This window comes from Hippocampus guttulatus, chromosome 17, assembly GCF_054856545.1.
Source record: "Hippocampus guttulatus isolate MCC_2025c chromosome 17, RoL_Hgut_1.0, whole genome shotgun sequence".
NCBI lineage: Eukaryota > Metazoa > Chordata > Actinopteri > Syngnathiformes > Syngnathidae > Hippocampus > Hippocampus guttulatus.
Window position 1 is genome coordinate 10,901,251 of NC_141277.1, and position 104,670 is coordinate 11,005,920.

The following is a 104,670-nucleotide window of genomic DNA, read 5'->3' on the forward strand; positions in this document are numbered from 1 at the left end:
ACAACACATGATTTGGTACCATATTCTTCAGTGTAATACTGTACATATCTTATTTGGTATTTTTTATACCAAGTATTACCAGAACATGTCGCATCTGTGGAAGCAGCTGGTAGAATTTCCTCCGGGCTAATAAACAAATATGTACAGCTATCGTAAAACAGAACTTGTTCATGATACATGTTATCCGGCAAACAATTAAAAGTACTGACACAAAAAGTAAACATTTTCCATCTGTCTAGCTCACAGTACAACACAAAAACTAGCAAGAAGAATTCTCCAGTCCCTTGAAAATCAATCTTCAGGTTTAAAGTCAGACATAATGTTTACCAGGTTCTGTGGTACCTCTACTTACGAACATATTCATATGAAATTTTCAAGTTACGAAACGCCCCAACAGGAAAATATTGCGTCTTGTTACGAAAGAAGAAAGGTAAAAATACGGCTACTCGCAACGATGAGTTTCCTGGACGCAAGATATGTATAACTGCTCTGCCATTGGCTATTACCGAGCATCTTCCTGGCATCCCATTGGCTAAGAGGGACCTTACCGTAAGTGTCTATCTGTGTAGATAGATATACTGTATATATATATATCGATAGCTATGGATCCATGCAGTGTCGCGTTCAGACAGTTTTACATAAATGGGAATCACCGAGAAAAATTCTTCACTAGTCAGGCGATCGCTCACTATGCTTATGTTTGCCTTGGACATTTTCGAAGGAGTGTTCAAAGCCGACAAAAGCAAACAAACCTTGGATCAGTTCTTTCCAAAACGCCAGGCAAAAAACACTTCTGAGAGAGAACACGAACTAAAGAGGGCAAAAAATTAGGAAACAGTTAAAAGTTAAATGACCATCATTTTTATTCTATATTCTTTGTTTTGTACATTATGCACAACTCATTTATTGTGCAATAATCTAATTGCAACATGTACTTGTTACATATTTTGATGCATTTTTATGCTTTAGAAAAAAAATAGTGTCTGAATTTTGGGGGAGGGTGGAACGGATTAGGGCATTTACATGGAAAACACGTCTCTACTTGCAACATTTTGTAGTAAAGACATTTCTTCCAGAACCTATTCATTTTGTAAGTAGAAGTACCACTGCAATAGAAATTGACAAAGCATTTGCTCAACTGGTCCCGAAACCTTTGTTTTTGTGTTGCAGGTGATCTTTCAGATAATCAAGGAAAAGGACAGTCAGTTCTGTTGCCTGATGACAGGGAGTAACTAAGCCACTGGGCCTGTAATTAAACAGCGGCAGGTGTCTTGTGCGTGGAATGCTTAATTTCCTTCCCCGCAGTCAATTTCCTCCCTTCCACTTGTACTTTCATGTGAGTGAGCTAGTGTGACAGTGTTAGAAAAAGACTCTTGGCACAGGTTATCAACCTTCGAAACAATTCTCCCCCCCACCACCCATTTGACAAGGAGGCATTCTGTATTTTAGTTGAGGCGCCCGTTTAAGGCGAAGCTTTTAGCCGTCCCTCCATCCCTGATCAATCTTGTTCAGCCGCTTGACTTTCACCGTCTTGTCAGTGCCCCTAATCCACTTCATTCTCCCTCTTTATTGTTTTCTCTTTCATTTGTCACAGTAATGTCCCAAATAAGGTTGTGCTGTGCTTTTTGGAGTCCTTTTTTAAAGTGTGATTTTTACCCTCAAGTGCCATTCAACTCATTTGCTGTCCCTGAGTGCATGGTCACAACTTCATGCATGATGTTACATCTTAGCTGAAGTGTAAAATATATGTGGATTCGATTTGGACTAATACCAATTGTTGCGGAGTCTCGTAAAATAGTCTTTGCAGTCCATTGTCTTATTACGGTAGACTTTAATTTCACAAGCTAAAAGGATTCATCGTTGACTTTAGCAGTGAGGTCATTCCATGTACCGTAATTATATAATTTTCAGAATTAAGCCGAACTAACAGATGATAATGATGAATGTATTAATATGTACATGGTGTTGTCATACATGGCATAAAAAAAAAAATCTGCAACATTTCCAGTGTGTTTTCAGTTATTTCCGTTTTTGACCTTGCTGTGGCTCTGACGGTTCAGACACTTAAAAAGTAAAAGTTACGGTAGTAAAAAATGTACTCGCACCCTCTTCTGCAAAAGATGTAAAATTTATAGTTGCTACCAACCATGACCTAAGCTTAATAAGGTCAGGGGAGAAGAGAATCTTAAGATGCCCCAACGTAAAATAAAGTAGCCTGCATGGTTATCTTTCATCCTGATTTAAATGCAGTCCATTTTCAGAGCGCTGATTAAATCAATGTGGGCAAAACAAAAAACAAAAAACAGAACACCTCCTAGCTTTGTTTGTTAACAATGTTCAGTTTGAGGTTTGCAGCTTCTTAAATGATAACATGATGAAAGCTGGATTCTGTTCTTGTTAGTCTCCAGAGGTATGACTCACTTCTTTGGAAGTTAGCAGGAGCCTTCATGCAAACAAGAACTTTACCAAAAATAACATTCGGCAAACTTTCAAAGACAGAAGTTTTTCAATGGGTGTTAAGATCTATTTCTTGCATTGAGTGCAGGCATTTCTAGAAACCCCCCACCCCCTTTTATTTATTTATATTTGGCCCGATGGCAACATAAGAGGACAATTGGTGATTGGAATTCTTAACATTGTTGTTAGGTGAACTGTATTCCATTCATTTTTTATTTATTTTTAAAATGCCAGTGATACTTCGCAAAAAGATTGAGCCATCAATGAAACCGGATTCATCATTTTCTCAGCAGAGGCCCGCGAGGAAAAAGTAGAACCCAACAGCTGCGAGTGTGACACACATTCAACCATTAGCAAAGACACAGACACACACGTGTGCAGTCACAGCTAAGTAGATATCAAATTTGATTGATGTCATGATGATACACGAGTGAATATTGAACGACTTAATTTTTCGGCAGTTTTTGATTTCGTCATATTGAGTTCATGGAAAGCCCTTGAACGCGTATCGCACTTCTTACCATGTTATCAAATCTGAATACGAAGTCATGATTTATACATGTGGAATGTGTGAATGTCAAGCATAAAAACGAATAAAAATACTCGCCGGCTCTCATTTTAAAGCTGACCTCCGACACGTGGCTTTTAAATATTCATCTCTCAATGGAAGTCAGCAAACTTAATTAGAAATCAAGGTCATACAGCACATACATCCCGAGAGATGAAAAATAGCCTCTTGTCTCCAGTCCTTTCCTCTTCACAATCATCATTTTGTGACTGAACTGCAAGTTTTCAACTTATATGTTGGAAACTTTAAGGGGTGAAGAGGAACAACACCAGCTTGGGACTGCAGGACAATCTCTCAAAAGGAAATACAGGCAAACATTTGCCGTGATTACAAAAAATAAAAGAAAATCTCTGTTAACCATTCAGGCATTTTAACCCTCTCAGGTAGAGCGGTTACTACAGTGGACAGTTTATCACGTTAGCATGAAAGGGTTAACATCCTGTAAACATTGTTTACACCATATACACATGACCTAAGAAAGGATATTATCATTGAGTTGTACATGGTTGTGTACTGAATTGTTAAAATGATCAGTCTAGTAAATTTGGATACTTTCTGGTGGGCGATAAGTGTTTTTCTGACCTTAAACACAAATAGAATTCTGCGCAAGTTCACTTCAACAGACAGATGCAGACACTGTGCAAATGTGTTGAAAATGTCTGAGTGCGAGGTCAAGTCAGAAAGTAAAGTTTATTGAAATCCTGCGAGGAACCTTCAGAAACTTCTTCGACAAGGTGGATAATCCAAGTGAAGCAAATACTTTTGGCTACCTTTTGACACAGTAGGGCCGAATTTAAGCGTGTTATTATTTTTTTTTCCACAGTATCAGACATTATGTGTTTTGTGTTCAAGTGCCACTATTATTTTTTTGCCAACTTTCGCGGCAGTTCTGTTATTTTTTTTTTTTAAACAATATTTTTATGGGGGGGTCCATCATTGGATGTTAGAGTGCCTTAGGCCATTCTACTTTGCAATACCACCTTCATGAGTGCTGCTCATAAAGATGCACACATGGAAGGCACAAAGGAAGGCTGCACAAAAGCTTAATACAAAAAGGCTTCTACGCAGAGCATTATCGAAACGTTTTTTGTTTTTTTTTAATGTTGACTGCTCATATGAGGTCAAAGTGGAGGGACGGCACAATGTGTCAAAGGAAAGTGCCGAGGGGAACACTTCACTTTGGCCTTCCATTGAGAGCAACAAATGTGGGAGAAATGTTCTTTTTTCATGCTGCAGCCTAACTGAAAATGTATGAGATTGAAAAGGTGGCATAGGTTCTTTGAGGACAACACATCTAACAGCTCAGTGGAGCTCTTTTTTTTTTTACCTCCAGTTCATGGCTTTGACACCAGTGAAATGTGTACAACACTTGGTGTAAAAGAAGCCGAGTGTGAGAAAGACAGCACGCTTGGGTGTCTACAAGCTATGCGTTTTCCGAGCCCCTTCCAGCTGAGATTTCAGTGTTACGTCACCATCACACAGCCTGAAAGGTCATCTGGAATCAGAAACTGTGTACTACACCAAATCACCTGACCTTGGCAATCAACCTCCAGCTGGGGGCTTTTTCATCTTCCACAATCAGACAAGGCTTGCGTGTGCGCACAGAGGTGAAATAGACTGACCCTTCAGCCGGTCACATATTTTGGAACATTTCATATAAGTTGGACCTTCGCTGAGAGAACCTGACTACCTTTCCAATATAGAGCAATTAGCTGTAGTTTTATATCATATCCTGTGGTAATACCTTGTTTAAAATATTTTTTTAAATATTGTAACCGATACAGAAAGAAAGTAAAACTAAATGCAGTAAAGACACACATACTTCAGCTTTGATAATGTTTGGATGCGCAGTGCTGTTGTTGAGCCTGGAGCAATGGCTCAGCATGTAGCCAAAGAAAAGCACAGCAACAATTTGTCATGGAAACAACTACAATCTAAGTGTGGACTGGCGTAGGCAGTGACGAAAACTAAATTCACCTCTAAAGATTTTTTTTTTTCAAATCATATAGACTGCTGGCCTGTTGATTACTTTTATTAGTTATGTATTTTTATTCGGAATTATTTTAAAAAGAATGACGAGCCTGCAAATCCTGAAATACTTTGATTAATCTTTTGGACAAAGTCATGCACTGTCAATTCAACATTTTCATTTCATTCATTGAAAGAAAAGTTAACAACAATGGTGGGTAAACCACAACAAAAACTTTCAACGTCTCAATAATAGCGGCGAGAGTGGCTGCTTTTACAGCAGCTCCTATCATTTTTGTTCTTCTACTTTCTTCCTTTCAAACCTTTGCTGATGTAAATTGGGAATTTCTCCATTGTGAGATGAAGGTTTTCTTACTCCTATTCTTATTCTTAACTCGTCATGTGCCTTTGAGCATCAATTACAGCTTGACGACGACGTCTCATGCTGTTCACAAGTCGAATTATTGTCTGCTGAGGCATGGCATCCCACTCTTCTTGAAGGGGGGCCCTCAAGTCATTGAGGTTCTGATGTGCAGAGTTTCGAACCTCTACAGGGCGACTCAGCTGATCCCACAGGTTTTCAATTGGATTCAGGTCTGGAGAAAGTGCTGGCCATTCCATTTGAGGTGGATGAGTCTCCAACAGCTCTTCCCTGATGATGCGACCTCGATGAGCTGGAGCATTGTCGTCTATGTAGATGAAATTAGGCCCTTGTTGTTCATGTAGGGGCACGATCACTGGATTAATGATGTTATTTGGGTAGTATGGGCTTGTCACAAACCGTAAAGCAGTTCTGTCCCCACTGGACACACCTGCCTACACTGAAACACTGCCACCACCAAAAACTCTTCTGGTGACAACAGTGGCTGATGCAGAGCGCTCGCCTTGACGTCTCCAACATTGTTGGCGGCCATCATTTCTGCTCAAAGTGAATTGACTTTCATCCGAGAACAGCACTGAGGCCCACTGGTCCCTCGTCCAGCATAAATGCTCCCTGACCCATGCAAGATGATGACGCTTGTGCCTGGTGGCTTGGCCAGATACCCTAGCAGATGGTCTAGCACACAGACCACGCTGATGTGAATGGTTTTGAATGGTCTCCCTTAAACATGCCTGGAGTTGAGTGGCATTCATCATCAGGTTTCTCAGGTCATCAGCATGGGATGTGGCCAAAGGAAATCCACTTCTACTTCTTTCTGTGACTCTTCCGATCTCTTGATGGCTCTGTTGGAAGCTGTTATTGACACTCTGTGACACTCTAAACTCAGTAGCTACTTGCGTCTGAGAACATCCTGTTTGAAGCATCTCAATGGCAAAGTACTGTTGATCCATTGTTAGGTGTCATCTTGGTCTCATGTTGTCAAAACGTGAACAGCATGATGAGGACGACCGTTTAAACACCAGCTCTAATTGAACCAGGTTATTTATTGGTCAATTCAAGGCTCAGCTTCTCGTTAGAGAACAGCAACTTGTGCAAAATGTACTGAGACATTTAACAGTTGCACATGTGCATTCAAAATCTTAGAGAAGGTCAGATTAAGTTCACCTGTAAAGGTTTCAAGGCATTTTAGGCTCGTCGTAAAATTTCACCTGAAGCCAAATGTCACTTACTTTTTGACAATAGTGTGTCTGTATAAGTCAAGTGACGTTCCATTGAAATATTGCCAGCGGTGTTAACATTGCAAACTCCCTCTTTAAACACTCAGTTGCTGTTCTTCCGCATGCGTTATGTACAAGCTGTAGATACAAACACAGAAATATCTTTAAACTGCAGCTCGCACAAATTGCGAATCACTTTAATTCAGATAAACGAAAGATCAAAGTTTCCATCTTATCGGTTTATTCGTTTTTTAATCATCATCAAAATTTTTACAAAACATTTTCTGACAATAATTTAATCAAAGAGCCATATGTTTGCACTTGGACCAAGTCTCCACAAAAAAAAACCAAAAAAAAATCTGAGTACAATAAAAGCAAAATAGTCCAAATGAGAGAGGGAAAACAACAAAAAAACCAAAGCCAAAAAACAAACCCAAAACAACAAAGCAACTACCAAAGAAAACAAGGCAGCACATATTTACACCCTACAGAAATCAATGCTCTGCAGAAATTGGATGGGAGGGAGACAGCGGGGAATCAATTGTTTTGCACATTTACAGTAGGAGGCTGGGAAATAAAGGGAACGTGCTCTGGGTCTGCACAGAAACAAAGACTTTTTTTTTCTTTTTCTGATCTTACTTTATGCCAGCTCGCCTGCTTTCTCTCTCAGTGTCATGACACATTAAACACGAGATTAAACTGTCACTTGTTTTCATTCAAACCTCATCTCCTTCGGTGTTCGCATTAAATACACTCAGGGGCGTAAACGGGATTTGTCAGGCAAATGAAAAAATGTGTTTCCCCGACAAAGGTTAATGATCACATCTATTGGACGTACCCTCTGACATGAGCAATGGCAGAAAAACAGTGTCGGCACGACATGAGCCACAGGTTAAAGACCTTCTGCTAATGTGAAACAGCAATGGACAATAACGATCAATGAGGACCGGGCAGGCATAAGCATCAGTTGTAGTGACATTGGCGAAAGGAAGGTGGAGGAGGATGTGACGCTGTAGGGGCACACACACACACACACACACACACGCACACACACACACACACACACACACACACACACACACACACACACTTTCGCCCATTTTTTCCTACATGCAGAGTACAGCTTTCTTGTAAGCACACATTCGCTTACATCTTGTCCATTTGCAATGTGAGATATATTTGTGGTGTTAGTCCTAGGGCTTGGGCAAATTATTCATTAAATAAGAAGAAAAAAATATATATTTTTTTTAATGTGCCATGAACTGTACAATTTTGTTACAAATCTATTAAATGACTCCAGTGTGCTGTAAAGGGGAATATGGAGCAGCGTTGACTTGCGGATGAGAGACCCGATGCACATCATAGCAGGAAAAGCTCCAAATCCGTATTTGACTTGCAATTAATTTCTCAAATCTAGTCGGTTATGGATTAGAAATCAGCGAGCCGTCACAGATTGCCTTGGGTGAGCTCAATTTGATGGATGCACCAAAAAGCTATTGAATATTAAGTATTTTTTTAGAGTGCGTGTACACTCTTGATTAGTCTTAAGTTTTAGGCTTTCTGCTGCCAGAGGGTGAAAAAAATCCAAGTTCATTCTTGACAGTGTCGTAATCATTCACGTGAAGTGTGAGTCTCTCTTCAATTGTTGCTACGTGAGCATGCATATAAGTATTTAAACTTCTTACAAAATGCAAGCAATTCAAGAATGCCACTTCGCTTGTGCGCTCAGCCGAAGAACTTGGTATGCCTCTGATACACCGGGAAGAAACCTGCCCGAGACGTTCAGGCATGTAACATCACAGTAATAAATGTAATTGCACTTATCTGTTTGTCCTCCCAAATGTACAGTGTTTCCTGGTGGACCAACGGATCTCTGCTGCTGCATTTAGCTCTTCCTTGGAGCTTAAACCCAACAATGTGAAAGTTTTTCACTGCAAATCTCCAGGCATCTTTTTTTTCTCACCCCACCACAAGCAAAATGAAAATAAAAAAAGAAGAAAAACCTGAAAATAATAAATAAATAACAATCCAACAATACAAATAAATAAATAAAAGAAGCAAAAACCTCCCAGCAGGAATGAGGGGGTGTTGGGGAGCTTGCTGTGCAATTAAATCCTAAACAAACAAAATTGGAGTCCACACAAAATAAAACTTGTTGGCGTTGTAGGCCTTGCGCGGATAGACTTGAACTTCAGCTCGAACATGCATCATTAAGCATGCAGTGCCTTTGCAGCCCACTCCTCAATGGTGAAAAAAAATAAAAAATAGACGACAACAAAACCAAAATAATTACTCCCAGCAAGACAAAATTGTTTGTGTTCTACTAAAGAAGGACAATGTTCAGTGACAATGGTCACTGAAGTAACTTGGCACTGATAAGAAAGAGAATCAATAAAACCGAAAAATTGCCTATGGATTTATTTTAGTGGACTTATTGAATTTTGGGAAAGCAAGAAAGAAAAAAAAAAGAAACTGGATTGGACAAAAATGATGGTTCAACCCCAAAAGGTTGTTGTTTGGTATTATGGTGTGTACCACACTGCACATGGACCATAGGGTGCTAAGGAGAGGATGTTAGAAAGACGGGATGTCAATATACAATATACATACCGTATTTTGCGGACTATAAGTCTTTTTTTTTTTTAAATTTGGCCGGGGGTGTGCCTCATGTGTGAAATGAACACATTCTTATATCCTTTCACGTAATTTTCACATTCAACCACAAGGGGGCGCTCTAGGCCTGTCTCGATAAATTGACGATGAGTGTGACGTAAGCGTCGGAGAAGAAGAAGCGCTGCATCCTTTCCTACCATAGTTGGCGGAGTTGTTTAAAAGCGACACAGAGGATGAAGATTTCAAAGAATTTCGTGATTTGGAGTGATACTGATGGTAGTTGTTAGAATGTTCTTTATGCTATAGTTATCTGATTTACTCTTAATATGTTACGTGAACATACCAGGCATGTTCTCAGTTCATTGTTTATATGTCATAACATTAGCATATGGTACACTCATTCAGCCTGTTGTTCTCCATTTTATTTTTTATCCAAAATTGCCTTTCAAGATGACATCTGATCTTGATGTTGGATTTTATCAAATCAATTTCCCCCAAAAATGCGACTTATACTCCAGTGCGACTTATATACATTTTTTTCTCTTCTTTATTATGCATTTTATGGCTGGTGCGACCTATGCTCCGGAGCGATTTATAATCTGGAATGGAATATGATAATTCCTTATTTGTCAGTATTGGTTTGTGTTGACTGAATAATTTATTTCCAATTGTCACCATACGTATTGTTCTAGTGTTAATCAAACACAACTTCAAAATCATGTTACAACAATTAATTGAGGAATTTTTTTAATTCCTCAATTAATTGTTCAGCCTTGGGAGTTATCAACGTTTGACCGGCTGGTTTGCTGGACTATCAGAGGATATACTCGAAATGAGGATACTTTTCAGAGAGTGAGTACTATACACAAAATATTTCCGTGGTGAACTAGCATGAATACACCAATTATCTATAAAAAGAATTGGGCATTTTAAAAATGTTGATCTTTTGACATAAAAAAAAAAATCAAAACACAACACACACACATCATTTAAAAGATATACCTGGAAACACATTTGTCAGCTGTTAAATACTATCCCTCCAGTCATTATCTGGAAAAACTAAAGTTGCTGTCATGATCCAGTACTTCATATAAAAAATAAAAAAAATAAAATAAAAAAAACATAGAATTGGAGTATTTCCCCATCTGCTCGCAGACCCACGCAGGTAGGAATTTTCCAAAAGCTATATATTTTTTCCCTACCATGCTTATTAATTGCCTCAGAATAAAGTGGTAAAGCATGGCTGTCATGTGTTGCAATATGACAGCGTACTTTTGTCAGTGAACCACAGAAGGCAATACCAACAAAAGTACCAAGATCCAGCTTGAGACTCGATAAGCTTAATGAGCCAGACAGTGAGTACCACTCTACAGGGGCTGTAATCGGTCCCTCAAAAAACAGTCCGGCTCCCAACATGTTCTTCTCAGACAGGTATCTCCTCGACTGTCAATTTTGTCAAACAAGATGCAGCCCAAAGTATTAACATGCAAGGATAAATCAATAATCAGTTATCGCCAGAGCAACGAGAGCGGGATTTCAAAAGAGCAAGGCAGACAGAATACTGTATGGGCAGATTTGATATCCCTCCTCTTACAATATTTTATTGGTCGAGCTGCTTTTCCAAAAGAAACTCCACCAGCACGATGACGCAAGTGCAGGAAGCGAATCAACTGCATTGTTTTTGCAATGTACTGTACATCAAGGGAGGCTGAAACCCTTCTTTTTTTTGGGGGGGGGGGGGGTGGGGGTAAACTGTAAAGACCTTGTGAATTGTTGTTTCGGGGTTTACATTTTGTAATGACACCTGAAAGAAATGCAGGTACAATTCCAAACAGTCGTGTGATTTGGGATGAAACTCACGGCCCCCGAATATGGCCGTTGATATGAGACAAGCATGGACATGTCACAACTGGGCTCGCAAATGTTCTTCCATTATTTTTGATTGGATGAAAAAGAAAAAAAAACGCTTCAGGGTTAATAATAATGGGAGCAAATAGAAAAATATTCATCATTGAAACAGGAGCAGGACAGTTTCAGCTTTCTAACACTTAGATCCCACACTGGAAAAATGAATAAGGCTCCTCTTTCTGTCCATCTGATGTTTCAGCAGAAAGTCTTATTTTCTTGCCGTTTGAAAAGATTTTGTATATACAAGATAAATACACTCTGTTAATTTTTTTTGTTACCCTTGATACGGCTAGCGAATGTCTTGACATCATCATTGCACACCTCAAAAAGTGTCTCTTTTGTTCATGACAATAACCAAAAAAAGAAAAGATAAATAATGAACCAGTTTCTGATCTTGATGGCCAGTCCATGTGGCAAATGTCAGTTGTTTAGTTAATCTGGTGAAGAGTTCTAATATCTCCAAGGTCATCACTTGGATGTAGGTGGGGGTGGGGGGGGGGGGGGCAAACAAACAAAAAATAGACAAGATCCCTGTGCATTGCTTGCTTTGAGTCTTTCTTGCTCCACAAGTCAGTGAATAGCAATGCTTGACATGTTTGCCAAAAGTTTACAGAGTGCCGTGATGTCACGCACTGGACCGCGGGGAGATGTCAGGCAGTATTCCCAATTCATCCACAGGCTGAGCCCAAGTCAACGCGATGATTCAACATGCCCCCACGAGGCACTGCTTTGCTCTGTGATGGCGGGGGTGGAGGGGTGGGGGGCTGTGGGGGGGGGGGGGGGGGTTCAGGGAGCAAAACATGGTCAGAGATGATGCTCTCCGAATTTTCCTCTTATGATCAAAGTCCGTCGTGATTCCAAATGGGGCAGTGAGAGTGGTCAGCGGACCTCTTCAAGGATACAGTATGTACATGACTTGGCAATCATTTTTGCTCGCAGGTTCAGCATCTTGTTGTTGGGCTCTACGCATCTACAAAAGGTGTGCCAGTCTTTTAACAGGACCTTGTACATTTAAAGTGTGTTGCTGTGGAACGGTTTTACAGGCTATAAATACTCGATGAACGCCAACTCATCACCATCTGATTACGATGCCAATTTGTTTCAAACAAAACCTCAGACATTTCGTTTTGTGTGCAACAATTTAGCAAAGATGCTTGTTTATCATATTTTAAGAAATGCCCTCAACGTATGTTCAGTTTAACAATTATTTTTTTTTTTGTAACTCTTTGGTTTGATATGTATACGGACAGAATTAATTTGATCGCACATCCAAAATTAAAAGTCAAACAAAGCAGATACGAGCTCACGGTAATCGTTCACTGTGAGAGAGGACTGATCCTGATGAAATAATGATGGAAATTGGTTCAACAGCCTGTTGTACTCCTTTCTGTCCCAACAGTCAGGAGTACATGCACTGTCGCAACCTTGCAAAAACACAACCCATTCTGTTGAAATGGCAAAAAAAAAAAACATACAGTACACAATTTGAAAAATAAACTTCTGTTTTTATATGTCCCAGACCATCGTCAATTCGCCGTTACGGAAAATAACGTGTTATCCCGGGGGACTGTGTATTCGCTCAGATTGTGTGTAACATGAAAACCAAAACCTTTCTTCTTACTAACGTTCCAAACCCGAGGTCAATAACCAGCTCAGCTGCCCCATTATTCTCAAGTCACAAGTCATCAGAGGCTGACGTCCAGCTCGCTAGCGTCCAAATTTAAGTGTGCCGGTGCGCTCAGTGGGAAGACCGCCGCTGGGAGCCTCGGTCGTCGGCCTGAGTGCTGGTGGGGGTGAACGTGGCCCTGGCATTGAGGGCCCTACGGTGGCAGCGGCGGGCACGGCCGGGAGCGCCACTGTCTGTATTGTGGCCCTCTCACAAGGCCCCAGGTCTTCGAGTCCCTCCAGACACTGAGGGGGGCCCTCATAGCCCATGTTTAGCCGCAGGGGTTGATGAGCTTGGCAGTAGTCTACGATCGGCTGCTCGTATCGGTAGAAGGTCAGTGCGCCCATCTGATGAGGAACCTGTTTCGAGTTGTGAGGAGGGGAAAGGAGAGTTGGGAAAAGAAAAGGAAGAGACAGAAAGATTTTATTTTTTTAATTCGTCAAACTGCTTTGAAAAACGAAAAAAAATTTTGAAACATTGACTTTGGCAAGTGTACATGAACACAGACAATACCAGATTTTAATTGATAATGTTCCAACATTAACCCTTTCAGGGACAGCGGTTACTCGAGTGGACAGCTACTCACATGTTGTTTTGTCTTATATTAATTCATCATAATGTCACAGTTGTGCATCAACCACTACTATAGACCGTCATGTGTGTTGCCATCCACTGCCGTTATTTGTTTTTTCATGAATAAAAACACCTGACAAAAAAATAAATAAATCCTGTAATCTAATCATGATCGCTTTCTGGACGGATACAGATACTCTATGTTTGATTTGTTGACTTGATATTTTTTCACGGGCACGGTGTGTCAGAGCTGCGGGGATTTCCAGCAGGTCTTGTTATTTATTTCATGTGACTGCAATTGCTCATATTTTTGATGTTGAGCTTCGGGGTTCGGAATACTTTTGTTAGAGACCTGGAACCAAAAGTCTGGCGAACTTCAGCACCATCAATGAAATAAACACTGGACTTCTTTTTAAACCACATTTACAAAAGTTAATAAAAAACACATACACAAACACACACACTTTTCTCCTAAAAGATGAAATCTTCCATTTAAAGGTACCGGTATGTAGACATTTTTTAACTGAAAGGATATTTTTAATTTGCGACTGACTGGCAACCTGTCATGGGTGTATCCCGCCTCTTTCATCAGCTTCAAATTCCAAAATGCAGGAGCAAAAAAAAAAAAACCCATAATGGGACCATGGATATGTTTAATGGTGCATTAAAGCACTTTTATGCCTAGTGGGATTATGCAGTTTTTTTAAGCACTACAAAGATTTGAAATGTTCTTTTTCATCATGGTCATAATCTTTTCAAGTGTGGTTTAATGTGCATTTGTGGCTCAAATGGTTCAACCCAATTGGCAGCTTATTGCTGGCCCGCAATCTTCATCCTCACATGGTGACCAAATGCGTCTTCAGTGATTGCTGTTTACAAATGTGATTTTAATGTGAAAATAGGGTTAGCCAGGTGATTAAAAAAAAAGAAAAATGCAGATTTGGATGCGGGGGATGAGTTTTGAACACAAATCACACAGGCACTCGAACAAATAAGCCTGTACTTTCTCTCCTGTGTCATGCCGTTTTTGTCACAGCCAGGAGCACATGTCACATCTGGCCATGTATTTAGTGTGTGACCCCGCTCCCTATCTAACCTCAGCACCATGCCAAACAAGCACATGCGGCTCTTGTGGCAACTCATCCCGCTTAGTTTTCCAGTGCACAATAGATCCAATAAAACCCGACTGATTACAAGATTTGTAGATGGCTTAGAAAAAAAAAAACATGAAAATAACAGGCAAAGGTAACACTTGATCCAGATGCCTAGCATAGCAACATCAACAGATACGTGCACACAGGGAACAAAAATTTAGTCACAGCACCAGATCCTTCAAATGCATCCTAAACATGCATGACATGAAACTAACCTCAGAGAGGATTGGAAGTAAATCAAATTTAGTTGGAAAGTTCCCGACTGTGAACCACAAGATTTGAGTATGAACTCAGTTGCAACACACTCAAGTTTAGGTTTTAGGAAAAACACATTTTCGACTGACTTATTAGGCCGTGTGACCAGTTGCTCTGGTTCTTTATTTTGTCATAATGGATCAGGCGTGGCCCATTTATCGAGAGGAAATCTTGACCCACTTTATTTAACATCTGTAAAAAACAAACAAACAAACAAACAAATGGAAACCAAAATTGCATATTGGGGACAAGGAATCGGTTTAATTTGAACAATCTTATTGCGTTACATGGATGCTTCTTCAGAATTTGGATACATCTTTTTACTTTTTACTGACATAGATTTTTGAACCCCTACCCCAAAGCAGGGTTTTTCTTCCAAGACCATCTTAAGACCAGGGCCTGTGATTAGGAGGAACTGATTCCCCTGAAGATTACCGGTATACTACCGTGTTTTCCACACTAAAATGCGCACCTAAAAGCCTTCCATTTTCTTAAAAGCTCACAGCGCGCTTTAAAATCTGATGTGCCTTGTGTATGGTCATTACGGTAATATTTCGACCCCAAAATGGCTCCTCGTTCGAGACATGCTGACAACGCAGAGTTCAAACTTAAGGTGATCGGTTACACAGTTGAACATGGAAATAGAGCAGCGGCAAGAGAGTTCAACGTTAACGAGACAATGTTATAACTTGCTGTTGTTTAAGTGAACTGTGTCGCTGCTTTATTAAATAAACTTTACTGACAGCTGATCGTTCTGTTGCCGTTTCCTTGAGCATAGCTCCATCTAATGGATGCATTGTATAGATTGCGTTTTACAATGCGGTGTGCTCAACGTATGAACAAAATTACAAAATAAGCCATTCATTGAAGGTGCGCCTCATAATCCAGTGCATCTTTTAGTGTGGAAAATATGGTATTCCAATTCATAATTTGTAATCCTAACATTTGATCTAAGTCATTTTCGTAGATAAGCAAATCAAAAAGCAGATCTGAAAATGTTAATTTCGAGAAAACCTGATTATCTTAAAAAAATAATTTAAGCAGCCACGGACTGTTTAAGTGACATGAGCATGTTATTTCCGCAGCTCACGCTTAATCCATAAAAAGCTAAATTTAAATAGTCAAGGCCAACAAAATGCAGTTCGAGAATTACCCAGAACCACCCCAGAAAACATCTGCAACACCAGGTCTGTTCTAAATAAAAACACTTGCTTCCAGCCCGAAGCTAGATCATAACATGATTATATTGAGTCACACCACACTATAATTCAGCAATTGTGCAACACTGCAGTCATATATTCTTATAAAGCAGCTACTGCGAGCTGGTGTCTAGTCTAGCTTTAAGACGAATAGCAGACCTATCCCCTTTTCCGTCGCCCTACCAAGCTTTTCTGTCAAGCAAGAATCTCCATAACCAGCAGCTCTCCTACTTCCTGAACCTCCTCCCTGCTCAAATGGTCCCCATTAAGTGAAGCTGACTCATTACATTAGAGGCACTCAGTGGATTACTCACATCATTTCCCTCTCAGTTTTAGCCCTTCACCAACCCGGCCTCGGCCGCCACACCACCACGTCAGCCGCCGTTACACACATTGCGGTCCACCTCACCTATGCTCACGGCTCCCTGCCCAGTGCATTGAATTAATTAACTGATATTAACTCCAAAGCGTCTCAGTGGATCCGATCAGGGTGCGAGGGCGTTCATTTGCCCTTGTGCAGAATTTGTGCGACGACTGTAAAAATGATCCCTACAAAGACACCCACTGTAAATATATTTTTAAGCCTCGCTGTAAGACACTGAAATGTACTGTATTTTACATGAAGACAAAGGCATGACTAAAGCTAGTCAGGTACAGATTGCCTCCTTGCGAACAATTTCAGGGTGCCCGTCAAGCATGAAGAAACATTTTTTTCAGACTGATAGTGGAGCTGGTTGAATGATAAAGATCGCGCCCGACGTGAGAGAGAAAGCTTTCGATAGAAATGAGCAGGAGGTTATGCAAACAGTGGAGAAAATTGATCGTCTCGCAAAGAGTAAACAACACGCAGCGACTTCCCAGAAGAATAGCAAACCCCGTGATGCAAAAATGTAAGACGCAAAGTAGCTAGTAGTACTATATTAGGGGCCAAATACTTTAACAAATCACCATTTTTACGTCAAGACTCAGGAACATTTAAGACCGGCAAATGCTTTCTCTCTAGAGCAGGGGTGTCAAAGTCATTTTTGTCGCGGGCCACATTGAAGTTACTCTTTCCCTCGGAGGGCCGGTATGACTGAAACTATATTAAAAAGTCGGGAAGAACGGTTTATTCGACTATTGTATAACTGATGTAATGAGCGGTGGTGACAAGAAACTGCTGACAATATGTTTTATTTGTTACAAATGAGAAGTTGAAATCTGGTCCAGATTTTAGCAAGAATAACGGAAGTTGACATGTTTGAATTGCTTTCACGGGCCACATAAAATTATGTTGCGGGCCAGATCTGGCCCCTGGGCCTTGAGTTTGACATCGGGTTCTAGAGCGTTGTAGTTGCAGTCCCATCTGTGTGGGGTAGACCAGTCAATGGCTACAATATCAAGGGAGTCCAGTGCACAGGTCAAAGAAGAAACACTTTAACCTTTTCATGCACCATGTAAGCTGATAACATGATAAGATGTCCACTGTACCGTATTCTTATGATAAGATGTCCGTTGTCCCTGAAAAAATTCAAGCTATGTTGAACAATAAAAGTGATGACATTTCTGGAACTGAAGCTCTCCTTCATGTGTAGGAAAAATGGTAAAAGCATTTCCTGTGACGCCTCAAATAAGCTTTGTGTGTTTCACAGTACCTTTATATTCAGTTCATGTGCATGATACTGAATGTGACTCGGGAAGCACAATGAAAGTTTTCCTAAAAAGACAAAAGTTGAAGTGCTGCGTAATAAAAGCAACACACAGAAGAAAAAAAAAGTTTCCATCCCATGGTTTCTTTATGTATGAGAGATGAGGTTTGCTCGAGTTATTCAAGTGCTTATTGTACACATCGCAGTTGCAAGGCTATTTGCATGAAGGAGAAAAATAACGGCGCCACCCGTGCTGCACTGCTGGCTGCGTATTTTGATCCTTTGGGTGTCTGCCACCAATATCTGCGCTTCTGCTAACAATGACTGGCGTGGCGCCTCTTCCTGGATCCTGTCTCTGTATGCCTGAATGCACTCTCGTACTTTGCTGACCTTCATTTCCAACGCTCTGAAACAATTTGAAACAGCAGCATTGTGTAGAACCACACACCACTGTAGAAACACTTTGATCAGAGAATTGTACTGTTTTTTCCGGACGTTTTTTTTTAAATTAATTACGACTCAACAATTCAAATTTCACTGTAATGACTTTAAGACAAGAAAAAAAAACAGCTGAGCAAGTTCTTGGATTTCCATTGACTCTGATTGCTTTACATTCACTCTTCTATGTAAAAGCAACAAAAGAGGCAGTGACAACTGCGCCACGAGTAAACACCCTTCCAGAGCTATTGGGGTGTCTAGCCATCCATTTTCTGGACTGTCAATATCTGAATAAATCATCGACTATGTTCCCTACCGGTATTAGGCTGTATTGTGTGTCACACAGAGAATCAGCATAAACAAGTACTGTGAAAAGTACTTCAACTAATATGACAGATAGCCATTGAATTGTGCTCCTTCAAAGGTACTCTATATGGAATTCTGCTGTTCAAAATAAATGTCTAGGCATCACCATAAATTAGGTGCACTTCCCAAATATACTGTACACGGGATCCCATGGATGATATTGGGTAAATTGTAAATAAAGTAAAATATTCATTAAATATAACGCTGTCCCAAACAGACACCACTAGTAGTTTTCAGTCATTGTTAATACACTAGCTTCTGGAAAAAAAACATGGATTACAATTGTTATCTAGGAATTTTCAGATACTGTACTCCATTGTCTTTCTCTGAGAAGCCCAGGGAGCCCGTTCAAATGAGGCTATAAACATTTGAAATCAGTATGAATATCCTTGTAAAGGTGAGCTTCCTGGGAACTATTTCTGTGGCGTGGGATGAACTGAAAACATTTTACCGTGGTTTGTTGGTAAATATCAGCAAGAGCTGCATCTACCCGTACAAACAGTGAACGCCAACTCCAAGCTGGGTAATGCTTCAAGATAATGCAAACGCCAGCATGACAACACCGTGAGAATGACAATAATAAATGGCTTTCGTTTTAGCAGGAACAATTCCTGAATTCAAAGTGCTGGTACTGTAGGTATCATCATTAGTTTTATCTGGAAGGGATCCATGCTAATCATTTCCCGAGAACAAATTAGAGTCAAGAGCCCTAAAATTAAGAATGGGTGTCTGAGGACCAACATAATTTCATCTGTGAAATTCAGACCATCTATTTTATACCAATTTTCTGGCGCATATTAAAAAGAATACATTAACTGACTAACTTTCATGACACCAAGCAAAAGTTAAACGAGACCACAGTGGACTAGACTAGAAACTGATGTACAAATTTGCCATTTGGGATGAGCCACCTCACGAGTAGGAGGCTTGCTCCAAAACGGCGATGTTCTTCTGGGCCAGGAGTTGGATGTTGGCGGATGTTCAGGGTATTGTTAGCAAGTGCGTCCTGAGTTGTCCTGCTACATCACTTGCCTGTTCTCTCACACTGAACAAAGCAAATGCCGCAGGATCCCTTTAGAGACGTGCTGATTAATAGTCTGGCCCACCCCGAAGGGGAAAACTAATAGTTTGCAGGATGGGATTGTAATGCATCTTTTGTAATAATAGTCCAAGAACTTTTCTGACAAAGCTTCAATGCCATTGGCCTAAATGGATGCACAAAGACACATTATTTGTTGTGAATAATGTCCAGATGCATTCAGTTAAATCCTTCCAGGTACACTAATATTCGCAGTGGTTGGGAATCACTGAAACAGGATAGATCAGGGGAGGCCGATATGGCGATTACGATCGACCGGTAGCCTGCGGACTGGTTACAAGTCGATTGCGGTAGGTTAGGGGGAAATGCAAAAACACAACAACAACAAAAAACAATGGTGCATGTTATTCATATTACCGTATTTTCTGCACTATAAAACACATCAAAAAGCATTAAGTTTTCTCAAATGCAATGAACCTTATAATTTGATGTACCTTATATATGGATCAATATTCTGAATCTTGGACATAGCATTTTAAATGTTCAATAAAGGGCTATGTTACAGCTGCAGTGGTTGTGAAAGCGCAATATAAATAAACCTGTCACAATGCGTGGTGGAGGTGGACCCCAAAAAGCAGGCAAGAGGGAGGAGTAGGGTGTACTTGACAAATTGTATTAAACAGAGAATACTAAATCCAAAAGAAACAAAGTCCAAAGTATCAAACAAAACCCATGGCAGAAGCTCAAAACTAATAGTAACAGAAACATGACCTAAACATGACAGCAGCAAAGAAACAGCAACAAACAATGACCCGACACTGAGTGGTCGTGCCAGGAGTCCTTTTAAAGCAATAACGACATAACGACCAACAGGTGTGCAGCTGCAGGGGGAGCCCTACAGTGCCACCTGTTGGTCACAAACAGAATCATGACAAAACCTGTATTGTATTGTATTTCCTTTAGAGTAGCACCATCTAGTCACAAACTCTTGTATCTACTTTATTTTTCTGTTCATGTTAGGGGCCGTTGCCCATCATGGCATGCGTGTGTGCGTGCATGTGTGTATGCGTGCACGTGTGGTAACGGGGCCATCGCGGGATGTTTGTCGCTTGAAAAGTAGATCTTTGGTCAAAATAGGTACCCCTAGTACACACACACAATTTTACAAGAGATAGACAGATAGATAGAACACTTAATTGTCTGACCCCAATGGTGACAGAAATTCTTCCTTGACAGGGCTCACAAACACATTCACACATTCCCATCAAGACACATTTTACACAATAAAAATGACTGAATAGATATATAAAAAAAAGTAGAATCAATACATTACTTGTGCATGTCAACCCTTTCACGCACCAATTATGATAACCTGTAACCTGATAACATGATAGACTGTCCACTGTAGTGACTACTGTCACTGAAAGGGTAAAAAAGTGCAAGTGCAAATGTGAAAATATCACAGTCGCATATTTTCACATCCCAATGAAAAATGGTACATATCAAACACACACATCCCAAAACATTCTAGGTTTGATACTTTGACTAAATTGCAGAGAGGGACTGGTGTCAACAATATCAATTTCAGTTTCAACTGGTGTGGTATTCGACAGAACATTACAGCATGCCTTGTTAAACGCGCAATGCTTGATTTTTTATTTTTTTTGTTTCAGTGAAAATGCAATTCGAGTCTGAAAAGGCTCTGCTCCAGATTTGACACTTTGCACAAATGAATGACGACAAGCTGTGAATGCTTCGAGATAACATAAAAGAGGCCACGAGGAATGTTGTTGTCATGGACAAAAGTGTAAAGTAAAAGAATGTGCGATGCTTCCCGACCTTGCCGAGTATAAAAATAAGATGTCAATGTCCATAGTCATGCTGATTTTTTTTTTTTTTAAATGAGCAGTACACCTCCCACTAATTCCATAATGACACAGTGGCCTTTTGTGCCTGCTGACTCTGGATTAAAGCCTTGCCAACAAGGTTAACAATATCTCGGGGAACAAGTAAACAAACAAAACGTATAATTTCGCTCACAATGTTGGCTTCCGCAACAAGGGGGAAGAAGGCAAAAGAAGAAAGCAAAACCAAGGCCTTTGTCCCGCTTGCGCCGACGAGGGCCCGCGATGAGCGCTTCACAACAGCCTCCCCACTTTGCTGCATACACAACAAATGGGCCATGAAATGTGACTGAAAGCTTGATGCCGTGGCTTGTTGTTCCTCTCATGAGTGATCGCCGCTTGCTTTGTAGGGACGTGTTGTCTTAACAGGTCGCCACTTGATGTAAGGATTGAAACAACTGCACAATCAAAGAGAATATTGCTCAGTTTTGATCACACTTCATCAAATTTGTTGCGGTTGTACGACTACCAGACCATTTGACATGTATTTCCATTATTTTGGTGACTGTTTACGACCTTTGGTGAAGCTGACGATCAACGATCAATTATCAGTTTGTGGTATTTTAAAATATGAGAGGCATCATAACCGATGCACGGAAAGATAGAAGTGTCGTCCTTTTTTAAAAAATATTAAAACTGCATGCTGTTGAATATTCTCACACACATCATTCATGTAAAGGCCTGCTCATTCTCTTATCACCGCAACTTCCAAAATCTCCTCAGCGGCAAAGCCCTGCTTCATGTGCTGCTTCCAGAAACGGCAACAGCGCGTGAGAGTAATGAGCATGACCCGACATCAACTGTGGTTCAACACTGAGAACATCAGTTCCACACTAATCATGCATATTGGGAGTGGAGTGTGCCTGGAAAGGCAAGCGGAGGCTTTTAAAGGCTGCAACTAATAAGATACAGCATGTAAAAAAAAAGAGAGTTGGGCATCAGCCAAAACTGATAAGCAGAACCTCTCCCCTCTGCTTCCTTTTGGGTGTCTCTATAAAGTGACTTCAGAATATTCTGACACAGATGTCCTTTCATTGTGATTATGGAGAATCACTCATACAAGCAAACCGCCTCAAGCACCCCAACGCAGGATGAGAGATCCGGTCATAAATTCTATTTCTGAAACGACTAGATTAGATTTTTTTTTTGTTAAGATAAAACCAAGGATGATATTTTACTTTAATAAGCTTCTTTCCAGATTCCCAATGGTTTATTGGAACCAACCGAAAACTTTGAGCAGGCACTTTTAATCATCCATTCATCCATTTTCTGAACCGTTTTATCGTCACAAGGGACGCGGGGTGTCCTGGAGCCTATCCCAGCCGTCTTTGGGCAGTAGGCGGGGGACACCCTGAACCGGTTGCCAGCCAATTGCAGGGCACACATAGACAAAAAACCATCTGCGCTCACAATCACACCTAGGGACAATTTTGAGTGTTCAATCAGCCTGTCATGCATGTTTTTTTTGGAACGTGGGAGGAAACCGGAGTACCCGGAGAAAGCCCACACAGGCATGGGGAGAACATGCAAACTCCATACAGCAAGGCTGGAGCCTGAATTGAACCCGGTACCTCTGCACTATGAGGTTGACGCGCTAACAACTGGACCACCGGGCCGCCCACTTTTAATCAGAACCTGCCAAGGTCTGTTAATGGTTAATTGGCAAGTTCAGAGAGCAAACACAATCAATTGCCATGATTGATGTGTATATCAGGACCCCTAATGATACTGGCCCTGTGACCAATCTGTTTTTTCTGCATAAACATCTTTCATTAAATGAGTTTAACCCTTTCAGGGACAGCGGTTACTACAGTGGACAGCTTACCATGCTATCAGGTCACAGGGTGCATGAAAGGGTTAATACAATCAAAAAGTATGTTGGCCACAATAAGAAGACATTTATTGGAGAGATGGCTGATGATAGCAACAATACCATATAAAGTCACAATGATTCTAGTCGCACTACACATTTGGGTCATTGCTGTTCCGCACATCCGATTCATGGTCGTCATGTTGTGGACTTGTCATCCATCCATCAATGACAAGTGGCATGCTACACTTTATAGAGAGAATGACAGGTGTTCCAAGAGTGCTCGGTCATTTATAGCAGACCAAATTTCTGACGAGAAAGGAATTTCTCCAATTTGCGCATTATCAATTTCCTGCCACGTACTTGAGTGGCTTGATAGTGGCCCTGATTCAAGAGTCTCCCGACTTTGAATTAAGCTTGATTTCCACTTTGCACGTCCAGTTTCAGTTCAATTACCAATTGACTTTATCAAGGGAAAAAAACCCAAACAGCTTGGGCAAATTTAGCATCATGAGTCAAATGAAATCTAGTCGCAATGTATATTCTTCTGTGCACTGAATGCAGACCTGCTGTGAGCAGCGACAATCAAACGCTGAATTGCAGGACCCGCAATAGTAGAGAAACCTTGTTTGTTGTCTGTTTACTAAATGTTAATTAAAAACTGCCTCAATGCTTCAATTCCCGATGAATTTTTCATCATTGGGTGGCTTTTAGTGATTGCTCCTGCAATGGGGCAGCGATAATGAGATAGCTGTCAGTGAAACTCCCAATCAGCACCACTTCCTTGTTTATGATCCACCTACGTACAGTGACCTCACTCCCCACACTCACAAAACCAGACATTTTAGAGGGGATGTTTTTACAATGTGGGAGGAAACAGGAAGACAAGCCACATGAGCACAAGGAGAACAGGGAAACTTCCCAATGAAAGGTCCGAGCTAAAATTTGAAATCAGAAGCTTTGAGCCTGAGGCAGATGTGCTTTACTTTTTTCCCCTCCAATTCTTTTATATAGTATCGAGACTTCGAAATGGCATTCCAGGATCAGTTCAGAACAAATAAGGTTAAAATTGGGATGTAAATGTATTTAATTATTAAAGACTTTCAAATCTTACAAGGAGGAGTGAGGCCGATTTTCACCATGCCGAATTCAACTGTATATTATGTTTTGGGTTTTTTTCTCCTGGGTGAGTCTATCCTTTTATCTATCTGTTCCTTCCCTGGCAAACAATCTTTTGATGCTGGAAAAATTAATGTATTCATTCAGAAAGTGTACATAGCAGCTCTGAGACACTTGGGCACAGCAGGGCTTTGAGCTAAATGCCATTTCTTCAGTGTAAATGGCTCCCTTTGACAACACCAACACATTCATTTTAGCAGGTTGAGGGGAAACATGCTCTTTTTTTTCCTTTTTTTGCTACTTAGACTCAATCGCAGTTGCGAGCCTTTTTACTATTTAACCTGTACGGCAAAGCTACCACGTGCGTCTCACTCGATTGTAGTCAAACATTACACTGAACGCTAAGCGATATACAGTCACACCTTGGTTTACGAGTTGACCTATTTCTGTGCCAGTGTTCGTAACTCAAATTGTCCATATCTCAAATCAACTTTCCCCATTAAGATGAATGGAAATGCCATTAATCCGTTTCAAAATATTTGTCATGTGTTTTCTGCTTAGAAAAATATCCCTCCTATAATTGTCCGCTAATTAAATAGAATATAAATGTAACAATATTCTGCTCTTTCATGACACCGGGTTTCAGTACAACCTATAAATGAATAGTACACGTAGATTTGGTGCCGAAACACAACCTAGAAACTTGCGGCTAAGCTGCAGCAATACATTATTCGTGTTTTTTGTTTTGTTTTGTTCCCACAGAGAGGAAAAAATACATTCCTGTGATTGTCTTACATGTCCTGACCTCATGTGTTGCTGCACTGTTTGTGTTCAAATACCAGTTGTCTCAAGGCTTACACTGTTGTTTACATAAAACACAAAGAAGTGGGGTGCTTGTTTTCGTATATATTGTATCTCAAATTATAACTAGCTACTATTAATGCATCGAAATAGCTAAACACTACTTTTACTACTACTACTCATAATAATAATGACAGAAACATTTAAGTGGCACTTGCATCATCCTGAAATAATACATTTCAAGAAGTAAACTATTCAATGAAAAACCAGCTTCCAGATGAACCAGAAATTTGATTGAATATGCCAGGTTTATTGACCACAAAACACCTACTGTATCTGGTTGGAAATCAGCTCCTTGTTAAATTCAGATAATGGCCGCATTGGAAATGTGGTGGAGCAATATAAATGCAGTCTTGTGATGTTACATACTGTAACTGTTGTCGCATGTGAATAAATAATGATGCAGCAAGATCGAGAGATCAAGAAAGAGAGAGAGAGAGAAATCAAAAGATTGAGCACATTGTCTTTCTCCTCTCTGATGAGTAATATGCCAATCCTTCACATCCTTTGTGTTATTGTAGATAGGAAAGCAGCTGTGGGCGCTATCCTTTTGACTGAATCTCTCCCAAGGTAATTGCTCTTTCTACTTTACTTTCAAAGCCCTGTCAGTCTCTGTGCGCTAAATGACAGCTTGGTAGTAACTGAATTATGGAATGGGTGGAGGAGAGAGATTCACAAAGCCTTCTCTTGTCGTACTTGCTGAATGGTCTGATTACGTGGTCATGTCCGGGTCATCAAGACAACCGTTTCGTTGGCAATTTCTCCAATTGTGTAACATGTCACCTAATGTGATTAACTGAATTAAGTGTGAAAGCAAGTGCTGTTCTTGCAGTCCCTCAGACACGGTGATTCATTTTCTTAACACCTTTGAAACCACAGCAATATCTTAAAAACTGGCACGGGCATAGGATGAAAGTCAAATATCTGTGGAAAAATAAATCATGAATAATAATTTGTGCAGTGTGAAGGACAGGTTAAGATAAGGTAAGGTAAGACGGCTGGTTAGCACGTTGGCCTCACAGTGCAGGGTTCATTCCCAGTTCCGACCTTCATCTGTGGAGTTTGCATGTTTTCCTTGTGCCTGCGTGGGTTTTCTCCGGGTACTCCGGTTTCCTCCCACATTCCAAACACATGCGTTGCAGGTAAATGGAACACAATTGTCCATAGGTGCAAGTGTGAGCAGGGATGGTTTTTCGTCTCTGTGTGCTCTGCGACTGGCTGGCAACCACTTCAGGGTGTACCCCGCCGACTGCCCGAAGACAGCAGGGATAGGATCCGGCACACCCGCGGCCCTTGCAAGGATAAAGCGGATCAGAAAATGGATGGTTGGATGGTAATGAGGGAGGCTCTGGGCTCCTTTGTGCTGCAGGATTTGCCCATGGTCTGCCCCTGGAAGGTGCTGGCTGCGTGCTCCGGTCTCCAGTGTGACTTAAGATTTTGGTGGGTGACCCTTTTTAGCTAGGCACACAAAAACATAATAATTTCCACTTATTTTGGGGCACAGCGATTGACTGGCAACTAGTTCAGGGTGTCCCCTGATCACTGCCCGAAGATAGCTTGGATAGGCTCCAGCACACTCGCGCCCCTTATGAGGATCAGCGGATTAAAAAATGGATGGATGGATGGTTTGGGAGGAGTGTGTTAATGGTGTCGGAGTGTGGTGTGGCCTTCCATGACACCCCCAAATTTTAATGTATTCATTCGTTATACACATACATATTTTTAGTGGATAGTCACAGGGAGAATATCTTTGTCTGTCCTGATTTTTGCTCCACCAAATTTGTTTCACACCATTTGTGGAGGATAAAGGTGTTCACTTCAAATAATAGAATTAAAAGGGCTGGTTTTTTTCCTCCTCTGTTTTTCTGTCAGTTTTTGAGCTCCAGAGAGGGTAAGGAAGGTCACCACACTCACATGCATACTAATAAAATTGTGTCCGTGTGACTGTTCAAGTTAATTGTTCATCATTATATTTCCACTTCCATACAAATACTGTATATATTTTTTTCAAAAGTTATTCCAAGTCTTTATTTTACCCGGTGGTATGCTTGAAGCACTTTGGTATTATATGATTATTACTTTGATTAAGATGTGAGCCATAATGCCCCTTCAAGTTCTCTCTCACTTCACGGCGGTAAAACCATGCTGGTGTGTATTTGGCTTGCTGTCTGCTATATTATTACATGAAATGAAGTGCTTTGTTTCTTTTTCACCCTCGAGATCAATTGACGGTTGGGTTGTATACTGATAAACCCTTGTGCTTGTCACCCAAACTTCTGTTTTTGTGTGCGATTTTGTGGGGTGAAGAACGCCGATAGAAGCTGGATGGAGATGTGATTGAAAGACTGGTGTGTTTCCTGTCTTCTTCACGGTTGATTTAACGACTGGATTAGATTCGGCTGCCCCGCTGCTATGATATCATACTCTTTATTTACAAAGCTCATGCATCTCTGCTGATCTGCCAACATCCTCACACTGTCAGTGGAGGTGCTTGCAAAATAAAAGTGGAGTGCACCAAATCTGTGCCCGGTTGTTTTTTTTATTTTTTAAGCGCAGTGTGTCATTTCCATTTCAAATTTTGCAATATATAGTGCAAATATTTTACAAAGATGGATACACCTGATGGTTGTGAGGAGCAATTGATATTTTCAATGGGCCGAAGATGACATTGGATGAAAAAAGAGAAACTTTCATCCATCCATCCATCCATCCATGCTGGAGCCTATCCCAGCCATCTTCGGGCAGTAGGCGGATGACACCCTGAACCGGTTGCCAGCCAATCGCAGGGCACACACAGATGAATAACTATTCACGCTCACACTCACACCTAGGGACAATTTAGAGTGTTCAACCAGCCTGCCATGCATGTTTTCGGAATGTGGGAGAAAACAGGAGTACCCGGAGAAAACCCACGCAGGCCCGGGGAGAACATGCAAACTCCACACAGGGAGGCCGGAGCTGGAATTGAACTCGGTATTTCGGCACTGTGAGGTCGACGCGCTAACCACTGGATCACCGGGTTGCTCCCAAGATCACCTTTTAGATCCAATTTGTACACCCGTGAGACCCTCAAGTGATGACAAAGCAATCAGAGAACGCATTAGGAATTATTCAGAATCTTATACTGGCTTTTGCTGTATTCTGTAGAGTGTGCTTCTATTCCTTTACCAATGTCCTCCTTGAAGAGCATCTTTAAAGTAACAGACTTATATAAACGTGAAGGGAATGGGCAATAAATATCAAATGGGCTTGGCCCTGCATGTTTGCTGTTAGATTAGAATGCAGCCGTTGAAGCCGGAACCTCTGTCTGCATTCCGATTCAACCCAGACGCGGTGGGAGAAATCCCTCGACTGATTGTTGCATAGGATGCCACATTGCTGTCCATGTATAAGTTCATTTTTAATTATTGTGCTCAAGCTAGATTGTTTCTTTGGAGAAATACTGTAACAAACAGGCTACGTTCAGACTGCAAATCAATTGCTCAATCAATGCTCAATTTTTGATGTTTTAATTGGAACCTCAGTGTGTGTGGTGTGTAAATCAAAAGCGGCGGACCATGAATTGGTTGCCAACCAATCGCAGGGCACACATAGACGAAAAACCATCCGCGATCACACTCACACCTGCCAAGCATTTTTATGGAATGTGGATGGAAGCCAGACTACCTGAAGAAAATCCACGCAGGCACGAAGAGAACATGCAAACTCCACACAGGGAGGCTGGAGCCAGAATCGAACCGTACACCTCTGCAATGTGAGGCCGACGCGCAAACCAGTCGACCACCTGGCCGCCCGCTAAAAGTATATATATAATAGATAAATATGTAATATGTATGAGCATACTAAGGAGGTGCAAGAGATATAAAAAAGTCACATCCCTTGTATTTGAAGAAGATATGATGATATAATGAATGCATTTGGGTGGTGAACCAACTCGAATTGAGGGACAGCTTGTTTGGTGCGGTTGTTTTGTTGCAATCTAAAGTGTTCTGCACATATTAATGAGACCTTGCCAAGAATGTGCAGCGGATGTCTCATTAAAATCCAAGAAAGGTGACCGTTCCAGTGCTTCTCTTACATTATGCCACATTCTTGTGGCTTTTGCTGACACCCCAGCCTGTTGGAGAGGGGCCAGAATGCAACAAATGGAAACAGATTTAAAGTATTCTATGTAAGTAGTGCATACACAAACCTCCCTTGAGTGAATGAAGTGAATGTTTTTTTTTGGTTGCTTAGAGCAGCGTTGCACTAAAAAAAAAAAAAAGTCATGTTCACAACTGTATTGAAGCTGATACAGTGTGGGCTGAAAACAAAGCCATTCTTTTTTTTCTTTTTTTTCCCCACGGCAGAAGTAGGCCTATGCACTCTTAAATGTACCCATCAAGTTTCACTGCTTCATTCCTTGTTTGTCGACTGCCAGGGAAATCACCTGGGGAGATGAGGTTTCTCATTAAAATTCTTTCTCCAGCTACTGTCATGTTGGGAAATATATTCACGACGTCACCCAGTACGATCTATGTACACTCTAAAAATTGGATCCCCTCAAACTCCGTAAAAGTAACTGTTGGAGCAGCGGTTATGTTGCTTTGAAGGCAATTGTTCAAAATCCCAGAAGTTTAAAGGGGCCCTTTCATCATAATCCATTTTTTTCCAGTTTTGTGAATAAAAAAAAATAATTGGACATCAAAATGAGTCTGTGACGATGTTTAAATTTGAGCGGTTTGTCATTTGCATTCAATAGCCTTCTAAACGAGTGGATGTGAAGTGTCGGAGGATCGTGATTTATTATTCAAATATGTGCTCATTTCTTGGTTGCTACGCACTGAGTCAACTCTGGAAAAAATGACTGACAGCGACACGCGCATCGACTAGAACGTCGCACCAGCTGCCAATCTCAGAGGAGTTGAGGGATAAACTGCTGCTATTTATTTTTGGAGACACTCCAAAGTGTTTTGGAACCAGAAATGTGCTTTGCTTGCACCAAAGTTTTTACACAATGAAAAAAACCTTCCAAATTCGAGGGTGCTTTCAAACTGTTCCTGACAGAATGTACAAAAAAAATATGAAAATTCAGGTGAGATGCTCTTGAAGTGAATTTCAATAGGTTGGCAACTCTGGGTTTTTACATACACAGTAGCCTACCATACACAAGTTTAGACACACCCCTTTTAAGCACGAGAAATGTTTTTACTGCAGGAAACAGCGACCACAATTTCCAATGCGTTTCCTTCAAATCCAATTTTACACGGGCAGCTTTTTGGTCTCCCTTATGCCACAGATCTAATGAATAAAAATGTCACGCCAACCAAGAAAGAATAAAGAAAATCTCCACTCAGAGATGTCAGTGATTCTCACGTTCTGCCTTTGCCGCGGAAAGTTCACCTTCCTCAAGTAAATTGGCCCGGTGATTTATTTCTCCCTGACATTCTCGCGTTGGAACCTGGGCATCTGTTCCTTGCAAGGAGATGACAGGACTATTGTTAGGGCGCGGCAGTCATGGAAAGCTTTTCTCATGCCACGTTCGGTGTACCTTTTCCACTTTCTCTCAGCCTCTCTTTCTTTCGTTCTGCTGATAAATCCCGTCAGAAAGTAATGGTATCCACTTGAAGGCCACGGCTCACAGCTGTCCATTTCACCTTATTAACTTCAATATCATGGCACTTTATTGTATCCCGCATCCTGTGAGACATCCAAACTCAATCTTTGATGTCAAGTAAAAATGCGCATTGACCCAAATGGCAACCTGTTTGTTAATAACCTTGCAGCATCCAGCTTTCACCGACTCATATTGGGATCTAGTTAAAATGCTTTATAATGGTTGGAATACAAAAACAAAATTGCAATTAATCATGAGTTAATCTTGGAAATTGTGATTAAAAACATTAATTGGTTGACATATTGAAAGAGAAATCTACAAACAAAATGAAATCATGTTTAAAGTTTCATTTAATTTGGGCCTGTCTAGACGTTTTGGAGTGTATTCAGCGCCCCCAAATGTCTGTGCGCAAGGGTGTCGGCCGTCTCGGGCGGAGGGCTTTTTGAAGTCCACAGTAATCACATTGCAGCAAGGGTGCGAACAGATGTAAGGAGGCTAGACTCGGCTTGGGAGGGGAAGTAAACAGTTTAGGAATGCAGTGTTTTAGAACATTAAAAGACGGTTTGGGAACTGGTCAGAAGTGCCCAGGCGAACATTTGTCATCTGCGAAGTCTGTGACTTGTTTATTCGTGGGAGACCAGACATGAAGGTGTTAAGAGTATCTGTGGTTCACAGCTTGACAAAAGTTAATCAAATCTCTGACCGAAGGGCCGGACTGGGGGTGTGGTCTGAAATATCGGGGGCAGTATTTTTCTTGTATTTTGCATATGTAAACAATAAAAGTTTGACGAGGAGCTTTGAGTGGGATTTGCGGAGCAACTACCGTCGGTCGCTCTGGGAAATCGTGCTCCCGTCGGCTACAAAGACAATCTTCCCTGAGTTGAGTTCTTTGTTTAACTTTGTTGAAACTTTCATTCATTCATTCATTTTCCAAACCGCTTTATCCTCACTAGGGTCGCGGGGGGTGCTGGAGCCTATCCCAGCTGTCTTCGGGCAGTAGGCGGGGGACACCCTGAATAACTTGTCCGGGTAAAAACTGTGACACATATCTACTTAAATGTAATATGCAGCATGACCCTGCTTTGAAAACAGCCATGAGCCCCCAAATGAAGACAATATAGATATGTTTTCACGTGTCATAATTATGCAGTCACAATAACAGTAGTGTGTGACAACTGTTACACGTCGTCCATAAAAATACAAAGCAAGCAGTGTAAGCGATATAATTTATAGAACATACGCGTCCTTCGGTCTCAAACAGGAAGAAGGATAGATTATATCCATTACTTTTGATGTAGAGCTCGACTACACCTAGCAGCCTTTGAACAATCTTTTAAAAGCTCTTTACTTTATGAGCTTTGATGTAGCGTAGCAATATCAAAGCAAGCCAACCCATGCTTAGTTCCGATAATGCCAAAAAACATGCTAAAATTATACACGGCAGAAATAAGAATGACTTTCTATGACGTCTTCCTGTGATTATTCACTATTTTGTTTATGAAGCTGTGTCTTAAAATAATTGTTATTTTAGTAGTGGCGCCCAAAGCATGCTTCAAGAATAAAGCAAAGCTAAATTCTGTGCCAAACATCAAGTCGGACTGCTGTGATGTGAATGCTTTCAATTGTCAGCCAAGACCAACAAACAGTACCTTCAACCCACTACAAACATGACATGTTTGGAGATTTGAAAAGTCATTTATATATGAGGTGAGGCATCATGACCCGCCGCGATGGCAGGCTGGTTCTGTCTGCCTCGTCGAGGCAGCAATAGACGAGGGCCAACGCCAAACACACAACCATTACGGCACATTACCATTGCTCTTTGCTCTTCCATATTGTTTGTGCGAGATGGTTCTGGGGACACATGTGATGGTGTGGGTAGATGTGTGACAGACGGAGAACGTAACAGAAACCAGAAAGCAATATGCAGGGTAGGGTAACAGCATCCCGTGCATCACACAATGTCAACATATTCCATACACGACAGTATTTAGCCGACAGGATGTAACACAGAGAGCGCGTCATGCTGGATATATAACGGGCAAAATATGGTTTAGTGCGGTTGAATAGGAATATGCTTGTAGACAGCGTTTATGCCCTAATGCTGGGTGATCAACTGGAGAACCAGATGTGGGCCCCGTTGTGTCCAAAGCCACTGGAAAATGTGCACACCTACGTGGCTCTGCTTTGGCAAAACAAATATTAAGTCATGGATGCTTGCCAGCATATTTGGACTTTTTTGCTCAACGGATTGTGTGGATCACCGTGTTAGTATGCTGACCATGTTTTTGATAAGATCAAAAGTAAATTGTGTATTATTCTGTGGGAACTGCAGTGTGAATTAGATGAATACATAATTACGTAAATGTGACAAGCATAAAAGGAGAGAATGTGCTATGCCTAACTAACATTACAGCAAGCAATAACAATAGCACCAAAAATAGCAAGTCAGAGGCAGAAACACGGCTGTAATATGGTGTGCGTTAACCACACAAGACACTGCACTGGAGGGTACTGCCTCACTCTTTGGTACAAAAAAAAACAACAAAAAAAACAATGCCGTTTGAGGCCTTGAGGCAGAAAATATTTCAAGGATCATGATAAGACCCTGATAACCTGCCTCTTCTCTTGCAGATAAAACATTCGAGCAGTCAAGCTACAGAAAAGTACTTGTCAGGAAAGCACATTTGAAAGAGTTTAACCTTTTAAAGGAAAAATTGTTCGAAAATGTTTTGTAGCATAGAAGAATTGTGGGGGAAAAAGCCAGCGGGCTTCATACGGCCCTCCCGGTCTTGATGACGCAGATAAAAAAAACTCAAATAAAATGTGTGCTTTTTTTATATATATATATACAGTATATATATAAAAGGTGGTGTGGCGCTGGAACAAGAACTGCACTGTCAGAATGTTAATGAGCTGAGGAATACGAGTAGGCGTTGCAATCTGTTGACTTCTGCTGCTGTCACTGTAAATTGTTCTGAGAACCAAACCAGAGGGAGAGGATGAGCTACAGAATACAGCGAGTGTGAGCGCTGTGGGCTGTGCATGTGTCCACAAAGAGGATGAAGGACAGATTGAAATATTTTATTTGTTCTCATGAGAATGCAGTCGGAACTCATACAACAACAACAAAAAAATGAAGTCTAACATTGAAGTTAAACTAGACATTTTCTTCATCACTGCTGTCACTACTCGTAAGTATTCACTGTGTCCAAACAGCAAAAAACAAGAATGTTTTGGATTGGATACGACAACATTCGCTCCACGGACAATGAAGAAAAGGTGCCAAGATTAGGGATTGTTCGACTTTTTTCAGCCTTTGTCCCCATATCAATCCGTCCAACAAAATTTCCAACAATGAGTCATCTCAATCTAAACTGAAAGAGGCTTCAAAACTCCTGTTGTACAACAAGACTGTTCTGGAAGACTGACACTGACAAATTCGATACACTGTGTGAATAAGCTGCGGAACAGGTTGGGTTGAACCAAAAACAAACTTTGGGCGTATTATTTTACAAAATTGTGAAATACAATATACCCCTTCAGCATAGAACCCATTTTTCTCTGACTAATTAAAGTGCCCCACAATATAGAACAGGTGACAACAGTTGAACCTCCCACGTCAGTGGCAAAAAGGAAATGTGAAAACAACCATGTGAAAACTATTATTGTTATTATTTTTAACAACATTGTCTCATCCTTTATGTACTGCCGTTAATTATAAAAGTGCTCATATTCAGTAGCATATGTTGGGTAGCGTTGAATGCTAGCTACTCTCGGCGTGGGATCCACATCATCCATTGTGTTTTCCGCACAACTTTCCAAACACTTTTTCTACAAAGCAACAGAGGAGTGTGCCGGAATCAATATTTTGAGGACGTAGCTCAAACTTCATGGAAGAAAGCCACATCATCCTCGAGGAGAGTCAAGTCAAGCTTGACAAAAGCCATCATTAAAGTTGCATAATGCTTCCTGACTGGCAACGACAATAACTCATGACATCTGTCTGAATTTTCCATGTTGGATGTCATAAACAATTAGGAAATGATCCGAACAGTAATCACTGAAAGAGATGGGTTGTGCTGGATTTTGGGGACCATTTCACATTGAATTCATAATACACCTCATCACCTTACAAAACCTGATATGATTAGGCACCGTATTGCATAAGAAAAGAAAAAAATGTGGTGCCTCATCAACCTACTCAGGTACAATGCTTTGAAACTTGACATTCATTTCTGGTGTCCAAGATAAGGAAAAATAATGAGACCGATTTTTTTTCCTTGCCTCTGGAGTCATGACAACTTACTGGTACGTTTGGTGAAAAATCATGACTAGAAAGGTGCTACTATTGATGTCATGAATCAAGCGCTACAAAATGATTTTATACAAAATATACACAACAATGTGCATGTAATTACATGGGCTTAATTTAGAATAAATTAACACACACACACACACACGTGTGAACACATATATACAGGGGGCTGTTAAAAACATTTTCAAACTTTCCCTTAAGTTTAGTTTCACGTTGGGAGAGCAACTTCGAAGTCAACACCCAGTGGTGAAAGGATTAAACAGAGAGAGAAAACCCATGCTGAGCACATTTTGCTCTGGGGAAATGCCGAATGTGTGTTAAAATGCAACGCCTTCTGTACTTTGAAGGAAAGAAGGAAATGTGCTTCTAAATTGATCTCACAAATATATCCATCAACAAAATGGTCGACGGTGAAGACAGGGTACGAAGTCAGCACCTGATATTGAAAAGTAATTAATTCCAGACACGTATTGTCCACAGAATAAGGTCTTAAAAATGAAGCCATTGGACAACACGATAAAGCCAATTACAACCATATCAACATCAGTAATACAATGAGCTTCTATGCTAATGACGATGCTAATTAAACACAAGCCAGAGAATCATAAAGCTCAGTGAAAATATGCTGGGCTTGGAAATATGGTTAACAGAATTCATTCCGATAACGCGCATGAGGAAAAGATTAATTGCCTGGAATATGCAGAGTCTGTCATGCAAGAAGCGTTGTTACAGAGCGATGGTGTTGGGATTCTGGCCTGAACTCACAGTTTGTCTGTGTTGTCTCTTCGGAATGGGTAGCTTCTCAGTTTTACTGGCCCTTATGTCTTGTGTTTGCGCCCTAATTATTCATCACAGCAAGTGTTATGGAGAAAGCGTCCTTTGTGAATAACATATCCTCTTTAACCAAATGACTCCGTAATTGGTTATTTATTTCGGCGGTGGTGAGAACAGCTGCATGCAATTTTGCTACGTTAACCATGCACCGATGACAAACCTCTAAACTTCTTCAAATTCCAATCAATCAAATAGCACCTTCGCACATCTGAAGTGACTCTCCAGGTATGTTTGTTTTTTGATTTGTTTTGGGTTTTTTTGCCAGATGTCTGACTTGGAATTTTTCAACAAGTAATATCCCAGAGCAACTACTGTGTATCTGATAACCAGCGGTGCCCCAATCACTCGCTTCCCCCTCCATTTCCTGAGAGCAGGCCTTCAGAGGGAGCAGTGCAGTGCCGATAAAACTCACTCAGTTCCTGATTTGCTGGATTGGCAGGGCAAAGAAGTGTTGTTAAGAGGATGATAACTTCTTTGGTACAACAGAAGATGTGAGCACCTTCATATCTAACCTGTTGACAAGGTGGGGTATCAGATATATTGCTCACACACTATGACTGCTCAAACCTCATAACGGGTACACAGACATGGACACTTCTCATGTTTGAGGAATAAGAATAAGCATAAGAATAAGAAAACCTTTATTCGTCACACAATGGAGACATTCCCAATTTACAGCAGCAAAGTTCTGAAAGGAAGAAAGTAGAAGAACAAAAAGTATAGGAGCTGCTGTAAAGGCAGCCTCTCTCGCGGCGCTATCTTGAAGTTAAAATAACAGAACAAAATAATACAACACAAGACATATAAGAAGTGCGGACAATTAAGTCGTTCAACCCTTTCATGCACCAATCATGATAACCTGTAACCCGATAACATGATAAACTGTCCACTGTCGTGACCGCTGTCCCCAAAAGGGTTAATTTACATCTCCTGGTATTGTCACTGCCGCCTGCTGTAAATGCACAATGATTTAAGAAGTATGTGACTGACTGCATGGCGGCTGTGCTCAGAACCAACTCTCAGAACCAGTGAAACCAAGTTGAGCAATGCAAACCGATGCGTGGTACAATAGGATTCAGAGAGTGTCAGTGCTCTTGGATTGAAGAATGGGTTAAAATTCAATAAAAGAGAGATGGAGAGTAAAATAATTCAAGCAGAAGCAGAATGGACGAGTGAGTTATCTGAATACTGTACTGCACTATAAGGCGCACCTCCAATGAATGGCCTATTTTAAAACGGTGTTCATATATAAGGCGCACCGCATTATAAGGCACATAGAAAGAAGCTACAATAGTGACTGAGGTTGCGTGATGCAGCCACTAGATGGAGCTACGCTAAAGGGAACACAATACCATTCAATACAGCTTTATTTATACAGAGCCTTAACAGCCGTTGCAGCTTGAATAAAGCACTTTACAAAACATTTAAAATATTATGTCCAAGAAATCTGAATATTTATCCATACATAAGATGCATAAGATCTACTGTCCGCTTTTGAAAAAACCAAATGCTTTTAGGTGTGCCTTATAGTGTGGAAAATACGGTACCCTGACATCAATTAGGTAACGATTGTTTGAGGGTTAGAAGGAGAAAAATCTCAACATGTTTACAAAATGAATGACAGTGACAGAATGATTTCTATGCATTTTTTTCATTGCCTCTCATTATTTTCAAAATACCAAAATGTTATTTTCAAAATGCCAAATGTCTATTTTCATTGTCCTGTCTTTACACTTCATAAACTGTATGTTGAATATAAATTTTCTCCTGCAAGCAAGTTTTTAAGAGCAATGGAATTAAACCGATTGAGTAATTCAGTGCAATACAGTGCACACATTTTTGTTGCGGTTGGATTTGATAAAACTAATTATAATACATCCCTATTTCAATGACAAAACTGTCTCACTGAAAAACTGTTTTGGTGACTTTGGAAATTTTGCAAAGTCATTTGCCAATTTTCCAGGTAACAGATTCATCCAGCAGCATTCTTTTCGTGCAGTGAAAATTAGTGAAGCACAGCAACAATTGGTGAAGAGAAAATTTAACGTGATTATGACCATGAGTTACAAACCGCCGAGCTAACCAAACAATTCTACAAGCAGGCACAAAGCCGCGATGCTAAGTACAGAGAATATGAACCAAACTTATCTACGGGTTCACGTATGGCTTAATGACATTTTAGCAGTGGAAAGAGAAGCAGTGTCAAACACAAACTCTCTCCATAAGTGCAAAACCAGAATTTGAGGGGAAAAGGAAACCGATCAGTGGCGGTTGTTAGGAGAGCAAAAAATTGTGGGTTGCTTTCACAAACAATGGTTTGACCGTATACTTGTGTCATTTCCTAGTTGAGCTGCAGTTAAGAAGATTCACGGGCCAATACACACGTAGTGAAACACGTAGTCGTTTATCTACGAAATGCCATGCTAAGGCTGTGGAGGCCATCTCTGGGATGACAGCAATCACCATGTTTTCGCTGGCGATATGACACATCTTTAGACAATATAGCACTTGTCATTACTCATTTGAACAGGCGACCGCGGAAGCTCGTACTGGGAGAATCAAACGTACGCATCGTTGAATGCAGCGTTGGAGACGAATAGCTCCGCAGCAATTCCAAAAGCCTGTGGTGCGGATGAAGATGAGGAATCAAACTATCAATTTAAAAGTTGATCATTTTCGGATTGACTCCAAATGAACAACAACGCTCGAGGGGCTTTTCATCAGATATTAGTTTGTGGAGGCTGTGACATTCATCCATCAACAACAGCACACTTCAGCTCTCCTAAAAACAATTTCCAATACCGTACACCATTTCAATCTTGGACACATTCCTTCTTTTTTACTTGTATAAGAGTGAGCATTTCTCTCTGTCTCTCTCTCTCTCTCTCTCTCTCTCTCTCACTCACACACACAATGGGGTCACAAGGCTGATTTCCTTTTGTCCACTCGTGAAAGTCTCGCCACCTGGCTCCTGCTCACCTTCAATAGAGTTCATTATGGCGGCTGTGCACTCATCCAGCTGCTGCTTAACACCCAAGAGATGGATCTGTCTCACGGCCCTCAACCTTTCACCTTGTTTTGCCACAAAAACACCCCGCTACTATGTCTGGACACTAAGTGCCCTGTCTCTTGTTTTGGTTTCTTTCCCGAGGGCTTCAAATAGCATGCCAGCAATAGTCATTCCTCCCAATCTGAAGATCTTGAGCTTTCTATCTATAAATTGAATTGTGTGGGATGTGAACCAATTTGCCATGTAATGGTCACGAAAATGCACCCCCTCTTAAAGATTGCTGTGGCATGTAACAGCCCTTGAGTGGTCTTTCTCCCAGGTTTTATCATGGTTAAATTAGTCTGGATTGATCATGGCGAGGAAGACAAAAGGGTGTGGGTGAAAAGGGAGGTTTCATGTCAGAATTTAGAAAAGGCGTGATGAGCTGTCATGAGCCTTTCCCAAAACCATAAACAGACCATCCTTCCATACCACAGGCAATAAAAGTAGAATGGCAGGAGGGGGACGGTAAATAGAGCTTAAACAGACACACACACACACACACACACACACACTGAGTGACAGTTCGATTGCTTCAACGCAAGCACAATATTACATTTTCAGTAGTGATTGATGGGGTAATGCAAAATTTATAAATCAAACCTTAAATTTTTTCGGTAAAACATTTGTGAATGCATGTACAAAAGATCCACGATCCTAACCCAACAACAAAGGCTTTGAAACAAACAGGAAAACAACAACAACTTGTCATTTTTTTTCCAACCAAAAGGGCTCTCTTGCATTGAAATTGCCATTCAAGGATAGCACAAAACCGCTGAACAGCAAATCAACTCATATTGTGCAGGGGGCTTGGGAGAGGGGGTCCACAAAAATAAACTCACTCAAAATGTTCATATTAGTGATGTACTGTTGTGATGTTTTGACACCGATTCTCTTCCTTCTGTGTATTTGTTCTAGCTCGCGCCTTTATTTTGTCGAGTCCATTTCCTGTGGCCTTTTCTAGTCAAGTACAACTTTATTGTCAACTGGGCGATATGTGCATCAGACAGCACAGATGAAATTTCTTCCCTCTCCAGACAACATGCAACAAGAGTTCTTCTGTTTGTCCATTGCTTTTATTTCCAGAGGGGTGTTCCCACACCCGCAATTGATCAGCAATTCCCTCCTGTGTATAAGACCTCTGCTGATCTGCAAGCAGGTGCCAGATGATTCACGCATTTTGAGTGGAATTTTGGCCATGCTGATGCACGCGCGTACAATTTGGAATCTAGTTGATTCCCCAGTGCCTCCCTGCCCAGCCTGGCTCCGCATTTCCTCCATGGACTGTCTCCATTCGCTTTTGGGTCCACTGCTATGTTTATTTTTTGTTAGCCCTAATAACTATGTTTGTCCTTCATATCATCCACCCCACCACAAAAAAAACCACAAAAAAAAACATCCGCAAGTTGCCTATCCCTGCACTAAAATATTCAAGTCTTCATAGTTCTTTCCAGCAAACACTTCACTCACATCCAAAATTTCCCACAGGACATGAACGGAACAATTTGGCCTCTCCTCGTGCTCACATTGCCACACGGCAATAAGTAAAATCGCAATCATTAGCCAACTCGCATGAGGTTCATTATGCTAAGACAAAAGATGCATTGAGTTCGGCAAGACAAGGTATTCTCTGGAAGGGCAACAGGCAAACCATAATTCAGATACGTGTGTGTTGTATATGTGTGTGAAAGGGAACCGATATTGTGTTTTCCTTTCCCTTTTCCCCGAGGAGGTGACACGGTTGCTATTGTAATTCCACTCTAATTTCCTGCGTTGCAGCGGCGACTGCAGACTTGTCACTCAGGAGGAGAAGAGAATAGGCTTGTCAATCAACCAGCGACCCATTACCAGAGCCTGAAAAAGCATTTTAGCATGTCTAAATTTTAACACGCTGTCCAACTGCAGACATGTAGATTAGTGACACAGGCTACACAGATGGAATACGCTAGAGAAAGACTAAGTGGAAAGATGAAAACACCCTGGCAGCCAGCCATAGAATTCCATATTGTGTGCAAGTTCACAAGTTGTTGAGAACAAATAAATACTACATTGAAAAGGGAGTTTCCTCCAGGTTCCTTCAAGGAAAGATTGAAAACACAAATTACAGACTTCCTCAAAATGAAATCGGATACACGTAGTTGGTCGCGCCAGAGGCCATGCCAGCGTCGAGCCGGCAAATTCATGTTTTTCCAAGTTGCCAAAAAAAAAAAGAAGGAATGGCAGCAGGGAAAAATAAAAGTAATACAAGGTGACTTGAGCAGGGTGAGCTGTGTGACAGGTAGATTGGAGGCAGTAGGGTGCTTCCCAGCTGTGTGCCTCAAACCAAGCAGAGCTCCAACCAGAATAAAAATCCGTCATGTAGTCAGTCACAAGTATGACACGACAGGCAAAACCATTCCAGTCGAGGCAGAAAAATACAAAACAGAAACCTGGACAGGGGTGGGAGACAGAATTTCTGACAAGAGTAACTAAAAAAATAAAAAATGCGATGAACAACATTGGTGCTGACTGACATGGTTGAGAAAAAAAAAATCCGAAATTTCTCCAACTGAAAAAGTGGATGTGGCACAGGCCTTTTCTGACAAAGATTTTCTAGGAGACAGAATACGTGAATTGGCAAGTGGCATTGTTCGCGTTATTTTAAAAAAAGTCCCGTCTTATGTTGAACGTTGCGCTGGGCATATGCCATCATTTGGCTGGTCGATTAAGCAACTGTCACCAATAAGCCTAAAGGTCATAACTAAACTGTGATGCTGTGGAGATGTGCAGAATTATTTGGTGAATCTCGTTCACATATTTGGTAACATTCAACCAGCATCAATAGCAGCACGCAATCCAACTAAAAAAACAATCATGTAACATTTCCAGGGTTCACACATGGCCAAAAAGATCACATCATGTCATTTTGCAGGGGCATAGTCAAGTTCTACCATAATTTTCGCTTTTTCATGCTTATGATTAAAAAAATAATAAAAATCATCTTCTCAGATCATCCCACTGTATGTACAGTGAAACTCCTCTACAACGAAATCATGTTTGCAGCAAGAAATTTTTCACAACAGGGGTTTTTTCACTGTAGCAAATTTGATCTCAGATGTAAACAAACACACACACACACAACCGTATGTGTACACGCACACACAAACGTAAGTGTACTCTTTATTTTTATTCCAATAGTGCATAAGTATGAGCATACACTTATTTTACACTTTGTATAGTCAGTGTAGAAAGGAAAAAAAAGGAAAGAATTTGCAAAATTTACGATCAGCATTCACTTTCACTTACATCAATTTCTTGGATAATGGATTTTATTTTGCTTCCTCTGTCTTTCATTTTGATCACTTTTACCCTCTCTTCCAGCATCAGAGCTCTTCTTGTCTTAGCTGGTTGACATCCAAAGGTCCGTTTTGTAGCCATTTTAGCAATGCAACGTTCTTGCTGCATCTGAAACTAACAATAACAAATACTTCCTGGACTACTGCGGCGCATGTGTAAATCAGTGTGGTGGATGCTGTTGCCGTTTACGAACGAAGCAGTAGAGGTCGCTGTTGGATTAGACTTCGTTGTAGTGAATCTCGTCGCGAGGAAAGAGCAGAGTAAAAGATTTCGTATAACGCAACAGGGTTTTTTCGTTGTATGGGGGGCAAGAGAGTGGGAATGGTGTTAATGCATGAAGATTTTTTTTCACACTAGGGGGTATTTTCGCCCATGTAGGTTTCGTTGTAGAGGAGTTTCACTGTATTTACAATATTCATAAGGCCCTTGCAGAAGCATGGCGAGGCAATATTTTCAGGTATGCACCGGTGAGTGTTTTCACTACAGCTGAGGCAATACCCCCTGAAGAGCACGTTAGGGCTTCTTTCAATGGCGGTGAAGTGACAAATGCAATTTCCTCGCAGAGTGGCCACGTCACGGATACACATACTCACACACAGCAGTTGAATATTTCAAGTCTGAATCAATTGAATGGTAGGTTGGATCCCCGTGTGTCCGTGGTGGATATTGAAGAAAGGAGGAAAAGCTCAGAGTTGTTGAGCAAACTACACTGGAACCAACAGTATAAGGTCAAACACGATTCCGGGAAGATCGTCAACCACCAATTTGTTCGGGTTTTGGTGGGGAGTGTGACTACATAGTAGCCTTCTTGAGCGCTCCTCGTGGAGTTGTGTGAGTGAGAAATGGCGGACTGCTGTATTTCATCACCTGATGTTCACATTTATTCCCGTATTCAGCTCCTTCCAAGATTCTTGCCTCTTTCTCAAGTGAGTCCCTTCATTTGTTCTCCTCTGCCTGCTGTCATCTGCTCTACTTTCAATTTCCCCATGTTGTTCTCTTTGTCACTTTATCTCTGTCTTGCTATCTGCCCCACTTTGCAGGTTCTGGCGCACGGAGCGCAAGGGCTCCACTGGGGGCCGCTATTGATTGAATTGAGTCAGCTTTGTCCACTTTAATTCATGAAATGCTACTGTCAATACGCATTGGGCAATTCCAATAATGCGGCGATGTTGAGCCGGGGGCCTACACATGCTTTGCTTAAGTTTGCGTCCTGTGTAAGGAACATATGAAAGCAAAAAAGTAATTGCACGGGGGGGTAGTGGGGGGTTAAATTCAAGGCTAAAGCAATACAATAATCCTTTTTTTTTTCTAATTAAATGGCATACTGATTAAAACTCATTCACTCCCAACGACGTTTTTAAACGTCTTTTCAGACTTGGTCCAGAATTGGCTGGTACTGAATGAGTTTTAATTATAATAATGCATATGAGAACAGATAAGGTGTCATATATGTTCTTGTGTGCACAGATGTTAATTAACACTCGAGTATGTACTGCACATGAACAAGACACATCTTTGGTGATCGTGAAGTCAGGGTTATTGACTCAGCAGAGCCAATAATGCAAGTCTATCAGTAGGTTGTGACAGATTCTAATTGCAGTAGGAATGTAATTTGGGCAGGGGTGAACAGCAAACGTAAGGAAGAAAGCAAAGCTAATCAGAGTGGATTTATCTTCCATCAGTAACGTTGCACTGTTTCATGTTGCTTAAAAAGTCAAGCGGTATCACAGCCAATCTGATCCCTTTCACAAGATGCGATGCAGAAACACATCTCAAGAAAATAGAATGGGAGACGGATGCAATCATATTACACACTTGTCAGCTTAAAAGGTCAACATATTTTGTTCACATCGGCATTTGCAAGCTAGGCCTGTAGAGTAAACATGCATGCACTTTCTATGTGTATACATATGCTGTACTTGCATAGATTTGAAATGTGTAGCTGATTGACCACCCCACCCCCCAACCCCATGCCCTCTTTCAGATTCTGAGAGGAGGAGAGTGAAAAAAAAAGTGTCATAACTGGGCTGAGTGAAATATGTTTACAATTTACATTAAAAAACACAATAATAATAATAGTTTTTAAAAATGTTTGGAAAGCTCCAAACAAAACTTGGTTTGGTCTTCTTGGCTGTGTTTATTCGGTTTGCTCTGCCTCTCAGGCCCTTTCGAAAAGGTGTCTCGCTACTCAAAGATAAGATCATGTGACACTTACATTGCAAAGAGGTGCACTGTATTTCACTAATAATGTGACTTTTGAAGGTAGCCGTAATTGGTTGCATCGGAGCTTTTGAAAGGCTTCATAAAAAGGGGAAATATATTTTTTTCCAGCACTGGCCTGCGTACTTTGGTTGCATACATGCTCAAAGATCTGTGTGTGGTTGTGTATGCGTGTGCGTGCGTGTGTGCCCATGTGTGCGTGTGTGTTTGGCTTCCCCAGGGGATGAAACAGTGGTATTCAGTAGCCCTTATTAAAATGCAAGACTGACCTAAAAGAGTTCGCAAAAGCACACGGGCGGCTGTCCTTGATTTTTTCTCATCACCTTCCAACCCCTACGCACAGACACGTTCTCATTCACCCGCCATTAAATGACACACACGCATGTAGAGCAAGTCTCACACACTCGGCTAAGACCTGATCAACTTCTTTTTTTCCATTTTACGCTGGTGTTTTCTTTGACAGTTTTTCCCACAGTACAAGATGGTAAACGCCTTATCACATTAGAGGGATGATTGCTTTGTTGATATCATATTTTATGGAAGTTAATACATCAGAGTAGGTCTTGTCAAAACCTGACTGGGTTTAGTTTAGTGCAGGACCTTCCCAGACGACGTGACCTAATGACAAGAAATGTAGGGTGTGTGTGTGTGGTGGTGGGGGGGGGGATTCTTAATATCCTCCAAAGAGTATATTTTTTGGTCCATATATTCTCTTCGCACAGCACTGCCGCTCCTATTCAAGTCTTGAATGCTGCTTTTTAGAGTAGACACCATCTTGAGTATGTCGACCCCCCCGCCCCCCCCCCGCAAAGTGAAGGTATTTGCTCCCTGGAGATGCATCATCAAGTCAGACCTCATTGGATTGATACCAGACCTTTGTTTTTGAATCTGTTATGTCATTCAATCTCAATTTTGAGAGTACTATTTGTTGATTTTACGGCTAATACAATGGCCACGTCCACTCTGGCGGATGCAGACATATTACATTGAGCGGGCCACCCGGTTCAACGGGTGTCTGCAGCAGAAATGAAAATGTGAAAAAAAGTTGATTAAATTTGATCTTCATTTTAGATGTCTAAAGGGCGTATATTTACCCATGCATCCGTAATATGAGCTGCGTATCCTCACAAAGGTGCTGGAGCCTATCCCAGCTGCCTTCGGGCAGCAGACGCCATGAACTGGTTGTCAGCCAATCGCAAGGCACACATAAACACAGACCGTATGTGTAAACTTTTTCCTGCGATAGGACTCAGTGCAACACACCAAAAACTTGCAGATTCACTTCTTGCAGTGCATCTTGGTGGGTGGCCACGCCTCCACATAGGCCGTTCATGGGAATGGGTCTGGTTTAGTGAATATTTTTAATTACTTTCTAATTCAATTGTTTGTCCTTAAATGTATTTTTATGGACATGCAACATAGAATGAAGGCTATTTGGACATTCTTTTTGAAAAAAAAAAAACTAATGTAAGTCCCCTCAAAGTATTGTATCTGCTCCTTTTTTTTTTTTTAGTCATAGTAAACGACCTGCTCCCAATGAAAGCCGAAAGTCTTCAATTTCATCCAAAATGTTGACTTTTACTTTGGATATGTCTGTGTTCATAAACATGAAACAGACATCCACTGACCATATATACAAAACAAGTTGACGCTTGATCTGCATTCTCCACTGACACTTGATTTGTCATTCATTTGAGGAAGACAAGTGCTACTAAAGCACCACATCCTCTGAGAGAGAGAGAGCTCACCTCCAGAGCCTAATGAACATGCTGAAACTCAATGAATTTTAATTTGCCATTATATTGGGACAAGGGATAAAAGCTTGTGAATTTATTAGGGAGGAAATTGAAACCAAAGGGGCCACACTTCTGGATTTTCAGCACAATCTCCATGAAAAGAATGACAAAAATAACTAGCTCTGAAGCTATAATCTCCCCCTTAATGGATGTAGAGGTGCTTAAAGGGGTGTCTTATCTTATCTTCGCCGTTTCTCTCATGCTCCTCCAATTGACCCCTTTTGGTCAGAGAGTGATGGACACGCAAAACACGATCAAGCACAAGAGAGAAAACAAAGTGCTGGCATTTTGTTTACATCCTCTGTTGATTTTATTGACGCTAAGTATGTTTTCTATGATGAGGAAAAAATACAACAAGGTCATGGATGGAATGATGTAATAGCTCTAACAAATAATCTTATCCCAGCTGTCTTCGGGCAGTAGGCGGGGGACACCCTGAACTGCTTGCCAGCCAATCGCAGCTAATGAATAAACCTGATCAACATGCACTGCATTTACACTACAGCTGCACCATGTCTGCACGTGTGCTTGTGCCTTGCAGGGTGAATATAATTAACAAGTGGCCTGTTAGTTTTACCGACGTCTCCTCCAAACAAGCATGCTATTCCTCTATTCATAGGTGGTTATAAAACTGGGGCGCAATAGGACATTTTTAGAAACCACCCTGTTCATGCACCGCTGTATGGAAGTCTTTGAAGCGCAGCACGGTGTAGTCTATACTGAGGGATACTGCAGGCATGTTCCCCCCGGGCCTGTGTGGGCTTTCTCCGGGCACTCCGGTTTCCTCCCACATTCCAAAAACATGCATGGCAGGCTGATTGAACACTTCAAATTGTCCCTAGGTTTGAGTGTGAGCGCGAATGGTTGTTCGTTTTTGTGTGCCCTGCAATTGGCTGGCAACCGGTTCGGGGTGTCCCCCGCCTACTGCCCAAAGACAGCTGGGATATGCTCCAGCACCCCCCGCGACCCTAGTGAGCATAAAGCGGTTCTGAAAATGAATGGATGAATGAATGTTAAAATCTTATGCTTAAAAAAAAAAATTACAACAGTTTCCAGATGTCTCCAAAAAAGGAACCGTATTTGACATCCTTTGGCCGACATGGGCCAAAGTTCGGAGCACAGTAAGCATCTATTAGTTGAAATATTTTGGTTTTGTTTGGACAGTTGTGTCTCATTCACAGAAAAAAAAGGGTGTGTTGAATTTACTTTTATTTTGTGAAATGGTTGCATGAAATACAATTATTTAGATAAAGATTTTTTTTTAATAGATGTTGAGTCGACTTAAAAAAATTTCAAGCCACAAAATATAATGCTCATACTGTAATCTTCCCCGTACTCCAATACGTACTTAGTGTGAGTTTCTACACACGGGCAACATTTAGGATTAAGATTGGACATGGCTCAACAATTTCCAAATGCTTGTGTAATTTAGGTAAAATTAAAAGCATGTGACCAAGGAGGGCGGCCCGGTAGTCCAGTGGTTAGCACGTCGGCTTCACAGTGCAGAGGTACCGGGTTCAATTCCAGCTCCGGCCTCCCTGTGTGGAGTTTGCATGTTCTCCCCGGGCCTGCGTGGGTTTTCTCCGGGTGCTCCGGTTTCCTCCCACATTCCAAAAAACATGCATGGCAGGCTGATTGGACGCTCTAAATTGTCCCTAGGTGTGAGTGTGGGCGTGAATGGTTGTTCGTCTCTGTGTGCCCTGCGATTGGCTGGCATCTGATTCAGGGTGTCCCCGCCTACTGCCCGAAGACGGCTGGGATAGGCTCCAGCACCCCCCGCGACCCTAGTGAGGATCAAGCGGTTCGGAAAATGGATGGATGGATGTGACCAAGGAAGAATCTGGAAATTTCAGCTATTTCTTATCTCAACGGCCAAAAAAAAAAAAAAAAAGAGAGATGCTCATTGGAAGCATAGTAAAATTGTAAAATCAACAGGGTTAATGACATCCGAGCACACCCCAGTGCAACTCTCGCCAATACATGATGCTTCTTGCTTCACCTTGAACTGGAGAACCAAGTATTGAAGAAAGCCATTCCCCGGGGGTCCTTCACCCTTGTCACTTAACTGACACCCTCACCACTATTACTACTGCCACAACATTTGCACCGGGAATGTATTCCATGACCACTGACATCTACTCTGTCACAAAGTCTTAGGAGGAGTGAGGATAATCACATTTTAAAGGAAGGAACAACGTTTTTGCAATTCACGGATGGGCAAGATGACACCATAATTTTTTTTATTTGATTTGATTTTTTTTGCCTCATTGATCCACGCATTGCTAAACAGATGGCGGCTGCTATCATGCACAGTTTCAATCTGCTCATCAGAAGTTATTAGATGCTTTGTTTCTTGCTCAAGGACACGTCCATATGTGTGCAGTTAGCATGCATTAACAAAATCACATTTTAACACGTCGACAACCAAATTGTCATGTTACACTTTTTAAAAATTGAGACGATATATCCGTAAAGAAACCAAAGTCTTAAGGCAGGAATGTTCCACCATCGATCAAATATTTGATCCGGCTTTCAGCATATGCTCCGTCTTTGTCACTGATTGCAAAACGCGAGAGAAGAAGTGGAATGAGCTAAACGGGGCATTGTCTCCACGTCGCATTAGGAGGCAGACGTAGTTTGACCAAAGATTGAGTTGAACCTGGTGCAAACAGGGACAGCCCAGAGAACGGAGGGACGGAATTATATCAGTAACTCGGTTTATTTACGCATGTAAACATAGTCAGCGACAAGCGAAATCTCTACATGGACAGGACAGGACACTTGTTCTAGGCGCACATCTTTCCAGCAGCAAAATGGAGAAGAAAAAAAAAATGCAGCCTTGTTTCTGTGGTAACTCATTTGCAAAGCATCACCGCTGAACACCAAGCATCATGAAATAAGTGGAGGTTACATAAGCCTGATGTCCGGAAATGACTGCAAATTGAAGACTGGTGGGTGGAAAGGAGAATTATCTGTTAAATCAGAAGCAGTCCCAATGACAAAGAGCCAAAACAAGTGCAGGTGTGAGCCGTGACATTGCATAAATGTAGACACACGCTCAAGGCAAAACACACGGTTTTGGCAAACTTTGCACCCGCGTTTGATTCATCTCAGTGGGGGTTGAGCCTGCATGGCATGAAACTCCACCTATATCTCATCCGCCTACTCCTCCTTCCTCCCAATCACTCGGCGCAAGCGAGTCCTCCCACTCACAGCCACCCGTCACGCCACCGGTAAACATTTCATCACTGCTCAAGGAGAGCCGTAAAACACACCCGGTGCTCTCCGCATGGGGAATCAAGCCGAACAACCGTACATGTTTACAGTCATTTAGAGTTGAAAGTATTAAAAGGGAGCATTTATTTTATTTATTTTTTCCTTTAGAAAGATGGGTGGTGGGGATTCCTGGAGCAAAAGGGAAAAATCAAAGAGTTCTGTGGTTTTCTTGTTGCCTGGATACAGGCAAACGGTTGCTACACTCATCCCTCCGTTGGGCAGCTAATGTTTCAATCGAAACATTCGCACAATTCACAGCAGCAAGTTTACATTTTGTGAGCTCAAGCCGTGTGATTATCTCTGAGCATGATCCAGCCGAAGATGCCTTTGTAAAACAGAGTTAAAACAATGTTTGCGATGGAAGCGAGACAAACGAGCATCGCATTCGCAGAGGCGAGGTTTTGTTTGGGCACCCCACTTGTTTCGTCCAAATGCTTTGCCATTTGCTCATGTGGATAAACATGTCCCCTCCAAGTCGCTCGGTGGCAAGCGTTACGAAAGACGACCTGTTAGCACACTGCTCTCATTTGCAGTCCTGAAAGATTTACACCCTATTATAAAATAGCTCAGACCGTTCATTTGCTGAGTTGTGTTTTAAAGTTTAACTCTACGGCCGATTAAAAAGAAACCTAACAATCATTACTGAAGTCGGCCCATGATCAGCGGATCGTGCCTCAAATCTTAACTTTCCTTGTACTGCCTGACGCACTGGGATCCGGAAGGTCATTTTTTGCGGCAGTCTGACTAACCAAATGCCACATTTGAACAACGTTCCAACTTCGACACGGTTTGAGTGAAGCAGTGCGATCAGAGCGGATTTCCCAACGCACCCACGATTAGGGAATGGGGCTTTTAGAGTGTGACGTGCTGTAATATTCATCGCCTCACATTTTGTCCGACTTAGAAGGAAGAAAAATAGGAAGAAAATCTGTGAAATTGAGAGGTCAAGCCGTAGCCGTAATAGATGAAGTTATGGTCACAAATGAAAACCCCGTTGTAGACTGAAGTCACAATAACAAAATCGGAAAGTAGCAAGGAATCACTGTAGAGTGGTACCTCTACTTACAAAATTAATTGGTTCTGGAAGAAATTTCTAAACGAGAACATTTTGTAAGTTGAGACACGTTTTCAATGTAATGCCGTAATCCGACAAAAATGTTTCCTAAAGCTTAAAAACGCATCAAAATATGCAACAAAGACATGTTACAGTGAGATTATTGCACAATAAATGAGAGTTGTGCATAATGTAGATAAGAATAAAGAATCAAAATGATGGTCATCATCGTCGTTTGCCCTCTTTGGTCCATGTTCTCTCTCAGAAGTGTTTTTTTTTTTTTTTTTGCCTGGCGTTTTGTAAAGAAATTGATCCAAGGACGTTTGCTTTTGTCGACCAGTGAACACTCCTTCGAAAACGTCTAAGGCAGGGGTGTCCAAAGTCAATCCTCAAGGGCCGCTCTCCTGCCTGTTTTCCAGCTCTCCAAGGAGCAACGCACCTGATTCAAATCATCAGGATCGTTCGAATGCTGCTTCAGAGCTGGCTGAGGAGCTGCTCATCTGAATCAGGTGTGTTGCATCCGGGAGAGATGCAAAACAGGCAGGACAGTGGCCCTCTAGGCCCGGAGCTGGACATGCCTGGTCTAAGGCATAGGTGTCAAACTCAGGTCCTGGAGGGCCGCTGTCCTGCATGTTTTCCAAGTCTCCCTGTTGCAACACACCTGATTCAAATGAACAGGTTCAATGTCAGGCTTCCGCAGAGCTTGCTGATGATCTGATCATTTGAATCAGGTGTGCTGCAACAGGGAGACTTGGAAAACATGCAGGACCGCGGCCCTCCAGGACCTGAGTTTGACACCTATGGTCTAAGGCAGGGGTGCCCACACTTTTTCGGCCTGAGATCTACTTATGACATGACCGAGTCAAAATGATCTACCGCCTGTTAAAAATGAAAAACACATTATTTATATATATATTTTGAATTATTTTTATTTGTACATTATAGATATGCATGAGTGCATCAACCTGTATAGCACAATACAACAAATAAATGTTTTGTAATTACCTTACTCTGACGACTTGCACTGAATTAAATCAGACAGGGATGCATAGTGATTTTCTGTGATTTGTAATTGACTTCTTAAATAAAGATTGTTATTTAAAAAAAAACTGTCAGGGCGGATGGTCGACCTGATCTACCCACAATGCCTTTCAGATCTACCGGTAGATCAGGATCGACGTAATGGGCACCCCTGGTCTAAGGCAATAGTGATCAGCATAGCGAGCGATCGCTCGACTGGTCAAGACACTTTTTCTGAGTGATTCACATTTACGTAAAACTATCGGAACACCTCATGGCCCGAGGGGCGAATGACGAGGACACTGCATAGACACATCTGTCTATCTACACACACAGACACAGACACTAATGAAGGGTCCGGTGAACATGCATATGAACTGGTCGGGTTCGGTACCTCGAACAAGGTTAACTCATTCAATCCCAGCCATTTTCACTGGAGCAACCCCCTCAATCCCAGCGTTTTACTGGATTTTGACTGATCTTGCAAGGCCCACAGAATATTTGGTTCTAATGCTATATAAACATGGAGCCTACCAAAATAAAATTTGGACTCTCTTCTTTCAGTATCTTTTTCTATTCTTCAGCAATCATTACAAAATGGCTAAGTTTCATGAAAATGGTGATTCTTGGGCAAAAAACAGAAAAAGAGCTTTTTGTAAAAGCATGCATTTCAAGCACGTGAGGCACCACTGCTACCTACTGGTTGCTTTTTCACATGATTTACAATGCAAACGGCTTATTCTCATTCACAGATTGCATCAGACCTTCCTCCTCTCAATGACATAAAAAAAACCTTGGTAGGCGGGGCCTAATTTTAAAAAGACGTACAAGTACGTCTTGTGGAATGAAAGAGTTAAGAACCACTGGCATAGACATATACGGTAGAAGTCCCTCTTGGGATGCCAGGATGATGCTCGGGAATTGCCACTGACAGAGCAGCTATAAGTATGTTGCATTCAGGAAACTCGGAGCTGCGAGAAGCACTCCATACTGTATTTTTACCTTTCGTATCTTGAAATTTATTTCGAAACAAGAGGCAATGTTTTCCTGTTGAGACGTTTCGTAACTTGAAAATTTCGTTTGAAGAGATGGTCGTAAGTCGAGGTACCACTATATTTAAAGACGTATTATCCCGTTGTATATTGCATGATGGCTGTATGTGATGATTATGCTGTATTTCTTTCACCTTGTTTCATCAGGTACTGTGCATCACCACCACTGTGCGGTCTACATAATTTCCACATCGCATGCTGCTCCCTGATGATTGGGAAAGGTGACATGCTGCAGGGCTTGTTAAAGATCAGTTGAAAAATGTACAGCGGGGTCTTGTTACAGAGAAAAAAAAAAAACAACTCAAGTGGGATGCTTTGTTTTGTAATGCTGCAACATCTCAAGATGCTGGGTCACAGCATTAGCTCAGTGAAATTGAACGCTATTTTAGAATGCAATTCCCAAAGTTGAAGGAACTGCTGATCAGATATGCGAGGAAGACTTTAAAATCAAACTGAAATTGGAATTTTGGTGGGTGAATTTATGTGGAAGCAGGGTAGAGAGAGAAATGCCACAACTCAGACACACTCTCTGCTGCAGGATCTCTAAATTACTTTGAGGTTTGGACAGCTTGTCGATGACTGATTCGGCACTGTGCAGAAAATCACACACACATATCATTCATTCATCCGTTTGTCCATCGGTCGGTCGGTTGGATAGCCCATCAGTCTGTCCGTAGTCAACTCCAAATTGAGGGCTGCAGATGTATCAATCATGTGGCTCCATATATTCACACATATCTACCGAAGCAGAAAATTGGAATGCTCAATCCAAGCTCCTTGTTGACTATACTTTTACTTTTTGCAAAGCAGCTTTCCTTTGAATGGGGAAGACCTTCCTGCTCCTCAGCTCTGGAGTTCAAGAGTTGACGAGGACATTTATACCGTTCATCAAGTCTTCACCTCTCAGTTAATATGACACAGCCACAGTTGAATCGCAGATGCGTGATTTTGCATTTAAGATTATCTGGCTGTACATACAGAAAAATTACAATGCTGTAATTTAAAATCCAATGCTGTGTGTTATGTCAATATATGCCATTTCTGCCACATAGGCAGATTACATGGAATCAATAGGATGAACTCAGTGCAGATATAATGTATATGCTGCATATCAAAATGGGTATTAGCTTTGAATGTTGTTTATCAGCATTGCTCAAGACGGCACTTTAAATATAATGAAATGACGGTGTTACGTCTCGGATAAACCGAGTTTTAGGGGTGATCCAAAAAGCGTAGACAAAAACAAGGTCTCCGTAGGAAAAATAAAGTTTAATGTATCAATTGCACCGAATAAGGCGAGAACATAAAGCGCTGGTCCACAATAAGGACCAGAAGGCAAATCCAAACGAGTAACAAAAAGCGCTTGCACAAAAAAAAGCAAGGAAGAAAAATAAAGACCGTAAACACAAACAAAAAACAATGTATCCCAAATACACGCACGAAAGCCAAATCACCAAAACAAACCAGTACTTACTCTATAATGGGTACCGAGAAATACAACGCGAAATCACGACGAGGTCAAAAGCCAACTAGTCAAAGAACAGTGAAACAGCAATGCAATAGACAATACTCCCACAACAGGTGTATGGCGGAGGAGTCCTTAAATACTGAATCTAATAATTACAGATTGGCAGCAGGTGCGCCAGAAAGTCCGCTCATGCCACCTGCTGGCCAGACCGCAAAACCGAAACGTGACAGACGGTGCTATTTCTATACTCTGTTCATTTTTTTTGGAGTTCTGTTGAAAGGTTATTCCACATTTTGGTGCTGTCATGTAAATTCTTGTTGTGGTGGATAAGGAAGTCACATGCTAAACTATCGATATGCCACACATTAGTTGTCAGGACGACAATTTTGTTTTGGCCGTTGTCAAATACTTTTGTTGCATTACTGCCATCTTATTAGCATGCTAAGACCAGTGGCAGTAATATTTGACTGTGTCTTCATGTTCATCTTCATTTGTACTGTATTTTGGTGGCTGGCAAATACTTTTGGTGCATTACCATGGTGATGCACCAAAAGTATTTTCAAACTGCCAAGAGAAAGCCAACATGCAAAGGGAATGAGGACTTTGGGTGCTAGTGCTAGCTCTAATTTTAATATGTACGAGTCACACCGGAGCATAAATCACATGACCAGCGAAACTATGGGGGTGGGGGAGAAACATGGTGTGTAAAATAACCTCTTTTGCGTTTAAAATTTTGATCGCAGCAAAGTGCTGTCACACTGAGCTGCTGTAGGTGACCAACTGTTTCAATACAAATGTACTATTTTATGCATGTACAACCTGGAAAAAAAAAGATGAACAACAATGAGATGGAAGAAAATTTGTAGTTGCGTTCATGTAAATGAGAATTCTGTCAAGCACATGGATGGTCCCAAAACTGGTCTCAATTCTGCATTGTCCACACAAACTGGAAGCTGGATAAGTTATCTCTACCAGCCAACCAGGGGTAGACTCAATTATTTTTCTCCCACCCCCTCTCTGAGCAGCCTGCCAGTCTCCCAAGCGTCAATCAATAAAGATAGCTGTCAGTCATATAAAAAGTCGATGATGAAGAATCCCTTAATGTCCAATGGTGGCTCGAGGCAGCATGAATGGTTGGAGATGTTAAATAAGAGCATCTGGCCTGAGGCCCCGCTGCCTTTCTGCCTTAGCCAGACACCAACATTTCACTGCTATACTCCTCGCTGTCTGCTCCAATCTCCATTTCGGGTCCGCTTGGGTTGTTTTCATGTGATCCATCTTATCCAGCCCTTGCCACAGGCCTCTGTGCTTCTGTCTGCCTTGTGTCCAGCTCTCTCACAGTGCAAGATTTGGAAGCTGATACGTACTGAGTCGAGCAAAGCTGCATCAGCATCAGCCTCATGTTCAGAAAGAACGCCCATAAATTTTGGCAGGCCCCACCAAAATGTGGCAGTTTTCGAAGGCTTTCTTGTTTTGGGGCAAAAAACGGGATAAAAGGAATCCAAACATGAAGAGTTACTTCGCAGGGATTTGCTTTTCTTTGAAGAATTTTTCGCTTTAGGAAAAATGATGATGATGCATAGTTAAGCAGACATCCCCTCCAGCATTGCACATCTGCCTATTTCGGGAGTGTGTGTTCAACTGACTGTGAAATTTAGGACTATAAACATACTTGTTCTCAAAAGGTATACATAATTTAGCATGTAAATTACATCAACAGTATGGAAACATTTCCTGAAATACATTGCAGGCTGACACTGAGTGCCGTTTTATGCTGTTTTATTAAATGTGCATCTTCTTGTGGCCTGCATCTTGTATTCATACAATGACGAGCATGCAACACCATTCATTTTTGATCACATATCCTGTTGAGGGACAGTAAGTTGGGTATACACTCGTCTGGTCGTTAGGCAATCACAGGACACATATGGACCAAAAAAAAAGGCTTTCACATCCACACCTTTGGACAATTTAGTCTGTATTTAACCTAACTTGCATGTTTGGGAATTTGAAAGGAGGCAAAAGAACCAGGAGAAATCCCAGACAACAATGTGACCAGTTGTGCAAAGCGCATGTGTCACTGTCTAGTCTGTAAGAGGTCTTGGAAAGCTGGAATTTTTGCCTGAAAAATGATCTGAAACTCTAAAAACAACAGTAACCTCATACTAAAAACGAGGAAATGAATGTGCCAAGTAATCAATTAGTGAGACACAGACAATCCATAAGTGAACACAGGAAACAACAAAATCTAACCAGATGTTCAGAATCAGTGCCAAGAATAAAAGTAGCCCTCGGTTTGCTCAATTTGCCATGCAAGAAACATATTTTCCTAAGAAATTAAAAGATTCCCTTCTTGTATCATTATTCAAATATTCAAGCAGTGCCAAAAAGTCACCCAAAGAGCTTTTTAAGAGTTACTGATTAATATTGCAGTGATGTGTGCAAATACGCAGGGACGGCGACACATTTTTTTTTCCTCTCCTGGGGCTAATGGGGGTTCTAGACTGATAAATAGAGGCGGCTGAGAAAGTCATTTATAAATACATGTTAGAATATGAAATAAGATTCTGGAGGGGCTGAACTGGAGCTCCGTAGATGTCTGAAGGGTCTGTAGCTCCTCCTTAGCCCCAGTGTAGCGCCATCCCTCCAAATACCGCACATATACAACAATGTGATCTTTATATATCTCTAAATGTCCTGAAAATTTCAGGATTAGCCCTGTAATGGAATAACCCATCAAGGAATAGCCAGAAAAATCGGATTTTTTGGGAACAAAAATGTTCATTAACCCTTATAACAAAATCCACAAAAATATTTTTGCCACATCATGTTGTTTTAGATATTTGGCGTATCACATTGATAAGCATTATGTAGATTACATCTTAAAATGATAATTTGGGGAAAATCATATTTTAAACCTGCAGTATCAAATTTGATACAGATGATTTCATGTCATATAAAGAATGAATTGCATAATGAAAATGCATGTATCAAATATGATACAAATGGCATTATAGGGTTAACACTAATCTAAGGCCCTAAAAAAGTAGGGACACTGACAGGATACTGTATTTTTTTTAAATATTATCTTGGATAAGCAAAACTGAAAAATGAAGTCATTTCAATGTAAATCAGGACTCAATGAGGCAACACTATTTTAGGTAATGAACAAGGACGCAGAAATAAAAGGTCGATTGAATAAGCGAGCTTAGACGAAGATCGAGTAGTGATTGATAGGTAGTGACCGGTGTCAGAAGAGACACCGAGGGCAATGAAATTGTCAGACCTGCCCACAGAGGAAAGCATTAAGCAAGCTCAAAACAAACTGCATGTGTTCTGGTTAGCTTTGCTCCGAGTCAATTTGATGTGAAATGCTCCGACAAGCATGTGTTTTCGTTTCCTCCTCCCTGTAGCTTCATCACCCACCATGAGGGTTTTGGCAGTCGAAACATGCTGATTTGGTCATTTTTCTTGATTTTTACTGCTTTTCGAATGGCTTTTATGCAGCGATATCTCTATGCGATTTGACGTTCACACTCACTTGGATCCCCGCTATAAATCGTTTCCTAAACAGCTACTTTTGAAAAAAAAAAACTCAAGCCTATATTTCCCCTGCCCTATTTGGGGAGCTTAGACGAAATGGAACGTGACAGGGAATTCTAACAAGCTCAGAGGTTTAGAGTGAAATATGGCAACACAAAAGTGCTCCCACCTGGGACTTAGATCTCCAATGAGAGTTTGCTGACATTCTTACAGGCTTAAAAGAACTGACCGACATGTCTGGTGTGTCCCATTTTAATATTTTAATACTGACTAATAAGCATAATAGATTAGAGTTGATGCTGAACAGAAAAAAACAAAACAAAACATCATGTGAGGATTTCTTGCGGCATTTCTTGTCCAACTAAAGTTTGGTCCAGATGGAAAGGGAGGAAGATGTTATTTTGTTTTGCATACTGGCTAATTATTTAGAAATAAATCATTTTCCATCTATTGATTGTTAAGATTTTTTTTTTTCTTGAAGGGATTGTGGATTTTTTAAATTTTTATAAATATGCGTTTCCGCAGACAATTAGAAATATTTTCTAAAGCGGGTCTTTGTTTGCCAACATTGGCCCCTTCCAACACTCCCGCCGCCAGTCCTCTTTGGAAATAATCAGGTAACACCGGCACATATCCGGAAATGTTTTTTCTTCTTCACCTTTGTGAGATTATGTGTGATCATGCAAGATTTCTAGCTCAGAGCACTTAGTTTCAAAACTGATGGATGGGACAGACTCTTAAACTGTGAGGTGTTGAGATAATCAGACGAGACCACACGCAATAAGCCCTAAATGCTTAAATATTTCTTTTTCTATCGTTATGTCTTCATGTGTAGGGCCTGAAACAGATTTTATCTATGTATCTAGATAGATAGATAGATGTGTGTATATCAATCTATCTATCTATACAGTAAATATTCTCTAGTACGGACTCGTGTTTGCGCTGTCCAATTTGTCCTGATAACAGAAATTCCTCATTTGGGAAATGAGCATGGTACATGTCCTTTATGAACCTGCAAGTATGTTGACAAAATGCACGTGTAACAACACAATCAATAAAATACAAAAATATACTGTCCAAAAACTGTTTATATAACAAAAACTGCAATACAGGTGTATCCCAAAAAAATCACAACAGTAAAATACGTACAGTATTTTAATGTTTATTTTTTTCTGTCTTGGGAAAAAATGTGTATTTTGGATTGTTTTGTTGGATGCATTCTTTGGTTTATGACAATGTTTGCCTGCGTGTTATACAGTTTTCTTGCTAGGTGCAAGTAACTGTCCCGTTGATCACTGATGTCTGGTAATTCTTGTGCATACTGAAAGATTTTTGTTGCCATTTGCATTGCTTCCTTGCTGGATGGTGGCTTGTCATCAGGAGTTGAATCGATGCCTTGTTTTTTAAAGTTTCGTAAATTTGCGTCTTTCCGACTCCAAGTGTCTGCTGGATCTTTTTAACTTTGTGTCCAGCCTCGCTCAAACGGATGCATTTCACTCGCTCCGCTTCAGTTGTTACAGTTCTTCTACATTTCGATGCGATGATCTACACGACGTAAGTGAATAAAGTTAAAATCTTTCGCAATTACAGTAAAACGCACGCCAATAAAAAGTCGCTTACACGTCCTCGTTTCGAATCTGATGAATGAAAACGGCGAAGCGGAAACGTTTCTTCGGTCGTGTCGAGTGGGTGCTGCTTTTAAGCTAGTGCCGCGTTCTACAGGACGTAAGTGAATAAAGTTAAAATCATTCACAATTACAGTAAAACGCACGGCAATAAAAACTCACTTACACGTCGTCATTTAGAATCTGATGATCGAAAAACGCGAAGTGAAAACTTGTTTCAGCGTCAGTCTTTTCCGTCGCATCGGGTGGGCGTTGCGTGTATTTAAGCTCCCGCGGCATTACACCTCCATCCGGGTTACGGGTAGTGGAATTTCCGCTTACGCAACTTCCGGTAACACGTAATATCGTAGTCAAAATGTTAATGCATAGGTTTTTATTCCGGGTGAAGGATATTCCTTTCCATGAAATTCCGGGGATGGGAATATTTACTGTATATCTATCTATATATATATATAGATAGATATACAGTATATATCTATATCTATATATATATAGATATAGATATATACAGTATATATATATATATTGTTTGCATAAGGCCTAAGGAAGAACAAGCTGCATCAACAATGGGAGGTTGAACTACATTCAAGCACACCTCCGCGATGACACATTTCCTCCAGGCAGGATTACAGTATTCTGCTCATTGTAACACTTGCAACCACTCCAGCGTGGACGATACCTCTGACCCAAAGACAGATGCAATATGCTCGAGTTACCTATGATCCTAATCTGTACAGGTGTGATTGAAAATTTGGATGGATGAATGGTTGGAACATGAATTCAGATCATCCGGAGTGAAACTCCCCCATCCTTTTTCAGGCTATATGTAAATGACCATCCCTTTGTTTTGAATCGTATCATGAAAATTACTTTTTTTTTTTACAGTTTTATGCTTCACATTTTTTTTGTCATTTTAAAATTACATGATGGCATCACTGTTACGGAATATTCCAATTCAATCAAAGAACAATATGTGCCGCCTGTTGGATTCAAATTGAATTCATCTGTCTTTTTTTGGGGGGTGGGGGGTGTTGGGGAGGAATCTTGAGGATAAGCGGATTGGAAAATGGATGGATGGATGTTTCACAGAGAACTTCAAAAACAATCTGCCTTCATCCTCCACACACTACAATCCCGCCAGATTGGTAAAGTTGGGCGGTTGTTGCTCTCAAACAAAATTTACCGAGGGGCTCATTAGACACACATCAGGTTGGAGTCATAAACGGGCAGCATTCAGCTCCGTGGTGCTTGGGGGGGGGGGCTGACGTCTACGCTTTTCACCCCGCACCTAGTTAATGGCCATGTGTGGTCATTACAGCCCACCAATGAGTCATCGCCACTCTAGTGAATGCAGCCTCGGCTCCTCCGGGGCGCGCGATGTGGGTTTATCTACAACACCGCTGCCGCCAAAATCGCTGCGGCTGTTACTTACTGTGGCAGTTGTTATTGATGTTTATTCTCGGTCTCCCTGCACAACCGTAAGATACTGACCCACCAGTATGCCTGCAGTCATGCATGGTGTTGTTTTTATTCCAACTAGATGGGTGAAACACACACGCATGCACACACAGGCAGCATATGTGGAATGTAATGGCGGATCCTCTCATTGTTTTGTTTTGTTTTTTTTCCTAGAGTATAGCCTTTTCATCCCGGTTCACTCCTTTCCCTCTTACTCCAAACCACTTCTATTCAATCTATATCTGTCACTCTGCACTCCTCCGAGTATAACAGCCCATCCCTGGGCTCAGCTGTAGATTACACCACAATGGATAAACTCATAGTTGTGTTCCATCAGTCCTGAGAAAGGTTAATCAAAAAGAGAAACAGTGTACTGAAGGTGCATTCCTGGCTGTCCATGGTTCAGGTTATGGGGTTTTAACTACTGTAGCCTGACTAAATAAAAAGGACAATCTGAAAAGAAATATCGGGATGATTGATCCATTTTTATCGACCTTATCTTTTCTTATGCAGGGATGGACGGGTCAATGCAGGACAATGTCTCCATGTTACTTTACGTGTTAGTGTACATCTCAATTTGTGCTTTTTCTTTTTTTTTTAAACATTAGCATGACAGTCCCCCCCCCCCCCTCCTTTGAGGGTGTTATCTGCTGTTGTTCACTGTGCATTAATGAGTTTACTAGAAGGATGGAGTATGTTTCACTGTCGCCCTCCCCACCTCCCACAGGTCCCAGCAGGCTCCCTCAAACTATAAAGCATTGCCACCTCCCCGTGGTTTGCTTATTACACCACCCATCAAGAAAAAAAGAATGAAGGGGAATACTAATTAGTCAAGAGAGCACGGACAACAAAGATGCTATTACAACACAATCATTTCCACGTGTGAGGATAAAGCTAGGTGGCACTTTCAAAAGGATTATTAAAAAAAATTAACATTTGCAGACACAGTGTAGAACTCCACATCAATTAGCTACGGGTCGTTGGCTGGGAAAATCCTGACCTGGAATAAAACACGTTCAACATTTCCTTTGTTGTCTAACTTGCAATACCGAGATTTCTCATCGTTTCTGACTGACAGATTTGCAAGAGGCAGAAGGAATTTGAGGATTAATCATTGCCACTACAGGTTCGAAGGGAAACATATTCTGTGTTGGTGGGTACCAATGAAAGAAGGTGGAAATCAATGAGGCAAGCAATCATACCTTGTCAATAGGGTTCTGACAAATTCAAGCATAATGGGCCTTCGGGAGAGTCAAAAACTACACTCTGGTCCTTTTTAGACAGCTCATTATCTGAACCGGATTCTCTAACCTACCGTGCGGTACAATAATAGGACCTTTCCGTAGGGAGATCGAAAGACAGAAAGAGAGAAAAAGAGAATCAAAGACGCTGCATGATTTGATGGGAAGAAAGAAGTGGACACCAGGAGTGCATGTGTGGCTGACAAGCCATTTTGCTTTGGTTTATCATCCAGAGAACAATTTGTCTCTCTCTCTCTCTCTCACCCTTCCAAACCGCCGTCTGCCTTTTCACCCTTAGCAGCCAAACACAGAATCATCTATTTGTTTGGTTGTTTGCCCTCTTGCTCCATCTTCCCCATGACTTCCTCCGCCTCGTCTCCTTTAGAGGAACGAAGTCAGTGACAGGCAGATGGGCAGATGAGGATCGACTGAGTTCCCCAGGCTGAAGGCTAATTGGGAGAGGCTGGGAAAAGATGTTGGCAGTACCAAATACTCCCGACAGGATTTGTTTTGCTTCTTGCTGAGTTGAGAGGGTATATAGTTGCTCTGGATCAGCTGGGATTTATTAAGAATGGTTTTGTTTGTTTGCTTTTGTTAGTTTCTGGATTTCCCCACTTGACTTCTGGTCCCTGTAAATGAATTTTTGAACTGAGCTCAGCCGGCCTTTCTGGTGACAGTCAAGTACGAGCAGTTTCTGTTCTAACTGTAACTGGTCCACTTTTGCCAGATGACTTCCCGGATTTTATCGTGCCTGCACAGCAACTCCGCATTCCAGTTGACTAACATGCATGTGTATTAGTGTTAATTCACCAATATATCTCTTTGGACACGCTTATGGGATGTACTTGGGAGGTGCTTAATGTGGGGAGACACTGTGTCATACAGCCTGATTATGTGCACTCCTCTTATTTGAATAACTCCCTCCAGACATTAGACCGTAACAGAACTGCCTGAATCACTACCGCTAGTCTGTGCTCTACTACTTCGCCTTAATGTGTCCTATGTTTTACTTGTTGCATCCCTTTAATCCTCAGAGAGAACCCGACTCCCATGTAAATGTTGTAGTAGTGATATACCATTAAACAAGCGCACATCCGGGCACCAATTTGCAAGTTGCCTATGGGCCTATTAGTAAGACACTGTCACAGCCCGGGCTTGATGATAATGATCTTGATTTCTTTTACATAAATACTACCTTCTCACTGCAGTAAAACAATTACCAGCAATTAATTAAAAACACGTGAACAAAAGCCACGCAGACACAAACAGGTAAAAACAAAAACAAAAAGAGAGAGTATCTATGAGTCTAATTTATTTGACCATTTTAGTGGCTGACTTTTAGAAATGTTTAAAAATCAAATCGTGTGTGTGTGTGCGTGCGTATGTGTGTAATTCATTCTGAAACTGAAGGGAATCAGGCTGATGAAGTACATAATCATCTGCTTCACTGACGGTAAAATGGACATGGTTAGAAGTAGTGCCCCAAGTAAATACATCTAGGAAAGGATAGTGGTATTGAGTTAGTGTGTGTGGCTCAATACCACGATGGATGAGGTGCCCACCTGAAGTTCCCAAAATGAAACATCGGGGAACATAACATAATTGATCTTGAAAATCAGAAGGTCTTAGGGGGAACTTTCTTCCACCGCAAGCAACTGATTGGGCTCATCACTTTCCAGCAGTGCGAGAAAGGGAAAAAAAAATGCCCTCTGATTCTCCGAACACTCCCCTCACCTTCCCCGAGTCAGGTTTGATCGCGTCAAAGGCAAACTATACCTGAACAGTCTAAATGGCAACAGCTCTCTGACCGAAGTATTCTCGCCCGGAAACTGAGTTCTGCTTTTCTCTTTAATCACTCATTATTCAGACTTTCCAAACGCACAGACTCAAGGAACCCCATTTATACAACGCCCAAGCACAAGGATTCATGTTTTATATGGAGATCGTCCAACAGCATGCGTGAAGATTTGAAAAGAGAAGGAGGCAAAAGAGTACCTTTCTATTAATATGGTTATTCATATACAAATCAAGAAGTGGATACATTCCCAGTTGCCGTGGAAACAGCATGTCCTCATGACATTAGCCTCTTTCTGTGTGTGTGACAGGTTCCTCTTTTGCCATGAGAGGTGACATGAAAAATGGAGGATTCTCATCCCGACCATTCAGCGATAATAAATGAACCCAGCCCTTCCATCCCAGTCGCTCAGCCATTTCCCGTCTTTTCCTTGCCAACATCGGAAGACGAACCTGCATGGCGATCGCTTTTCTGCCACAAAAACCCAACACACTGACTTGAGTTGTTTATAGTGCTCAGGCAGCTTCCTCTTGGGGTTCTGGTGTCCCAGAAAGCCAAACACAGTGGGAGATTAGTGGTTTGACATGTTTTTTTTTTCCCTGCGTACTTGGTGGGAGGGGAAAACATGCAAATATCTGAATGATGCTGAATGGCGGATTCCAAAGTTAGGGATTTAAAACTTTGATCAAGACTTGTTTTCTTTGCTGTCAGACTTGTAGGGAAGAGACATATGTGACAGAAAATGGATGGCAGGCAGGCAGGCAGACAGACAGATAGAGAAGTATAGACATCACTTGTTGCCTCATCCTAAAAAAGTTAGTGGTTAATTACTGTGTCAGCTACTGATTTTAATGGATGAGACATTAACCGCATTTTCATGTTAATTAGGTGAGTGATTCAACCATCCAATGTTTTCAGCACAGTCGTTTAATAAAACTGTTTTTTTTTGTGTGTCTCTCTAGCTGTCAATCCATATATTTTTAATCAATTGCAGGGACATATAATCAATCTTTACTACCTGCCCACTACTAGTTTACATATAGAGTTATTCAAAGACTAAAAGGCAATGGACAGCATAAATAAATTCAGCATTTTGAAGTGACATCCAAGTTGGAGTATGGTAAGACTACACATACATATTCATGTTTATAATTTACCAAGTTCATAAGAACCAGCAAAAAGTGTGTGACAATTGAATATCCTTAAGGCATGCTGGAATGAAAGAATGACTTCAATTTGTGGAATGCTATCTTTTCAAGTGTCTCATTGTAGGTATTAAATAAACTACCGGTACATCCAAAAACTAGGTCATGCAAATCAGACGTACAAAGCCGACTGGAAAAAAATATGGAAACTAAGAAAGGGGGAGGACATAATCCATCCATCCATTTTCCAATCTGTTTATCCTCACAAGGGTCGCGGGCGTGCTGGAGTCTATCCCAGCTGTCTTCGGGGAGCAGGCGGGGGACACCCTGAACCGGTTGCCAGCCAATTGCAAGGCACGCATAGATGAACAACCATCGGCGCTCATAATCACACCCTTGGACAATTTTGAGTGCCCGAATCAACCCGCCATGCATGTTTTGGAATGCGGGAGGAAACTGGCGCACCCGGAGAAAACCCACGCAGCCACGGGAAGAACATTCAAACTCCACACAGGAATGCCGCAGCCTGAATCTAACCCTGCACCCCTGCACTGTGAGGCCGACGATGACATCATTTGATACGGAAAACACATGCCAAGATGTTTGAGGCGTCATAAGATATATTATGATAGTTGTGAAGAAAAGATACAACGGCAGTGAATCATTGTTTGAGACACGAGATGTGGGTGAGCAAAATGGGGTAGACCAAACAGATTTACAGCTCCAGATATATCTGCAAACTACACTGTAGCACTGAGTCACAACACAAGCCAGCAATAGCGCCAAACCTTTAAAATCTTCCCGATAAGACACCTGCCTATTGCTGGGATCCCCCTGCATTATAGCAAGAAGTAAGCCATTGAAAACAACCCCGCTTGTTTCTTGTAGGGATCTGACATGTGTCCTCAAGCTCAACTCCGCGAAATGTTCAAAGAAACACAAGTGAAAGTAGACGATGGCAAACAAACACAGAGAATCATCAATAATAGCAAGAAAATATATGAAAGGAATCGTTTTACATTCATCTAATCTCAAACCAAAATTACTTCAAAAATGCAACCAAAGTCTCTGTCATGTTTCTCTTCTGAGTTTGTTTTGTGCTTCAGATCAAAAGATCTGGTTTTCCACCGGGGATATGCAAACTGGGACTGCAGTACACTGATCCTTTTTGTTGTCGACTCCATTGTCAATGACGCCGTCATGAACTACTGAATCTTGCGCCAAGCCTCAAGATCCACAGCGTATTCCACGTTTCCTTATTTAAGCCACTTTCCTGTTGTCCCCTGAGCTCTCTGCGGTGTACTGGGAAGGTTCCATTCCTGAAGAGCCTTCTTGGATTCCCGGCGTTCTTGATCCGTTTCCCCTGGGTGCTTTCCACTCACTCCATCCGATGAAACCAGGTAGACTGCTAATTTAGTTACGGAGTTACTGTCATGTGTTTTTTTTAGGGTTTCAGAGGCTTGGTGGGCTTTGCCTCCTGTAGCACATCTGTCTCGAATCACAATCTGCGGCTTTATAAGTTTAGCTTCAGCAGATAGCCAGTGCCGGACTACTCGCTTGCTTACCGCTATGTTGTTGCTTGCCTCGTTGAATTACCGTTCGCATCATTCTTGCCCACAGTAGCCTGTGTGCTGATTTTTTTTTCTCGTCTCCTGTTGCTTCTGTTAACAGTCAGTACATCAACTGTTTTGCTTTTGTGTTTTTGTTTTGACTTTGTGTCAGTTTTTTTTTTGATTTGTTCATTTCTCATCGCACGGACCTTTCCTTATGGCGCTTTTGGTTGATTTTTTTTTTTGTACCCTCGCATTCTTGTCAGCATGATGCGCGCTTTTATTTATTAAACATTGTTTATTCTCCAATTAATCTTGAGTCTGTTTGTTGGGGTCTATACAAGCAGCTTAACTGTTCCTGACAACCTCACTTGTATGGTGAATGCGATCACATCTTTGGATAGACATTTGACACACAAATACAGCAGGACAATGGACTAGCATGAATCGTAAAATATTACGAACGTGCCAGCATAAACCAATCCTCTCCAGCACACAAAAATAGCTTTCAAAATAATACCTGAATTGAATCAGTGCCCCTATTAAACATATTCAACAGATATCTGAACACTGAAGGGAGGATTTATAACGCGGTGGTTGTGTTGTACAGCATTAGTTTATCTTGGCACACCTAATAAATTGGCATGGGAACACATAGGAGAGAGAGAAATGGTGGGTGGTGAGAGGCAGACGGATGAGAGAATTCAATACATAGATAATAATGTATGTAAGATGACCTTGATATACATAAAAAATCTGCTTCAGAGATTAAATCCCGCGAATGAAAAAAAAATACTGCTTTATAGATTACTCACACTGGCTAATTAGCAGGTATGAAAACAGCACTGATTAGACCATCGCGTTTTTATCTACAGGATGGAGCCGACTGCTTCACGTGGGACAGTAAACCGCTTTCGCCTTCATGCCATCAGTACAAATTAGCATATTTGTAATAGGCTTGCTGAGTATTTTTGTCTCTTTCTTTGGCTTTTGGGATGTTTTCAAAACATTGCTTTTATCTTCAATTTGAATCCAAATAAATATGTGACAAATAGCTGTGAAAGATATCGTAAAAAATCCACTTTGTTGACCCCACTACACATTACAGTGGATGAGTTTGTGTGACTTTGTGATCAAGTATTCAGCCAGTATTTACCTGTAGGTAGAGCAGTGCTGGCATATTTCTGCCTCAAATCTGCCCAGGCGGTGTGCTCAGGGCGTCATAACCTGTAAGCTGCCCAGTGATCAACTACATTGTGATGCACGGCCGTCTTTCAAGGCAATGCGGTACAGGCAGTCTCTGTTGCCTGCAGCTGGACTTTTGTCTGGTCCTCCAGTGGCAACATGGGCAACGGTAAAGACAAGCTCATCTGCAGCAGCATCCGCTTGCTTATCAGCTCAGAACATATTGTCACCATTTGGTCGAACCCAAAAAGATGGCAAAACATACACAGAAGGCTCGAAATGATGGGGGGGGGGGGGGATAACAGAGCGCGTACGGTGAGAGTTGAGGCTGTGTCATGGATGGGAGGGTAACTAATTAAGAAAGGTGGTTGGGAAATCGGTTTGTGGTGTTTCCATCTGTCCCACCCCCCCCCCCCCCACCCCCGTCCCACTGAGCTCCATTCCCAACCAAAACCATCCCTCAACAGTGTGTTCCATATATTGTCCCACCTATTTCACATCCAGTCATTGGAATGTGTGTTTTACTGTCAGTTCAAGCCACTGTGGGGCTGCGCTGTAATTGCTCACTGAAAGCATTGACGCATTTTGATGCCTGAGTGCAATTTGCTGACACCCACATTGACAACCTCAATCATATGTGTATTGTCCATTAAAAAAAATTGAATCAAACAAACACATCTTGAGTAAAATGCATCTTTACAGTAAAACCTGCATTGCAACATTGAGTGTGAGTCGTGTTCACCAGCATGCATAAATCCTGATATACATGGCCTGTTGCATCCAGCAAGGAATAATATCTTCTTGTCAGCCCCGGCCCCTCCCACCAAGAATATATTTGCAACTTCTCGGTAATTGTCCTTCACCTAAATCCTTGGCCCTGTCTGGAGTAAAGTGAAGAAAGCGGGATCCACCATTTGTGGCCTGATGAACGTTCCTTGCCTACGGCAAGTCATTGATTCTGGAAGGGAAGCACAAGTATCCCCACTTCTTTTACTAGCACGATTTTATGATCATCCAAATAAATTATTATATGCTTCAAAGACATTTAAAAAAAGAAAACTCAGCAGAGAAATCAAATGGACAAGGCTTCTCAGGTCACGGAAGAGAACTCTTTATGAGCTTCCTTCAAATGTTCAATTCCTCTTCACCCTTAACTTCGACATCGCTCCAGGTCCACTTTCCCATTTCTTTTCTCTCTCCATTCCCTTACCTACCCCCTTATCTCATTCAATTTATAATATAATGCCTCTCAAGGTGAATTAATTCACAGTCGAAAAGAGAACCAGATTAACAGCCACCAATTTAATAGCACTCCAGCAGACATGGATGGAGGAGATTATTCTGCCTTCATCAACTGGAATGGTCATAGGTTGCAAGCATCAATATGCCAACCCCAAAGCTTGTTACCCTAATGTTGATTGATGCACGACAGAGGATTTTTGACTAAATTGACTTGATTGTCCTCCTTTCCATAATTACAACATTCTTACATTCGTGCTGCAAAAATCCAGAATGTTCCATCCCATGGGTCCCGACCAATGTTTGGTAGTTTTTCTTTTTTTCATTACTGCAAAGATATTGGATTCATTCTATATTCATAAGATGGTGTTTCCAATTTTCATTAGATGTATTGAAACGCTATGCAGCAGATATATCTACTGCATACCTTTTCAAACGGACACGAGCGGCTTCTGCTCTCCATTCCAGTCTTTCTAAGTGCTGATTCTCTTTTTCATGTTGCAGGAAGCAGCCAGTGAATCCAAAAAGGCTCCCCGAGTCACTTCACACGGTCTTGTGGTATCATCAACCCCCAAAATAACCAACGTGTCAATTCATTCACTGGTATTTGCATATGTTCTCAACACCTTGGACATACCGTATGTTACTGGAATAATAAATTCAAGTAAGTATAGAACAAAATCCATTAATCACACGGGGCATTCACACTCTGATGGTAAAGCATTGCACACTGACCATTGCGATGTAACTCTGTCCACACAAGGCAAATGAATGTCGTCATAAACAGGTAATTAAATGGAAAAAAAAAACACATGCATGAGACTGTAAAGGGCAAAACGGAATAGAAGGTTAAATGTAACCTTGTAGAACAGTCTAGTAGGGTAGAAAGGGATTGATGATTTGGCATATGTAGCCAGCCAGAACCGTTACCTCCTCGCTGGAGAAAGATCAAACTTAAAAGGCACCAAAACTGTCATTCAATTCTAATCTACATTTTGCACTTCCAAAAACCTTTCATCTGATCTCTTTGTGTGAACATTATGAAAGTCTGGGAGCAGATTTCAATTCCTCAAGTGGTTCGATGTTTGATTTCTGCTACTGTTGCAGTTTGTTTGTGAACAGAATCTCACCCAGAGAGACACAAACTCCACGAGTGATTTTTAAATGTGTGGCATCTCATTATATGCATAAGAAATCATATCCCAGCCCACCTAACACACCACTTGGAGATATTGATCTCCGGGAGTTCCCCCACATGCAGTATGTTTCGGCAACTACAGCTTGCTTATTCTTAGAAAAAATGTCTTTGTTACGTTCACTTTCCTCCGCAGGTTAGAGTGTTTTTATATTTGTTCTCAGAGTCGCACGTGTCAGCTTGAAACCCATCATCATTCATGAAGAAAAAAAAAAGGGGGTCTTTCACTAATCATAGGATGGACAGCCGATAACGGGCAGTGGTCTGTGAACTGATGCCTGCCAGTCTGGCTGTCAAATCCGACTGGCTGCTTCATTTCTTGAGCCTTCTGCGGACCCTCTTGTCCGCCTGTCGACTGCTCCGTCCCAGTGAAATGGCTTCTCAATCTCACATGGGCCACAATCACTGGCCTACCCCTCACACTTTGACCTTGTGTGCCCTATTCCGCTTGTTAAAATCATTGTCCTGTACTCTATTCTGTCAGTAGCACTAAACTCATATTGATGAATAGGCCTGCTTTGAAAACAATCTGGGAATATTTACAATACAAAATATGTACCGGGACACATGGTACTAGGTAACTTAACGCTTTCATTCCACAAAATGTACTTGTACTGTATCTGTGAATGAGAATAAGCCGTTTGCATTGTAATTCATGTAAAAAAAAAGCGACCAGTAGGTGGCAGTGGTGCCTCACGTACTTGAAATGAATGCTTTTAAAAAAAAAGCTCTTTTTCTCCGGTTTTTGCCCAGGAATCGCCATTTCCATGAAACTTAGCCATTTTGTCATGTTGATTGCTGAAGAATGGAAAAAGATGGAAACCATTTTTTTCTGCTGAAAGAAGAGAGCCCAAACTTTATTTTGATAGGTTCCATGTTTGTATAGCATTAGAACCAAATATTATGTGGGCCTTGCAAGATCAGTCAAAATCCAGTAAAACGCTGGGATTGACGGGGGTTGCTCCAGTGAAAATGGCTGGGATTGAATGAGTTAATGTTCAATTGATGTAAATGCCATAAAATTAGGAGGAAGACCAAAAGTTTGGAGCAAAATATGCTCAAAATCTGAACACATTTACAAATTCAAACTATCACACATCATATGAAAGTAGCTGCATGTTCTCGTCGACATAAGATGTGTGTTCTACATTTATGAACTGATGCCTACGGCCCCTTATGTTATCTTCAATAATGACAACAACAAAAAAAGCAACTAGGTCAATCCAATTTAAACCAGCAATTTTGGCATTTTTCGACACTTTTTCTTAAAATATACACATAAAGTTACAGTGACTCACATTCTCAGAAGAAAAGACTGGCAGAGCATCAGTCCATAGGCAAGTTAGCCAACGTTAGTGAGTATTTCAAGCGAGCACAACTAGTAACATGATATTAAATGAATCAGGTTGCAACAAGAAAAAAAAAATCATTATGGCAGGGGGGTGGGGGGAATACAGCATTCGTTTCCGTACTGGAGCGCTAACATCCTCATTAAGCTTGGATCAAAGTGTGAGGTGCAGGAAGCAGTGGCATGGAACCAGAGTGTGAAACCGACAGGATTAGTGTATGAGAGAGATGGTCTCTCAAGCGCAGAGCATGTTTGATGTCTCCCACATGGCTAATTGTAGGCCGCAAAATCAAACTTTCAGGAGTGCAACATCTCCAAGAAATTACAAACAGCAAAGTATTTGTTAATTTTGTATTTTTTCCAAGCAATTACCAATCTGACGCTGACCTCTGACTGGAGAAAGAGAATGTCTCAAAAAATGACACTATATGGTGTTGATTTAATATATTTAAAAGAATTTCACCAAACACATGCTTGCACTCGGCGAAAAATGTCAACATTTGTTGTTTTTTTTTTTCATTTTGGCTCAGATGGTGGGATGGATGTTTTGTACAGTTGGCACATGTATGGTAAGTTACTGTATATATATAGGAAGTCATGGAAGGATTTGGATAAGTATTCTTTTTTTTTTTAACTATTTAGTCCTTAACTGAGTAAAAATGAAAAAGGAAATGAAAATTTATTAAGGCACAGTAATTTGTGGAAATTGATCAAATAAACACAAGACTACATTCGTGGAGCTGCAATCCTCAGGAGCTTAACATCTGTCCAAGGAACACAGAAATGCAAAAATATAACAGTGGGAAGATACAAATGAAATATAGATGCTTCTCTCTTTGTCTGACATACCCAAATTTAAGCCAATAGGACTTGTAGGAGAGACATGGGGGCTGTGAGGTGGGTGAGCGCGTGCCTCCGAATGATTTATGTCTGTACAGGGGCAACCAAATGTAGAAACAAGATCGAAGCACATTCTGAAATGAACTCTGGACTTTGCGAACCGCTGACTGATAGTTTCTGTCAACACTCCACCACAGTAAAAGATGATTCGTGGGACAGACATAGCGAGACATCTCGAAATAAAATACAGTGGAACCTCATGCTCATAAATCCTTTGCGTGACTACATTCATTTGTGAACTGAAATAAGGTTTCCCATTTAAAAACATAATTTGTTCCGGCCACAGAACAAGGATATCCATCCATCCATTTTCTGAGCCGCTTGTCCTCATGAGGGTTGCCGACATGCTGGAGCCTATCCCAGCTGTCATTGGGCAATAGGTGGGCTACACCCTGAATTGGTTGCCTGCCAATCGCAAGGCACACATCGATGAAGAACCATTCAGGCTCACAATCACACTGAGGGACAATTTAGAGTGCCATGCATTTATTTTGAATGTGGAAGTAAACCGGAGCACCCGGAGAAAACCCACGCAGGCAAGGGGTGATAATGCTGACTCGACACAGGAAGGCTGGGGCCTGGAATTGAACCCTGCACCTCTGCACAACACTACTACGACTACTACTACTACTACTATTAATAATAATAATATGGGGGTTGGGGGGGGGGGGCTGTGAAGCAATCTGCCATTTTTACAACAATATTGGGTGCAGTTGTCATGAAGACAATCCCCCTCCAGTGAAATTTGAATCATACAAGAGATGCCATGGGCATTTAAACACAGCGTTGATGTACTTCACACCGTTCTCCAACATGCAATACTGCGCCCCGAAAAACATGAAGTCAACATGATTTAGGCTTCTTAAAAAAGGTATTCTGTGATAAAGCAAGCAACTTGAGCAGAACTGATTGTGTAAAGTAAGACTCATCTTGTTTTCAACACATGATGCTGACAAATTAAAAAAATAATTAGATGACAGTATTTTCCTTGTCTGTGGCTCTTTTTTTTTTTCAAACAAATACTCAATGCAGAGTAAACAATTACCTCTGGTCGTTTCTGTGTGGACAGAGTTTTGTTTAGGAGGAGTGGCGGTGGTGCGGGTCATACCTCACATTCTCGGGAGCCTGAAATGGTGTAAGTGCAGGTTCCGGTCCCATTGACGAGAACATCCATGGCCTCTGAATTGTTGGGTTTATAGTCCACATAGTACTCCTGCAGGGGAGAGCTCAAGGTGCGTTCCGTTTCCTTTGACTTCTTACGCCGCTTGCGGGCCGTCGAGGAATTCTCCTGCAGTTGCTTGACACTGCTAGGATAGCGTTTCCACGACACGTAGATCACCAGTAGGATCATGGCAACAGACAGAAACAGGGCCACACTTCCTGCAACAATCTTATGAAAGGACACAGGCTCCAGATCTGGGGGAAGTGCTGCTGGCTCGGTAACCGCTGATGAAGTTGGGCCCCTGATAGATCCTTCAGCTCTCTTTCCAGAGCGAGTAGGTGAAGCCAAAATTGCTGGGTGATGTTCAGGCTGCTCGGAGACATTGGCTGGAGTGGGGGGAACGCTAACGGTGAGCGTCGTCACTTGGTTGGACTGGCAAACCCCAAAAGCTTCAACAGCATCCATCACTTTCTCACCTTGGGCTTTCTTTGGAGAGGCACATATCATAGTGGTCTCCTTTGCACCCCGAAATTTCTTCAGCCAAGAGACAAGAGGACAAATGGCTGGACCACAGTCCCAAATATTCCCAGCCAAGCTAATTGCAGTGACGGAAACCCAGGCATCAACCGCCTCTTGGGACACATTCGCCAACTTGTTGGAGTCCAGATTGAGGGTTTGTAGGTTGGGCAAATATTGGTAAATGGCAGCATCAAGTTCTGACAGATCGTTCCCAGACAAGTCAAGTTTTTGGATGGAAACCCAAATCCAGGTGAGGCCCTGGCTCATGGAGCGAATGCGATTCCACTGGAGATAAAGTGCCCGCAAATTGTAGAGACGAGGAAAATGTGAAAAATTGATCTTTGAGAATTGATTGTGTTCCAGGTGCAACTCTGTGAGCTTGACTAGGCCAGAAAGTGCATTCCGAGTGATACTGCGCAAGCGGTTGTAACCCAGATCAAGAAACTCAAGATTCCTGCAGTCTTGGAAGAGACGCAGTGGAAGGATCTTGAGTGAATTAGAGCGGATGTGAAGACTGAGAAGCTTCCGTAGTCCTTGAAACTGGCCTGGCTGCAAGACTTCCAGTTTGTTGTATGACAGATCAAGGTTACGCAAATTAGGTACAGGATGGAACGTGGTGTTGTGAAGCGAAGTGATCTTGTTGGAGCTCAAGATCAGTTCTTTTAGCCTGCGAACTCCCTGGAATGCCATGCCATCTACAACCGTGATGTAATTGTGGTCTAAATAGAGCCAGATGAGGTGGTTCAGGCCAACAAATTGGCCGGCTCGAAGGTTGACGAGGCTGTTGTACCTTAACGACAGGCCTTCACAACCTCCTGAGAGGTTCTTGGGGACATCACGGAATGCACTTGACTCACAGTACACAATTTTGCCATCGCAGCGACAGCTCTTTGGGCATGGACGCTCTGTTTGAGCTGGGCTTGCTGCGAGCCACACCTGCATCAGCAGTTGGAGTATTATCCAACGACGTTGCAGAGCAGAGCCTGCATGGAAAGGAAAGGAAAGGAAAGGGAAGGGAAGGGAAAAGCGTAAAGCAGATAAGCTAAACAACATCAAAAACATGTAACAGTATTATGTAGTAGTATGTTTGATTATAGATGTACAGGTCTACATTTCACAAGTGGGCTTTCAATTTCTAACAAACTCGTCTATATGCATGTGTGAGCCAATACTCATAAACATGAAAGAAAAGTCCCATTTAGGCTTGGCATTTCCTCATATTCACCCATAATGAGATTGAAATGCAACCCTACCCTGCTCTGTCACCTTTGGAGTTGAATATGAAAGCTAAATGGTTTGATCAATTGTCTGTAGTAGGATAACTTGATGTCTTCAAAAGAACTTCAAACCTTCGGAATTGTTGCAATGACCTAGTAGTTTGTGATTTTGTAGTTCCACCATATGTTAAGGTATTGCGAAATTCTCCATTGTGAGACAAAAAAGTTTTTTTTTCTTCTTCTTCTCAAAACACACTTAAAGCCTACAATCAATGAATTTTGCCTGCCCTTATGAAGTCACATCCACCAGCTGACCAGCCTCTCTGTGTACACCATGCAAACTCCACCCACCCATATACTGTATATATTTTGTTCATTTGTTTGAATTCATAAACAAATAACTGAATATGTTGTTTGCATTGTTGTTTCATACACCTTGCTTTTACGGATTGCATTCCAGCAAAAAAATGAAATAATCACCCAGTCACACTGAAACTTTTCAACGCTATAAAGGTTGTTTGACTTCTATCCCATGATTGCTACAATTTCAAAGTCATGCTCATGATTGTACACCTATTTTCACAGATTTTATTCCAGAGCATCTCAGATGGGCACTATGCTCACAACATAGATTGATTGCTCCAATGTTTATCTCATGCACACAACCACCTTCTCTCTGCGAAGACCTCTTTATCCCAACTGTCATCAACTCAGCTTCACGGCTACGATTCAAACAATCTGAAGCGATAAATCACTTTGCCTTTACCACCTGTTGGCCTGTGTCAGGCTTGTGGCATTCGCTGATTGTGAGAAATCCTTTCCCCAGTTAATCTACTCAGTGTTGATGACTTGATCACATTTTCTGTAGCGCCACTCTCTCAAACCAAATCCCATGAATTTACCCTTCCTTATAGACCCCTATGGGGCATCACCGGGTGTGACACTGTTTTGTTTCTCATATGCGGGCAAATTGAAATGGTCACAGTCCATTACCATTATTGTAGTTTGGTCGGAATATGAAAAAAATAAGCCATGAACGAATGCGTCAGCAAGAATTACATGTGAATAAACAACAATGAAGGCAAATCGAGGTCTACTGACTTTACTTTGTGCCATGTTGCTTTTAGCCACAGTAAATAGACACATTTGACTCAAAAAGATAACTGATGATAACTGTGAACAGATGCTCTCGGAATCTGTTCACAGAAGCTGAAATGACTCTTCAATGACTAAACTGTTCTACGACTGAGAAACCAGCAGTCGTTGACATCATACCGCATTGTCTCAGCACGCTTGACACCTGGTAGTTTTGCTTTTGCTGAGCTGGACTCTGTTCAACAGTGAGCAGAGTCCAGATCAAATTGGTGCTGTGTAAAGGAAAAGAAGGAAAATAGATGCTTCAGTATCCAGAGAAAATGGGTCACACAAGACGTTACGTAACGGTGGTTGGCTTTGTCCCACACTCTTTTGATATTCTGTAATTATGGCATTTTGGAAAGCAATTCTGAGTAAAAGTGAGTGACAGAGCCCTTTCACCAAAAGCTTGTATGTGTACAAATTGTCATTGTAAACTGTTGATTTTAATGATCTGCTGTCTGCTGCATTCTTGGAGATTGGAGGATTACAAACTAACTCCTAATATTTTAGCAGCAGAAATCTTACATAAGGGGGAAAAAACTCTCAGGTTGAATATTAATTAAGATCAAATCCAAATTTGGTGGTTTTGTTCAAATTACAAAATGCTTAAAAAAAATTAATAAGAGCCCATGCAGAAAAAAGGTGTGTCTCTGTGTGGGTGCATGCGTGTGGTGAGCAACACTTGTGGGTAGACTAGACGCTTGCATTAAATTTGCAAAGAATTCACTGAAGTGGTCAATGGATTTCTTTTTCTCGTTCAAAAGGGGGTGACCGTCATTTGCATTAAAATGGTTCTCTGCAGAGTAACTATTGATCTGTCATTAAGAAAATATTGATTTCTTCTTGAGAAGGTGCTGTGGGGTTGTGTGCTCCAATAACCTTTCACAACATTATCAATAAACGTGAGCGTATAAATTGTGCATACATTGAACTGGTTTAAAAATATATGACAAATTGCCAGGCGTCCTACTTGGACAAGTTATCCTAAACCTTGCCTGAAACTTCTTGATGGATACTTGTAGACGTACAAAGTATCGAAGGCGGCGTCCATGGCTTCCGTTTCAGCATAATCTCTGCAGGATTCGCCAGCGATAATTCTCTCAAATAGAATAGCTGAGGGGCGTGATTGAACATATGCTTTCTAGCATCGCCATTTAGTTTCTAGCCAAGCATCTGTGTAGCCCATATGTGTATTGGATGTATTTGCATGTGTGTGTGTGTGTGTGTGTGTGTGTGTCAAAGTACAATACAGACAGAAACATTATTTTCAGAAGAATCTTTCATCATCCCTCGCAGATGGAGCGAACGGTTGTATATACATCATCAATCATGTTACTCGCGATGCTTTCTAAGATACGACAGAACATTACCGAGATCCCATGCGTATTGTTGCAACGTAATCGTAAGATTGCGGGAACGTATGTGTGGGTCGTTAAACTTTTTTTTTTTTTTTTACAAATTCGACTTTAATCCCGTGAGGTTGCAGATAACGCTCTGTTGCTTGTTCTGTATTTCCCCAGGTCTGTTAAATTAGATGGGAGCGCCTTTCTTATTCATTCTAAGGCTGCCTCATAAGAAACCTCCCGCCTCTCTACTGAAGCCTTATGTGGGTAATGAGTGCTCTGTGCACTAAAGCCTCCTCTAATAGCATTCGCCAACTTGCAAAAGTCACCCTCCTAGGTGTCTCTATTACCCTCTACCTAATGTGCTATTCTCCATAGCTTTGTTCTTCTCCTCTCCCTATTTTATACCCCCTTTGTTAGATTTTAAATCCGACTATAATCATGCACCACGTCCGTGACGCCTGGTGCAAATTCATACTTTTACAAACGTGGTCAGTCATTGCCAGTTGTTTTCAATTTGGATATTTTGTTTGGTTTGGGCTCCATCATAAATGGGCAATTTTCTCTCTGAACATTTAACATTCAGTATGGTAATGCTGTATATCCGAGCATCTCGTTTATCTTTGCCGTGCTCTTCGGGTATCCATCTAAAACGAAATAAGGATGGATTAGCCAATTGTGAAATTGTATCTAAAGGCAGAGTACAGAACGAAATCATTTCTGTCCTCTGCATGACATCTATTTCCGCCTCACAGACGTATGCAGACAGTGAGTGCACTTTACCGCGGACCTTTAATAAAAGCAAATTCAGCTCATCAATTTAGCGAATGGCCACGCTAACCGGCGCACTGTTAGGCGCACGAGTGTGGTCTGGTGTCAGTGACAAAACGACAAGGACTGTAGCTTTGCACATGGCTGTAGCTGACCGACAGACGAACACAGAGGCAGAACCGCTGCACCGGCGAGCACCCATTAGTCTCCAATTATCTTTGGGATGATGGCAAGGCCTGCCAAGTTCGAAGCGTTTCAGCTGCTGATATAAAACAATTGCCTCCCATGCCCTTGAATTGGTAACACTTTAGTGAGAGTAAGACAGCAAGAGTATTTTTGTGAATACAGCGCACACACACATCTGGCAGGGTGAGTGTGTTTTGCTTTTCAATCTTGTCTGATTCCTGATTTCCCTTGATAGTAACGGCTCCATGCAGGTGAAGTGACAATAAGGCTGAGAATAACAAAAATAACCAGCCCACACGGTTCGCTCTCTGTCCCTCAAACTCAGCTTTGACAAACAAACTTTTGCATCAGAATTGCTTTAGCTATGCCAGTTCCCAAGTGGTAGATTATTATATTTAATACTGAAGCACCATTCCACGTTTTCAGTGTCTGCAACCTGCCAAAGCTATGAAAATGCACGCTGACGTATATTTGAGGTCTATAATGGAGAAAATGTGAATCAGCCAGTACTTTACATACATGACTAACAGATCACTTCTACATGCATAGTCCATCAAGTCCTAACAACACAATGGAGTCAATTAGAGGCGGGTTTTAGCCATTCATGACTTAAATGTACAAGTACATAAAAGCCGTAACTCTCCCGTCTGAAGGATATTATGTTTGACATTCATTTCAAAACAGCTGGTTTGTCACCAAAGGTCAATGGCATTTGGATGCTTTCAAGTTTGGGTTTGAGGATTCGACAATGTTGCTTTTGATGCCAAACCTGCTCAATTTAACTCAACTCCAAGGAGTTGGCCCGGTCTGTGAAGTCATCTTCACTGTCATGTTAAACTGTCATGTCCTGTCATGTTGAATCCAGATGAGTAGGTTATTCTTAATGCAGTGTTCAAGGCATCAAAAAAAATAATAATAATAATAATAATAATAATTAAAACTACTCTAAAACAGAGGTCCCCAACCTTTTTTGCCCCACAGACTGGTTTCATGTCAGCCAATTTGAAATAGGACTCCTGATACTGTCTATTAAATGTAGCCTTCTCTTTCTTGAAAGTCGTTGGCTCCTCTTGTGTCTCCTGGCTGAGCCTTTTCCCCTTCCTGGAAAAAAACTTTTCAGACGTTGTTTTTTTTATTCATTTTGCTAGCTCCTTGGTTTCATTTTAGCGGTAACCTAGCACGTGACCGAGAAGCGCATTCATACGAACCCTTCATTAGTGAAAAATAAAAATATATAATAAAACACATTCATTAAAAACTGAAAAAAGTAAATACAATTAGTATAAGTATAAAGTATATACATATTTTTTTTAACTGTGCACAAAATCAACCAGCCAGTGATGGCCAAGCGGGCATGTTGTAACTAATTGACATGTTGAGTCGGGTTTGTCTTAACCTCTATGGCAGAGGCTTGGGACTGATTCACCGAACCCCGAGGGTTCTATCTTACTCTGGTTGAACACCACTGCTATATAGTTGAGTTGAGAGTTGAGTTGAGATATAACAGAGAATCCGGTCATTTTTCAAAATAAAACATCTTTCAGATTCCGAAATGATTAAAACAGAAGGAATATAACTGATTTATTCTTTCTGTGCGGCCCGGCACCAAATGACCGTACCGGTCCGCGGCCCAGCGGTTGGGGACTCCTGCTCTAAAAAACATTCATTTTATACATCCAGCTGCAATCATTTGAGCTGTGCTGAAAAACTGTTGTTTGGTTCTATCGCGATGTCCTTTGTGCATGACCATGGAGAAACCAGACAGGTAGTTCACAACACCACAAGATTCAATTATCTTTTTTCTTTTTTGTTTGTTTCAAAAATCAATTATAATTTGTAAAAGCTTAGCTGACGCTTTGAATGGTTTCCTGACTTTGTCGTGACACCTCAGCGTGTGTCGCTCTTGATTTTTTTTTTCATCTTACAAACATCAATACCTTGTATTTTATGCACTCTGTAGTAACTGAGCATTAGGGCACACCATCTTGTGTTTGATCAATATCAAGACCTTGACTTTGTTTCAGCTCTTTGTTCCTTCAGATGCTGACAAGGTTTTTCGACCATTCCATTCACGTTCAGGTAAATGGTTCAGCGAGAGACTTATTTGTGTGTGTGTGTGTGTGTGACTTCATCAAGAAGGAAGTGCAAGAGATATTCACAGAATCAAACAAGGCTTTTCTTCATTGGAACCTACATGATGTGATGTATGGCGGATGAATGAGAATATCCTGGCAGAAAAAAAAAAAATTCTCAGAGAGAAAGCACCAAATGAGCTCGTTGCCTCTTGGGACCCAAACAACTGACTTGGGTTAAACTGTCATTAAATTGAAGAACAAGTTGAAGACGTAAAGCTGTTATTATCTGAAAGGCAAGTGATGGGCTTAGTGAGGCCGCTGGGATCACTGGGTTTTCATTGCAAGTACAACTGGGTATCGTTGGAAAAGAAGTGGAATGGCACACCACATTCTAACTCGGAAAGGCTTGCAATAGATTCTCACTTTGCTTAAGTTTCTATTCAATCTTTTTTTTGGGTGGATATCATTTGTATATATTCAAAATGTGATATTGCCCTCAAGGGACCTGTCTGGTGACCCCTGCCAAGCTTCACCTGACATTTGAAGAATGCTGCCTTTTGGATGCAAGGGAGCCAGCAGAAGGTCATCGCTTGTCTTGTGTGCCAATTTGACCTTGCATGTAAGCCACAGCCAATGGTATGAACACGATATACTGTACCAACAGGTTCTCTGTTGAAGATCATTTTCAATAGATGGGACGCTAAAAGATGACATCGGGGGAAATATGTGCGGGACAAAAGTCTCGCAGGAATTTTGCTATCAGCCCTTTGGCAACAGTTCTCACCAGATCTCTCATGACGAGGTGGATGAAATCTAAGTGCGTTGCGTGCTGTTAATGAAGAACATCACAGACAGCTACAGTGGGGTGGGTGGGTGGGGGGGGGGGGGGTTGCACTATCATCAAGTACCTGAAGTAAACCGAATTTAAAAAAAAAACATGATTGTGAGGCTTTTTTTTTTTTTTTTTTTTTTGGTGTGTGTGTGAGATGCACTACCTGCATCAACTGTCATTAAACTCACTTCACTACCATCATCATTCGGACACACTATCTAACAAACAAAAAGCCCGGCCGGCTGCCATGATACACCCTATGGGGTTACTTTGCACATAAATTGCATTTGAGCTGCTAGACCCACACGCTGCATTTTTGAGTGCATATTGCTGTTGCTTATGTTGATGCTGTGCAAAAACCCCACTATGGGTCAATATATCTCGCTGCATTATAACTAATGGCACAGCAATACCAGTGGACTTGATCATCTGTACAGGCGACTAGTTTCCAATGGTTGCCGAGTGAGACCAGGCTACTACCGGGTAGGCAAATGACGGATAACAATGTCTAATTATACAGCGTAGCGTTAGTGTGTGTCTGTGTGTGTGTGTGTCTGTGTGTGTGTGTGAGCAGAATATATTATCAAAGAGAGAAACCGAGTGAGGGATTGGGAGTGAGTGCATCGTCGTATCCACACATGAGGAAACCAGGACAGCAATGACAAACCAAAATGTTCACTTTCAACTTGAAATGTGGTAAATGTGTCCATTTTACTGAACTGATTTTTTAAAGTCATGAACAGGCACACTTTGTAGATTACATCTTAAGGACATTTGCATTGTGCGTAGTTTGTGGTCCAAATCTGCACCGTGCCTACAAATTTTAAAGTTTGGCATCATGGATGTGCCACAACTGCGTATAGCATAATTTTGTTTTGACCAGATTAAGGACACATGATAGATTAAATCGGGAAGCCACGCTTTTCTAACATGGACAGGCTTCCAACATTGATGTGATTAGCATTCCTGTGACTCTTGTGCATGCCAGTGAGCCAGCCATTCAAATTGGTTGAGAGCAAAAAAAAAAAAAAGAAGTCTAATTTGCCATGCACACCATTTGGACTACTGTCGTTGAGTGTACAGCCTTGCAAATTACAAATGAAGTCCCTTTAGTCTGTAATAAACCTTCCAGCCAAATGGGGGTGATGGGGGGGGGGGGGGGTGGTAGCACTGCAGCGCTGCTACTGAAAATTGATGCACAGCATTCAGCACTCATTCTTATAGCTTCTCAAATACGTTTTGGCAGTGTATTCCGAATACCCCTTTTGCTGCTGCGAATGGATTCGCACCACAGTTCCTCGTTTGAACGCATCATTTCGGGATATATTCGCGTGTACGTTGCTCAGATAAACTACGTGTTGTTTTGAAAGGCAGTCACTTACCCATATCCGCGTTATCTGTCAAGTCCAGTTAATGGATTCGGATCCGCATGTCCACTCACAGGTACCGTCCTAATTCAGTGGCCGGGTCTGAGCGCACCTGCCCCCGCTTCCTCTGCTGGACTTGGGTGTGCAGTCCGGTTCAAATGCGCCTTTATAAACGCACAACGCGGCACAATTACCTCCTTTTTTAGGATGACTCGTTGGATTTGATGGAAATCCAAATTCAAAATTCCACGTCCATGCTTTTGCTGCAAAAACAACAGCCGTGTCCAAGTTGGAGACAACAAAAATTGCCCACTGCAGCAGGCGCAGTCCCATCCAAGTGGACCGTGGCAATCTCTTCATGCACCTGAAGATTCATCACGAGCCCCGTCGGGGAGCCTCTCATTTAACGAAACATAATTCGATTTTCGCCGAAAAGCAGCCCTTACATTGCACTCCCGTGCAGGGCAAAAGCTTGGTGTCGTCTGACAGGAGGGATGCTCAGTCTGGACCGCCCATGGCGCACAGAGCAAAGTCCCGCTACTTTCCCCACAAGTCAACGCAAAAACCGATAAAATAATCCAATATCCAAATATCCACCTTTTTTGCCTTCCTTGAACGCTGTTGTTCAGCCGCGCGTCTGCATCCCCGGGCAACTTTAACCAGGCAGAAACCGAATGCCCTCTTCTGGCGGCTGCGCAACCCACGCGCAGGTCCGTTCAAAGTGGGTCCGGATGAAGCTCATCCGACCAATATTCCAGGCGAAGATCTACAACGGGTATTCCTAACGTCACGCCAGACGAATCGATATATTTATTTACGTCAACAACAGCTGGGGAAACAGGTTGAAATATTTTCCAGCTCATCAGATGCGGTGTGTCCATGCGTGCGCGCACATTTATTTTTGTCTTTTCAGCTCTTTTGCATCTTTGTTAAGGTCCTGATCTTTTGTATTGTATTCAACTTGGCATGCTTCTTTGAGTGCATAATTAGAATTAAATTTAAATTATTATTTTGCCACACGAAGGGCAGAGAAACAACCCTGACTATGTTCGTGCACTGAACTTCCTCAAATAAGTGAATTAAAAGTAAGGAATAGCGCCGTGAATGTGACACAAACTTTTTTTTTAATTTTAATTTTTATTTTTTTAATTGGATTGGATTAACTTTATTGTCAAATGTACTGGATGTGTAACATACAGCACAGATGAAATTTCTTCCCTCTCAACATAAAACAAGAGGAACCACTGTGGTTGTCCGCGCCGCTATCAAAAGAGAAGTTCACAAAAAAAAGACAAAATAATACAAAACAACACATGAGACACAGACAATCGTGCACTCTTAACCACTTCCCTGCATACACTTTGTTGTCTGAAGCAGTTATAGTGGGGTACACATCTTGAAATTCAGATTTTCTATGAATCACAATTAATAGTTTTCAATTGTGGCGACTTGAAGAGCCCTTAGGATTCATTTTAGATTTGAGCAATAGCGCTGTGCCAACCTGTATCATTAGGTTTGTCGTTTAATTCATGACATGATTGTGACTGTTTAAGGCGGGGGTCGGCAACACCCGGCTCCAGAGCCGCATGCGGCTTTTTAGCGCTGCCTAGTGGCTCCATGGAGCTTTTTAAAATGTTTGAAAATGGAAAAAGATGGGGGGGGGGTGAAAATATATTTTGTATTTGAATATGATGTCTGTAGAGGACAAAACTTTTTAACATTTTCCATTGCTATAAAAATATGTCGAATAAATATTACATTTCAAAATTTCTGTCAACGAAGATTTGCGTCGTAGACTGCGACACACGTTTCTATTCGCATGGTGGGATGCTAGGCAAGTTCCTGTTGTAAGAAATAACTGCCCTACAGGATGCACTGCAGGGGGAAAAAATGTTTAATCGGGAAGGCTCAGTGTGTATTTGTAGCCAAGTTAGTCATTTTGATAGTAGGTTAATATAGCTAATATAGACACATACAGCCTGCATTGCCTTCTTTCTGAGGCTTTTAATTTGTTGCGGCTCCAGACACATTTGATTTTCATTTTTTTGGTCCAATATGGCTCTTTCAACATTTTGGGTTGCCGACCCCTGGTTTAAGCAATAGAAACAGTGTTGTACCTCTAACAGAATAAATTGGTGCTCATTAAATAGCTTATTGGCTCTCGACGAAGGCGGACGCTTTTTTGCCCTGCTCCTGCCCCCCCCCCCCCCCCTTGCTCGCCACTCAGTCTATGTGCTGTCCTTCTGCTATCTTGTCCTAGCCTCCGCCGTATTTTTCATCCTAAAAAAAAAACATGGAATTGGTTGGCTGGTCTCTTGATGCAATCGACAAGATTTTTCTCGACGAGAAGAGCAGGCAGTGGGGAGCCTGCTTGCCCCTCGGGACATTTGCTGCTGGGCACACCCTAGATCCATGGAGGAAGCGGAGAATGGTGTGCCTGTCAATACTGTCCGTTGAGGAGGATGAAGACATCTACATTATCGGCCTTCTGATAGCAGGTATGCTGCAGTTTGGTGTTAGCAGTTTCCTGTTTTATCGCAAAATCCAACCGATGGGAGCAGCTTTATTGGAAGTGAAGAAGCTGCCGGTAATTCTCGATAGTCTCGCGCGAATGTCCAACACTCAGACTCAAGCGGTGACTGAGCTCAACCGCAATTGCGGTTCTGGAGCGTCTCCATACGATCAACAACAACATGGAGAAGTTGGAATTCTCGCTTCGAAAAGGAATTGAGGATTTGGCTGATCGGCGCCAGTGAAGGGATACAGCCACGGACTCAAGGCTACCTGAAATTGTTGGCGGCCGTCCCTCCAAAACAAATTTAACATTACAATAAGTAATAGTTTTTTTGTTTGTTTTCTTTCTGGCTTTTCTTTTATAGCCAGTCTCAAACCACAACGAACGTGTTGCAAAGTCAACTTTTTGACAACATAGTTTCACCATTAATGTAGGGTGCAGATTAGTAAACTGAGGGAACGAACATATTAGCAGTATATATATATTTTTTGCTCTGTGCTTGCGTGCCAAAAGTTAAGAAAAAAAATCTGCTTCCTGGTCAAGTTCATACAGATGCAATTAAACGAGAGAATCTTCTTCTGTGTTGTCATGACAACATAAAAGTTTCAGTTTAAGAATCATTAAGGAGAAGGTTTCCATTGGGAACAGACAAAACTTTGCAAAACCTTTCAGAGCAACTGTGACAGTGTCCTTCATGTTGTTACTTGCTTTGGTACTTTATTTGGTCACACAGGGTTGGTCGCGGCCTGATATTTTTCGATATTTACTCAGTTCCACGCCATCAGAACGTTTTGCCTTCCAAACCCTGCTCTCTGTCCTTTACTTGGAATGTTTTGTATAAGGGCGGCCCGGTAGTCCAGTGGTTAGCACGTTGACTTCGCAGTGCATAGGTACCGGGTTCAATTCCAGCTCCGGCCTCCCTGTGTGGAGTTTGCATGTTCTCCCCGGGCCTGCGTGGGTTTTCTCCGGGTACTCCGGTTTCCTCCCACATTCCAAAAACATGCATGGCAGGCTGATTGGACACTCTAAATTGTCCCTAGGTGTGAGTGTGGGCGTGGGTGGTTGTTCGTCTCTGTGTGCCCTACGATTGGCTGGCAACTGATTCAAGGTGTCCCCCGCCCGCTGCCCGAAGACAGCTGGGATAGGCTCCAGCACCCCCCGCGACCCTAGTGAGGATCAAGCGGTTCGGAAATTGAATGGATGGATGTTTTGTATAAAAAGACTTCTACTATTTCCACTTCCGTGTCCTGTCTGCTTCTGGATCCAAATTTGGTTCCTCACGTGACCCCAAATAAACATCAAATCAAAGCCTACTAGTTCAGATTTTTTTTTTTTTCACTGATAAAGTGATACATTTAGTGTCTGAGTGGAAAATCACCAAAAACACATCAGCATTTCATTGCTTTTTACATCATTCGCAAGCATCTCTAAGAGTAGACAAAGTCAATTTTTGCCTCACCTTTGATCGTCAATCACCTCTCTTATCACCCCTTTCGGATAAATAAACATTTTGTGGTTGGCTGTTTTCATTTGTCACTCATGAATCACGGTTGTTTTTGGTGTCTGTTGCTCAGAGTAACCAATAAAATTGAGCCAGACGGTGTCTTCCTCATTGCTCTTGTAAAAACGAAATGTCTTGCACTGTCCCTCAGCCTTAGAATCTGTTCATGCAATTTGGCTGACGAGTGTACGTCTGGATGCGGTTCAACGAGCAAAGGCCAATCTGCTGACAGTGCTGAAACAATTAATATCCTGTGAAGTAATGGTGAGGCAGCCAGTGCCAGACCACAGGCAACGGCTTGCATTTTCTACCCGCCCCCCCCCCCCCCAAAAAAAAATAACTGTATCTATTACTCTAATTTCTTCACTCACTGAGTGAACAGCCTCTGGTTTCTTCCTTCTTATGACTGTCATATGGCAACATGGAACGTAATGAGAGCCTTGGATAATATGATGGTGACTACCCTGACTCCTTCTCATCCTTGATTTCCCAAAATATACAAATGCTCTGGGCAGAGTGGCAACCCTCTAATATTTCTGATCAAACATGTTGGGATGAACGAGAACAGGAATTGTGAGCCAGAACTTCTGTCAGGTCTTCACAATTCTCTTAGTGGCGACCTTGGTTTTGTTTATAGAGGAGTCCCTATCTCCCAAAATACAGATTGAAATGGACCAAATTTGTAGTGGCAGAGTACTGCATTGTAAATAGAATTTAGAAAATATTTCAAAAGGAGAACAAAAAAAAATTGTGTGTTGATTTGGCCACATTTATACCATATCGTATGTTTTCCTTTTTTCTTAAGCATGCCAAATCATAGGTCGATTGGCCAGAGGCGTTTGGTTTCCAGAAATCCAAATAGCAACTCGGTCCCCTTTTTGACCCAACTCGTTTTTTTTTTTCCTAAAGGTTTCTAGAGTAGTTAATTGGATGTAGTTGATGGTTTTTTTAAGCCAGTCAAATGTGGCGGGTTTGTCAAATTTTCAAGAGATTTCTTTTCAATTTTTAGGGAGTTAGATGAAGCTTCAGTTTTGTCCAGGACATTTAATTTGTCCTTTTTTATTCCATACTTCCGTTGAATTAAAAAAAAAAACAATGCCATATTTTCAGTATAAAACAAAACAAAACAAAAAAAAAACATTATTTTCGTCAGTTACATATTATTTGACTGACAATAATGGACTTATATCTCTTTAACAACAGGGTACCTCCATTTTTTGCCCATGTGGCAAAATTCTAGTTCTTTCTTTGCCACTTTCTTAAATGCTTGCATGATTTTTTTATTTTTTATTTTTTTAAACCTCATGGCATTTTTTTTTCCCAAGAAAGTAAATTGAGATTATCTTCCCAGATACAGTACAGGTATATCCTCTGTCCGTTACTTGGGAGCTAAGGCATTCCCATGCTTCTGTGCAGTTATGAGAGTGTGGTGTGCAATTTGTAGAGGTTACCAATGTTAAAGCAAGATGAAAAATCGCATAAACAACACAAATATGGTTGATATGCCTCTGGATGGCATCGTAAGCTAACGCTCTGCAAAGCCCCCAAAAGTCATAATATTCTAAAAACACATTTTCAGACTCTTTAGCATGAGTGACAGTTCGGGTTTGTGCTTCCCGTGTTTGCTTTTACACTGGGACTTGTCCAATCTAGTGTTCTTTTCTTTTTTCATTTCTTTTCATCTTTCAGGCTGGCAGCATGATCTTAACCTGCCTCGAGGCTATTTTCATTTTCAGGCAATTTCCTGACATTGAGCTTTTCGAGTTCACCTGCGGATGTGAATGTTCAAAATATTAAGGGACCACTTCCTGCTTTTTTTTCCAACGATAAAATATGGTTATTACAAAGAATGTTGATATGCCAACCATGCCTTGCCACATACTTAGAAAAAATCCCAAAGAATTGGATTTTGAACTATTAACCTTTAACTCAACCAAGCAATTTTCCAAACTCAAACTTGGGGTTTATATGTTTAGCACGTGTGTGATGCCAGACCCAGGCTTTGTAAAGCATTATTAATTAATTAATTTTATTACAAACTCTTTATTTTCTGTCAACTTCAATACCATATCTGTAAAGGACAATGGCAATGTGTTATGAGGTCAATTACTCAAGAGCACTTTAAAACAAGTGTCGCTGTATACAAAGTGCTGTGAATTGAGCAAATATCCTATATACAATAATAAAACAACAAGTTAATAACAGAGACAGTAAAAAGCTCCAAACAGTAAGACTAAGATCAAGTGTGAGTCATGCCGTGTCAAATGCCATAGGATAAAAATGACTTTTGAGATGAGTTTTAAAGATGGGCAGCGAGGGGGCTTGCCGAATATTCAGTGGGAGGTCATTCCAGAGAGAGGGATCAGCAACAGAAAATGCTCGATCCCCTCTGAGCCTCCGCTTGGTTCTTGGTACTTCTAATAATGTCTGGTCCGCAGACCTGAGGCGCCGGGCAGGTGTGTAGGGGCGGATGAGCTCAGAGAGGTAAGGTGGGGCGAGGCCATTTAGAGATTTGAAAACAAATAAGAGGATCTTGAAAAGAACTCTAAAATGTATCGGGAGCCAGCAAAAAATCTGGATATGGTTGAGTATTTTGTGAGCACAAAATCACGTGTTAAGTACATTCATTTGATAAACACTGATCTAAACATGGGCACAAAAAGAAAACAAAGGACCACAACCCCGTTTCAGATTCAAAACCTGAGGGCAAACTCAATGACGAGCTGAAATGTGCTGTAAAACCGTTGTCTGATCTGGCCTTTATTTGTTGACAAACTATTTGGAAGTTGTCTTCTAGCAGCGCTAGTTCCATCTGATAAGAGTGCTACTACTTTTTTTATAGTGCAAAAGCAGAGTGGCTTCTTCGGCCAGATATAATCCAAGAGGGCAAATGGGGCTATTGTTCTGCTGTGCTATTTTGATATTTTAGCGATTCCCTTTATGACACGGGGCAAAGACAGATTAAGTGACACCAGGATGTGCGGTAATGACGGTTCCGTAGCTTGCTGCCATTCGAGTGCCAAGTATGAGTGCTTCAAATGTCATTCACACCTGTTCACAGGAGGATGAAAAGCGTCATGCAATTATGTAGAATAGCGTTTTGACCTTTTACATTCTATACAGCTCACTCATTCCAGTTGATTTGACGAGCAATGCCTCTACAACTGTTATGGTCAGCTAACTGATAGACCACAAACCAGATGGGGAAAAAAACAAAAACATCTTGGTCTTCATTTAAAGAGAAAAGAGCACATGAGTGCGAGGCACAACTACCTGAAGTCCTGACAAACAATAAAAAACGATGAGAAAAGGTCATCACAAACCAAAACGCATGGTGAGCAAGATAAGCAAAAGAAGTGTGAGACAACAATGTAAGGGAATGTTAAACACTGACAAAAAGGTTGGGGTGAAAACAAACAATAAGTCAAGCAACAAATGAGAGTGGACAGGGCCAATTACAAACTTTAAACACTTCTGGAAACGCGAGCAAAGAAAAAATAGAAACACGAAGTTACAGAAGTGCTTAAAATATCCCCCCTCACCCGCCCTGACCAGTTGTGGAGGAGCAGGAGGCCCTACTGGAGTACTGAGTGGACTACTGAAGACAGGCTATCTCACTGTGCGGCAAAAAAAGTGTGTTACACTATTATTGTGTTCTAGCAGTTATTAAAACGAACCATTTATTGGCCATGATTTATATAAGATTATATAAGTACAAAGCTCATCAGGAAATTAACTGGCTCGATTGGGATCGAAACGAAAGAGTAGCATTGTGTGTGACAGTAGCTGAGCACGACACATTAGATGGGATGATGTCTTATTACTGCAGTGAAGGCAGATTAGAGGCCTGAGAAGTGAGAAACAGATGAAGTGCCCCAGGATTAATGCCTCTTGAATTCCCAGTTTCGTATGTTGTCTAACATTGGCACCCAATGTTGCCTCACGCAATAATGACACTCAGTGGTTGCAAAGCTGGGGGTGAGCTGTCTTACAGTCATTGTAGCCTTCATTAAGGGAGTCATGGCCACAATTTGACAAGAAGAACAAGGAAAACTGAGGGTAGACAGTCAAAACTGTTGAACCAAAAACCGAGTAAAGTCCCAAATGTGTTCAGGCAGAAAAGTGCAACACAACGTAAGCACACAGCTGTTCGGAGAGCAATGCCAAATAATCTCAACAAAGGAGTGACAAGACCCAAACATTGTGATTTACATCCACATTTTATTTTATTTTTTTGTAATTGCAGTGCGATATACACTGGAGCCAATTACAGTATGTTACTTCAGGTACTGATTCATCCATCCATCCATTTTCTGATCCGCTTATTCTCACAAGGAACGCGGGTATGTTGGAGCCTATCCCAGCTATCTTTGGGCGGTCGGCAGGGTACACGCTGAACTGGTTGCCAGCCAATCGCAGGGTACACATAGACAAACAACCATTCACGCTCATACTCACATGCTTAGTGACAATTTAGAGTGTTCCATTAACCTGCCAAGCATGTGTTTGCAATATGGGAGAAAACTAGAGTACCCGGAGAAAACCCACACAGGCAAGGGGTAAACATACAAACTCCACACAGGAAAGCCGGAATCGAACCCTGCACCTCTGCACTGTGAAGCAGACATGCTAACCAGTTGGCCACCATACCGCCTGACTGATTTATGACTATTTATTTATTTATGTATTTACTAAAATGGATACATGGATACATCATCTATACTGCACTAGTATCATTCATTCATTCATCTTCCGAACCGCTGTATCCTCACTAGGGTGCTGGAGCCTATCCCAGCTGACTTCGGGCAGTAGGCGGGAGACACCCTAAATTGGTTGCCAGCCAATCGCAGGGCACACAGAGACAAACAACCACGCACGCCCACATTCACGCCTAGGGACAATTTAGAGCGTCCAATCAGCCTGCGATGCATGTTTTTGGAACGTGGGAGGAAACCGGAGTACCCGGAGAAAACCCACGCAGGCCCGGGGAGAACATGCAAACTCCACACAGGGAGGCCGGAGCTGGAATCGAACCCGGTACCTCTGCACTGTGAAGTCGATGTGCTAACCACTGGACTACCGGGCCACCTGCACTAGTATCATTTAATATATATACACATATACATATATTTTTTAAAAATAATTCATCCATATCAATTCCCCAACAGCAGCACGCTATGCATGTTTCCAGCGCTCTCTTGGGAAATCATAAAGTCCAGAATGCGACATCAACACTTCGTGTTCTGAAAACATGCATTTTTGTCTACGTCAAAGCAAGAACCTGAACTTCACTTTGTGAGACGTACTTATTGTGGAGTCCGTGACATTGCCCCACACGTAACTTGCTACTCAGTGGATTTCAGTTCCGGTCCTGACCTGTCTGGCTTGGTTTAGATCTGCCAGGGACAGAGGCACCTGCCCATGAATCTCTTCCCACAAGCACCAACACAAAAATATCTGAGCAGAGAGAAGCATTTACGATGGCGTCCACATATCCACCAAGACCTGATTCCATCAAATCTGCTGCCTGATGCATGCATTCAATGTCATTTTGAAGTTTCATCACTACATTTAGTGCGTGAAAATTGACACAATGCATGAAAAAAAAAATCAGTGCATTCCATACTTAATGCTCAAGATCTTATTGCCCAAATATATCTACATTGAGAGCTGCTACAGCAAGACTGCCAAACAAGTCTAAGATCAGCTTGGCCCTGTCCTCAAGATGTCCGTTGGTAGAATCACTGAGGTCGCCCAGAGAAAGACAGTCCGGTCCAAGACAATCAGGCAAATCGGCGATAACGGCTGATGTGATGGAACTGTCATGGAATGACACAAGGCACCAGTAACGGAAGCTTACTGTAAGCCACAAGTCCCATTCCAACCAACGTGGTTGTCCTTTCTCGCCAAATGTAGTTTCTCCAATTTCTTGATTCCACGCCTGTTTCATGTGTTGTGTGCTGGCTAAGATGAGAGAGATAAGAGGTGGGCATCTGTGTATGGCAGTGCCTCGCCATCTGTCAACTGCCCACGGGGTCTCTGTGGACATAAGCTCACATTGGGGATGCACAGAGTCGCCAGTTTAGGTCAGAAATTTAACACAAAATATTGTTGTCTTATGTCAGACATTTTCGTCAAACTAAGGAAGACAAACCAGCAGAACTCAAGAAAATAAAAAGATTTGCGCAAAGAGGTACTTTAATCCTTTCAAGGACAGCGGTGACTACAGTGGGCACCTTATCATGTTATCAGGTTACAGGGTGCATTTCATTTCATTCTTTCTTACTTGAAGTTGTAAAGATCTTCATCATCACCAAGATTTGAAACTAATTTGTATGATAAAAAAAATGTATGCCTGTCATTTCTTCTAAACAGAGATCATTAAAAAAGGCATGAGTCAAATGCGAAGACACATGCAAAGATGTATTTGAGAGAGATTTATACAATATGAGATGATAAGGCTCCTTAAAAAAAAAAAGAAAAAAACAACAGATCAATGAGGTCAAATTACACGCCATTGGAGTTTCCTATCTGCTTCACTTTAACTTTGTGCTCCCATTTTATTAAATCTGAAATGAGATTAGCCTGATTGATTGAAGATTATCACCGAATGCAATCATGGTTGGCTGCTTGTATTGTGTTCTGAGAGCCAGAAAACACATTCTCAAGGACATTCCATATGGAGCACTTTGCAGAGCATAGCCCCACTTAATTTCAGTGGCCTATACATTCATCTGTCCAAGTTTGACCACAGCCTGTTCTGTGATGTTGGTGGAACTTTGACAAATTCCAATTACGAGCACATATAGCGTCCATCTTCATTTTTAAAATACATCTTTATTCAAGATGAAAGGCACATCGGGCAATAGCACACACCAGTCTAATACACAGACCAAGAACTTGGGTCTACTAAGGCACACTTACAAATTGTAAAATGACATTACGTAGAATGACAGCTGAAACTCCAAAAAATGTTTGTAGTGTGGTGCATTTAACACCAAGCCTTTGGAGCTTTCGGCCTTCCAGATATCATTGAAAATCCCAAATGTTAATTATACTCATTCCTTGTTCCTTTTTTCCTGTGACCTTTGCAAAATATTCACAATGTGTGTGTAAATGTGCGTGTGTGTATACATACAGTATATATATATATATATATATATATATATATATATATATATATATGAATGTTGTTGTTTTTTTCTTTCCCATCGTCCATTTTTGGGGGCCTTCGGGACTGGTAGCTGGAGGCTTGTAACTTTGTTAAAGAGCATTCACCTGTGAAAAAGTCTGAGGTATTCAAGGTTGTAACCAGAAGGCATAAGGGTAGATCCCAAATGCGCGCGCGCGCACACACACACACACACACACACACACACACACACACTCACATAAAATTACAGAAATCCCTTGTTTATTGCAGGGGTTATGTCCTTGAACCCCTCGCAACGGAAAAAATAAACAAAGTGGTACTTCAGTGTATCATGTATACAGTATATGAGTAGTCCCACAGTCTTATTTAACCTTTGCCAAAATGTTATAAACACTTTGGATGAGGGTTGGCGCTGAAAAGTATTATTCAACCAATCATCCCATTGAAAAATATAGAAATGGATTACGCATCATATAAAACCAAATAAACATGTGAAGTGCAGGTAGTATTTTTTCCCCACTTCATTTATTACCAGCACAACATTCTGCACTGTAGTATCTGTGACTTTGAAAGTGTGTGGCTTTAAAAAGCGGCATCTGGCCTGTTCAGTGACATGGGAGTAAACAAATGAAAGTGGCGAGTTGGCTGTATGGTCCAGGACAGGTTGGCTGTTAAATGGCTAACTGTTAGCCAGTCTGCATTTTGAACGCCTCTGGGCATCCATTGTGGCCGTGTCGCTGGGGGATGAATGTGCTTGTTGTGTGTTTATTTTGTTTCCATTTGTTCAATAAAGTGATTGAAAATACACTGCATGGCAGCTGTGTGTATCCTTGACCACCTTTTCAAGGGATTACAATTTGTTCTAGTAGCAGCGGTAATCTGTGTTGAATTAGCTAGCCATGTTTACCATCAACGTGCAGCTGTGTACGCCAGTTCTGCATTGCAGGAGACACAATGCATTTTGGCTTCCCTTCTTGGAAATGTGAAATCATCCTAAACTTTGGACACTGTCTGTCTTTTATTCACTCTTTTCTCCTGAATGATTTTTTTTTTTTTTACGACACAGTAAATCTGCAGCAAAATTTGTCGGTGTGGAAAAATGATCACCGCAAAATCCTGTGATTCAGCGTAAAATTGGCAGAATGCTTCATTTAAATTTCAACATGTATAAATTTGATTATCTAGCTAGTCAATCATTTAAAAAAAAGAGGATCCTGCATATAAGCTATAGAGCAGGGGGGTCCAACTCATTTTTGTCACGGGCCACTTTAAAGTTAGGTCTTCCCTCGGAGGGCCGTTACAACAGTGAAACCAAATAAATTTTTAATTGTCTCATTGTATAATTACTTCTACACAACAAATTGGTGGCTTACTACGTTTGAAATCACTCAAGTCAACTATATACAATCGTTTGTTCAAGTAAGTGTTACTTATTACTCCTGACAATGTGACATTTTGATCCAGATTTTAGCAAGGATCATGGAAGTTGACATACATGATTCGCTTTCATGGGCCATATAAAATGATGTGGCGGGCCGGATCTAGCCCCCGGGCCTTGAGTTTGACACCTGTGCTTTAGAGTGTCATGGTGATCCACTGGAGACATGCAGATTATCAAAGATCTGGAAAGCACTTCTCTTGTGATTCAGCATGTTTAGTCAATTGTTCATCATGTTACTGGCTCCATCACACGTGAGGCTTCCTCTTTTCAACAAGATTGCGTACTCATTTGACTATGTTCCTTCATCCTGCTCTATCTGGCTTTATCGTTCCTCTATTTTTGGCATCTCACATTCCGGGCACGTTGGTCTCAGCACAATGTAAATTATTCAGCCTGGCTTGCCAGGGGCTGGGAGCGAATCATAAATCGCAGATGGTCTCAGGCTATTTCGTACGGGTGACCGTGGCTAAACACCAATGCACGGAATCATTTGAAAGCCACACAAATATAGGATTTCATTACTCGTACCTCAGTCAGACGGCATTTCATTTCTGTTGTATTCAAATGTGGACTGTGTGCTTGCTGCTTGAGACAAATGCAACACCACAAACTTTTAGCCGAGCCTCAAGGGGAATTCCTGCTAAGATCAGTTAAGTTCTGATGATTTTGTTATTTGTTCCACATTTTTTGTTGGACAGTAAAAAAAGTGAACAGATTATCCTTATTCTTATTGTCATTCGTTCTTTGGTATCGTCCAAAATAATCCTTTTAGTGGAAAAAAAAATCGTCAAATAATAGTTTTAGTTGCCTCCAGCTAAAAGCAAATATTGTCCTGAGTCTTCTAAAGTGGCTATCCAGGATGTTTTAGACGTCTCTCTCCTCCACCTGATTAAAATGATCAGCTCATCATCAAATTTAACAGAAGATATCATTAATGTTGTTTCTTTTACAGATCTCTTTACTGCACATTCAGTAAACACACCAAAAGTGCTCAGTGAATTACACCTTCTCTGCCAAATGCTGTTTGGCATTTTTTTCCCCTTAACTTTTTATTCCAGGAGAAAATTTGTCTACAAAGTGCCGTCTTACCAAGAGACATCAGAGTGTTGCAGGAGAGATGGTATAATGAGTTATTTGGAGATGTGTGACTTTAGGCGAAACCAACTTAAGCACACTTTCCTGAAATTCTTGAATCATCCTCTGTCAGATTGATGGTGGTATAGTCCATTTCTTCAGGCATTTTTTTTCCTTGCCCGACTGCAATGGTGTGCCATAAAAAATGGGCGAAGGAAGCTGGTCTGGTGTTTGGGACAGATGCTAGAGCAAGGAGATGCTCAGTGGGGCAGCGTCCACATTTTGTGAGGCAGTTTGCTGTTTAATTACACACTGTGGGAGTCACCTTCTGAAGACCTCCCAGTCCACAAGCTTCAGCCAAGGGCACAATGCTGTGCCTGTACAGATTGGAAGGTTTGGGAACACACGCAGGTAGAGACTCAGATACACCCAACTTCAATGGTATTTGAATGTAATGTAAACATTTTGTACTTTAAGATGCAAGCATGCATATTAGATGTTAAATGTATGCCCTTTCATGGGGAAAAGGCATTTTTTTAAAAAAATTATCATTTTATTCAAAGTACCGTCCGTATTTTCCACACTGTAAGGCGCTTCGGAGTATAAGGCACAACTTCAATGAATGGCCTATCCCAAAACTGTTTTCATATGTAGGGCGCACCACGTTATAAGGTGCATAGAATAGAAGCCACAATAGTAGCTGTGGTTGCGTTATGCATCCACTAGATGGAGCTACACGAAAGAAATACAATACAATACAGCTTTATTTATCGAGTGCTTTCACAACCGCTGCAGCTGTAACAAAGCACTTGACAGAACATTTAAAATATTACGTCCAAGAAATCGGAATATTGATCCATATATAAGGCACATCGGATTATAAAGCGCATCGGCTTTTGTGAAAAGTAAATGCTTTTAGGTGCGCATTACAGTGCGGAAAATACAGTACAGTGATCCCTCGCTATTTCGCGGTTCGTTTATCGCGGATTCGGTGCATCGCAGATTTTTTGAAAGATATTCATAAAAAAATAAAATAAAATAAAATAAAAAAAATCATATACATGTATGTACGTTATATGTTGCTCTATGTGACTCGCTGTTGTTTTGCAGTGTCTCCCGGACTTTTTGCGGACTTAAAAAAAACAAACTTTTTTTTACCTGTATATGTTAATTGGTCGCTACTTCGTGGATTTTCGTTTATCACGGGTGGTTTTGGTCCCAATTAACTGTGATAATAGAGAGATTACTGTAGTCAAAAGCTGAATTGGGCAAATTTTTCTCTCTCTCTCTCTCTCTATACTGTATATATATATAGATAGATAGATAGATAGATAGATAGATAGATAGATAGATAGATAGATAGATAGATAGATAGATAGAGTATACAGTATTTTGCTGGCCTGAATTCAGATGCATTTTCATCATGTAAACAACTTTCACTGGGGTAAAGAAAATGCAGAATTTTTCTCAGCTCCCCCGACATCCACAGATCAATATCCAATCATGCATCCACAGAGAGGCTATCAGAAAAAAAAAGTCAACAAAAATCAGTTGAAACTGAAACAGACTGAGATCCCGTTTTGACCAGGCGAAACAAATACATTTTCTATGTTGGACACTCATTTGACCATCTCCTTCTTAGGCACTGTTAATGTTTGTTCATTTTTCACACTCAGTCCACCCACATTCATGCTCAGTTCCGTCAATCATTTGTCAGGTATGAAGGCTTTTTACGAGGCTTTTCACACATCACCAAGAAAGCTCTTTGACCTCCCCAAAAGATTTAAAAGCAAATTCTTTTGTGCACAGTCCAATGATGAACTGTAAATCATCAGTGGTGTTCTGGCATTGTAATGTCCACATCACCCAAATCACTGCATTTTAACCACTGTGTAATTTAATTTAAACAGGTATTGTAACGATAGTGAAGATCAATATCATTTTGTGATGAATTAAAATCCGATGCTTTCAGCATCTGTAGAGCCTTGGCAGCTCTAGTGGTGTAAAAATGTAATGTTCCATCTGTCAATATCAAAAGGGGAATTTAATGTGTCCTCAAATTCACAACAGCCCAACACAATAGTGAGGCCAACTGAAAACCAATTCAAGTGTGGTCACCATCATAGTCACCACGAACCTGCAGTGTGTAACACAACTCCTCCCTTTATTACCGTACATGCTTTCTTTTTAAAGTGGATGAGGGGTCTTGAACAACAGCGTTCCACATAAATCCCAGCTTGATGGGTTCGCCTCTGTGAAAGTAGGGAAAAAGACGATAATCTCCAGGCGGCATGAAAAACGGCGGGGTGGGTGAGAAAAAGGGAAGGATAAACAGTCAGTGAAAATGAGAGAATGAGAAGGGAATAGGCGGAGAGAGATTCAATTCTTCCCTTCCTCTCGGTCTGGGGCTGTGCGGTGGTCTGCTCTATATGCAATTGGGTGCCTCTCGGAAAGAAAGGCCAGTGTTTGTGTGCACATGCTGATGTTTTTGACAGCCCGGCTGTATCAGCAGAAACAAGGCCTATAAATTACAATGCTTTGCGATGCTTGCTGCAAGTATCAGCTACTAATATCTTGGCTTGGCATCCATAAAATAGCACAAAAAAACAATCCGTTAACTCTGAAAGACATTGTACAGGAAGACATATGTGTCAACACACAACGCAGGCTGCACATACATACATTTCCATACACTCATATGCTCCCGTGTCACTCTGGTGTTCAAACAAACATGCAATGTGCATGCTCTAATGTACCAAAAGTGCATTCAACAAAATGACCCATCTTAGTCGTTGATGTGACAGGTTTTTTTTGTTTGTTTTTTTGCAGAATATTCACCAGTGTTGCAAACTCAACAAACCGTCAAACATAAGGCCCTGACCTGGCCCACCTCATCATTTTATGTGGCACGCGAAAGAAAATCAACCAGGTCAACTTCCATGACGCTTGCTAGAATCTGTACCAAAATTTGAAGTTATCATGTGTAATAAATAGGCATGTTGAGCTATTACAGGAATTTTCTTCTTTCACATTATTGTAGAAACTTGAACAACGAGGGAACAAATGACTCTCCTTGACCTTTGGTTTCAAAATCTTTGAATCGTGTACTTTTTTATGTAATAATACGAGGAGGTGATTAAACATTTATCCAGTTTCACAGTCACAATGGCCCTCCGAGGGAAACTATGACTCCATTGTGGCCCGGGACAAAAATGAGTTTGACATCCCTGTGTTAAAGGAAAACAAAGTTACATAAAAGCAAAAACAAAGTGGGGGGAAAAAAGAACGGTTATGTTTAGATTTGACATATGGCTCGAAAGACATTTGACCCTGTGAGGGAAATTGGATTGCTAGTTTAGGAATGACCAGCAATGCAAAGCCATAGACACCACAGTGTATCCTCCACGCCTCTGTAATTTCTGATACTGTACTTCAAATGTTTTGAAACAGCAACCAAATAAAACCTGTTTCTAATAAGATTCAGACATTCATTCACTGATAGTCAAGTTGTCATTGAAGGGGAACTGAACTCATGCTGCTTTGGTGCAAGTCAGGCAGGTGAACCCCTTCACTGACTCTCCAGTATTTTGAATTATATCCCAAAACAACAAAAAACAAACAAAACACAAAACATAACCTCTTCAAAATTGATGAAACCATTATCTGGAATTCTCTCCTACGAACACACAAAACTCCAATGGGATTCAAAGAGAATTGCAACAAGCTCCATTCTGCCTCAAGGTGACGAGCGCCTTGGTTCCTGAAACGCGTATGCAAGGAGGCTTCCTGCAGAAAGAAAAACCTGGCCATCCGATCAGACCTAATCTCTGAGACTAAAAGTCGGGTTAAGAGGCTGCAGAGCAAATCCATGTTGTGGGGATCACAACTTGGCAAGTCACCCATTAATACGCGTTAATGAGATTTTGACCAGCTTAAGGCTGAAGCTGAGCTCTTCCAGTTCGTGTTGCTTACTCTTTTCATTCAGCCGGGCTGACTAATGTGTTGATCATGAAGCAAGAATACCGCCGAGGCAGTTCATCAGAGGCTTTTCTTGGATTTAAACATGTTCTGAAATGTTCGAAATGCAGCCCCGGCATCCATTGTCCTATTCCAGGACCTAATGTGCTACATTCTTGAAGCAGGAAAAATCTACCTACTGGCCCTATTCCCATGTGATCTTAAAGCTTGTTATTAATTTTCACTAAGTGTCGTCAGGAAGGACCATTAAATCGGGCTGGAGAATAATCACCTCCCCTGAGTGGTGACCCGTTTACGGCATTGGAAAGGGTTAAAGGAAACGGCCCACCTTCGATGGAACAGCACAACACTGTGATGCTGATCGCAACAAGCCTCCTGTCATGAACCACTTCTCGTTGATCAATCGATCACACCCAAAATTACTCAACCTGAGAATGTTGAAAAAAATAAAATTTGAATGCTCCACCTAAAATGATGCCAATGAAAATGTTACAAAAAACACCCACAATATTTCTGTAGTTTAGAATTGCACTTGTATTCGTTGGCTTTACGTGACAGTTTTACTGTAAGAATAGACCTGCTTAATTCATTATCAATACAGGATATCTTTGGATCTGACCTTAATCTCAAAAGCGACACCGCCGGTCTTCCACTCTAAAACTGTGATCATGAGGCCTACAATGACCGCTTTGAAAACAAATGTCCAAATGAGATGCCTTGTTCAAATGGGCTGGTGGTGTCCTCAGGATTGCAACACAAAGGGGATTCACACAGCTTCGCCTGTCACTCATGTACTGAACAGTGAGTCAATAGTGGTAGTAGCTCACCCCCCTCCCAACCACCAATTCTATCAACCTCTCAAGACTGCAAATATAGTTCAACCCGTTGCATTAAAAACTGGAATAAAACGTACCGTACAATTTCCGGAAGGTTGCATAATTTAAGGCCATCACATTCAAAAGACAAAATCTGAATGTTGGGAAAACAGGAATTTTTTTTTTGTTTTCAAAAAATTCAGTCATTTGGCAGGTTTAATGAAAATGAATTCAAATACGAAAGCAATCGAGTCTTGACAATTTTCTACAATGATTTAACTATCCTGTAATGTCATGCCCTTTTTCAGTGTGCAACCTTCTTCATCTTCGGCTGCATACAAAATTGGATTATAGTTTCTATAAATATTACCCACTTGTTTGGGACTCACACGATAGATAAAGCCGATTTCCAACAAATAGCAACATTGCGTTTGTACTTTTTAAGTGACATCTTTGTCAGTACTAGAATGTCTGACGCCTACCTTTAGAACATTCAGCGTGTCTGATACATTGGTGCAGGCATTGGTAATATTACGAGACAGTTTAGTTTTTTGTTTTTATTTATTTTTTTGTGGAAAAAGGAAGCAAAGCACGCTGCTCTCATGCCCACATGACAAAGGGAATGGGGAGCAAAGTAAGGTGCTGTTAGATTAGGCCTTTTTGGTACATAATTGGAGACTTATTGAGCAGTTGACCATTGTGTCGCAATGACCTTTCTCTTTGCCTGGCCTTCCTGTCCTATGTTACACTCGTCACTCACACCTGTTGAATCCATTGAGGAAGAATCCATGAAATCGTTACATTTAGAGAATATAGGCTTTTAGAATGCTATTGTCAGTGTAGATAGCAATCAAAATAAAAGACCAGCAAAAGTTCCCGCAGAACTTTTCAATTGGTGCTTGTTCCACGGTCTTATGCTTGCTGTTCCTTTTCTTCTTCTCTGTCTTTGACTCCACCCTCGCAAAATTTCCAACAGTTCCAATGGGCCCATAAACTATGGGAAGAAGAAAGCCTTTTTTAATAGATCAAGATCAATCCAAGTTTTTATGCAATTTGGCAATCTAACAGAGCTTCATATCAAATGCCAGAAGGATCCACATTTTTTTTTCTGTGAACACCACAGGGGTGTGTGAGCATTTCAAAATGGACATTTATTCCAATAAGTGATTGTTCCAGCAGGTATTTGTCTGTGTGATTCATAGAGAGAGAATTGAATGCCTTGTCATAGCCATCGAGCGATAGTAACCGAAGGCTTTTTTTTTTTTGATGTAGTCATTTTTAAACATGTCTTCCTCAACATTATTTATTTTTTTATTTTTTTTTGGGGTGCTGGACATGTTAGTGACTTTAAAGTGTCTTTGAAAGACATGACCGTGAATGAAAAATTAACGTGCGTACTTTTTGTAATCCTGCATTTCAGGCACTGAAGTGGAATAGGCTCTTTGGAATGTGTTTTTTGTTTATTGTGTGTATATATATATGTGTGTGTGTGCGTGTGTATATATATGTGTGTGTGTGTGCGTGTATGTGTATATATATATATATATATGCTACTACTCAAGCAACCCTAGTCAGAGGGGTTACATGCAGAGAATGTGGGCTAAATGGTTACTTCGAAACCCACAGTCACGGTTGACCACGCAACAACGAGTAGCTCAGTGTTCCAACATCCACAAACGGCAACTGCTGTCACAACTTGAGATTGATGAGGTACAACGCAGGTTTCATGGTGAAAGGCCCCAGGCCGCCAGATCAGAGGAGGAGGTCATACCAGAGATTGGGAGGCAAGCCCCAATGAATGCAGAGGATGAGATTGGGAGGCCAGCCCCAATTAATGAAATAATGAGCGAGGCAGCAACTGACCTGAAAGCTAAGATCATGGCGACAATGAAAGCTGGGCAACCTAGAAACCGATTACAACGGCTATGTGAAGTACCACCTGAAAGTCTCATGGAAAGTGTGAATGCAGCACTGAGGATGATCCCTACCGTAACGATCACGGAAACCAATGAGCTGATATACGCTTCAGCATCAGTGATCCTAGAGATGCTTGGCTATAAGAGCAACCATGGAAGCCATGAGATACGTTACCCACCATGGAAAAGACAGTTGGAGGCTAAGATCAAGGAGGCTCGGAAAGATGTGAGTCAATTGACGGAGGTCCAGAGAGGTGTGATGAAAAGGCCGATACCCGAGAGGTACATCCAGATGACCATACCCGAAGCACTCGAAACTGCCAAACAAAGGCTCCAAGCCTTGTCCAGCCGCCTAAAGCGGTACACGAAAGAGAATGAGGCCAGACGAATAAACAGGCTGTTCGCAACACAACCTGCGAAAGTGTATGCTCAGTGGCAGGGTCCTAAACCCTGCCACTGAGCATACTGAGCATACACACGAGCAGCCACAGAGCTGACCCACCAAGACTGGAAACTGAAAGGTACTGGAAAGGCATATGGGAGAAGGAGGTTGCACATAACACCAGCACAATGGCTGGTGACCCTGAGAGAGGGGCACAGCAACCTCCCTGAACAGAACCCAGTTACCATAACAGTGGCAGACATACAGGAAATAGTCTCAGATATGAAAAACTGGACAGCACCAGGCCCGGACATGGTCCACACCTACTGGCTAAAGAAACTCACAGCACTCCATGAGCGCCTAGCAGCACAAATGAACCAGCTGCTGAGGGATGGGACTCACCCAGAATGGCTAACCGAAGGGTGAACGATCCTGATCATGAAGGATCCCTCAAAGGGTGCAGTCCCATCCAACTATAGGCCAATAACCTGTCTCTCCACAACATGGAAGCTCATGATGTCATGTCATCATTGCGGCTAAGATAAGTGGACACATGGATCAATACATGAGCGAAGCACAGAAGGGCATTGGTAGAGATACCAGAGGAGCCAAACATCAGCTCCTGGTTGACAGAACAGTCGCACAAGACTGCAGGTCCCGACATACCAACCTGTGCACAGCCTGGATGGATTACAAGAAAGCCTATGACTCGATGCCACATACATGGATCAAAAATGGTTGGAGTTGTATAAGGTGAACAGGACCCTAAGAGCCTTCGTTGCGAATTCGATGAGGATGTGGAAAACCACACTGGCAAGCCACTTACCCAAGTGTCCATCAAATGTGGCATATACCAAGGTGATGCACTCTCCCCACTCACCAAGACAGGCTATGGATACCGCCTCAGAAACTGAGCTA

The 104,670-nt window shown here is 41.5% G+C and overlaps 1 protein-coding gene across 1 annotated transcript; it reads right to left on the reverse strand.

Annotated features, from left to right (window-relative positions):
• Positions 1 to 6,816: 6,816 nt before the first annotated feature.
• Positions 6,817 to 82,996, reverse strand: LOC147192107 (leucine-rich repeat transmembrane neuronal protein 4). Its single transcript, XM_086135621.1, has 3 exons — positions 82,993 to 82,996; positions 73,477 to 75,032; positions 6,817 to 13,138 (listed from the first exon to the last, which is right to left on the reverse strand). The coding sequence occupies exons 1-3, from the start codon at positions 82,994 to 82,996 to the stop codon at positions 12,821 to 12,823; spliced, it is 1,878 nt and encodes a 625-aa protein (XP_085991747.1). The 3' UTR covers positions 6,817 to 12,820.
• Positions 82,997 to 104,670: the final 21,674 nt, after the last annotated feature.

Excerpts from the sequence above, each read along its gene's own strand:
- LOC147192107 (XM_086135621.1), bottom strand. Across the intron at positions 13,139-73,476 it reads CAGGCTCCCGAGAATGTGAG|GTTCCTCATCAGATGGGCGC; the intron begins GTATGACCCGCA and ends AACTCGAAACAG.